This window comes from Oncorhynchus clarkii, chromosome 29, assembly GCF_045791955.1.
Source record: "Oncorhynchus clarkii lewisi isolate Uvic-CL-2024 chromosome 29, UVic_Ocla_1.0, whole genome shotgun sequence".
In the NCBI taxonomy this organism is placed as follows: domain Eukaryota; kingdom Metazoa; phylum Chordata; class Actinopteri; order Salmoniformes; family Salmonidae; genus Oncorhynchus; species Oncorhynchus clarkii.
In genome coordinates, this window is record NC_092175.1 from 22,734,776 (window position 1) to 22,878,954 (window position 144,179).

General features: G+C 42.3%; 2 protein-coding genes across 4 annotated transcripts; both read right to left on the minus strand.

Moving 5' to 3' along the window:
• Window positions 1-12,085: 12,085 nt before the first annotated feature.
• LOC139387771 (adenylate kinase isoenzyme 1) lies at window positions 12,086-24,260 on the minus strand. 2 transcript variants are annotated; one of them, XM_071134008.1, is made up of 7 exons: window positions 24,136-24,260; window positions 17,509-17,544; window positions 15,121-15,156; window positions 14,698-14,861; window positions 13,253-13,369; window positions 12,768-12,959; window positions 12,086-12,316 (listed from the first exon to the last, which is right to left on the minus strand). In XM_071134008.1, exons 2-7 carry the CDS (start codon window positions 17,513-17,515, stop codon window positions 12,248-12,250), a joined length of 585 nt encoding a protein of 194 aa, XP_070990109.1. In that variant the 5' UTR covers window positions 17,516-17,544; window positions 24,136-24,260; the 3' UTR covers window positions 12,086-12,247. The 2 variants fall into 2 exon arrangements, with proteins under 2 accessions (XP_070990109.1, XP_070990110.1); XM_071134009.1 differs by lacking the exon at window positions 24,136-24,260 and adding an exon at window positions 18,329-18,516.
• Window positions 24,261-25,320: 1,060 nt separating this feature from the next.
• LOC139387772 (G-protein-signaling modulator 1-like) lies at window positions 25,321-91,114 on the minus strand. Of its 2 annotated transcripts, none has more exons than XM_071134011.1 (14): window positions 90,906-91,114; window positions 70,591-70,812; window positions 69,760-69,895; window positions 69,398-69,540; window positions 65,117-65,240; window positions 63,175-63,290; window positions 62,688-62,843; window positions 62,313-62,421; window positions 61,567-61,681; window positions 48,179-48,249; window positions 47,895-48,059; window positions 31,492-31,654; window positions 30,975-31,180; window positions 25,321-29,184 (listed from the first exon to the last, which is right to left on the minus strand). In XM_071134011.1, exons 1-14 carry the CDS (start codon window positions 90,962-90,964, stop codon window positions 28,996-28,998), a joined length of 1,974 nt encoding a protein of 657 aa, XP_070990112.1. In that variant the 5' UTR covers window positions 90,965-91,114; the 3' UTR covers window positions 25,321-28,995. The 2 variants fall into 2 exon arrangements, with proteins under 2 accessions (XP_070990112.1, XP_070990111.1); XM_071134010.1 differs by lacking the exon at window positions 90,906-91,114 and adding an exon at window positions 73,079-74,694.
• Between the last annotated feature and the right edge of the window lie 53,065 nt (window positions 91,115-144,179).

The window sequence follows — 144,179 nt, forward strand, 5'->3', positions numbered from 1 at the left end:
TTACCAATTATGTATAAACATATTACTAATATAGAATGGTATGATGTGATGATGATTTCCAACAATTGTCCTCTTGTCAAATGTCTTATTTGATAGGCTAATTAATAAGTTATCCAGTCAGTTGTATATTTGTGACGGAAGTCATTAAAATGTCTTGTTAACAAACTATAGTTTTGGCAAGTCGGTTAGGACATCTACTTTGTGCAATTGTTTACAGACAGATTATTTCACTTATAATTCACTGTATCACAATTCCAGTGGGTCAGAAGTTTACATACACTAAGTTGACTGTGCCTTAAAAACAGCTTGGAAAATTCCAGAAAATTATGTCATGGCTTCTGATAGGCTAATTGACATCATATGAGTCATTTGGAGGTGTACCTGTGGAGGTATTTCAAGGTCTACCTTCAAACTCAATGCCTCTTTGCTTGACATCATGGGAAAATCAAAATAAATCAGCCAAGACTTCAGAAAAATAATTGTAGACCTCCACAGGTCTGGTTCATCCTTGGGAGCAATTTCCAAACGCCTGAAGGTACCACGTTCATCTGTACAAACAATTGTACGCAAGCATAAACACCATGGGACCACGCAGCCGTCATACCACTCAGGAAAGAGACGTGTTCTTTCTCCTAGATGAACGTACTTTGGTGCAAAAAGTGCAAATTAATGCCAGAACAACAGCAAAGGACCTTGTGAAGATGCTGGAGGAAACAGGTACAAAAGTATCTATATCCACAGTAAAACGAGTCCTATATCGACATAACCTGAAAGGCCGCTCAGCAAGGAAGTAGCCACTGGTCCAAAACTGCCATGAAAAAGCCAGACTACAGTTTGCAACTGTCCATGGGCACAACGATTGCACTTTTTGGAGAAATGTTGAAATAAATATTGAACTGTTTGGCCAATATGACCATCATTATGTTTGGAGGAAAAAGGGGTATGCTTGCAAGCTGAAGAAAACCATCCCAACCATGAAGCACTGTGGTGGCAGCATCATGTTGTGGGGGTGCTTTGCTGCAGGAGGGACTGGTGCACTTCACAAAATAGATGGCATCATGAGGAACAAAAATTAGGTGGATATATTGAAGCAACATCTCAAAACATCAGTCCGGAAGTTAAAGCTTGGTCACAAATGGGTCTTGCAAATGGACAATGACCCCAAGCATACTTCCAAAGTTGTTGCAAAATGGCTTAAGGAAGACAAAGTTAAGGTATTGTAGTGGCCATCACAAAGCTCTAACCTCAATCCTATAGATGTCACGTCCTGGTCTTAGTATTTTGTGTTTTCTTTATTATTTTCGTCAGGCCAGGGTGTGACATGGGTTTATTATGTGGTGTGTTTTGTGTTTGGTTTTTTGTAGGTATTGGGATTGTGAATTAGTAGAGTTATCTAGAATAGTCTATGGCTGTCTGGAGTGGTTCTCAATCAGAGGCAGGGGTTTATCATTGTCTCTGATTGGGAACCATATTTAGGCAGCCATATTCTGAGTGTTTCGTGGGTGATTGTTCCTGTCTCTGTGTTAGTTTGCACCAGTATAGGCTGTTTCGGTTTTCACGTTACGTTTCTTGTTTTGTATTTGTTCATATTTCATTAAACATGTATCAAAATAACCACGCTGCATTTTGGTCCTCCTCTCCTTCGATAGAAGAAAACCGTAACAATAGAACATTTGTGGGCAGAACTGAAAAAGCTTGTGCGAGCAAAGAGGTCTACAAACCTGACTCAGTTACACCTGCTCTGTCAGGAGGAATGGGCCAAAATTCGCCCAACTTATTGTGGGAAGCTTGTGGAAGGCTACCCAAAACGTTTGACCCAAGTTAACAATTTAAAGGCAATGCTACCGAATACTAACTGAGTGTATGCAAATTTCTGACCCACTGGGAATGTGATGAAATAATTAAAAGCTGAAATAAATCACATTCATTATTTCCTACTGCAACAATAGCTGCAGCCTTCATGACAGGATCTTTATTAAAAACATATCTGAAAAACAAGACTATCACTGTCATGTTTGGGCATTGAACATTTATAGTTATGAAGTGGTCTGGTAATGACTTGATGAAAACAATGTTTACAAGTCTGTGCCATGTATGGAGTAAGAGCAGACATTTTGATATTGTTGTTGCAAAGACTTCCGGCGTCGAAAGAGATGGCCGCCTCGCTTCGCATTCCTAGGAAACTATGCAGTATTTATTTTTTTTATTTTTTTTACATCGTTTTATTACACACAGCCGCGAGGAACAATTGGATGTAAGAGCAACGTCAACTTACCAACATTACGACCAGGAATACAACTTTCCCGAAGCGGATCCTCTGTTTGGTCCACCACCCAGGACAATGGATCGGATCCCAGCCTGCGACCCAAAACAACGGCGAAGGGGCAGACGGAGCGGTCTTCTGGTCAGGCTCCGTAGACGGGCACATCGCACACCGCTCCCAAGTATACTACTCGCCAATGTCCAGTCTCTTGACAACAAGGTAGACGAAATCTGAGCAAGGGTTGCCTTCCAGAGAGATATCAGAGATTGTAACGTTCTTTGTTTCACGAAAACATGGCTCACTCGGGATACGTTATCTGAGTCGGTACAGCCACCTGGTTTCTTCACACATTGCGCCGACAGTAACAAACATCTCTCTGGTAAGAATAAGTATGCCTTATGCGAGGTGGCATGATCATACCAACACACAGGAACTCAAGTCCTGTTGTTCACCTGACCTACAATTCCTTACAATCAAATGCCGACCGCATTATCTACCAAGAGAATACTCTTCGATTATCATCACCCCCAAGCAGACACATCGACGACCCAGAAAGAACTTCATTGGTCTCTATGTAAACTGGAAACCACATATCCTGAGGCTTTTTATTGTAGCTGTGGGATTTTAACAAGGCTAATCTGAAAACAAGGCTGTAACGGTTTTCTTGAGTCGAAGGAGAGGCGGACCAAAACGCAGCGTGGTTATTATTCATGGTTCTTTAATAAAGAAAACTATACATGAATAGACTAACAAAACAAGAAATGTGAAAAACCAAGACAGCCCTATCTGGTGCAAACACAATCACCCACAAAACCCAACACCAAACAGGCTACCTATATATGGTTCCCAATCAGAGACAATGACTAACACCTGCCTCTGATTGAGAACCATATCAGGCCAAACATAGAAATAGACAAACTAGACACGTAACATAGAATGCCAACTCAGATCACACCCTGACCAAACAAAACATAGAAACATACAAAGCAAACTATGGTCAGGGTGTGACAGTACCCCCCCCCCCCCCCCCCAAGGTGCGGACTCCGGCCGCAAAACCTGAACCTATTGGGGAGGGTCTGGGTGGGCATCTGTCCGCGGTGGCGGCTCTGGTGCTGGACGTGGCCCCCGCTTCACCATAGTCTTAGTCCACCACCTTGTCCGCTTCCGTGGCCTCCTAACCACGGCGACTATACTAAATGACCCCACTGGACTGAGGGGCAGCAGCTCGGGACAGAGGGGCAGCTCGGGACAGAGGGGCAGCTCGGGACAGAGGGGCGGCAGCTCGGGACAGAAGGGCGGCAGCTCGGGACAGAGTGGCGGCAGCTCGGGACAGAGTGGCGGCAGCTCGGGACAGAGTGGCGGCAGCTCGGGACAGAGGGGCAGCTCGGGACAGGGGGGCAGCTCGGGACAGAGGGGCGGAAGCTCTGGCAGCTCGGGACAGAGGTGCGGAAGCTCTGGCAGCTCGGGACAGAGGGGCGGAAGCTCTGGCAGCTCAGGACAGAGGTGCGGAAGCTCTGGCAGCTCGGGACAGAGGGGCGGAAGCTCTGGCAGCTCTGGGCTGAGGGGCTCTGGCAGCTCTGGGCTGAGGGGCTCTGGCGCCTCTGGGCCGAGGGGCTCTGGCGCCTCTGGGCCGAGGGGCTCTGGCGCCTCTGGGCCGAGGGGCTCTGGCGCCTCTGGGCCGAGGGGCTCTGGCGCCTCTGGGCCGAGGGGCTCTGGCGCCTCTGGGATGAGGGGCTCTGGCGCCTCTGGGATGAGGGGCTCAGGCGGCTCTGGCGCCTCTGGGCTGACTGGCGGCTCTGGCTGCTCCATGCTGACTGGCGGCTCTGGCTGCTCCATGCAGACTGGCAGCTCTGACTGCTCCATGCAGACTGGCAGCTCTGGCGGCTCCTTGCAGACTGGCAGCACTGGCGGCTCCTTGCAGACTGGCAGCTCCTTGCAGACTGGCAGCTCCTTGCAGACTGGCAGCTCTGGCTGCTCCTTACAGACTGGCAGCTCTGGCAGCGCTAAACAGGCGGGAGACTCCGGCAGCGCTGGAGAGGAGAAAAGCTCTGGCAGCGCTAAACAGGCGGGAGACTCCGGCAGCGCTGGAGAGGAGAAAGGCTCTGGCAGCGCTAAACAGGCAGGAGACTCCGGCAGCGCTGGAGAGGAGAAAGGCTCTGGCAGCGCTAAACAGGCGGGAGACTCCGGCAGCGCTGTAGAGGAGGAAGGCTCTGGCAGCGCTGGACAGGCGGGAGACTCCGGCAGCGCTGGAGAGGCGAGGCGCACGGTAGGCCTGATGCGTGGTGCTGGCACTGGTGGTACTGGGCCGAGGACACGCACAGGAAGCCTGGTGCGGGGAGCTGCCACCGGAGGGCTTGTGTGTGGAGGTGGTACTGGATAGACCGGACCGTGCAGGCGCACTGGAGCTCTTGAGCACCGAGCCTGCCCAACCTTACCCGGTTGAATGCTGCCGGTCGCCCTGCCAGTGCGGCGAGGTGGAATAGCCCGCACTGGGCTATGCAGGCGAACCGGGGACACCGTGCGCAAGGCTGGTGCCATGTAAGCCGGCCCAAGGAGACGCACTGGGGACCAGATGCGTAGAGCCGGCTTCATGGCACTTGGCTCGATGCTTACTCTAGCCCGGCCGATACGCGGAGCTGATATGTACCGCACCGGGCTATGCACCCGCACTGGGGACACCGTGCGCTCCACCGCATAACATGGTGCCTTCCCGGTCTCTCTTGCGGCACAGGAAGTTGGCACAGGTCTCCTACCTGGCTTCGCCACACTTCCTGTGTGCCCCCCCAATACATTTTTGGGGCTGACTCTCGGGCTTCCATCCACGCCGCCGTGCTGCCTCCTCATACCAGCGCCTCTCCGCCTTCGCCGCCTCCAGCTCTTCTTCGGGGCGGCGATATTCTCCAGGCTGTGCCCAGGGTCCTTTTCTGTCCAATTCGTCCTCCCATGTCCATTCCTCCTCGCGCTGCTCCTGCTGCCGCTTCTCCTGCTGCACCTTGGGGCGGCGACACTCCCCTGGCTTTGCCCAGGGTCCTCTCCCGTCGAGGATTTCTTCCCAAGTCCAGAAGTCTTTATTTCGCTGCTCCTGCTGCTGCCCGTTACCACACCGCTTGGTCCTGTTGTGGTGGGTGATTCTGTAACGGTTTTCTTGAGTCGAAGGAGAGGCAGCATGGTTATTATTCATGGTTCTTTAATAAAGAAAACTATACATGAATAGACTAACAAAACAAGAAATGTGAAAAACCAAAACAGCCCTATCTGGTGCAAACACAGAGACAGGAACAGAAACTTTTACAGATGCCCAATCGAGAGCATCCTGTCGGGCTGTATCACTGCCTGGTACGGAAACTGCTCCGCCCACAACCATAAGGCTCTCCAGAGGGTAGTAAGGTGTGCACAATGCATCACCGGGGGCAAACTACCTGCTCTCCAGGACACCTACACCACCCGATGTCACAGCAAGGCCAAAAAGATCAAGGACAACAACCACCCGAGCCATTGCCTATTCCCCCCGCTATCATCCAGAAGGCGGGGTCAGTACAGGTGCATCAAAGCTGGGACCGAGAGACTGAAAAACAGCTTCTATCTCAAGGCCATCAAACTGTTAAATAGCCATCACTAACATTGAGTGGCTTCTGCCAACATACTGACTCAAATCTCTAGCCACTTTAATAATTATAAATTGGATTAAATAAATGTATCACTAGCCACTTTTAACAATGCCACTTTATATAATGTTTACATACCCTACATTACTCATCTCATATGTATATACTGTACTCTGTACCATCTACTGCATCTTGCCTATGCCGTTCGGACATCGCTCATCCATATATTTTTATGCACATATTCTTATTCATTCCTTTACACTTGTGTGTATAAGGTAGTTGTTAGATTACTTGTTAGATATTACTGCACGGTCGGAAGTAGAAGCACAAGCATTTCGCTACACTCACATTAACATCTACTAACCATGTGTATGTGACAAATAACATTTGATTTGATTTGAATAAGAATTTTTATTACTTTGTCTACTGTTGGCCTGCATGCAGATGAACATGTTTGTAAAAGTGATGCATGCAACCTTTAAATGAATTTAGGATATTTTAAATGAAAACATAAGAATTTGACAGTACAGCACAGGAGGTTGGTGGCACCTTAATTGGGGAGGATGGGTTTGTGGTAATGGCTGGAATAGGTGTTTTTCATGTGTTTGATGCAATTCCATTCACTCTGTTCCAGCCATTATTATGATCCGTCCTCTCCTCGAAGCCTCCACTACAGTACAAGTACTGGAATGAGCTGCAAAAACCACTCAAACTAGACAGTTTTATCTCCATCTCTTCATTCAAGACTCAATCATGGACACTTGCTGACAGTTGTGGCTGCTTCTCGTGATGTATTGTTGTCTCTACCTTCTTGCTTTTGTGCCAATAATGTTTGTACCATGTTTTGTGCTGCTACCATGTTGTGTTGTTACCATGTTGTCATGTGGTGTTGCTACCATGCTGTGTTGTCATATGTTGCTGCCATGCTACGTTATTGTCTTAGGTCTCTCTTTATGTAGTGTTGTGGTGTCTCTCTTGTCGTGGTGTTGTTTGTCCTATATTTTTAATCCCCCATCCCCATAAAATGACGGCCTACCAAAAGGCAAAAGGCCTCCTGCGGAGGAGGCCTTTTGCCTTTTGGTAGGCCGTCATTTTAAATAAGAATTTGTTCTTAACTGACTTGCCTAGGTAAATAAAGGTTAAATAAAAAATACATTAAATAAATTAATGGCACACTATACAGTAAATACAAAAGTATGTGGACACCCCTTCAAATTAGTGGATTCGGCTATTTCAGCCACACCTGTTGCTGACAGATGTATAAAATCGAGCACACAGTCATGCAATCTCCATAGACAAACATTGGCAGTAGCATGCCGTTACTGAATAGCTCAATGACTTTCAACATGGCACCATCATAGGATTCCAACAAGTCAATTTGTCAAATTTCTGCCCTGCTAGAGCTACCCTGGTCAACTGTAAGTGCTGTTATTGTTAAATGGAAACGTCTAGGAGCAACAATGGCTCAGCCGCAAAGTAGTAGGCTACACAAGTTCACAGAACGGGGCCGCCGAATGCTGAAGCGCGTAGTGGGAAAAAATCCTCAAGCTGTTATAGCAGCAAAAGGGAGACCGACTCCCTATTAATGTCCATGATTTTGGAATGAGATGTTGTACGAGCAGGTGTCCACATACTTTTGGTCATGTAATGTATGTGTAAATTCAGGAATATGATTATTCCTCAATGTGTTTTGTAGCCTATACATGTTTGCTATAGTACCAGTCCTGTGAAAAAAATGAACTATAGGATTTTGTGTATGCTATGTAGCCTACAAAAACACTTGCCTCATGATTCTAGATCATGACTCGTTTATACTATGGAAAATGTATACATTTCAGATTGTTGACACCAGACTTACAGGGGAGATACCTAAGATAACATTCTTGACTACATGACTCCAGGGAAGAACGAAAAACATTAATGTATCACATAACTCAAATCCTGTTAAATAAAACATGCACACACGCTCAGCTTGTTGTAGACACCCCTCTACAAGTAAGTAGACACAGGAGGACTACAGTATATTGGCCATTCATCACAGACAGCTAGATAGATAAGCACCCACAAGCCTAGTATAGCAACGTCCCAGGCACACCAGACAGTCTGCACGTACACCTCGGCATTTAGGGTGCGTCTCCTCTATAAGCTGTGAGCGACACTTCCCTTCTATCCGCAGTGGGCCACTGGGGGGGGGGTTACTTCTCTGTAGTCCTTCAATAACAGGAAACAATCCGCCGCTCTGTGGTCATCGTCTGTCATCGCTGGTCCAGCAGGTCGACACGGGTTTCAGCGCGGTGCCACAAGTTTCCATGTCGCCGGCCAGCAGCACATCAGTCTGAGGGGGACGTTTGTGAAAGTGTCCATGCGTCAGCTCACAGGTTTCCTTATGGCTCTCGTGGGTTCTGGGTCAAGGCAGTGTGTTAGCAAAGGGCTTTGAAACATGACGTGAGAGATTGGCATGGAGGCCCTCGTTGTGTTTTCTTTGAATCATAGTATTGGCCTAAGGCTGCAAGTGTATGTGTGGGCCAGTGGAGGTTGCTGAGGGGAGGACGGCTCATAATAATGGCTTGAACGGGGCGAATGGATTGGCTCCATACCATGTGTCCGATGTATTTGATACCATTCCACCTATTCCGCTCCAGTCATTACCACAAACCTGTCCTCCCCTATTAAGGTGCCACCAACCTCCTGTGAGGTAGGCCTATCAAGCATTTGTCTATCCTCCCCATTTCTCACTCCACCAGCCTCCACTGATTTGTATGATGGCTGGTGAAAGGAATTAAGTGTAAATTACAGCTCACATCAATCTGACACTTTTTCTGTCGTATATGTTTTCTGTAATATAGGCTACTATGTGAAAGGCTGATTGAACTGGCCCATTTTGGTATCCACACACACACATGCCATCACCCCCTCCCTCGTTCTCCCTTATTGTTACCCCTACCTTTAAACTAGGTACAGTCGTGACATTCTTAACATTCCTGCTGCCTGCATAAAAGTGCTTACTGACTCCTTTTCTAATTGGCTTTCCAATGAACACATCCTGTCCCTAAGAAGCTCCTTTCCTCTTTCTCATCCCCCTTCCAGTGTAGCCGTGGAGTCGTGAGCAGAGCGCTCCTTGGAGGATAGCCCGGATACCTGCTAGAAAGTGTTTGTGAGCCTACTGAGGGCTGTGTGTGAGATATGAGGTGGGGAGCTTCAATAACACACTGGATGTACTGGTGTAGCAATGACTCTACATCCTGTTGTGTCTACATGCTCACTCACCTTGACCCTGTTTTTGTTGTAAAAGAGCCACCTTCAGCACTTTTAGTAAAGTGGGTCCACGCATGGATTTTGAAAAGGTTGTTATTGACCGGGTAAGTTGGGCTGTTTCAGGGATAGAGTCATACATAAAAACTATCTGGAAACTATGCTTCATGGTTTCTGAAAGAGCTGCTTTATTTTATGACAGCATGTTTTTTTATGCTATATGCCAGGGGTAGACAACCCTGTTCCTGGAGAGCTGCAGGTACTGGAGGATTTTGTCACAACTAGGGACCATACCTGACCAACTGAGCTAATTGATCAGTTCAGTGATTGCCTAAATAATAATATTTTTTTACCCCTTTTTCGATCGTCTCATTGCTGAAACTCCCCATCTGGGTCGAAAGTCGAGTCACGCATCCCCCGAAATATGACCCTCCAAACCGCACTTCAAACACCCGCCTGATTAACCCGGAAGCCAGCCGCACCAATGTGTTTGAGGAAACGCTGTTCAACTGACAACCACAGTCAGCCTGCATGCCCCCCCACTGCCACAAGGAGTCGCTAGTGCGCGATGAGTCATGTAAAACCTTCCCCTAACCCGGACGACATTGGAACAAATGTGCACCGCCGTATGGGACTCCTGATCACGGCCGGTTGTGATAAAGCTTGGGATTGAACCCGGGTCTGTAGTGACGTCTTAGACCGCTACGCCACTCAGGAGGCCCAGTAATTGCTTAAATTCAACACATCTGGTCTTTCAGGCCAGTTAAACCAAAAACATTAAAGCACCTGCAACACATTTGACATCTTAGTCATTTAGCAGACACTCTTATCCAAAGTGAGTGCAAACTCTTTCTCATACTGGTCCCCCGTGGGAATCAAACCCACAACTCTGGCGTTACAAGCGCCATGCTCTACCAACTAAGCTACACTGCACTCACACTGGGATATGAGGCAATAGCTTTGATCATCAGGTTTTTGCCCACTAGAGTGCAGTATTGTCTTCAAATTGTTTGTAAATCAGACAGACTGTATAAGCAATTGGCCTACTTATGTGTGTTGTCTAGTTTGTCTGACAAAATTTCACAAATTTTCTATTATATATTATATAATTTTATATCATATAGCATACTATATGCTGGGTCACTGGGATCTATGATATGGACTTATCGGTAATTACATCTGCCAGTATGAAATCTTGTTACGTTTTTATCTATGCTGCTAATAAATGGTCAAAAGACACAACCAAATATCCACGTTTGAAAAGCAGGTTGATTTGCACACATTTATGAACAATTGCAATCTCACCTGAGCTAGAGTGTCTAGCAGGAATGTTTAACTAGGTAATCCATAACCCATTCCTAGACGATAACTAACTTACCTTTAGTGCCTATTGACGCTAGTATCTTCTGGCCTGGGAATTGTTGTTAAGACTACGAAGCTCGTTCTGATCGTTAAAACGCATCGCTTGCGGTAGTTTTGGAAACATAAGGAATGTTTCTTTCATATCAGTGATACATTTGTTTTTGTTTTTTTAAACAAAGGTTCAACTACTACACACCTTTATAGAGTTAGGGTTCCCACATGGCCATATTTCCATGTTACAGCACTTGTTTACGGAAGATAGAGGCGTACCTGTGCTAATTAGCAATTTGCGTCTCCCAACACCTGTATGTAAACGGAAAACGGAAGCCACAAATGTGTTGTCACTGAAAAATACTGTCGCCTGCAACTGTTGGCATTTGTGAAATAATTTCGATATAATATGTAAGAGAATCGTTTCACATGGAGTGTTTGGTTGTTTTGGCTGCCAGGGCCAATTTGCCTCTAAACAGAACATGTATGGTCCTTGGACTATAAGGAGTTCATTTTTGGGTTAGGTTAGCCACTACAAAAGTAAGAATTTACCTCTCGAGGAGATTGGATTATTATCTATGGTATAGTTTTCCAGCAACAGATTACAACTGCTAAATAATATTTACTTCCTTCAGGAAGGAAAACAAATCTCCTGTACAAAACACATTAGCCCAACAGGCCGTCAGATTACAAACGACATAAGGAATAGTAGCACATGAATCCCGGCAGCAGATCAAAGGGCGGTGCGCTTCAGGTGTGGACTCTCCTACTACAGTAACATCACGTGATGATAGACATTATGACATTTTCAAATAGGCACCTGCAAAGCTTTTATGTTATGCAAACTATTCTGTAGTTGTTCACATATGACACAGTTTATCTGTTATGTGATGTAATGAAACATATCATGAAGTGTTAGACAGTGAAATTAATACGAACATAGGCATACTGCATTTTCTTTTACAATGTTTGGTTACTATTGTACTCTATTCCTGCTGTAGGAGAACTATACTATATCCTGAATGCCTGCATGATGTAATGGCCTGCTGCCATGTCTGTCACTGCATGGCGTTTAGCACCAGCCATAAAGGAGTCATGTCTCCATGCTTTCCCATATACTCCGATGTCTACATGGCGGCACAGGATCAGAGTGTAGCCCAGAGCCACCCCAGGCAGGCATTGTACATGTATGGTCTGGGAAAGTGATGAGAGATCCCTCCTGTAATTACATAGAGCTGAAATCAGCACACACAGAGAGAGAGAGAGAGAGAGAGAGAGAGAGAGAGAGAGAGAGAGAGAGAGAGAGAGAGAGAGAGAGAGAGAGAGAGAGAGAGAGAGAGAGAGAGAGAGAGAGAGAGAGAGAGAGAGAGAGAGAGAGAGAGAGAGAGAGAGAGAGAGAGAGAGAGAGAGAGAGAGAGAGAGAGAGAGAGAGAGAGAGAGAGAGAGAGAGAGAGAGAGAGAGAGAGAGAGAGAGAATATTGCCGTATATGGGTGTCTGTTGTGGACTGAAACAGGAGACTACAGTGTTGAATTAAGGCAGTGCTGTTCCTTAATGGTCTTTCATTATTGCCAAGCCAACTAGGCACAGACATCCAATCAACGTCTATTCCACTCTGGTTCAACTTAATTTAATTGAAATGACATGGAAACAACGTTGATTCAACCAGTGTGTGCCCAGTGGGAGGTGACTGAGTAGATTTGAGCTTCTTTCGGCATAAAATTGACATTTTAAAAAAATGACCAAAACAAATTAATATCCAGTCATGTTTGCGTTTTACTTCAGGTCATCGATAGCTTTGGCAACGTGTCCGAAGACTTCATCCACGGGCAGCTCAGAGTCAATCTGAGGAGAATGAGATAGAAAGGCATGAGATGTGATTGTAATGTCGGTGGCATCATCATTTTAAAATGATAAGGATTTTATTAAGAGAGAGAGAGAGTCAAATGTTCAGAGTTTACAAGAGCTGCGAGGTGAGACACTTGGGCGTATTGTCACAATGCATATTTTGTCACAATGCACTTGTTTATTTTTAAAAGAGCAGAACTGTTTATCTAACACTGTCCTATGACACTCTCTCGCTCTCTGTCTCTCTCTCATCTGATGTTGGGATACAACCAGTGGATGCTGCTGAGGGGAGGACGGCTCATAATAATGGCTGGAACGGAACGAATGGCATTACACACTCCTTCCGCTCCAGCCATTACCACACCCTGCTCTCCCCAATTAAGGTGTCACCAACCTCCTGTGGATTCAGGCATTGACAGTAGCCTATAACTAGTGGCACCAGTCTTACCTTCCTGACGATGCCGCGGCTGGTGTAGAAGGTGATGACTGGCTCAGTGGCTTTGTAGTACAGGTCCAAGCGCTTCTTGATGGTCTCCTCGTTGTCGTCAGCGCGACCGCTGGTCTCACCGCGCTTCATCAGCCTCTTGACCATGGTCTCACCCTTGGCGTCAATGTACAGCAGCAGACAGGGGGCTCCGATCTGTGAGAAGACAAACATAATGGTCAGGACAACTTTAAAAAGGTTGTTGAAATTATATAGTCCTTTTAACTGGGAGGGGATATGCTAAAGGAAAATATATTTTGAGAGAAGAACTGTGGGAAATTGATAGATGTTGAGCTTATGGTGATTTTTTAAAAGGATAGGACTCCTCAAAAATGCATAGGTTTCCCTACTTGCGTTCTGTGATTTTTTGCACTGCTGCAACCTAATTGCCCAGCAATGTTAAAGTATGGATTTTCTGAATGTGAATATATGTTCCTTTCTCGTCTTACTTTCTTCTCAAACTCTTCGCCCTGCTTGACCTCACGGGGATAGCCGTCGATGAGGAAGCCCTTGGACACGTCGGCCTTAGCAATCATCGCGTCCTTGATCATGTCCAAGACTGTGTCCTGGGGGGGGCACATGTACTATTTATTGACATGAAACACACACACCTCCATAGAAAGATGTTGGAACAATTTCACTTCTGTGTCGAAAAGTGACATAAAGTAACTTGTGATCACCAGGTGTTGGAACCAAAAAAAAAATCAAAACAGAACCATAATTTTATTTTGTTCCATTCCACTGTTCAGACCAGCAAAATAAAGTCATGAACCGGTTCTAACAACAACAAAAAAGTACCATTTATATCGTTCCTTTCTGTTCCTTTTTATCCTCTGAAATATATATTGTTTTTTACATTTAGCTCGACGTTAAATTACTTTACCAATCAGTGCGGATGGAGCAGCTTGCTGTTGAGCGGGTAAGTGATGTAATCTATATAGGAAAGTTGTTAAGAGCAAATTGTATTTTGCCGTGACAGCATGGTTTCATAATATCATAATGAAAGATAAACACACACACTATGCTGCTAGTCACAGTGTAGAGCACGAAATGCAACTGACATTTTGAGGGTGAGGAGAGAGGATGGAGGAAGCTTGCCTTGAAGTGCTGGGCATCTTGTTATGACATGCATTATACAGAATTATACCTACGGAGGAGCGACTTCTATGGAATAACTTTCAATGTCTTTCACTTCCCAGTTGGTTTAACGTTGGACCAGAGCAAACATTAGCTAGCTAACAATCTTACACAAGAATTTAAAACACGTCTTACCTTTTTGTGGCTAATAAATCCAATGTGAAAGGTGAAAACTATAGTATTCTTAGTTAGCATTGAAAAAATCCATTCTCCACTAATTAAACATCTCTCCAAAATGTTTGAATTACGCTTCTAACATCATCAGTAGGCTACAGTAACCTGTGCTTCAGAGGGGAGGAGAAGTTAACCTACACACACTCACACAGACTGGCAAAGATTTCCAGCTGACAGAGTGACAGAGTGAGGGCTTTGCATAAGTACTTCGTTGTGACTGGAAAAAAATGCCCGGCACATTATTAACCGGTACCCATGCTTTTAAAATAACAATTCTGTTCTGGAACAGTATAGATCACTTTTGTTTTCGGTATTGGTTCTGTTCCTCAAATAATGTAATTATTTTCCTGTTTTTGTTTCTGTTCCCTGAACCGGTTCCAACTCCTGGTGAACACAATATCCGAATTAAAATGGGTGTTAATCTGATTTATTCATGCTTATTCCAAGGAATTCAGCACAAACGGTACAGTATACATTAAACCTGTGAAGTTAGACTATATTTACTGTAGTAACAATATTGTTAACATGTTATTACATAGTAACTGCTTTAGGAATGACTGTGTGCACTGTCCCAGCCACTCACCAGGGGTACGAGCTCTCCCTTCTGCATGATGGCCTGGAGGGTCTTGCCCCTCTCGGAGCCGGATGCTACCTCAGCACGCAGCAGGTCCCCAGAAGACAGGTGGGTGTAGCCATACTTGGCCACCACCTTCTCACACTGGGTGCCCTTACCAGAGCCAGGCCCACCTAGGAGACACATACAAGGAGGACAGGGGTTAGTGTTGGTTGGTTGGTTGGTGAATCCCATCTAGCCATAACCTTAGTGGTGGTTGGTTTATGACACAGGGCTGTTGTGTATATTTACTTTATACTTTGGTGTATTCTTTCAAGAGAAGTGTAGACTTCACCTTATATCAGACATCGAACGTGCATATGCCTACATTTTGTGCTGTGTTGCCTGATAGTGTTGATTTTAAAATAAGATGATATATTATATTTCACTCACCTACAACGAAGATGATCTTGGCGTCCTTGATTTTGTCTAAAAGGAACAGAGGCAACAGAGAAACATAGCTGGTAGTTCTAGAAACAACTTCAGACAATTACTGGTTAAACCTGCAGGTTGCTGACAGTAAACCAAGTTGACAAAAAAATTTTGTGGATGTGTAACAAACCATCATCAGAACGGACAATTTGTCTGGAGCAGCTTGCTGAGTTGGAGCAGCTGAATGAGCAACCCATCTTGACATGGAACCTCTCTGCCTTCTTGGACTTATATACAACGGAATTACCTTGGCAACCTTCGCCAACCACTTCACAATGCTTTGTGACCACATAGAAAATGTCCCCTAGCTACAGTAGCACTGGGCTAAGATTAGCCAAAGTCACTGTAGTCACACATTTTGTAGAAATGTGGGGTGTTTATGCGTAATGGTCTTAGTTATTTCACATGAGAATATGCAGTGTTTGAGTCACTAGGGAATCCAAAAGTACTGTACTTTTTTATTAAAGGCTTTTGAGATTTGTACATCTGAATTGGATAAGAGTCCAGCAAAAACACTGTAAACCTATCGATCTCTCTAGTGCCTTCAGAAAGTATTCACCCCCTTGACCTATTCCACCTTTTGTTGTTAGAGCCTGAATTCAAAATTGGTTAAATAAATACAAATCTCACCTATCTACACACAATACCCCATAATGACAAAGTGAAAACATGTTTTTTAAATTTTTTTATGTGTGCACATTTGAAAATGAAAAACATCTCATTTATGTAAGTATTTAAACCCCTGAGTCAACACTTTGTACAAGCACCTTTGGCAGCGATTACAGCTTTGGGTCGTCTTGGGCATGTCTGTATCAGCTTTGCACATCTGGATTTGGGGATTTTCTGCCATTCTTCCTAGCAGATTTGTCAACCTCTGTTAAATAAGATGGGGAGTGGCAGTGAACAGCACTCTTCAAGTCTTGCCACAGATTTTCAATGGGATTTAAGTCTGGGCTTTGGCTGGGCCACTAAAATACTTTCACATTCTTGTTCTGAAGCCATTCCAGTGTTGCTTTGGCTGTATACTTGGGGTCATTGTCCTGTTGGACACCTCCAGGCAGAGTCTGGGAAGTTCCATTTTCCCAATTATGGGAAATTTAAACTTTCAATTTTTCTAGAAATTGTTTTATACTTATGCTTGATCTCAATTCTCAGAGATCTACAGACAATTCCTTAAACTTCATGGTATAGTTTATACTCTGACATGCACTGTCAACTATGGGGCCTTATAGAGACAGATGTGTGTTTCTTTCTAAACCGTATCCAAACAATCGCATTGGCCACAGGTGGACTCAAATCAAGTTGTAGTGACATCTTAAGGACGATCAAAGGAAATTGGATGCACCTGAGCTCAATTTGGAGTGTCATACCAAAAGGGTGTGAATACTTATGTAAATTAAATATTTATGTTTTTCATTTTCAATACATTTTCAGTATTTTCTTAAAACAGGTTTTCACTTTGTCATTATGGAGTATTGTGTGTAGATGTGTGAGAACAAAAATCTGTTTAATCCATTTTGAATTCAGGCTCTAACACAACAAAATGTGGAATAAGTCAAGGGGTCTGGATACTTTCTTAAGGCACTGAATCATTCACTGATAAGTAGTAGCTAAGAAATCCCTTTCTTTTTGAATGTTCCCTCATCTGATAATAAACAACAATACAATATATAGCTACAAACTCATATAATGTATTTTCCCATTTGAGTGTTGTGCTGACTATGAAGGTAGAGTACAGTATGTTCCTTTCAGCAGTGGCAATATTGTAAATAACCAGAAGAGGTCACCATAGCTTAAGCACACACTTAGGACCAATGATGTAAATATACACTGGATTGCCATGCGATGTATTGGCCATTGAGAGGCTTTGAAGCCACCGGTCGGCCATATTGGCACTCCCCAGTAGGTGATTTCCTTCATAGGAATGAATGGAATTCTACTGTATTTCAAATATAAGGACAAAATTACACATATTTAAGTATTTGTTATTGTACTGGGGACAGTAACATTAGTAATCTCAAAAAGTGATAATTTAAGAATGGTTTTATATATATTTTATTCATTTTATTATGTTTAGCTCACAATATAATTAATGTATGCATTAAGCTGTCTAATAGAAAAACCATTACAAGGATGAATGAAGACATTAATAAATGCATTTCTATAGTTTTCCAAATATTTTCTACAATGTGGGGGAGTGTCAAGATGGAGACGCATTTGCTTCCACACAGCACCCCATCTGAGTCATCTAGTGTATACATAAACCATTGCTTAGAACACAAGTACTTCCCCCATGAGAAAAGTTTTATGTTAAAGGAGATCAACGTATTTTTCTTTTGTCATAATTACCTGCCATTTTGATCTATAAGGGGTTATTCCTTTTAACTGAAAGAGAAGACAGATAAAACAGAAGTTAGCTTGTACATTCAGAGATAGTAATAGTACCACTTCTTAGCCTGCATTTGACTCCATGCAAATAGATGCAAAGTCTCATTTTCCTATTTCGAAGAGAACCAAAGACAGTAATATCAGTCAGTAGCTTTAGTTGTTTTTAAAAATATTGTTGTGTCCTCCAAAGCAATTGATTTTGGGTGAATGCTGTGTTAGTATACTTACTTATCCATATCAAAAGAATTACAGCAAATTACGCAATCTGAATAAATTCTCATAGTAATACAGTAAAGCCTATACTCTTAATCAGTTTTGACATTAAGACAGTTGATGTCCAAGCAAAAGAGAAAATGTCTAAACCACTACCGCCTGAAATTGTTACCTCAAAATTTGTGAGAATAAAGTTTCCTCAGAACAAACACAATACCATTTGTATATTATGTAACTTGAACGTAACTTAACTTAGGAACAATAAACCCAGTCCACAGAAGGGAATCATTGGAATGCAGCATCAAGTAAAGTCAAAAGCATTACTTCCACATATCTCAAGATGGACAGAATCAATGACAGTAACATTACAGTATCTGATCACTCAGCAGCCGGTTACACCACTCAACCAGAAATTATAGCAGAACCTGATGTTCCTTAACACCCCCAAAAAATCACGACCAGAGCATAGTGCCATCCCTGTGCAAAAACTGTATGATGGAATGGAATCTGAATATTTCTGATTGCAGTAAATATGAGTTAATATTACCAAATAAAATAACAGCCTTACTGTTCCCTGTGCATTTTCTTCCGGACTTCCTAAGTGCCAGAGGGAGGGAGGAAGAGGGAGAATCATTTCTGGGTGCGTCAGGGTGGCATGTGTAAACAGATCTCTCAGCTCAAGTGGCTGCCCGTCTGGATCATGTGATGAGGGTGAAGCCTAGCCGTGTGATTATTTTTGAATGATGCCTGAAACAACTGGATAAAAAGTTGGAGAGAAAGTTGATCCTGTATAAATTGTCGTGGAATAAATGAAAAGGTCTGACATGAGCTGACCATGAATCAGTCATTGACTGGCTGAAACAAAGGCGGCGGTAGGGAGGGTGCTATTCAATCAGTTGTTGAGGGATAAGTGTAAAACTCAATGTGTCTTAGGATAGGAGGAGCTGACCCTACAATAAGCCAGCGAGAAAGTAAGAAGTCTGCTTTCGTTAGGTTAAGAGTGTTGGGCCAGTAACTGAAAGGTCACTAGTTTGAATCGCAGAGCCAACTAGGTAAAACATCTGTCTGTGCCCTTGAGCAAAGCACTTAACCCTAATTGCTCCTGTATGTCGCTCTGGATAAGAGACCGTCTGCTAAGTGACTCAAATGTATATTAGTTACCATAGTCTTTTTGGACCCCAGAAAGAGTAGCTGTTCTGAAGGAAACTCTGCAGAGTGGTCACTAGCTGGTACAGCCACAAAGTCATACAATATTATTTTAAACCTGACCTTAACCCTAACCACACTGCTAACTCTAATGCCTAACCCTAACCTTAAATTAAGGTGAATTTGTACAATATAGACAATTTTGACTGCAGCTGGCTTATCTAAGGGGAAATCTCTCAGAATATTAGGTTGATTAGGGACTAAGTAGAATAATGGTTGAATGTTTGCTCGTGTCATGGTAATCATTTTCAGTGCATAAACTCACAGGTTACCAACAACACACTAAGGGCATTTCTGGTTTTAAATATCCTATGATTCATGTTGTAGTGACACTGCCAAAGACACGGGTAGGCAGGTGACTAGTAGCATCTTAAGTTGCTAAGCGAAGATGTTCTTTCATTTTCTTTGTGATTTGTTTATAACCCACCATAAAAAAAAGCCACAGCTCAGACCTGTTCCACAGACAGGCTCAAGTATACTGTACATTTCACCCTTGGAAAAGCGTTTCAATATGGCAGCCAGAGCTTGATAGGATTATTTCACCCCACTCACAGAGGAGAAAGAAAGAAGTGGTAAAGTTTCACTGAACCTCTTCACCATCCTGCTACCCTACTCTACCTTGGTTTTTCTGAAGACTCAGTAGTCCAGGTCCAGGGTGGCAGGTTTTATGTAGAGCTCTTGACTCCGTGTCCTTTGTAAATGTCACCCAGGCATCTGAGTCAGCTCTGTGCCCCTTTGGGACACCCACCCTGGCCTATTATGGTGCCTTCACTAGGCTGTGCAGCTTCCTTGGCATGCCAAACACACACCTCCTCCAATCAGGAGAGGATCGGGCACTGCCCAAGCAGCTGGGGTTACTGACCGTTAATCATGGCAGACCCTGGCCATGACCCCAATATCCGAGGATGTCTCAAGTGGAGTTTGGATATGCAAAATACACATTTCCAATTCACACATGCATATAATTTGCGTGTGAAATGGGACAAATACAAGCACCCGCCATATTATTATTATATCATGAAGTATGGTTAACTTGACATGAGGTGTAACGTGTGCTATATTGTGGTACACAGCACTATGTGTTACATTGACCATTACGTTGACTGTTCTGTTTTTTACACTAACCATTTCCCAATGGCCACTTCTTTGTATGTCTTTTTGGTCCTGTCCAAACCGGATGTATTTTTTGGTCTTTCTTTGGTGCAGTCCAGGCCAGCTTTGATTTCAACGTCCAAGGACGTTGATTTCTGGTCCAGTCCTGACTGTATTTGGCCCAAACATAGACATGGTTCAGATTTGGTACAATCCAGACCAGACCAAATCTGAAGCAATCATAGACATCTATGTTTTGCATGTTTGGGCAGTGCCTCACAGTACATTACAGCAGAGTACACTATATTACAGTACAGTAAAGTATAGTGTACTGTATTGCACCCTACTTTACTCTAATGTACTCTACGGAATTAAACTACACTATACTCACTGTACTCCCAGATCCCCCGGATGTAGTGTTCACAATATAGTAGCCATATCTAGGGAAACCAAAGTTCCAAAGACTGGGCCTAATATAGTGTATAAAGAGGGCATACAATACGTTTTGTGGTGATTCCTATTGTTTTGAAGATATTTGTTGGTCTGTGGTGTGTAATGAGTAGCAAACAGACACTGCACTTGACACATTTATGAAATTGCTAATTCCAGTTACTAATAAGCATGCACCCATTAAGAAAATGACTGTAAAAACGGTTAAATCCCTGTTGGTTGATGAGGAATTGAATAATTGTATGGTTGAGAGGGATGATGCAAAAAGAATGGCAAATAAGTCTGGCTGCACAACCGATTGGCAAACGTATTGCAAGTTGAGAAATTATGTGACTAAACTGAATAAAAAGAAGAAGAAACTACACTATGAAACAAAGATAAATGACAAAGAATGATAGTAAAAAACCTTAGAGCACCTTAAATAAAATTTTGGGAAAAAAGGCTAACTCGGCTCCATCATTCATTAAATAGGGAAGGACATTCAACAAGCACAGCACGTACACAAATGACGATGATGAGATAGATTGATGATAAAAAAAGATTGTGGGGACTTTTTTGTTAGACTTCAGTACGGCTTTTGGCATTATCGGTCATAATCTGCAGCTGGAAAAATGTGTTATGGCTTTACATCCCCTGCTATATTGTGGATAAAGAGTTACCTGTCTGACAGAACACAGAGGGTGTTCTTTAGTGGAAGCCTCTCCAACATAATCCAGGTAGAATCAGGAATTCCCCAGGGCAGCTGTCTAGGCTCATTCCTTTTTCAATCTTTACTAATGACATGCCACTGGCTTTGAGTAAAGCCAGTGTGTCTATGTATGCGGATGACTCAACACTATACTTGTCAGCTACTACAGTGACTGAAATGACTGCAACAGATAAAAGAGCTGCAATTAGTTTCAGTGTGGGAGGCAAGGAATAAATTAGTCCTAAATATTTCTAAAACTAAAGGCATTGTATTTGGGACAAGTTTAGATAAGACAAGATAATCCATCTACCCGATAGGTGTGGCATATCAAGAAGCTGATTAAACCGCATGATCATTACACAGGTGCACCTTGTTCTGAAGACAGAAGGCCACTCAAAAATGTGCAGTTTTGTCACAATACAATGCCACAGACGTCTGACGTTTTGAGGGAGCGTGCAATTGGCATGCTGACTGCAGGAATGTCCATCAGAGCTGTTGCCAGAGAATTGAATGTTAATTTCTCTACCAAAAACCACCTCCAACGTCATTTTAGAGAATTTGGCAGTATGTCCATCCAGCCTCACAACCAAAGAGCAAGTGTAACCACACCAGCCCAGAACCTCAACATCCGGCTTCTTCACTTGCGGGACCGTCAAAGGGGGAGAGAAGGGGGTGCTGATCAGTATATTTCTGTTTGTAATAAAGCCCCTTTGTGGGGAAAACTCATTCTGATTGGCCTATGCCCTCCCAGGCCCACCCATGGCTGTGCCCTGCCCAGTAATGTGAAATCCATAGATTAGGGCCTAATACATTTATTTCCATTGACAGATGTCCTTATAATTCAGCAAATGCTTTGAAATTGTTATTTTGACATAATGCCTACTTCATTGAGAGTGTATGTGCAGTTGAAATTTGGCCATAGAATCAATGACTGAAAAATATGTATTTTCAACATTGGGAAGATTTGTATTTTCACCTTTCATTCAACACCTAAAATGCACCTGGTTTCAACATCTGGAAAATATGCATTTTCAACATCCCCCAAAAATGTATTTTTCGACATCTGGAAATTACATCTTTTCACCTTTCATTCATTACTTTTTTTTAATTATTTTTATTTTATTTAAGTACGCAAGTCAGTTAAGAACACATTCTTTTTCACAATGACTAGGAACAGTGGGTTAACTGCCTTGTTCAGGGGCAGAACAACAGATTTTTACATTGTCAGCTCGGGGGATTCGATCTAGCAACCTTTCGGTTACTGGCCCAATGCCCAGTGTTCTAACCACTAGGCACCTGCTGGTAAAGTATGGAAAAGACTGTATTTTCAATGTAATTTTGCTTACTGGGTGCTAGCTGTGTAAAATAGGACTATTCCAGTGCCCATGCCATTTCTATGGCCTATCCACTGTCATTATTGAGGCAGGGTTGCGTGTGTCAATATCTGTTAGCTGTAGAGTTCCAAAGGTACCTTAGAGTATTCCTTTTTATGGTTTGAGTGCGAGTCCCTTTGGAAACTTAGACATTTTTTCTCTGACGCACTGTCCGTCATCCATTCTAGCCTGGTCGCAAAACCATCCTACTGGCTTTCAATGTCTGTTCGCCCACATCCCGAAACACTTTACTTTCTCCAGGATAAAGGACATCAAGAACGCACGAAAGAAGCATACATTCAAAATATTGCACTACTTTCCTGCAATGGACTTTTTTCAATGAATACAACATGATTCCACAGACATTAACGTTTCAGTACCAAGGGCAGCGTCATCTGAATGCTCCAGAATCAACCCATTCAGTTTCCTCATGTAAGCCACGTGCGTAAAACCTGTACCAAGAAGCATCTGGTAACCCACTCGCCCCTATCTCAAGTCTGTGCATATCCAATGCACCTCTCTCTTTCCCAAGCGTGTGTTATTGGTGTCCCCAGTCATGCAGTTCAGCTATTAAAAGACCCTGTCTGTCCTCTCTGCAGCTGTTCCCAGATACCATGTCAACCATTCGCAGAAAGCACATGGAAGGCTCGATTGCACTAGCTTAGCTGATAAAGCCAATGTAAGTGTAGCATAGAGTATAACAATAAGCGCAATCTGTCATTACAACTGCAGTGTCCACAGCTCTCTTATGCAAAGCAGTTGATGAACTGTATTGTGTGGTCCTCTTGTGGTCCTGCTCCTTTAATAGTGGTGATATGCCTTTAAGGGAAAGCAGGATAACTTTTTGACATCACCAGCCCAGTCGGAGTTAAGATATTCTATGGTCTTTACAGAGATATGGTTGGGGAGAAAGGGAGAGAAGGATGTGTACTGCAGCTGTGTGGTGTGTGACTTCCAGGCGGTAGGGCTTTTCGTGTTTGGATCTTCACCATTAACTAAGAAGAACCAATAGCATAAAAAGACATACATCACCACGCATCAATGCAGCATGCTGTAAACACAGGCATATTGCAAATTAGTGGGTTGGTGGGAATGAGCAACCGGACAGGCATAGCAACACGTTGTTTCTGCCATGGACAATGAAGGATGAAAAAAAATAGTAAAAACAGCCAAGCCTGTTCTTTTGATCTCCTACTGTGCATGCAAGTCCAGGCATGGTCTAGTCCACTCGCACATAGTATGACACACACTTCATTTGGCTATGACATTCTTACACCATAGCAGAATGAGGACAATGCTACATACAGTACGCAAGTGTCTGAGCTACCCTTTTCCTCAGCCTTCCATAGCCTTTAAATGCATTGCATCAAAGAAGCAGTGGCAGCTAGGGTCAGGCGGCACTTCACAGTGCCACCCTGTCCCGCCAGTCAAGCAGCCCTGCCCACTATTCCCTCACAAGCCCCTCTCTGTGTTCCTGCAGCACAATTATCCCCCAAGCCCCGCTTCCTGTGCTTTTTATTCCTCTGCACCGCTGCCATTGTGTGGCTGTCTGTCCTCTGTACTGACCTCTGTAACGTTGCGGCTCTGTCCACAAGTGTGTGTCTCTGGATCCTGTGTGTGTCTGAGCAGTGTCCCTGCTGCACGGCAGCACTCTTTCCCCCTCCTCCACTTTTTATAGCACAGCTCAGCCTGCTCAGACACCAGTGCATTCTGGGAAAAGAGGGAGAGAGAGGAGGAGAGGGGAGTTTGGGGGCAGTGTGCCTTCGACTGCTGTAAGAATGTATTATTGTCATCATGTGTTGTGCATTCGATCCACGGAAGCTTTGCTTTTGCATTTACAGTTTACATCCTTGAGGAGAGGTTGTTAAATCGAGGGGAAGAGAGAGAGTGAGCTAGGAAGCTAGGGAGAGACCAAGCTAATGAGGAAGTCAGAGGGGGATTATCAGCTAACTGCAGATTGATATGTTGTTCCTTTTAATATGGAACGAACCAACTGCTGGGGGGGGGGGGGGGGCTATGTAGGAGGATTGTGGTCTGTTCCAGCAGAATACTTGAGATGCATGGGAATTACTTTGCCTTTGCTATAAAAAAATAATAATAATTAAATCCCATCGCGAGCCTCAGCTGTAACATCATAGAGGAGACGTTGTTTATGTGCAGGAAATGCCGGGAATTATCAAATGACTCTCAAACAATAAAATAACAATGTTGCATCTGTTTCTTTGCAATAAACAGGACAAGAGCCATTGTGCTAAGGTGAACCACAACTCAAGCTGTATAAAGAGCACTGCCTTTCTTTGCATTCTAGTCACTGTTGTAATCTCCTTTGGAAAACAGAGAAAAGCAAACCAACATGTTTGGTCGGTTCACTGTGCCTCGCCCAACTAAGGGCAAGTCAATGACACTCCCCATCCTTTTTTATAACCTTGATTTTAGTTGCTGATATAAGGAGTCGTTCTTGTCTGGGCGAGGAGACTCATTTGATAATGATGATGTAAAACATTACATATCGGATATGTAAAGACTATCCAAGTCTTTGGGTGGGGGGGAAATTGAATCATACACTGCGCCAATTGGGTGTGGACGTAAGAATGGTTCTGCAATATAGTATGGGGTGTAATCAAAAAAAGGTAGCCCCAACAACACCTACATGCAATGTGTTGAAGTTGAAGCAAAGCCGATTGTTTGAAAGCAGACTTTCTTATGGTAATGTGTAGAACACTTGATGGGACATGACAACAGAGGCACATAAAACATTGGAATCAATATTTTATTAAAAGCAGACGGGACATCTTTATGTCCTCAAATGGAACATAAATACAAAAAAATATATGTACATATGGTAGTGACAAATAGAAGCGTACCGGATAGATCTGGACCAAGTTTACCCTTATAAGTTATGGAAAAATAGAGGAAATTAGCTCTGTTTGGAAAACAGTGGGGACCTTGTAAGCCTCTTTTTACAGAGATCGAGATGAATCATATAGATCACGACCCATCCCGAGTTAGGTTTATGGCCCACTCTGGGATAGGGTCATGACTCTTGAGGTACAAAGTAGAGCTACACGGTAAAACTAACATTTACAAATGGAGTCCCAAAGAGGAAGAGCGACAAAAATGTCCATTATGGATCATCAGTTAGGCAACACGTTACTCTACGTTTAGATCTTACTACAAGCTGTTTTTGTTTCATTTCTTCAGTATACACCTGTCTCTGGTCCACTGGGTCTGCTACAGGATAACTCTACAGGATAATTCTGATAACCACAAGAGAACAGAAATACAAAAGGCACTAACATTTTTTGCAAATATATTCTATCCTTTACAAAATGATCTGCAAAAAAATATGCAAAGTATATACTGTACAGTTATGTATAGCTTGTCACTGAAATAATAAAACGTGCTTAAAAGCATTATACTTGCTCACATGATTACATCCTCAACCTCAGGAATGACAAAAGTCTCATTTCCAATAGGACACACAGGACAGCTGTAGTACACATGTTTCACCACAAAGGGACAGTATACAAGCAGAATATAAAACTAACCCCTCCTAGACAATTGGAAACTGAAAACTAACAGCTGTGGCAATGTATTTGAAGATCCCTGCAACACAGGATTGTGTGTGCATAGGCTATTCATCTACTCCTGTGCCGTCCTAAAAAAAAGTCCCCAATCCATTGGACTGCCATGGGGTGTAAGGTCATTGGTCAGAGATAGGTTGATGGCATTGTGGGGGTTACCATTAGACATTTGTCGATTGCAATCAGTATACTGCCTATATACTGCACTATTGGCACTTCCATGGCCTAACTGAAGAGATGCACTTTGATTTGAGCTTGATTCAACTCTCTAAAACAATATATTCTTGACATTTTGTATACTATTAAACATAACATTTATTTTGAGAAATGTATAATTTTTTGTTTTAAACCTGTTTGTACTTCAGAAGACATGAACTCTATAATGACTAGACCTTGATTAACCGTGCTGTTTTATAATTATTCCTGTAGTCTCTTGAGCTGTTGTCTAACACCGAATGCAATTTTGACACTGAAAACTATAGCTAATACTGTTTGTCACCAAAAATACCAGCAGCAATCATCGTCATCCTTCAAACCAAACACTTCTCCATTATACGCTTTGAAATCAGACCCCTGATACTTAGTAATACAATCGGAGTTTGAAAAAAAAAACTGATTTAAGGCAGTAGATGGGGTACAGTAAATATATTGTTGGCGTCTCAAACCCTAGCGAAACACTTCATTCACATAGATTTCTCCTAGAATTTGGATTTGTACACCTTTCAAATCTAAACAGATTCACATCAGCTGAAAGGGTGCCACCTATTGCACATGGTGTTCGGATCTTGCGTCACACATCACCCTAATTTACTTAATTCCCTTCAAGGATCTCCTCGAGTGGTGGCCCAGGCAGGGTTGCAGAACAGTTGATGGCACCAGTACATTATTTGGTCACACCCCATGATAATGACCTCACCTGTGCATTCCATACAAAACCAGGCAAGTAATGAAAAGCCATCTGGTAAATTAGCATGCCTTGGGCAGGGCTTGACATTCAGGTAAATTTGCCAGTGACACACCGGGCCAGTGCGAACTGGGAGCTACTGGCTCCAATGAAAAGAATACTGTCCTGGTAAAGCGGATGATGCACGCTGAGCAATGATGCACGCTGAGCAAGTAGCTTAGCTACCCTCCATACATAAATAATTCAATTTTAACTTGACAACATCATATTAACATTGATTGTTTGGAGGGGAAAATAAAACCTTTGCAAAATCTCAAACATTGTGTTAATAGCTAGGTTTCCATCCAATTAGCGACAGATTTTCATGCGAATACTCAAAACTTTTCCCACCAGAGATGAGTTTCCATCAAATTGACTTGATGTGGATAAAAGGCTGTGTGCGGCCCATACACATCATTTTTGAGGTTACCAAATAAAAAAATGGGTTTCCATCGCATCTTCAAGTCTACTGATGGTTCTGTGACATTTTGTTTTTGAGTTATATAGTGAAAGTGCCCACTCTGGTCTTGGCTCGTGCCCCCTAGCCAACAGCTTGCAGAAACAGTGCGGGTATAGCCTACATGATGAGATTATTATAGACAAATGGCAGATTATTAGTCAAATGGCAGCCAAGCATCATGTCACCAGAATAACACCCTCGATATGTATTGTATAGGAGCATCAAGCTCATTACTGTGCACTTTCACCAGCCCATAAGCTATTTCATCTGTAGCCTAATAAACTGCATGGTTTCCCAAGTCGCAGTGGGAGGAACCCACAACATATCACCACGTGACTCCAAGTTTACTTTGATATGATGATCAATATTTGTGCATAAAGGCGTTTCCACCGCCATTTCTCACATAATTTTACAGACAAAAAATGATCACACCTTGTTGTGTTGTGTTTTGTCAATATTTGGAAAGGTTACCGATATATTAGCTGTTTACATCTGGCCTGTCATGAAATGTCTCATCCGACATGTACTTTACTCACATAAAAAGGTTGGATGGAAACCTGGTTAGTGTTAGTGATTTTGAACAGTCAGTCTACAGGTGTAGAGCCCTATAAAATCAGTTTTGGTAAATTCATTTTTCCCGGTTTAATTTAATAGTTTTCCTTGTTTTTTTCCAGGTTTTCACTGTCAAAATCACACTTTGTTTTTAGGAAAACTACAACAACTTGGATGTTTTAAGTCCACAACAATGCTTAAACCACATCAGGAGACCACATTTAAGGTCTGGGAACAATAAAACAAGTATAATTAGAGAATTAAGTTGCCTAGCAGTGTTCTTGTACTGTGCAATGTACAGTGTGGGCTACACTGACAGAGTTAGCAGAAAAATGCTCTGCGATTGATACAAATCATTATGATATCATTTTTTTTTTTTACTAGGCAAGTTGATGGCCTAGGAACAGTGGGTTAACTGCCTTGTTCAGGGGCAGAACACCAGGTTTTTACCTTGTCAGCTTGGGGATTTGATCTTGCAACCTTTTGGTTACTAGTCCAACACTCTAACCACTTGGCTACCTGCCACCCCACATTCTGTCAGATAGTCCTACTTTCCAGTCAACATTTAATTGGAAAAGTGTTTTAGGAAAACCTTTAGACACGTTCATTCAAACAGTGGATGATGACCGAATTGCACATCGCAAAGATTCAACCAAGACTCCAGACTAAACTTTTGAATACCTGGTTTGCATACCCATTGTTGCTGCCCACTGCTATTAGAATAAATCTTGATAATAAAAAAAAAAGCAAATTGTGAACCAAAAACTAAGATGACAAGCAAAACATTTTCACTGACACCCTAGCGACCAATTAAAGATTGGTTTTGCATTGCCAAGTCAAATGGTCGCAGTCTCAAACCCTGCCCCCAGGGCTGATTGCTTGGGCTCCTAGCTGGAGTCCCCGGATGGGTCGGAGTCGGGCCCGTCCTGTTCTTCTGAGGGGAGGTGGACCCGCTGCTCATCCATGCGCTTGGCCTGTGCTCTCTGGATCAGACTGAAGAAGTCCTCGTCAGGCACCGTGGGAGCCCGGGGGCCCCCTTCTGGTGGGGAGCACCGCTGGTCATCAATCCTGGAGGACTTGGTTTAGACCATGAGAGTGAGAGAGACAGTGAGAGAGAAGGAGATACATACAGTGCCTTGCGAAAGTATTCGGCCCTCACTGTATTTTTTTGTGAAGAATCAACAACAAGTGGGACACAATCATGAAGTGGAACGACATTTATTGGATATTTCAAACTTTTTTAACAATTCAAAAACTGAAAAATTGGGCGTGCAAAATTATTCAGCCCCTTTACTTTCAGTGCAGCAAACTCTCTCCAGAAGTTCAGTGAGGATCTCTGAATGATCCAATGTTGACCTAAATGACTAATGATGATAAATACAATCCACCTGTGTGTAATCAAGTCTCCGTATAAATGTACCTGCACTGTGATAGTCTCAGAGGTCCGTTAAAAGCGCAGAGAGCATCATGATGAACAAGGAACACACCGGGCAGGTCCGAGATACTGTTGTGAAGAAGTTTAAAGCCGGATTTGGATACAAAAAGATTTCCCAAGCTTTAAATATCCCAAGGAGCACTGTGCAAGCGATAATATTGAAATGGAAGGAGTATCAGACCACTGCAAATCTACCAAGACCTGGCCGTCCCTCTAAACTTTCAGCTCATACAAGGAGAAGACTGATCAGAGATGCAGCCAAGAGGCCCATGATCACTCTGGATGAACTGCAGAGATCTACAGCTGAGGTGGGAGACTCTGTCCATAGGACAACAATCAGTCGTATATTGCACAAATCTGGCCTTTATGGAAGAGTGGCAAGAAGAAAGCCATTTCTTAAAGATATCCATAAAAAGTGTCAGTTAAAGTTTGCCACAAGCCACCTGGGAGACACACCAAACATGTGGAAGAAGGTGCTCTGGTCAGATGAAACCAAAATTGAACTTTTTGGCAACAATGCAAAACGTTATGTTTGGCGTAAAAGCAACACAGCTGAACACACCATCCCCACTGTCAAACATGGTGGTGGCAGCATCATGGTTTGGGCCTGCTTTTCTTCAGCAGGGACAGGGAAGATGGTTAAAATTGATGGGAAGATGGATGGAGCCAAATACAGGACCATTCTGGAAGAAAACCTGATGGAGTCTGCAAAAGACCTGAGACTGGGACGGAGATTTGTCTTCCAACAAGACAATGATCCAAAACATAAAGCAAAATCTACAATGGAATGGTTCAAAAATAAACATATCCAGGTGTTAGAATGGCCAAGTCAAAGTCCAGACCTGAATCCAATCGAGAATCTGTGGAAAGAACTGAAAACTGCTGTTCACAAATGCTCTCCATCCAACCTCACTGAGCTCGAGCTGTTTTGCAAGGAGGAATGGGAAAAAAATTCAGTCTCTCGATGTGCAAAACTGATAGAGACATATCCCAAGCGACTTACAGCTGTAATCGCAGCAAAAGGTGGCACTACAAAGTATTAACTTAAGGGGGCTGAATAATTTTGCACGCCCAATTTTTCAGTTTTTGATTTGTTAAAAAAGTTTGAAATATCCAATAAATGTTGTTCCACTTCATAATTGTGTCCCACTTGTTGTTGATTCTTCACAAAAAAATACAGTTTTATATCTTTATGTTTGAAGCCTGAAATGTGGCAAAAGGTCGCAAAGTTCAAGGGGGCCGAATACTTTCGCAAGGCACTGTACATCTAAAATTGCAATTCATGAGTGCTGCAATTCATGAATCCTGCATAACCTGAGATAAGCACAAATATGTATATTTTACCTAAATTACGCATCGATGGATGTCAATGGGAGACTAAGGTTAAGATTCAACCCATAGAGATGCTGAGGCAGTGAGACATGGCCTTACTTGGCACTTGATAAGCATGTTGAAGAAGTCATCGCTGGGCTCCTGGGGGTCTGTGTCAACACACAGGTGGCCCAGGTTGTTATGGGTGATCCTGAGGCCGGGCAGGTTGCTGACGCTGACCCGCTGGTCATCCAGGCGACGGCTCTGGGAGCTGACGATCAGGTCAAACAGCTCCTCTGTCTGGGGCGAGGTGATGAGCGCTGGATCTGAGAGAAAAGGGAGTTGGATTATATTCCTTTACTGTAATTGACCCCCCCAAAAAATCAATGCCACACATTTCTGACTAGAGATGTCCGGCAATGTGTGCTTTGAGTGATGCATTGAGTCATGCATTGACGTGAAAGGAAGTTAATGGAAGTAATGGAATTCAGGGATCCTCATTCACATAGGTTTCTCCTAGAATTTGGATTTGTACACCTTTCAAACCGAAACAGATTCACAACAGATCCTTAATGGAAGTAGTATCAGGGATCCTCTAGTTTTAGACTGTCGTAACAGCACTAATTCGCTAACCTACCTAGCATTTCATTAAGAGAGACAGCCCCTCCATTCTCGCCGTTTTCTCCGTTCTCTACATTCGGGTCGTCAAGGTGGCAGCGCTGGTCGTCCATGCGGCTGCTCTGAAACTTGCTGAGGAGGTCGAAGAAGCAGTCCTCATCAGAGGGGTCACGACTTAGCTTCTGAAACAGAGAGACATGGATGCTAAGTGATAGAAGAGGCAGCACAACCCCTCATCCCACACACAATGACTCAATTGTCTCTTATATCCTTTTTATGTGGTTCATGTTTGGCTCGTGGAGCAGCAGGTAGCCTAGTGGTTAGAGCATTGGGCCAGTTACTTAAAGATTGCTAGATCGAGTCCCCGAGCTGACAAGGTAAAAATCTCTCGTTCTGCCCCTGAACAAGGCAGTTAACCCACTGCTCCTAGGCTGTAATTGTATATAAGAATTTGCTCTTAACTAACTTGCCTAGTTAAATAAAGATGAAATAAAAAAGACAAACAATTGTATAAGATGATACCTTGTTTGGGGCGAGTGGTGTTCTGGATTTTATTTAAACAGCAAGTCAAGTTGAGATCACGGTCCCCTTCTCAGATGAGAGATTGATTTCAGCCACACCCGTTGCTGACAAATGTATAAAATCGAGCACACAGCCATGCAATCTCTATAGACAAACATTCATAGTACAATGGCCTTACTGAAGAGCTTAGTGACTTTCAACGTGGCACCGTCATAGGATGCCACCTTTCCAACAAGTCAGTTCGTCAAATATCTGCCCTGCAAGAGCTGCCCCGGTCAACTGTAAGTGCAGTTATTGTGAAGTGGAAACGTGTAGGAGCAACAACGGCTCAGCCTTGAAGTGTTAGGCCAAAAAGGCTAAAAGAACGGGACCACCAAGTGCTGAAGCACTTAGCGCATATAAATTGTCTGTCCACGGTTGCAACGCTCACTACCAAGTTCCAAACTGCCTCTGGAAGCAACGTCAGCACAAACACTATTTGTTGGGAAACAATGGGTTTCCATGGCCGAGCAGCCGCACACAAGCCTAAGATCACCATGTGCAATGACTCTGGACTCTGGAGCAGTGGAAACACGTTCTCTGCAGTGATGAATCACGCTTCACCATCTGGCAGTCCGAGGGACGAATCTGGGTTTGGTGGATGACAGGAGAATGCTACCTGACACAATGCATAGTGCCAACTGTAAAGTTCTGTGGAAGAGGAATAATGGTCTGGGACTGTTTTTCATGGTTCGGGCTAGGCCGATGGTTCGGGCTAGGGAAATCTTAACGCTACAGCATAAATTGACATTCTAGACGATTCTGTGGTTCCAACTTTGTGGCAGCAGTTTTGGGAAGGCCCTCTCCTATTTCAGAATGACAATGCCCCCTTGCACAAAGTGAAGTCCATACAGAAATGGTTTATTGAGATCGGTGTAGAAGAACTTGACTGGACTGCATAGAGCCCTGACCGAAAACACATCGCCGGCCTAATCGCCCAACATCAGTGCCTGACCTCAATGCTCGTGGCTGAATGCAAGCAAGTCCTTGCAAAAATCTTCCAAAATCTAGTGGAAAGCCTTCCCAGAAGAGTGGAGGCCAACTCCCATATTAATGCCCATGGTTTTGGAATGAGATGTTTGACGAGCAGGTGTCCACATACTTTTGGTAGTGTAGATAGATAGATATCTGTATTTCTATCTATCTAATCTAAGAAGCACCTTTGGCAGCGATTACAGATGTGAGTCTTTCTGGGTAAGTCTCTAAGAGCTTTCCACACCTGGACAACAATTGCACAACATTTTCCCATTATTATTTTTAAAATACCTTCAAGCTCTGTCAAATTAGTTGTTGATAATTTCTATACAACCCCTTACAGGTCTTGCAATAGATTTTCAAGTAGATTTAAATCAGAACTGTAACTCTGCCACTCCGGAACATTCACTGCCTTCTTGGTAAGCAACTGAAGTGTATATTTGGCCTTACGTTTTAGGTTATTGTCCTGCTGAAAGGTGAATGTCTCCTAGTGTCTGCTGGAAAGTAGACAACCAGATTTTCCTCTAGGATTTTGCCTGAGCTTAGCTCTATTCAGTTTATTTTTATATATGAAGAGTGGTACTCAGTGATGTGCTGTTACATATTCCCTTTACATAATGCTTTGAATTCACGACATAAAGTGCATTTCTTTGACACATATTTTGCTGTTTTACTTCAGTGCCTTTCTCTGCAGCAACTGAGTTAGGAAGGACACCTGCATCTTTGTAGTGACTGGGTGTATTGATACACCATCCAAAGTGTAGTTAATAAAGGATATTCAATGTCTGCTTTTTATTTTCACTCTTCTGCCAATATTTGTCCTTCTTTGCGAGGCATTAGAAAACCTCCCGATTTCTGTTGTCGAATCTGTGTTTGAAATTCACTGCTCGACTGAGGGACCTTACAGATAATTGTATGTATAGCATACAGACATGAGGTAGGCATTAGAAAATACAGAGTGCGAGTCCATGCAACTTAAGCAAATTTTTACTCCTGAACTTATTTAGGCTTGCTATAACAAAGGGGTTGATTACCTACAGTATTGACTCAAGACACTTTAGCTTTTCATTTTTTATTAATTTGTACAAATTTCTAAACACAAAATTGAACTTTGACATTCTGGGGTATTTTGTGTAGGCCAGTGACAAAAAAAATCTGAATGACATTTTTAAGCCTTAAGACAATTGAGACATGGGTTGTGTGCCATTCAGAAGGTGAATGGGCAAGACAAAAGATTGAAGTGCCTTTGAACGGGGTATAGTAGTGATGCCAGGTGCACCGGTTTGTGTCAAGAACTACAACTCTGCTGGGTTTTTCACGCTCAACAGTTTCCTGTGTGTATCAAGAATGGTCCACCAACCAAAGGACATCCAGCCAACTTGACACAACTGTAGGGAAGCATTGCCCAGCATCCCTGTGGAACACTTGACACCTTGTAGAGTCCATGCCCTGACGAATTGAGGCTGTTCTGGTGGGGTGCAACTCGATATGAGGAAGCTGTTTGTGGAATGGCTATTAGTGTGATTCTCTAGTTTAAGCCCAATGCAATCATTGGCAGTACAATTATTGGCTCTACACAGTAGTGTAAAGTACTTAAGTAAAAATACTTTAAAATACTACTTAAGTCGTTTTTTGGTGTATCTGTACTGTACTTTACTAAACTCAGCAAAAAAAGAAATGTCCCCTTTTCAGGACCCTGTCTTTCAAAGATAATTCGTAAAAATTCAAATAACTTCACAGGTCTTCATTGTAAAGGGTTTAAACACTGTTTCCCATGCTTGTTCAATGAACTATAAACAATTAATGAACATGCACCTGTGGAACGGTCGTAAAGACACTGACAGATTATAGACGGTAGGCAATTAAGGTCACAGTTATGAACACTAAAGAGGCCTTTCTACTGATTCTGAAAAACACCAAAAGAAAGATACCCAGGGTCCCTGCTCATCTGCGTGAACATGCCTTAGGCATGCTGCAAGGAGGCATGAGGACTGAAGATGTGGCCAGGGCAATAAATTGCAATGTCCGTACTGTGAAATGCCTAAGACAGCGCAACATGGAGACAGGGTGGAGAGCTGATCGTCCTTGCAGTGGCACGTCTGGAACCTGTTGGATCGGAGGGTGAGAGCTACGGCCATTCCCCCCAGAAATGTCCAGGAACTTGCAGGTGCCTTGGTGGAAGAGTGGGGTAACATCTCACAGAAAGAACTGGCAAATCTGGTACAGTCCATGAGGAGGAGATGCACGGCAGTACTTAATGCAGCTGGTGGCCACACCAGATACTGACTGTTACTATTGATTTTGACCCCCCACTTTGTTCAGGGACACATTATTCCATTTCTGTTAGTCACATGTCTGTGGAACTTGTTCAGTTTATGTCTCAGTTGTTGAATCTTATGTTCATACAAATATTTACACATTTTAAGTTTGCTGAAAATAAACGCAGTTGACAGTGAAGGACGTTTATTTTTTTGCTGAGTTTATTTATGTTTTTTGGCAACTTTTACTTAAAGAAAATAATGTACTTTTTACTCCATACATTTTCCCTGACACCCAAAAGTACTCGTTACATTCTGACAGGAAAATGGTCCAATTCACACACTTATCAAGAAAACACTGCTGGTCATCCCTACTGCATCTGTACTTGCGGACTCATTAAACACAAATGCTTCGTTTGTAAAATATGTCTGAGTGTTAGAGTGTGCCCCATGGAAAATTCTGCTGTCTGGTTTGCTTATTATAAGGAATGTTAAAGGTTTTTTACTTTTACTTTTCATACTCAAGTATATTTTAGCAGTTCCATTTATTTTATTTTTATTTCACCTTATTTAACCAGGTAGGCTAGTTGAGAACACCTTTATTTAACCAGGTAGGCTAGTTGAGAACAAGTTCTCATTTGCAACTGCGACCTGGCCAAGATAAAGCATAGCAATTTGACACATACAACAACAGAGTTACACATGGAATAAACAAAACATAGTCAATAATACAGTAGAACAAAAGAAAACAAAAAGTCTATATACAGTGAGTGTAAATGAGGTAAGATAAGGGAGTTGAGGCAATAAATAGGCCATGGTGGCGAAGTAATTACAATATAGCAATTAAAACACTGGATTGGTAGATGTGCAGAAGATGAATGTGCAAGTAGAGATACTGGGGTGCAAAGGAGCAAGATAAATAAATAAATACTGTATGGGGATGAGGTAGGTAGATAGATGGGCTGTTTACAGATGGGCTGTGTACAGGTGCAGTGATCTGTGAGTTGCTCTGACAGCTGGTGCTTAAAGCTAGTGAGGGAGATATCAGTCTCCAGCTTCAGAAATGTTTGCAGTTCGTTCCAGTCATTGGCAGCAGAGAACTGGAAGGAAAGATGACCAAAAGAGGAATTGGCTTTGCGGTGACCAGTGAGATATACCTGCTTGAGTGCTACAAGTGGGTGCTGCTATGGTGACCAGTGAGCTGAGATAAGGCATGCTTTACCTAGCAGAGACTTGTAGATAACCTGTAGCCAGTGGGTTTGGCGACGAGTATGAAGCGAGGGCCAACCAACGAGAGCGTACAGGTCGCAATGGTGGGTAGTGTATGGGGCTTTGGTGACAAAACGGATGGCACTGTGATAGACTGCATCCAGTTTGTTGAGTTGAGTGTTGGAGGCTATTTTACAGATGACATCACCGAAGTCAAGGATCGGTAGGATGGTCAGTTTGGCAGCATTTACTTTTGATACTTAACCAAAAACATTTAGACTTTTACTCAAGTAGCATTTTACTGGGTGACTGACTTTTACTTGAGTCATTTTATATTAAAGTATCTTAACTTTTACTCAACTATGACAATTGAGTACTTTTTCCAGCACTGCCTCTACATAATTTTGGCGATCTGTGTGTTGCATTAAAAATCAAGTTGTTGTTGTTTAAGTTGTTCTTAACCTTTTCCTAGCACTTTGGACACAATACGCCTTTGATACTGCCTGGAATAGCGTACTGCCTGGAATAGCGCATATGTCACGACTTCCGTTGAAGTTGGTCCCGCTCCTTGTCCGGGCGGCGTTCGGTGGTCCAAGTCACCGACCTTCTAGCCATCGCTGATCCTCTTTTCATTTTCCTCTGGTTTTGTCTTGTCTTCCATCACACCTGGTTCCAATCCCATCAATTACATGTTGTGTATTTAACCCTCTGTTCCCCCTCATGTCCTTGTCGGTATTGTTTGTTGTAAGTGCTTGTGCATGTCTGTCCTGGTGTGTGTCGGGTTATATACCCATTATTTGATTGTTCTGTTTTCCGGTGGGTTTTTTTGTTATTAAACTGCGCCGTTTGGAAACAGTTTTTGCTCTCCAGCGTCCGACTTCTCTGCCGCCAGTACGCACCACTAACAGCATAACAGTCTTCTCACAATCTGACCAATTATGTCCCTCAGTGCTGAGAATGCCCTACCTAGGGTATATACCTTGGCCTAGATCGTCAAGGTTGCTCAATCCGTCACCTGACATAATGTAAAAATAAACCTCCTTTCTTGTCCACTCTAAATTTCACATGAATAACGAAACTAGACCTTTCAAAGCTATCAACACCTCAGTGTTAATATGTTGATGAATATGTTACAAATAATGTGTACTGTTATAATGCGCTAATTCCAATGTAAATATGATTATTCATCACTATTTACATCACTTTTGTTTATTTGGGTCAAACAATAGCACAACCTCTTTATACAGTACACATAAATTATCCAGAATCAACATCCCAGTACTACAGTATAGCCATCTCCAATTTCCACCCTCAGGATACATTAACATGATTCTCTGCACTGAAGAAGTGTGTGATCCTGCCTCCATGTTGATGATAAATGCCTTGGCAGGTTAATGGTAGACATCAAAGGCGGTAAACCATAGGACACATCATGGATCAGTAATGGCTGATGGTGTTATTATCCCCCTGGATGTCATACCATAATGACACCCCATTATGGCACAATCAACACCAAGCATTATCTCCAAACAAATCTAACTGGATACACAACGTTCTGGTAGCAAATTAGATTGACTAAACATTTGCTTTGATAATTGAAAACCTTTAAAACTCAATTTGGTGCAGAGTGATATAGATAAAGGGCAACTCACAGTGAACAAGATAACCAGAATCAGGTCAGAGACTAGAATGTTCAGTAGTACGATACAACAGTGATATTGCTATAGGCGGTCACATTTTCAGCAGCAACTTTTCTTGTGAAAACTTCATAACAAAATTAGACTACCCTTCAAACGTTGCTTTACTGGGTATTATAAATGCATTTAAATGTGTCTGACTCTCTGGCAAAGCAAAAATAAAACCAGACATTTAGGCTAACACTTAGTGTTGCTATCTAACTAGTCTATCATCCATCAAACAATAATTTTGATAAAGAGTATGAAGTGACTTACCACACAAGCACCTCTCTTTCCGATCTTTCCCTTTCTCTCTCTCCGAGCGCTCTCTCCTTCCCTCACTCTCCACACGCCTGACTCACTCCCCTCTCTTCCCCCACCACTCTCCTCCTTTCCACCCTTCCCTCTCTTTCCCTCACCACCTCCCTCTCTCTCTTCCCCTCACCACTTCCCTCTCTCTCCCATCTCTCATCCCCTCGTCACCATCTCTCTCGCTCTCTCTCTTTCCCTCCCTCTCTCTTCCCCTCGCCATCTCCCTCCCTCCCACCCTTTCTCTCCTTCGCCAATTCCCTCCCTCACCATCTCCCTCCGACTCTCTCTCTCCCTCCCTTCCCCTCTCTCCCTCGCCACCTCTCTCTCTCCCTCCCCCTCGCCACATCTCTCTCTCTCCCTCCCTCATCCCCTCGCCACCTCCCTCTCTCGCCACCTCCCTCCCTCGCCTCTTCCCTCTCTCGCCACCTCCCTCCCTCTTCCCCTCGCCACCTCCTTCTCTAGCCACCTCCTTCCCTCTTCCCCTCGCCACCTCCCTCCCACTTCCCCTCACCACCTCCCTCTCTCGCTACCTCCCTCCCTCTTCCCCTCGCCACCTCCCTCCCTCTTCCCCTCGCCGCCTCCCTCCCTCGCCACCTCCCTGCCTCCCTCCCTCGCCACCTCCCTGCCTCCCTCCCTCGCCACCTCCCTGCCTCCCCCCTCGCCACCTCCCTGCCTCCCCCCTCGCCACCTCCCTCTTCCCCTCGCCACCTCCCTCTCTCGCCACCTCCCTCCCTCGCCACCTCCCTCTTCCCCTCGCCACCGCCCTCCCTCCCTCCCTCCCTCGCCACCGCCCTCCCTCTCTCGCCACCGCCCTCCCTCTCTCGCCACCGCCCTCCCTCTCTCGCCACCGCCCTCCCTCTCTCGCCACCGCCCTCCCTCTCTCGCCACCTCCCTCTCTCGCCACCTCCCTCTCTCGCCACCTCCCTCACTCCCCCTCGCCCTTGGCACAGGAAGCTTAAGGCCTCCACTTTTGCCATGAATGGTCAGACTTTTCCTTGACCCACTACCTTTCCTAGGTTGCAAGTTATGCAAGATACGGTCATACATCTTGACCCCAAGATGGCCTGCAATACTACCCTCATAAGTACAGTATTTCTTGTCGGAGTGTAACTGGAACGACAATTTGAGATACACTGGGGCCTGTAGCCTTGAATAAAAGTGTCGTGGGAATACTATTTTCTCACCTCATAACGTCATCTTTGTCAAAGTAACCCACTCAAACTCATTCACTGGATGTACAGTATTTCCGCAAAAAGAAGGGAGAGAGAAGCATATTTTTTCTGTTCAGTAATCAGCTGCTTCCTAAACAGTGTCAACTGTAAGGATCCTCTCTCTTTTCAGAGGTCCTACCAACCCGCTCTCCTTTGGGGTCTTCAAAGGAGAGGTCAACTCAGGAGTTCTACCAAAATCCAATCTGGTCTCAGAGCATTTCGTATTATTCTGTACTTAAATCTGAACACTCAATTTAGTATGATATGTTACATTTCGTGTGGTATGTATTAATTTGTGGATGACCATTAGCCAATTCACATTTGATGTTATGAATTACAGTTAGTATTATATGTTACGAATTTGAAAAATGTCCAAAATGTTACCAATTTGTAAAACATACAATAATGCTACTAAGTTTAAGGTTAGGGTCAGCTAACATGCTAAGTAGTTGAAAAGTTGCTTATTAGCTGAAATGCAAAAGTTGTCTATGATGAGATTTGAACTTGCAACCCCGGGGTTGCTAGATGTTCTCGTTATACTCCCACCCATGCACCTCAACCAACCACCCTACTTTCCTGTTTGCCTTAAGTAAACATACCAAACAGAACATATAATATTTGTGTGTCCCGAATAACATTTACTACGTTACGTCTAGTCACTGAGACCAGGCTGCAAAGAGACTACTGACATCCTCCTCAAAACTAGACTTGCTCTCAGCAATCTTCTTAGACATAGCACGTGGGAAAGCACCAGCTAGGAACACTCTAGGGTATTTCTCTGATAACCCATCAGGTTCCTCTACTCTGGCACCTAACAAACAACAGAATTCACCACAACTTTCCCTCCCGCCAAATCATTGCCTAAAATCAACAAGACTCCCTTCACATGTAGGGTAGGCTTCACTCCAACGACCACGCAACCAGAAACAAGATCAGACTTGAGTTCCACATTCTACAAGCAACCAATCTCCACGCCTTGAACCAACACAGTCACCAGTTGCTGAAGTGTCAAACAAAATGAAGGACTGGGCGGCCCCAGTGTCTTCCAGTATCTTCATTGGCTGTTTAACAGCATCACCACTCTGCAGAGATACAAACGATTCTGAAACAAAGGGTTCATTCAAATCTGATCTTGTTTAGGAGATAAACCAGTCCCAACCAGAGACTTAATGCTCTGGAGGGCTCCCACAAGAAGAAAGATTTTTCTCTCAAAATGTTCTGTTTCAATTTAGGACAGACTCAGAGACAAATATGGCTTTTCTCGTGGCAGTAAAGCCAAACTGGCAAATACGGATAACCAGTTCTGTCCATCCTTGTCTCTGGGTGCTGGTGGAAAAGACAAACCTTGTAGTAAGAGAGGACTTCTCTGGATAGTTTTTTTGTGTAGGGATATTAGTACTTTGTGCCCTGTTTGAAGGTATTTTTAGGTCAACACAAACTCATACTCATCTGCAAGGACTGCAGCTTTCTAAAGCATGATAACCTTGTGCTCATTAATGTAGCGACCCTTGATTCCTGGTGTTTGTGACGCTCGCTGTTTGGTGCGATGCAGATCCGGTGGTGAGTGTGGGGAAACAGAGGTGACGCAGTCTGGTTTTGTGCCGAATCCACTGCAGAGTTGCAGGTGTCACGTTTATGGGCATGTTGCAGCAGTGTGTAGGAGGGAGATTCCAAGATGTGGGAAGCGTGCAGGAAGACATAGAATAGAGGAATGTGTTGCTTTAGTGGAAAACATTGTCAACTGTAGGGGTGCCCATGTTTCTGGGGATCAGAGTTGCCCGGTAAAAGAGGCGGCAGGTTCAGGTGGCCAGGGTCAGAGAGGCAGGTTGAGGTGGCCAGGGTCAGAGAGGCAGGTTGAGGTGGCCAGGGTCAGAGAGGCAGGTTGAGGTGGCCAGGGTCAGAGAGGCAGGTTGAGGTGGCCAGGGTCAGAGAGGCAGGTTGAGGTGGCCATGGTCAGAGAGGCAGGTTGAGGTGGCCAGGGTCAGAGAGGCAGGTTGAGGTGGCCATGGTCAGCGAGGCAGGTTGAGGTGGCCATGGTCAGAGAGGCAGGTTGAGGTGGCCAGGGTCAGAGAGGCAGGTTGAGGTGGCCAGGGTCAAAGTAGTGCAGAATATGTCATATTCTGAGGCAGTGAAGAAAGTAGGAGGGTGGATCAAGGGTGAGGGATTCTGAGAGGATCCCTGTGAATAGTAGATCTGTGCCAGAACAGAGGGATAGGCCAATGAGTGATATGTTTCAGTAAGGTTGGCTTCTTAGTGTTCATAGCAATGGTTATCAACTGTACTGCAGAGATGGTACGTAAGAAAATAGATGTTGTGGTGGCAGCTGCAGAAAAGTACTTGGGGATATGCGATTTCACTTCATAAGAGTTACAGGGTGTGTTAGCGGTAGTGTCCAGTCCCCTCAGGCATGGGATAGAATCAAACAGGGATAAAGCATTGGAATAAGGTGGTGGGTTTTAATGAGGGTAGGTTAAAAAAAAAAAGGATATACAGTCATGCCAAAAGTTTTGTGAATGACACAAATATTAATTTTCAAGACGTCTGCTGCCTTAGTTTGTATGATGGCAATTTGCATATACTCCAGAATGTTATGAAGAGTGATCAGATGAATAGCAATTAATTGCAGAGTCCCTCTTTGCCATGCAAATGACCTGAACCCCCAAAAAACATTTCTACCTCATTTCAGCCCTGCCACAAAAGGACCAGTTGACATCATGTCAGTGATTCTCTCTTTAACACGGGTGTGAGTGTTGACGAGGACAAGGCTAGAGATCACTCTGTCATGCTGATTGAGTTCGAATAACAGAAGCTTCAAAAGGAGGGTGGTGCTTGGAATCATTGTTCTTCCTCTGTCAACCATGGTTACCTGCAAGGAAACGTGCCGTCATCATCGCTTTGCACAAAAAGGGCTTCACAGGCAAGGATATTGCTGCCAGTAAGATTGCACCTAAATCAACCATTTATCGGATCATCAAGAACTTCAAGGAGAGCGGTTCAATTGTTGTGAAGAAGGCTTCAGGGCGCCCAAAAATGTCCAGCAAGCGCCAGGACCATCTCCTAAAGTTGATTCAGCTGCGGGGTCGGGGCACCACCAGTACTGAGCTTGCTCAGGAATGGCAGCAGGCAGGTGTAAGTGCATCTGCACGCACAGTGAGGCAAAGACTTTTGGAGGATGGCCTGGTGTCAAGAAGGGCAGCAAAGAAGCCACTTCTCTCCAGGAAAAACATCAGGGACAGACTGATATTCTGCAAAAAGTATAGGGATTGGACTGTTGAGGACTGGGGTAAAGTCATTTTCTCTGATGAATCCCCTATCCGATTGTTTGGGGCATCAGGAAAAAAGCTTGTCCAGAGAAGACAAGGTGAGCACTACCATCAGCCTTGTGTCATGCCATCAGTAAAGCATCCTGAGACCATTCATGTGTGGGGTTGCTTCTCAGCCAAGGGAAAAGGCTCACTCACAATTCTGCCTAAGAGCACAGCCATGAATAAAGAATGGTACCAACACGTCCTCAGAGAGCAACTTCTCCCAACCATCCAGGAACAGTTCGGTGACGAACAACACCTTTTCCAGCATGATGGAGCACCTTGCCATAAGGCAAAAGTGATAACGAGTGGCTCTGGGAACAAAACACCGATATTTTGGGTCCATGGCCAGGAAACTCCTCCGACCTTAATCCCATTGAGAACTTGTGATCAATCCTCAAGAGACGGGTGGACAAACAAACTCCAAGGGTTGATTATGCAAGAATGGGCTGCCAACAGTCAGGATGTTGCCCAGAAGTTAATTGACAGCATGCCAGGGCGGATTGCAGAGGTCTTGAAAAAGAAGGGTCAACACTGCAAATATTGACTCTTTGCATCAACTTCATGTAATTGTCAATAAAAGCCTTTGCAACTTGTGAAATGCTTGTAATTATACTTCAGTATTCAATAGTAACATCTGACAAAAATATCTAAAGACACTGAAGCAGCATTTTTTGTGGAAATTAATATTTGTGTCATTCAAAACTTTTGGCCACGACTGTACACACACACACACACAGTTGAAGTCGGAAGTTTACTTAGATTGGAGTCATTAAAACTTGTTTTTCAACTACTCCACAAATGTCTGTTTAACAAACTACAGTTTTGGCAAGTCAGTAAGGACATCTACTTTGTGCATGACAAGTAAGTTTGCCAATAATTGTTTACAGACAGATTATTTCACTGTATCACAATTCCAGTGGGTCAGAAGTTTACATACACTAAGTTGACTGTGCCTTTAAACAGCTTGGAAAATTCCAGAAAATTATGTCATGCCCTTAGAAGCTTCTGATAGGCTAATTGACATCATATGAGTCAATTGGAGGTGTACCTGTGGATGTATTTCAAGGCCTACCTTCATACTCAGTGCCTTGTTGCTTGATATCATGGGAAAATCAAATGAAATTAGGAAAGACCTCAGAAAAAAACATTGTAGACCTCCACAAGTCTAGTTCATCCTTGGGAGCAATTTCCAAATGCCTGAAGGTACCATGTTCATCTGTACCATAAATAGTACGCAAGTATAAACACCATGGGACCACGCAGCCGTCATACAGCTCAGGAAGGTGACGCGTTCTGTCTCCTAGAGATGAACGTACTTTGGTGCGAAAAGTGCAAATCAATCCCAGAACAACAGCAAAGGACCTTGTGAAGATGCTGGAGGAAACAGGTACAAAAGTATCTATATCCACAGTAAAACGAGTCCTATATCGAAATATCCTGAAAGGCCCTCAGCAAGGAAAAAGCCAGTGCTCCAAAACTGCCATAAAAAAAGCCAGACTACGGTTTGCAACTGCACATGGGGACATAGTACTTTTTGGAGAAATGTTCTCTGGTCTGATGAAACAAAAATATAACTGTTTGGCCATAATGACCATCATTATGTTTGGAGGATAAAGGGGGAGACTTGCAAGCCGAAGAACACCATCCCAACCGTGAAGCACGTGGGTGGCAGCATCACTTCACAAAATAGATGGCATTATGAGGACGGAAAATTATGTGGATATATTAAACATTTCGCATTCTTAAAATAAAGTGGTGATTTTAATAAAGTGAATTTTCCATGGCAAGCCATTTTTTAAATTAAGTGGTGATCCTAAAACAGGGAATTTTTACTAGGATTAAATGTCAGGAACTGTGAAAACCTGAGTTTAAATGTACTTGGCTAAGGTGTAAACTTCCGACTTCAACTGTATAATTCTTTGTGTGTATATATATGTACAGTTGAAGTCAGAAGTTTACATACACCTTTTTACTACATTTAATCCTAGTAAAAATTCCCTGTTTTAGGATCACCACTTTATTTTAAGACTGTGAAATGTCAGAATAATAGTAGAGAGAATGATTTATATCAGCTTATATATATGTTTTTTTTCTCACAAAGTGTAATGAATTTATACTATAGTTCAGTTGGGGGTGACAATGCAACATATTGGATGCCAACCACCGTTAAATTCCACCAAAGAAAAATATTCTAATCTGTGTGTGCCACACCCAAACAGAACCAACCAAAAACGGAATCCAGAGAAAAACAAAGACTGTAACACAGACCTTTTCAACTCGCATTTTCTTTGAAGAACAACTTGTGACCTGGTGTGAAACAAATAGACTAAAGTTCAAATACCATTTTTATTGACCTTATTTCTGTAGACAAGAGAAAGATCAGCCAGATGAAGTCCACTTTGTCTCCATTTCAACCCCAAATTGCACAACCGCTATTTTAGTCAGTCATTAAATAACAGGCTTCCTTCATACAATGGCTTCCTCGCCCTTTTCCATGGCAAGCCACTGATTGCAACAATTAACAGCATCACAGAACCGGGACGCATGGTTGGCCGCCTCAGATGCCAAGTGACAGCAAAGCACAACCGCTTTGGCTGATGCTGGCCGAGGATGCCCTAAGGATAACGGAAGCACAAAGGAATATTGTTGTGAACAATCTAGAGCAGTCAGAAAGGCCTGCAGGTTTACTTTGTGTTATTCCTGGACGTTGATGTATTCTGACGCCATCAGACACAGCACTCCTGTCTCTACCAGGAATTAACCTGGAGATCTAGATTGTCCAATAACCCTCATTAAATCACATCATGTCTCACCTATGGCACTTTCCCATGCCTCTATAATCATGATGTAAATCTCAGACTAAAGGTGCAAAGATGCAAGAACCCTACAGGCTTCAGAAGCGTCTTCCTGACCACCAGCTTTAGTGCGCTAATCACATTTATTTCATTTTATCCGTCAGGTTAGCTTCCATTGATTTTTTAAAAGGCTTCCATTCCTAAAATGCAGAGAGGAAACTGAAGCTTGACTCGGTAGATAATGCCTTTCAGTAAAACACTTTGATACTAGGAGGAAAGTGTCAGATTTAATTAGGGCTTTAAGGAGATACAAGCTACTCAAGAGGTGCTATCGCTACCGTCTCCTAAAGCTAACACACTTCAGGCCATTGTGTCTGAGCCCATTATAGAACTAGGCTACACATTGAAAACAATAGTCTTTGTAACTGATGCCTTTTAGTGGAGCTGACATAGGGATGAGTTTGGCCATTCTAATTTCCTCTGGTATATTCTCCACATTAATTAAATGAACATGACTAGTAAACACCAGGTGCATGTTGTTGTTATGCAGGGATATAATGAGGAAGTTAAGTTATACAGTGCATTCAGAAAGTATTCAGACCCCTTGACTTTTTCCACATTTTGTTACGTTACAACCTTTTTCTAAAATGTATTAAGTTGTTTTTTCCCCTCATTTACACATAATGACAAGGCAAAAATCAGGTTTTTAGAATATTTTGCACATATATTAAAAATAACAAAAGGAAATATCACATTTACATAAGCATTCAGACCTTTTACTCAGTACTTTGTTGTAGCACCTTTGGCAGCGATTACAGCCTCGAGTCTTCTTTGGTATGACGCTACAAGCTTGGCACACCTGCATTTGGGGAGTTTCTCCCATTCTTCTCTGCAGATCCTTTCAAGACCTGTCAGGTTGGATGGGGAGCGTTGTGGCACAGCTATTTTCAGGTCTCTGTAGAGATGTTCGATCGGGTTCAAGTCCGGGCTCGGGCTGGGCCACTCAAGGACATTCATAGACTTGTCCCGAAGCCACTCCTGCATTGTATTGGCTGTGTACTTAGGGTTGTTGTCTTGTTGGAAGGTATACATTCTCCCCAGTCTGAGGTTCTCAGCGCTCTAGAGCAGGTATTAATCAAGGAAGTCTCTGTACTTTGCTCCATTCATCTTTCCCTCGATCCTGACTAGTCTCCCAGTCCCTGTCGCTGAAAAACATCACCACAGCATGATGATGCCACCACCATGCTTCACCGTAGGGATGGTGCCAGGTTTCCTCCAGACGTGACACTTGGCATTCAGGCCAAAGCGTTCAATCTTGGTTTCATCAGACCAGAGAATCTTGTTTCACATGGTCTGAGAGTCTTTAGGTGCCTTTTGGCAAACTCCAAGCAGGCTGTCATGTGCCTTATACTGAGGAGTGGCTTCCGTCTGGCCACTCTACCATAAAGGCCTGATTGGTAGAGTGCTGCAGAGATGGTTGTCCTTCTGGAAGGTTCTCCCATCGCCACAGAGGAACTCCCCCGATTGCTCAGTGTGGCCAGGCGGCCAGCTCTAGGAAGAGACTTGGTGGTTCCAAACTTATTCCATTTAGGAATGATGGAGGCCACTATGTTCTTGGGGACCTTCAATGCTGCAGAATTGTTTTGCTACCCTTCTCAGATCTGTGCCACAAAAAAATCCTGTCTTGGAACTCCACAGGCAATTCCTTTGACCTCATAGCATGGTTTTTGCTCTGACATGCTCTGTAAACTGTGGGACCTTATATAGACTGGTATTTGCCTTTCCAAATTATGTCCAATCAATTGAATTTACTACAGTTGGACTCCAATCAAGTTGTAGAAACATCTCAAGGATGATCAATGGAAAGATTATGCACTGGTTAACTACGTTTTTCAGAACTTAGTTGCAAGAGGCATCACTGCAGTCCCTGGTTGGAATCCAGGCTGCATCACATCCGGCCGTGATTGGGATTCCCATAGGGCGGCGCACAATTGGCCCAGCGTCGTCCGGGTTTGGTCGGGGTAGGCCGTCATTGTAAATAATAATTTGTTCTTAACTGACTTGCCTAGTTAAATAATGGTTAAATAAATATTGAAAATGAAAATATGGCTACTCACCGGAGGCGGGGCTTGGACTGTGATTTCATCGGCGTCCACAGGGGAGTCAAACCACTGCCTCTCATCTGAGGACTGGCTGTCGGGGTAGCCCTTCCCTCTACTTGGCTGAGACTGCTGACTCTTGGATCTCCGAGATATACTGTCCAATTCCTGGCTGTCTCCATTCTGCAGGGATACCATTGGATTTTCATTGATTTTACATGTGTATGTTGTCATTTTATAAAATTTCAGAAATTAGGTGAGAAAACGAAATCTCAATGAATCAACAAAATGACTGTTTTTACCTTATCTGTCGAGTACTTCCACAGTTCGACACTGTCCATACTGTTTCTCTTGGTAATTTTGGGTCTGGCTCCTAGAACAAAGAGGAGAGAAAAAGAGGACATCAAAGCATAAGATACCCTTTGTAAAGTTGTCAATGGACGGTTTAGTGTGTATGGATGGTTTAGTGTCCTTTAGTACTGTAATGAATGGGGGGACAGTATTGCCCTGAGGGGGGCTTTAACCCGGGTCACCTGACCCAAGACAAACACCCTATCCACAATCCCACTTCAGAGACATAGTAACACACTAATCAAGGCTAGGATTGTTAAAGTATGTACAGGTATTTAATAAATATTGTGGCAGCGGGCAGGGAGAGGTGAGAGGAGTGGTGATTGAGGGGAGATATCTGGGCAGTCCGTTGGCTCCACCCCTGGGCCTTATGTGGACTTCCTGCCCCAAAGAAGAAAGACTAACTCGTTAAGCCAGGGAGTGTTTGGGGATAAAAGAAGCAACATTCATAATGGGGCAGAGTAGAAGAGAACCAAGAGCGTTATGAAGAGTGGGAGAAGACAGAATACTATGTGTGAGATTACACTTTGTGACCTGGACTGTCGGACTAACCCCCTTGTGTACCGGACCGGATTGGCTGAGGACCCAAGTGTGCGGATTACCCCTGGAAAACGGAACTGACAAAGGGAATGGCTTGTGGACTGTTAGGTGATTGGTGAATTCCCCCTTCTTTCCCCGTGTATGAAAATCCCTAATAAACTTCCCCTTTGCATTCTATTTGTGCCTGGTTTGTTAATGACCTTAGTGACGTGGAAACCCCACACCCTTGATCTTAATACAATATGTATTCATTTCTGATTGAATCTGGATGATCAGCACAATCTATTAATACATGTAATCTAAAATGTAATCTACGTAATCCCTGAAAAATATTTATTATTAGAGGACCATAAACAAACAATAAATAGTAATGCTGCATACTCCAAGAAAAGGTCAAAATCTCACCTTTCTGGTAAAAATAGTTATACATTGCTGAGGTGTAGACACTTTTGAGGACACAAGCTCAAGTACAAATATGAAACTACGAAATATTTTATGACGTATTTCCTATTCAACAAAACTGTATGGATACGGCTTGAATTGACATGTGTTTTATAAATATAGCATAATACAATTATTAAACCACTATAAGATTCCTTATAACTCTAAAATACATATTTGTATGTTTAGTGTTAGAGAAAATGTATAAAGTTCTCTCTTGATCTGCTCCCACAACTGTGAACGTCACACATACTGTAGCTCTAGCTTGGCTTCCTGAACTGGTTAAGAACTTGCCGTTCATCTCATATTAAACAAAGTGTTTTTTGTTTAATCTATGAATTATTTGATCTCTGAATGTGCTACTTAGATTTCACATCCTACCTCTCACAGTCCGTGGGAAACAGTACTAACGCTACCAGGGCTACCCCAATTCTGATCTACGGTGTCCATAGATCCATTTATAAGCAAAAATGTCAGTCGGAACCGGTACCAGAACCACGCGAGTCCCCTAGACAAGGGACTTTACATCTAAAGAGGTTTAAATAGTTTAAAAAAAATAGTTTACAAACCCCTTATAAAGGGTGCAATAACGTTACCTTACCAATGTCTCTAACATTGATGTATTACACAAGGTATTGTAGGATGACCATTCAAAAACTACATTGTTCAACCGATAAACCTATATAAACATAAAACCAAAACACATATCTAGACTGTTTCCCATACAGCTCAAATAGATGGTCTTGTGATGCGTGGTGAGGACGCGGTTTAGTCAGACAGCCAAGTAAAAAGACTGTGGTTAACGGGCCCTTTACGAGCCATGAACCCATAGGGAATGTTGGGCCAGTGTGTGAGCTGGACGGCCTGCACTGAGATATGGAGAATGTGTAGGGCTGGCACAATTATTGTATAATTGTGTAACCGACAATAACTGTGAATTTAAAAAAAATTATCTTCATAATCATCTTAATACATTTATTTTTGAGGAAGGGGGATTCAACTTTATATTGAAGTAGATATAGTTTATCTAATATGAGTCTGTCATTTGAAGTGGTTAGAGTTGGTAATCATTTTACGAGCAGAACGGTCTGGAAGAGAAGCATCATTTCCAAAAGTTCCAAGCGGTTAAAACCATTTGTTTTTGAGATAGGGGTGTCATCAGGGCTGTGTTGTATTTATTACAAGCTCACAACATTTTTCAACACATTTTCAAATTGACAATAACCGTACGATTTGCATGACAATCGTTACCCAAAAATCCACAAACGTCACAGCCCTACCGGTGTACCCTGTATGTCCATTTCTGCAGTCCACTTCTACGTAGATAGAACAAGCATGAGATCTATCAGTCATGTGACACTTGGAAAGTAAAAAAATAAAACACTATGTATTTGGTTGTATCGTTAGCTATAGAATTGTTTGGATTGGATTAGCAATTACATTTAGAAAGTTATGTTATTATCATTATTCTGAACAATTACATTTAGAAAGTTATGTCATTATCATTATTCTGAACAATTACATTTAGAAAGTTATGTTATTATCATTATTCTGAACAATTACATTTAGAAAGTTATGTTATTATCATTATTCTGAACAATTACATTTAGAAAGTTATGTTATTATCATTATTCTGTACATTTGTATTTTTGCTTCATGATATGACCAATAGATGATTTTAACCATGTGGCTGGGGCCTAATTCTTCAACACTTGACATCTCTATTTTCATTGTGTTTCTGTTATGTGCATCAGAGAACCCATCTGTGTATTTGTTTGGCGGGGAAAATGTAATGCTTGATGATTACCATCACTCACTCTACACCGTGCCCAAGTGTACACAACCAAGTATTTTGTTGTCATGCATGGTCTGTGTTATGTCCGTCTGGACTGGGACATAGTCACCTAACTTTATTTATCTAAAAACATATGTTGGTTTCTTGCTGGATTTGGCCATCCCAAATCTATCTACACTGGTTTCCTTCGGCTCTCACGTGTCCAGTGTATGGACTCACTGAAGGCCTAGTTATCTCAGACATGCACATCAAGGGCCCGATTCAGAATTAGGAAATGTACACCTTTCCTATGCACTTCAGTAGTTGGGATTCAGATTTACAGTATGGAGGTGCGTAACAGACTTTGCAGGAGTGGTTCCCTTGCGCACATTGAATACATTTAATTAAATTGCTGAAAACCCTCCCACTTGCTGGCCAACAGATTTTCTCATGGAGTTTTCATTCAATAGGGTTTTCAGTACATTTATTTAAAGACACCCCTTTAAATTTGGTGTACCTTTTAATAAAACATAGTTCAACAGACTCACAAAAATGTACACAAAAAAATGTTTGATGAATCAGAAATAGTGGTTTGATTCCCCCTGAAAGTTGCCATATTCAAATTGTTCAATCCATAAAATATTGGAAGGTGAGAAAAGTGTACAATAGGGGTTGAACAGTAGTCCTATAAATCTACCATAATAATCCTCAATAATCATGGAACTTTGACAACGGTCCAGTCGTGGTGGACCGTGCGACAAGCTCCAGTTTTGAACTTACGTATGTTTTGCGTTCCATCATTCAAAAAGACTACAAGTCCCAAATTACTGCACAACTTATAATACGTTAGCCTAATATGATCCACTATTGCTAGAGATCCTCAGGAAAAACTACACAAACGTGACAGAGGCATGAACAGTAAAATAACAACGTAATTGAATGATGTAATATGTAAGGAAACTAACACTGAAGTCACTGACAGTTGTAAATGTATGTGGGTATAACTGACGGTTACTACCGATAGAGGCTAATTTTTAACATGATACAAATTGTTTGTTTTTTTTACTGAAAAGTCTGGACATATAATTAAAACATTGTAGAAATCCTAAATCAAACTGGTAGGTTTGGTGCTATACTGTCATTTGCTCATGGCTACAGAAGCTGATAGCTTGGGTCCCCCAATTTCATCCCAAGTTGTAAGGCCAGCATAATCATAAACTTCACTGTGGAAAAGGTGATACAGTCTTGATATGCTTCAGTTTGCTGCCATATGACTTGTTTCACATTTGTCTCCAGCAATCATAAGGTAAAATATATCTAAAACAATTGTCATTTATATTTACAATCCCCTTATCCAAAAGGCTTACTCATTTACCTAGCTCTTATCGATAGTTCTTATGAATTTATAAATTACAGTTTATGGAGAATACTGTTATTTCTATCTGAAAAAAGAAAGTAGATGTTGTTCCACTTGGAACTGACAGGTTGCTCAACCTTACTACATCTTTTCATCATGTGTAAATGTGGTGAAATTATGAGGGAATTAAATCAAGGACAGGATATCTGAAGACACACTGCCACACCTTATTTTTCTAATCTCCACCCTAAATTAATAGCAAGTTAATAGCAAGATCAGAAAATGCGTAGAGAGAAAGGTGCATTAAAAAGGGTATTATTTACGGTGGATTAACTCAGATTGGAATTCCCCCCAAATGAATAGACACAACACAGTCCTAAATTACATACTAGTTTGACAATTTGTAAATAGTAAGGCATAAAGTTATTCTTGCATAGAAAACGCTAAGCACCAATGGATCGCAAACTACAATACTCTAAACTTCATCATCATTATAACAACCTGAATGTCTGTCTTCTCATTGTATTTCCATTTTGCGAGGCGGCAGTGCCAGGGCCGCCAGGGCTGGGTCCCACCTAACCACAGTCTGTACAGCATGGGCCTGCTGATCCAAACAGACCGTCTCTGTCTCAAATAAACACCCAACATGTCCTCTACATACACAGAGCAGGCCTGTGTCCACCTGACTAACCCTTTCCTCCCAACCCGGACTCAATAGAAGATGCAATTGACCGGAATTATCTCAAGTGACCTCAAACAATGACCACTCAACATTCCATCTATCAGTCTATCTTCATTAGATTATTTCTCACATGGTCCCTTTAAATCTTTCTCCTGTCATAGTCTTAGAACATTGCCGTTCTCTTGGAATACAGAGTACATTCCCTGAATATTTTTTAAACAATATATAACAATGACATAAATGGGTAAGAAAAAGACAATACATGGACTTCCTCTCAACTGTTCCTACATGTAGAATTGTAGGGTGTCATTTGTATAACCATGTGTGAATGAGTAACAGTGCATGTCTGTCTGGGAGAAACATTAAAACCCATTCACATCCTTTTACTATATTTAGTACAATATCAAAATGTGCCATTGAACAATTTCTGTAAATCCATGAAATTTGGTGTCAACATAGCTAGTACAAGTGTCAGGCCACATTGAAATGTTAAGATTGATTGTCAGTATCTAATTTCCAGTATCAAAATTGAGATTGAGAAAATATAAAGAATCATTCAAATGACATTTCCAAATGAAATTGTTTAAAAGCATATATTATTTTTATTTGACCTATTCCAAGCCCAAATATGCTAAATATACAGTATGATTCAACTCATTTGTAAACTACAGACGTTTCTGTATTGCACTATATTTAGTCTTTGTACAAGTGCGGGTACAATGTTTTTACACATGTCACAAATTAAGTCATGATTACATGTTCCAATGGTCATATATTAATGAATAATTTTTGGTGTATAGATTGTCTGGATGAATATATAAATATATATATACTTTCAAAATATACAGCACATTTGGAAAGTGTTCAATCCCTTCCCTTTTTCCACATTTTGTTACGTTACAGCCTTATTCTAAAATGGAGGAAATAATACATTTTACTCAATCTACACACAATACCCCATAATGACGAAGCAAAAACAGGTTTCTATACATTTTTGCAAATGTATTAAAAATAACAAACAGAAATACCTTATTTACATAAGTATTCATAGCCTTTGCTATGAGACTCAAAATTGAGCTCAGGTGCATCCTGTTACCGTTGATCATCCTTGAGATGTTTCTATAACTTGATTGGAGTCCACCTGTGGTAAATTCAATTGATTGGACATGATTTTGAAAGGCAAATACCAGTCTATATAAGGTCCCACAGTTGACAGAGCATGTCAGAGCAAAAACCAAGCTATGAGGTCGAATTGCCCGTGGAGTTCCAAGACAGAATTGTGTCGAGGCACAGATCTGGGGAAGAGAACTAAAAATGTTATTCAGCTTTGAAGGTCCCCAAAAACACAGTGGCCTCCATTATACTTAAATGAAATAAGTTTGCAACCACCAACACTCTTCCTAGAGCTGGATGCCCGGGCAAACTGAGCTTTTCGAGGGAGAAGGGCCTTGGTCATGCTGGTGACAAAGAACCCGATGGTCAATATGACAGAACTCCAAAGTTTCTCTGTGGAGATGGTTGTCCTTCTGGAAGGTTTTCCCAACTCTGCAGCACTCCACCAATCAGGCCTTTATGGTAGAGTGGCCAGACGGAAGCCACTCCTCAATAAAAGGCACATTGGAGTTTGCACGCTTGGAGTTTGCCAAAAGGTACCTAAAGGACTCTCAGACCATGAGAAACAAGATTCTATGGTCTGATGAAACCAATATTGAACTCTTTGGCTTGAATGCCAAGCGTTATGTCTAGAGGAAACCTGGCATCATCCTGACAGTGAAGCATGGTGGTGGCAGCATCATGCTGTGGGCATGTTTTTCAGCAACAGGGACTGGGAGACTAGTCAAGGTAAAGATGAACCCGAGCAAAGTACAGAGAGATCCTTTATGAAAACCTGCTCCAGAATGCTCTGGACTTCAAACTGGGGCGAAGGTTCACTAAGCCCTTAGCCAAGACAACACAGGAGTGGCTTCGAGACAAGTCTCTGAATGTCCTTAAGTGGCCCAGCAAGAGCCCGGACTTGAACACGATCAAACATCTCTGGAGAAACCTGAAAATAGCTGTGCAGCGACGCTCCCCATCCAACCCGACAGAGCTTGAGAGGATCTGCAGAGATGAATGGGATAAACTCCAAGCTTGTAGCTACATACCAAAGAAGACTCAAGGCTGTAATCGCTGCCAAAGGTGCTTCAACAAAGTACTGAGTAACGGGTCTGAATACTTATGTAAATGTGATATTTTTGTGGAGGGGTTTTATTGTAAATTTGCTCAAATTTATAAAAACCTGTGTATGCTTTATCATTATGGGGTATTGTGTGTAGATTGATTGAAACTATTTAAAACATTTTAGAATAAGGCTGTAATGTAACAAAATGTGGAAAAAGTCAAAGGGTCTGAATACTTTCTGAATGCGGACAAGCTATACATTAAGATCTGACCATTTGAACATGTATTGAACATGTATTCACAGCATACGCAAATCCAATGTAAATCAATGGGGCGAGAGAGAGAGGATTTATTTTGATATTTACATAGTCTATCGGTAAATAGCCCACCCATTTTTACCTACCTCATCCCCATACTGTTTTTAGTTATTTATTTACTTTTCTGCTCTTTTGCACACCAATATATCTACCTGTACATTACCATCTGATCATTTATCACTCCAGTGTTAATCTGCAAAATTGTAATTATTCGCCTACCTCCTCATGCCTTTTGCACACAATGTATATAGACTCTCTTTTTTTCTACTGTGTTATTGACTCGTTAATTGTTTACTCCATGTGTAACTCTGTGTTGTCTGCTCACACTGCTATGCTTTATCTTGGCCAGGTCGCAGTTGCAAACGAGAACTTGTTCTCAACTAGCCTACCTGGTTAAATAAAGGTGAAATAAAAAAATATATAATATATGTAGAGTGCACAAAGCTGTCATAGCAAAGGGTGGCTTTTTGAAGATTCTCAAATATATTTGTTTAACTCTTTTTGGTTTTTTTACTACATGATTCCATATGTGTTATTTCCTAGTTTTGATGTCTTCCCTATTATTCGACAATGTAGAAAATAGTAAAAAAATTAAGAAAAACCCTGGAATGAGTATTTCTTCCACCTCACAGAACTTGAGGTCCGAACAACATTCATGTTCCAGAGAAGGTATAAAAGATCGGTGAAGAATCCAGCTACGAACTGGTCCATTTGTTACAACTTGGGGAAACTCATGGGAGACGGGGCGATCACATTACCATAACGCTGTTTATATAATAGCCTCAGATATGAGGTTTACATCTAATTGTTGTATAAGATGAATGAGTGAGGATGATACTGTTTGTAAAATTGTGTAATGTGATTTTGGACTGTTTAATGAAGGATACTCCAATTCCCTTTTAACTAAATCAGAGGACCGCCCATGAGCCCAGTTAGGGTCGGGCCCGTTTCTGCAACTCCTGAATAAACTCCTGAATAAAAGTTCTCAACAGACCATGTTTTCTCTCAATCACGAGAGGACAAAGGTTGCAGACCAGCTTACCTCGATAACGAGAAGGCCAAGGATTGAGACGATTGCTGAATATTTTAACCATACCACGTCGTTAGACTATCGATACCGACAGAATAAGAACAAGTCTTTGATATGAATTACTAGTCTGCAGCTAGGAATTCGGTATCATTGAACGCGAAGAACGAAGACCGCCGAAACCGATAACCGAGACCGATAAAGAAATTAATGACTGTCACTCTGAACTATCCACTCTAACCACGACAGAGAGAGAGGACGGAAACTCTCCAACAGAAACTAACTTTTCAGCAGAGATCCCGACAACACACTGAGCTTAAATATATACATTTGATTGCAATTGTTTCCGAATGAGTGAGCGTTCATGTGCAAAGGATTAGCATTTCAATTGTTATAATTATCAACTGTGTGTGGTCTTTTCTCAGTCGACCCCCACTTCCTTTTTGTACAAGCCGCCATGCCGGTTTAGCCCACTAGGGAAACTCCGTTATCATTTCCTTGTAACTATCAACTGTTTGTTTATGCATTTCTGTGAATTGATGGATGACGTTTGGAATGAGACTAACGTGAGGTAAAGTAAATCATTAATTAATTAGAAGACTAATTTATCAGATGTAAAATATCTGAAAAGTTATATTAGGAAAATTATAACTTTGTAATCTGAATCTTTTCCTTGGTGCCCCGACTTCCTAGTTAATTACAGTTACATGATTAATCAGTTTAATCACGTAATACTAATTACAGAGAATCTTTGATAAAACTAAAAGTCTTCAATTTAATGATAGTTAAGACACGACAATGGGTTAACTTATTTCCTTTATTCTTGGCGACTTCAACCTCCCGATGTCTGCCTTTGATTTATTTATTTCCAAATCTCTCTTTCCCCTCCTTGCCTTTTTTGACCAAACCCTTTCCCAATCCCCTCCAACTCACAAGGCAGGCAATACGCTTGACCTCATCTTTACTAGAGGCTTCTAGCCTACTAATCTCATTGCAACCCCCCTGCAGTTCTCTGATCACTCATTTGTTTCCTTTTCTGTCACCCTTTCCTCCAACCTTAACCACTCAGATGGTCATGTGCTGCTGCAATCTTCACTTTCTCTCTCCCAGCACTCTCTCCTTTTCTATTCTATCATCTCTCCGTTCTGCTAAATCCTTCTCCCTCCCATCTCCCGCTTCTGCCTCTTTGACCCTACTCTCATCCCTTTCCGCATCCTATGACTCACACTGTCCCCTTTCCTCCTGTCTTGCTCAGCCCTCCACTCCTGCTCAGTGGCTGAGTGACCCATTGCGAGCTTACAGAACAAGGCTGCTGGCAGCTGAGCGGAATTGGAGCAAAACAAAACTTCCGGAGGACCTATCATCCTTTCACTCCCTCCTCTCTACCTTCTCTTCCTCTGTATCCACTGCTAAAGCCATTTTCTACCACTCTAAATTTCAAGCTTCTGCCTCTAAACCTAGGAAGCTATTTTCTACCTTATCCTCTCTCCTTAACCCTCCACCCTTCCCTCCTCCCTCTCTGCAGTCGACTTTGTCAATCACTTTGAAAAGAAGGTTGACAACATCCGCTACTCAATCACCTATTAAGTCCACTGGTCTCACTCACACAATACTACGCCTTGACCTCTTTCTCCCCACTCTCTCCAGATGACATCCTGTGACTAGTGAGGTCTGGCTGCCCGACAACCTGCCCGTTCGACCCTATCCCCTTCTCCAGACCATCTCTGGAGACCTTCTCCCATTCCTCACTTCCCTTATCAACTCATCCCTGACCACTGGCTGTGTCCCCTCTGACTTCAAAATGGCCATAGTTGCTCCCCTCGTAAAGAAACCAACACTCGACTCATTGGATGTCAAAAACTATAGACATGTAGCACTTGAGCGTGCTGTCTCTGATCAACTTTCTCGTTATCTCTCAGAACAATCTTCTTGACCCTAACCGCTGACTTCGACATGGTAAACCATCAGATCCTCCTTTCCACCCTCTCAGGGCTAGGCATCTCAGGCTCTGCTGCACACTCTTGGATTGCATCCTACCTGCCAGGCTGCTCCTACTAGGTGACGTGGAGAGGATCTGTGTCTGCACCACAGACTCTCGCTACTGGTGTCCAACAGGGCTCGGTACTAGGCCCTCTTCTCTCTATAAACCAACTCACTCATATCCTCACATGGTCTCTCACATCATTGCTATGTGGATGACACAACTACTTTTCTCTTTCCCCCTTCTGACACATAGGTGGCGACACACACCTCTGTGTGCCTGGCAGAAATTTCAACTTGGATGTCGGCCCACCACCTCAAGCTCACCAACAAGACAGAGCTGCTCTTCCTCCCGGAGAAGGCCTGCCCGATCCAAGACCTCTCCATCATGGTTGACAACTCCACAGTGTCACACTCCCAGAGTACAAAGAATCTTGGCGTGACCCTGGACAACACCCTGTCATTCTCTGCAAACATCAAAGTAGTGACTCGCTCCTGCAGGGTCATGCTCTACAACATCCATAGAGTACGACCCAACCTCACATAGGAAGCGGCGCAGGTCCTAATCCAGGCACTTGTCTACTTCCATCTGGACTACTGCAACTCGTTGTTGGCTGGGCTCCCTGCTGGTGCCATCAAATCCTTGCAACTTATACAGAATGCTGCAGCCTGCCTGGTTTTCAACCTTCCGAAGTTCTCATGTCACCCCGCTCCTCCCCACACTCCCCTGGTTTCCAGTCAAAGCTTGCCTTCACTAGAAGACCATGGTGCTTACCTACGGAACAGCAAAAGGAACTGCCCCACCCTACCTTCAGGCTATGCTCAAACCCTACACCCCGAGCACTCCGTTCTGCCACCTCAGGTCTCTTGGCCCTCCAACCCCTACAGGAGGGCAACTCCCGCTCAGCCTAGTCAAAGCTCTTCTCTGTCCTGGCATCCCAATGGTGGAACCAGCTTCCCCTTGAAGCTGGGACAGCAGAGTCCCTGCCCATCTTCCGAAAACATCTGAAACCCTACCTCTTCAAAAAGTATCTTGACCCCCCCAGACCCTTTCTAGCTCGGACGCTACTGACAGCTACTTTACTGGGGAAAAATGTACTTTCTATGCCTGTGATATGTGGTTGTCCCACCTAGCTAACTGAGGATGAATGCACTAACTATGTCACTCTGGATAAGAGCATCTGCTAAATGACTACATCCTCTGATCCGAGATGGAATGAATCCAATCTCAGAACGATCGAGCTGAAATGATGACTCTATACTTCTACAGACGTCCTTTTAGAGCGGCATACATAATGCATTCACTAAGATGCATTATCAGCAGAGAAGGATTCTGTTGACCGAAGTACAATGAGACATTACTCTGCATACATAATTTATCTAAGCCAGTGGCTCTGCGAAGGACAAATGTATGCATTCTCTAAAGCTTATTCTGCGCTTTGCAAAACTCAATCCACCTCTGACATATACATACATCTCCCTCAACCAATTGAATAGAGAATGGGTTATAGAATTTCACAGAAGCCTTCTCAAGTATGCATTCAAACCGCTTGACTATTCTTTACAGATCCATAGCAACTAGAAGGAAAAAGCGTCCAATACCATTTACAGTACATTCAAATAATTCAAAGGCTTACCTCATACTCTGAAGAGCTATGGTAAAGTAATTGTTGTCAGTCACATAAATTGAAAAAAACTGTTGCTATAATTGTTAATAACATAAATTCCATTTGCAGTGTCCAATAAGTATCCTGTGAGAATCCATCACAGGTTCTCTCCCTCTCAACTCAAGAGTTTGGCTGGAGGAGTGGTGGGATGTTTTCCTTCTGAGCGTGTGTGTGTGCGTGCGAGAGTGTGCCCGGGATTGTGTGAGGAAGGGGTGTGGTATGGAGATGGAGAGCGAGCTGGGCAGTGCCTCTGCAATGTGAACCAGGGCTGGTCAAAAACAGAAAATACTATATAGGGCTTTCCATGTTGATAATTATTATTACTATGGTCATTAGTATCGTCCGGAAAAAGTACGTCTGGGTCGGTTATCAAAAGAAATACAACCATCCCCTTTAGTTTGTATAAGTATTTCTTATCCACATAGTGATTAACTCATGTTTAAAAAAGTGCAGACATGGATAAAATTTAAAATCTACTCAAATAAACAGCAAAAGTAGATTCATTTGGAATGTTAGTTCAGCATGTTATGATTTTAGCGCTCCAGGTAGAATTAACCCTATAAGGCTCGTATCTACAATCATCTTACCCTCAAATCCTACACTGAACCATCAAGGGGACAAACACACATCTAGACTCAAACCAATATTTATGGGTTAACCTTATCATTTTCCAAAAAAAACACCAGTGGTCATCATTTATGTATTTATTTGTTCTCCTTTTTTTTTTTTTTAAGGTTCCAGGGGGCATATGTGGTCCAAAGTTGGAAGCTTTCACCACTACACCAGACTCTGGCACGTGGTCATAATGTATATACTGTTAAGCTTAACATAGGCTTCCAACTTGAAACAGTTAGCACATTTATTGGTTTGTTTCGTTGTTCGGCAGTTATTTTTTGGGGCTGTTCAAACACACATGGCAAGCCGAAGTTCAGGTGGGCAAAAGTCTCACACTCTTTGTCTGGGATAGGTCAACAGCAGGGATTCCCCAATGAAGTGTTTGTTGTCATTCAACGACAGACTAGTTTTCATGTAAAAAAAACTCACATGAGAAACACTGTACCAAACATCTTAGTTCGACGTAAAATTGCAAAAAACATGCAAATTCATAACAGATTTCTTGAGTTATCTTAGATGAATTCTGACTATTTTGAGGAAGTGTACTGGTTATGTTATTTATATGGCATCTCAAGAGGGATAAACAGTAATACTGCCGCTTTCTTCTCATTTTTAAAGCATAGTCATTTTAAGGGAGTATGCGAGCACAAACGATTACTTTGCCTAGCCTAGTACCACTAGCAGCAAACCGAACCTATTTATGCGGACGCCTTAAGTCTCCCTCTCACACTGAAAATACAAGTTCAAGGTAGAACCATAGAAGGAAATCTCCCTCATACCTTGCACCTCAAACTCTGATCCGCAGGGTGAAAGGTCACTCTCGTTGACCCCCAGAGCCTCCATCAGCTGCTCCACATTCATCCTGGCAGTCAACTCGCCATTCCTGTCCCCAATCTGAGAGAGGGAGAAGGGAGAGAGAGAAAAATACCTTGTTGACTGCAGGTGTATGGGATTTCACTGTCTGATTATTGTTAGTCTGATAATAGCAACGGCAAATAAACGCAGCAAAAAAAGAAACGTCCCTTTTTCAGGACACTGTCTTTCAAAGATAAAAATTGGTAAAAATTGGTAAAAATCAAAATAACTTCACAGATCTTCATTGGAAAGTGTTTAATCACTGTTTCCCATGCCTTTTCAATGAATCATAAACAGTTAATGAACATGCACCTGTGGAACGGTCGTTAAGACACTAACAGTTTATCATCCTGACATGACCCTCCAGCATGACAATGCCACCAGCCATACTGCTCGTTCTGTGCATGACTTCCAGCAAGACAGGAATGTCAGTGTTCAGCCATGGCCAGCGACATCTCACAGCAAGAACTGCCCCCCCCCCCCCCGTTCAGAGACACATTATTCCATTTATGTTAGTCACGTGTCTGTGGAACTTGTTCAGTTTGTCTCAGTTGTTGAATCTTATGTTCATACAAATATTTACAGATGTTAAGTTTGCTGAAAATAAACACAATTGACGTTTCTTTTTTTGCTGAGTTTATATTGGTCTGAAAATGAACACAGTGGTTACCTCTCTGGAGATATCCAGGTGTTTGCGGGCATAGTGCAGGGCCTGGCGATGATTCCCTAATGACACATAGGCATTTCCCAGACTCCAGCAGGCACGGCCCTCTCCAACCCTATCAAACAAATCAAACAGCATAATGATAAGCATGTTAAGGGTTTAAGGTATGTGTGTGGAGCCTGCGGAGGAGAGAACGACTCATAATAATGGCTCGAAAGGCACATATGGAATGGCATCAAACAATGTGCTTGATGTATCCGATACCATTCTATTGATTCTGCACCATTCATTACCACGAGCCTGTCCTCCCCAATTAAGGTGCCACCAACCTCCTGTGGTGCTTGTGGAAGTGTGTGTGTGTGTGTGTGTGTGTGTGTGTACCTGTCAGTGAGCTCCTGGGCTATAAGGAGGTGTTTGAGATGGTAGTCTATGGCTCTCTCATACTGCTGCAGCAAAGTGTAGGTGTTCCCCAGGCTGTAACACGCCTGGGCCTCCATCACCTGGTCTTTTAACTGACGAGACAGCTGCAGAGTTTTCCTGGATGGAACAGGGAGAGGGGGGAGAAGGAAAGCGAGAGGGAGAGGAAATGAGATGTATGCAGAGGGGAAGAGGGCGATGAATGGAAAAAGAGGAGAACAGTGATATTTAAAGTTTGATCATGTGTTTTTTACTATCCCACACACAATTCCAACAATTTATTTAAATGAAACATTTTAATTATAAATTAATTTCATACATTATATTGATCTAATACATCATTACATTTGAATGCATGCAGGTAATGAAGTCTATTTCACATAGCGCTCTGAGCATCATTAGTTGATACACATTATGTCCACTAGGTGTCAGTGTTGTAGTCTCTTCTAACCTGTAGTACTCCGTGGCAGTGTTGAACTGGCCCAGGAAAATCAGAGCATTGCCAAGGTTACTATAGGCTCTACGTTCTGCTGCTTTGTCACCGAACTCCTTGGCAATGGAAAGTCTCTGTGAACAAAATAAAGTTTATATATTTTATATGTACTGTACAGTCATGGCCAAAAGTTTTGAGAATGAAACAAATATTAATTTCCACAAAGTTTGCTGATTCAGTGTCTTTAGATATTTTTGTCAGATGTGACCATGGAATACTGAAGCATAATTTCAAGCATTTCATGAGTGTCAAAGGCTTTTATTGACAATTACATGACGATGATATAAAGAGTCAATATTTGCAGTGTTGACCCTTCTTTTTCAAGACCTCTGCAATCCGCCCTGGCATGCTGTCAATTAACTTCTAGGCCACATCCTGACTGATGGCAGCCCATTCTTGCATAATCAATGCTTGGAGTTTGTGATAATGTGTGGGGTTTTTGTTTTTCCACCCGCCTCTTGAGGATTGACCACAAGTTCTCAATGGGATTAAGGTCTGGGCAGTTTCCTAGCCATGGACCCAAAATATTGATGTTTTGTTCCCAGAGCCACTTTTGCCTTATGGCAAGGTGCTCCATCATGCTGGAAAAGGCATTGTTCATCACCAAACTGTTCCTGGATGGTTGGGAGAAAATGCTCTCAGAGGACGTGTTGGTAGGTACCATTCTTTATTCATGGCTGTGCTCTTAGGCAAAATTGTGAGTGAGCCCAACCCCACACATGAATGGTCTCAGGATGCTTTACTGATGGCATGACACAGAACTGATGGTAGCGCTTACCTTGTCTTCTCCGGACAAGCTTTTTTCCGGATGCCCCAAACAAATCGGAAAAGGGATTCATCAGAGAAAATGTCTTTACCCCAGTCCTCAGCAGTCCAAACGCTGTACCTTTTGCAGAATATCAGTCTGTCCCTGATGTTTTTCCTGGAGAGAAGTGGCTTCTTTGCTGCCCTTCTTGACACCAGAACATCCTCCAAAAATCTTTGCCTCACTGTGCGTGCAGATGCACTCACACCTGCCTGCTGCCATTCCTGAGCAAGCTCTGTACTGGTGGTGCCCCGATCCCGCAGCCGAATCAAATTTAGGAGACGGTCCTGGCGCTTGCTGGACATTCTTGGGTGCCCTGAAGCCTTCTTCACAATTGAACCGCTCTCCTTGAAGTTCTTGATGATCCGATATATGGTTGATTTAGGTGCAATCTTACTGGCAGGAATTTCCTTGCCTGTGAAGCCCTTTTTTGTGCAAAGCAATGATGATGGCACGTGTTTCCTTGCAGGTAACCATGATTGACAGAGGAAGAACAATGATTACCATCACCACCCTCATTTTGAATCTTCCAGTCTGTTATTCAAACTCAATCAGCATGACAGAGTGATCTCCAGCCGTGTCCTCGTCAACACTCACACCTATGTTAACGAGAGAATCACTGACATGATGTCAGCTGGTCCTTTTGTGGCAGGGCTGAAATGCAGTGGAAATGTTTTTGGGGGATTCAGTTAATTTGCATGGCAAAGAGGGACTTTGCAATTAATTGCAATTCATCTAATCACTCTTCATAACATTCTGGAGTATATGCAAATTGCCATCACACAAACTGAGGCAGCAGACGTCTTGAAAATGAATATGTGTCATTCAAAACTTTTTTTTACCCTATAGACGGACAAATATTGTGTTGCGAAACTGATACTTGTTCGTCTTGTATGTATGTCATACACTTACATTGAGGTCATTCACAAAGACAAAGGCAAGTGTCTCTTATGTGTTTTCACCCAGGGGCGAAATGATCTAGTGTGAAAACACCTTCCATTAATTGTTATGTCACACTATTGTGTGTGTGTGTGTGTGTATCTTTACTGGTACATCATATGACGTTGACTACTATCCCAGGGATATGTATCTCACCTGTCTGTGGAATTTGATGGCCTCCACAAAATTTCCCAACAAGTAGTGGGTGTTGCCTAGGTTACCGAAGGCTCTCCCCTGAGCGGCTCTGTCCCCCAGCTCTTTGACCAGACACAGGTTCAACCTTTAGTAGAGAGGACTTGAGTTTGTTACAAAATTGTGTTTTACACAAAGTCACATTTTTGTTGTCTTGGAGTGAACATTCTACAGTGCCTTCAGAAAGTATTCACACACCTCAACTTTATCCACACTTTGTTGTAGCACAGCCTGAATTTACAATGGATTAAATGGAAAATACTATTGTCATTGGCCTACACACAATACCTCATAATGTCAAAGTGGAATTATGTGTTTTGAAATTTTTACAAATTAATAGAAAATGAAAAGCTGAACTGTCTTGAGTCAATAACTATTCAATCCCTTTGTTATGGCAAGCCTAAGTAGATATGTTCAGGAGTAATAATCTGCTTAACAAGTCACATATTAAGTCACATGGACTCACTCTGTGTGCAATAATAGTGTTTAATATGATTGTTTTATGACTACCTCATCTCTGTACCCCACACATACAATTATCTGTACCATCCCTCACTCGAGCAGTGAATTTCAAATCACAGACTCAACCACAAAGACCAGGAATGTTTTCTTATGCCTCGCAAAGAAGGGCACCTATTGGTAGATGGGTAAAAAAAAACAGACATTGAATATCACTTTGAGCATGGGGAAGTTATTAATTACACTGTGGATGATGTATCAATACACCCATTCTGCAAAGATACATGTGTCCTTCCTAATTCCGTTGCCTGTGAGGAAAGAAACAGCTCAGGGATTTCACCATGAAGCCAATGGTGACTTTAAAACAGTTATAGATTTGAATATAACACTAAGGATGGATCAACAACATTGTAATTACTCCACAATACTAACCTAATTGACAGAGTGAAAAGTAAGCTTGTACAGAATAAAAAATATTCCAAAACGTGCATCCAGGTTGCAACAAGGCATTAAAGTAATACTGCAACGAAAAAATGTAGCAAAGCAATTCACTTTTTGTCCTGAATACAATGTGTTATTTCTGCGGCAAATACAACACAATACTGACCACCATTCTCCATATTTTCAAGCATAGTGTGGCAGCATCATGTTATGGGTATGCTTGTAACCATTAAGGACTAAGGAGTTTCAGCATAAAAAGGAAACACAATTTAGCTTATCACAGTCAAAATCCTGTCTGCTTTCCACCAGACACTGGGAGATGAATTTACCTTTCAGCAGGACAATAGCCTAAAACACAAGGCCAAATCTACACCGGAGTTACTTACCAAGAAGACAGTGAATGTTCCTGAGTGGCAGAGTTACAGTTTTGACTTAAATCTACTTGAACATCTAAGGCAAGATCTGAAAATGGTTCTCTAGCAATGATCAACAACCAATTTGACAAAGCTTGAAGTATTTTGAAAACAATAATAGGCAAATGTTGCACAATCCATGTGTGGAAAACTCTTAGACTTACCCAGAAAGACTCAGCTGTAGTTGCTGCCCAAACTGTTTCTACAAAGTATTGAGTCAGGGGTGTGAATACATATGTAAATGATATATTTTTGCATCTTATTTTCAAAAGAATTGAGTGTAGATGGGAGAGAAAATAATATTCAATCCATTTTGAATTCAGGCTGTAACACAACAAAACGTGGAATAAATCAAGGGGTATGAATACTTTCTGAAGGCACTGTATATTTTGTACCTCCTGGATACACAACGTTTACAGCAGCCTATAGTACATCAGTAGTTATGAAAGCTATGACATAGACAACTGGCCTGTCGCCATGTTGCCATACCAAACAAAAGGCCCGAGGAAGCATCTCAGTGTGTGTCCACAAGGGATTGAGTACGACAGTAATTGCTTTTAAACTGTAAAGACAATTCACTTTTATCCCTCTCCTTCACATACGGATTAAAGTAGTGTTAATTGCCCACAGAGGATTTTGAAGGTGCTAATAGCCCAGTGGGGTATATGTATTGTGTCTGTATATTATTTATATAAGTATGTATGTGTTCATTTGTGACTAATTTCAGGAAACTAGGTATATGTCGCTCATCACTACTTCACAGGAGAGGCATTTGAACATACTTTTTTTTAACATTTAGCACAAATGCCTTCTGGAAGGTGTGAACATTCATGTGCCTAGAAAACAAATGTGTATGCCATCTGTAAATACAAATAAACGTGTTAAATTACGAGCCTAGTTGGTTTAGCCACGGAAAAAGGCAGGAACCTTCCCACTAGCCATGATTGGCTGAGATAATGGATGGGCTGGACATGTGAGAGATGAGTTCGGATTGGTTTGCCATGTAGCTTTTAAAGATATCACGAAGAACCGCGCTAGTGTTGCTAAGGCTCTTCACTTCCTGGAGGACCGAGTTTTGAAATCAGTGGAATGCCCGGTGGAATCAGAGTATGATAGCTAACGAGATGGAGAAAATGTAGGCTTCTGATTGCAAATGCGGAGGGAGTCGAAAAGAGAACACAGAAGGTTGTTGTATAAAAACACCTGTCTGGATACATCTTCAAGGGCAACCATGACATCCGTGAGAGAGAGGGAGAAGTGTTAATCTATTGATACGGGTAAGAGTAGAGCTAGCTACATTTTCAGGTATTATAAGTTTCTAATTTTGTCAGAAAGTTATTTTTATTCCAAGTTACAGCGTACTGTTAACTAACTAGTCACTTCTCTTGCGTTCATTGCACGCAGAGTCAGGGTATATGCAGCCTGATTTGCCAGAATTTTACATAATTATGACATAACATTGAAGGTTGTGCAATTTAACAGGAATATTTAGACTTATGGATGCCACCCATTAGATAAAATACGGAACGGTTCCGTATTTCACAGAAAGAATAAATGTTTTGTTTTTGAGATAATAGTTTCCGGATTCAACCATATTAATGACCTAAGGCTCGTATTTCTGTGTGTTATTATGCTATAATTAAGTATATTATTTGATAAAGCAGTCTGACTGAGCGGTGGTAGGCACCAGCAGGCTCGTAAGCATTCATTCAAACAGCAATTTTGTGCGTTTTACCAGCAGCTCTTCGCAATGCTTCAAGCATTGCGCTGTTTATGACTTCAAGCCTATCAACTCCCGAGATTAGGCTGGTGTAACCGATGTGAAATGGCTAGCTAGTTAGCAGGGTGCACGCTAATAGCGTTTCAAACGTCACTCGCTCTGTGACTTGGAGTAGTTGTTCCCCTTGCTCTGCATGGGTAACGCTACTTCGAGGGTGACTGTTGTCGATGTGTTCCTGGTTCGAGCCCAGGTAGGGGCGAGGAGAGGGACAGAAGCTATACTGTTACACTGGCAATACTAAAATGCCTATAAGAACATCCAATAGTCAAAGGTTAATGAAATACAAATGGTATAGAGGGAAATAGTCCTATAATTCCTATAATAACCACAACCTAAAACTTCTTACCTGGGAATATTGAAGACTCATGTTAAAAGGAACCACCAACTTTCATATGTTCTCATGTTCTGAGCAAGGAACTTAAACGTTAGCTTTCTTACATGGCACATATTGCACTTTTACTTTCTTCTCCAACACTATTTTTGCATTATTTAAACCATATTGAACATGTTTCATTATTTATTTGAGACTAAATTGATTTTATCGATGTATTATATTAAGTTAAAATAAGTGTTCATTCAGTATTGTTGTAATTGTCATTATTACAAATACTTTGTTCTTTTTTCTTCTTTCTATTTTTTATTTTTCTTTAATAAATCGGCCGATTAATCGGTATCGGCTTTTTTTGGTCCTTCAATAATCGGTATCGGTATTGGCGTTGAAAAATCATAAATCGGTCGACCTCTAGTATTAACCAGCCTTTAGTCTTGAAATCTTTGGTTGTACACTACCATACTCACTGTTCAGCACATGGCCTCACATGTGAATCCTTGAAGAGATGGGTGGGGCTAAGGCTTAAGAGAGTGTGAACCATGTTGAATGGTTGTAGACAAAGAAGAGTTCTCCAGTAGGTGTCCCAAAACATTAAAGGGACATTCTCTCAAAAGTGGGGTTACAAGTGTATCAACTTTCAAAGCAGAATTACTTTTCCATTTGTTCCTCAACTGCCGTATATGATATACAATTATGTATTTTTTTTTATCTCTGAGTCTCTACTTTTATCCAATGTAAAAAACACAATTTCGAGTTTTGCTACAAAAGACCAATTTGAGGCGGTCTGTCACATTTGCACTTGTATACAGCATAACACTCACTCGTAGAAGCCAGTAGCCCTTTGCAGTGTATCTCTGACGTCTGGTGGGAGGTCCCCAGGGTCCTGGGTACAGCCCCATAACTGCTGCTTTCCCTTGGCATGGAACACGTTCCCTATATTATACAGAGCCCTGGCCTCTCCCACCTGGTCAGAAACAAAGGGAAAAGAGAGAAAGAAATTAGCGACTTTAGAATACAAAAGAGAGACATTGGAAGACATTAAGGAATTTTTCAACTAAAATAGCATGGACCACACTCAGTAATTATTTTCAATACAACAGGCTGTTCTTCAAAATCTGGTGAAAGGTACTAAACAGATGCAATCCTCCAATCCATGGGATGTCGGTGTGTGCGTGTACGCAACCTTGTCCCCTTGCTCTTGAGCGATGTCCAGGTGTCTCTGACAGCACACTGCTGCCTCGTCGAAGCGGCCCAAAACCTTCAGCGTGTTTCCAAGGTTACCGCTGGCTTTCCCTTCCCCTATCCTGTCCCCTATTGTCCTGAGAATAGAGACCGTATCTCATTATCAGTCATACATAGCCTGAGATCCAGATCTGTTTATGCTGTCTTGCCAAATCCATTGCGGTCATTGTCAGTACAGTAACACAGCTAGAGGTGCTTGCAACGCCAAGATTGTGGGTTTGATTCCCACTGGGACCACCCATATGAAACATTTATGCACGCATGACTGTAAGTTGCTTTGGACAAAGGCATCTGCTAAATGGATAATTATTACAATAATGTTATATTAGCTTTATTGATTTGATTATCTAACTGTTTGAGAGGTAGCTTCCTTCCTAGAACAGGGTTCCAGTTGTCCTGCTGTTATTGTAATTTATCAAGGCAGCAGCCCCCTGGCTTTGTAATCACCCCCCTGCCAGGCTACCAACTGCCCCCCTCTCCACAGGAGAGGCTTAGCCATCTGAGTTAAATACCAAGGGGGTCTCATCAACATTAGCAGTATCAAACCCTTATATTTGTCTAGCAGGGCAACAGGAGTACACTCTGCACAGTGTGCAATGAATGATAACTGTTTATTCTCTTATGCTTTATGAATGACTTCAGTATAAATATACATTCATTGCAGTCTATACAATTTATCTTTTAAACATGTTAATACCATTGGTTGAAATCCTTCAACTACAATTTGAATCCATGATCAGACATGATGTTTCCTGGTATTCCATGGCCTCACCTGGCCAGAGTGAGGTCGTGTCTATGGTACTCCAGGGCCTTGCCGTATTCCTTCAGGTAGAAGTAGGCATTGCCCAGCTGGCTGTAGATGGCACTGAGGGTCTTCAGGTCTTCTGTTCCCACCTGCACAGACGCCTCGAAAAACGCTGTCCCGCCTTTAAAGTCCCCCGCCTTACACAGCCTCTCTCCCTCCAGCGCCAACTCCAGACACGAAGCCTCCATCCTGAACACACACACACAGAGAAAAGTGAGAAATAACATCCGTATTATAGCAAGTCCGAAACAGTGTGCCTCTGGCGTTACCAGCAAATAAAAACCTAAAGATCAATGCGTTTCTATTGCATTTTCAACTCCACTAATAATTTTGTCACAAAATTGTGTTAAATAGTAAATGTGCCCACTCTGGTCTTGGTGCTTGTGCTCTGGCCAACAGCTAATAGATACAGTGCGGTTAGGATAATGGATAAGGCAGTCAAGTATCAATCATCATGTCACCAGAATAAGACCCTCAATATTTATTCGAAAGGAACATCAATATCACCGTGCACTTTCACCAACCCGCGAAGTTCATCATAACTCATTTGTAGCCTAATAAACTGCATGGTGTCCTCAGTCATAGTGGAAGGACCACACATTACACCATCACGTGGCTCCAAATTTACTTCGATATGATGGTTATTATATCAATATTTGCACATAGGTGTTTCCACCAACATTTCCCACATAATATATTTTACCGACACAAAAAGATATCACCATGTCGAACAAACAACTGATCTGTCTGCATTTATAAAATTGTAGCAATACGACCTGTTTCCATCACAGATGTCATGATTATTTTTTTTTACAATATGACTTTACTCGCATAAAAACTGTGGATGGAAACTTGGTTTATGACATTGAAAAGTTTATTCCCGAAATGTCTCCATGGCAACAGTGTCTGAATGCATGTCACTGTGCAGTTACCACAGCAAGAGTGTCAGAAGAATCCCTGTCATGAGCACCTTGGAGACATCGTCCTTTCAGCTCCTTTATCACATCTATCTTTCCATAAACGCTACTGTTTAAAGTCCAGTTTATATGGTAAAGATAACTGACATCTTTTCTTCCCTGCATTGAGAAGGAGTGTCTCATCCTCCCAGAGCTGTTCGGCCCACACACTCTATTTCAGTCAGGCTGTGGGCGGCAGGTAGTCTAGTGGTTAGAGCGTTGGGCCAGTAACCGAAAGGTTGCTGGATCGAATCCCTAGGCTGACAAGGTAAAAATCTGTCGTTCTACCCCTAAACAAGGCAGTTGTTCACTGCTCCCCGGTAGGCAAATAAATAAGAATTTGTTCTTAACTGACTTGCTTAGATAAAGGTTACACATAGTGATGCAGGTCTTAAATGGTTCAGTGGGAGTGATTAGAGTGAAACACCTCATCTCCACACTGACAATAAGGAAGGAGAGTGAATTCATGTCACTACACACAAAACCCCATGCCCAATGAACATGCTCCTTGGAGAAATTTATAGAGGATTTCCTTGCCCTATTAAACACTGTCTTTTTGTCCAAGCTAAATATCATTCAGCAACATGAAGCCCAAGAGTACAATTATCAAGATTCTGGGTTTAGTCAATCTATTCTCTTTAGAATTACAGTATATGCCAGAAATAACTGCTGTAGAGCCAGGTTACAAGGCTCTGATGTACACAGTCACTCCACTCCCTCTCACCCTCCAGAATGCTTTAGTTTAGTCACAATTGTTACATAATATGCCTAGCCTCTTCCTGGATTTCATATAACAGTTTTTGCCATACAAAACTGTCCAAAATATTTGTAAAGTTAAATATATCTTACCTAATATGATTATACAGCGCAGTGACAGACATTTGTTTTCAAGGAAAACGAGTTCTACTTCATTCTTTTAGCACACGTGGTCTGAAGTCCATACCACAGAAATCTGGCATAATCGCTCAGCAAGCCTCATTCCTGAGTCCATTCCAAGACCTTCCCCCACAGTCATCTGAAAAATCATTGCTACAGTATGATGAAAGCAACTGAAATTAACATACCAGCCAATGTGGATTCTGTTATCGTTAAAAACGCAAAAGACATGACACTGCTTCTTCAGCCAGCTCACTGTAGAGTTGAGTGTAGATTAGCCCCACAGTTTAATCTAGATGTAAATATGATTAGCAGCTTTCTATTTGACAGTACACCACTTCGCTGCTATTTACTTACAAATAATGTGGTATTATTACCAAAACATTACTCCTTTGCATCAAGGGATTCATTGGCATAAACAACTTGTTAATTAAGTTCTGTAAGATGTATGACACCACCTGACACTGATTTGTCCCAAATAGGTTGGAAATGGAATTACTTGAAATAAGTAGCCAACCGATACAGTATCAGTCAGCATCTACACTATATCTTGAGGAAATAGCATAATAGTACAGTGAAATAAAGTGCTACGTCTGAGCCTGCTGTCGGCAGGACACCAATACCTGTGTTTCTGTTTAGTGCAGGTCTTCTCCACATACACCCCCAGCTCCAGCCTTATGGGCCTCAACAGGGCCTGCGGTCTGGGGCCCCGGTGGACCAGCCTGCACACAGCTCTCTGGGCCCCGGTGAGATGGCCAGAGTCAGACGACATGGGGTACCAGGTCAACTTAAGGCACTGAAAGGCCCTCCTTAGCCTAAGGGATATGTGTCGTGAGGTTAAACTTTAGGGTGGAGGAGAACGTGAATGCAAAATGTCACATATGCTAATGTACTACCCTAGAGTTCTGCTAGAGAATCCAGGAGAAAAACATAGCAATACTCTGCTCCAACCAGGACACACACACACACACACAAAAAGGTTTGAGATGGCTTTCTGTGTTCCCGATAAGTCAATATGCAAGCAGATGTCCAACAGCCACGTCAGATTCAATTGATTATTCCAGTAGTCGAATACGTCAATGTCAGCAACAGTGCTGCCAGACCACTGGGACAGAAACCCATTGGAGATACTTTGCACGCTTTAAAGCAAAGGATAACATTTGTTCCTCAGGTGTCCTCAAATGCTGCCCAATAACTAATGATGAACCTCTGAAGCGATCCGAACAATGACAAGGATCCCAAAAAACCTTCAAATGTGAAGCCATAAACTCCTAACAAAGCACAAAGTTACTCCTTTCAACACCGCAGATGTCTATGGATATCCACAAAAGTAAAATTCAGAAGCACTGTAAGAGGTAGGTTAAGAGGCGAGTCAGTAAATGACTGTATAGTGTTGTCCTGCCTAGGTAGTATTTTATGGTTCATCTCTCAACCAGCACTGAGTGACTGAGTGCTGTAATCTATTTCTGCTGAGCCACACTGAGAGAAGAGGAAGTGTCTTGGAGCGAGGATCCTGGGTAACAGCGTGTGACGACAGTGTGACACCAGCGTCTCAGCAGAACCAATTCCCCAGTGAGTGAGAGAATCTAATCCGAACCTTAATCCAATGACCTGCAGCTCCTCTGTGGAGGAGACACAGCGATCCAGGCAGTCTGGTCTAATCCAGCTATCTGCTGACCCTGACATATATTCTAACAGGCCCACAGCACATGGTCTGGCACACTGACCAGCCCCAGAGGTAGAAGGTGAAAAGCAGGGAGGTGAAATGGGGAATAATATATTTGAAGAAAGTTTGATTGCATTCCCCCAACACACACCCATAACCTTGATATATTTACTAAAAGATAAACACAGGTTTACAAATCCGAAACAAATTGCAGTAAGTACACAATTGGTTTTGATCCCATTAAATCTGGAATATTTGGCATTATATTTTCGGCTGCTCCATTTCTTGCATTAGGGTGCTTTTGATGAGTAAAGAGCCTGAGTTATTTTATCAGTTCTCATTTGAGAGGCAGAGAGAGAGAGAGAGAGAAGTACAGGCCTCGAAGGGAAAACAGGACACACTGGCTGTTGGTCTCCCAGGGTTACTGGGTTAGACTTGGGTAAGATAAGAGGGCTAAGAAGTTTTAGCTAAAATGGATCCTTTAGCCCCTATAGTCTGAAGAGGATTAGAGAGAGATCTACATTCAACTTTCATATATCCTTTTGTTCCTTTTAGAAGAAGAAACAGAAGTGAAAACGCAAAAACGGGTTTCAAACCTCTGGTATACTGTGACATAGGGGTCCACAGTCTCAGGCCCTAAGCCAACCAATGATAGAAATAGATCAATGAATTACCAAATCTTCACAAACAGCTGGGCCTTTGGGGTTGAGCACTCCCGCTGTATTGTGATCACAAAGGGGCAGTGACCTGAGTGTCTGATCACAGCACTGGCTTCTGGGTAGGCTAGGTTATGGTTTCTACCAGGCCAGTGTCTCTCTATTAGCTCCATGTCCACACCCCAGAGCCTTGTCTTTGATCGTTGGGCTCTCATGGCTGGAGGTCAAGATCAGAGTGAGAGGGAAACCCTGTGCACTTAAAACTGACCTGACAATTGTTTGACCTTGATGGCTATGCCTAGCCAGCCATAGGAGGATGGGATCCCTCTCAAAATGTCTGAGTGGTGTACTACGAATCTGGTTTAAGGAGTTAGCAAGCTAACTTTGGTCAAGCTAACTTTGGTCAACTGAGTTCAACTCATGATAACCAGTGACACAATAGTAGTTAGCTTTTAGCCAGGTACATTTTTATGGCAATGACTTTTTCAGAACTAACCACCTTCAGGGCAGGCTAACTCCACTTAGCCAGAATGAAGTGTGGAGCAGCAAGTTGATGACCAATGAAATAAGATTCCCTCCCTATCGCAAATATTGCGTCATCATCCCCTTCATGTGAGGAAGACAACTGATTAAAAGGTGCAATATGCAGAAATCGCTCGCCCATTTCATGGTTGCTAAAATTCGTTAGAACTAAAAACGTTTTGCCTATTTTTAGTTTGTGTCAAAATAAACAATGCACTCTATAGAGAATCATTGTACCATCTAAACCGCTATGAATTTATACAGTATCTTTTCAATAACCCAAAATATTGTATTTTCAGCTGTTTGAAGCTGAAACAAAACTTAAGACTGCGAAGCATACTGCTTCTTAGACTTGCTTTCAATGAGAATGACAGATCTATAACTAACATTTCCTATGTGAATTCCGTAGGGTCCCCCAAAAAGTTACATAATGCAGCTTTAAATATTGTATTCATGTTTTTTGTGTAAAAAATATAGTAACATTAAAATAACAATCACAGTACACATTTAGTAATGACAGGACTTCACGCACAGTAAAACTTTATACAAGTGTTTCCTCTATAGAAATCAAATCAAATAAAATGTATTTGTCACATACACATGGTTAGCAGATGTTAATGCGAGTGTAGCGAAATGCTTGTGCTTCTAGTTCCGACAATGCAGTAATAACCAACGAGTAATCTAACTAACAATTCCAAAACTACTACCTTATACACACACAAGTGTAAAGGGATAAGGAATATGTACATAAAGATATATGAATGAGTGATGGTACAGAGCGGCATAGGCAAGATGCAGTAGATGGTATCGAGTACAGTATATACATATGAGATGAGTATGTAAACAAAGTGGCATAGTTTAAAGTGGCTAGTGATACATCTATCACATAAAGATGCAGTAGATGATAGAGTACAGTATATGAGATGAATAATGTAGGGTATGTAAACATTATATTAAGTAGCATTGTTTAAAGTGGCTAGTGATATATTTTACATCAATTCATTATTAAAGTGGCTGGAGTTGAGTCAGTGTGTTGGCAGCAGCCACTCAATGTTAGTGGTGGCTGTTTAACAGTCTGATGGCCTTGAGATTGAAAAACAGCTTTTATCTCTCAGTCCCAGCTTTGATGCACCTGTACTGACCTCGCCTTCTGGATGATAGCGGAGTGAACCGGCAGTGGCACGGGTGGTTGTTGTCCTTGATGATCTTTATGGCCTTCCTGTGACATCGGGTGGTGTAGGTGTCCTGGAGGGCAGGTAGTTTGCCCCCGGTGATGCGTTGTGCAGACCTCACTACCCTCTGGAGAGCCTTACGGTTGTGGGCGGAGCAGTTGCCGTGCCAGGCGGTGATACAGCCCGACAGGATGCTCTCGATCGTGCATCTGTAGAAGTTTGTGAGTGCTTTTGGTGACAAGCCAAATTTCTTCAGTCTCCTGAGGTTGAAGAGGCGCTGCTGCGCCTTCTTCACGATGCTGTCTGTGTGGGTGGACCATTTCAGTTTGTCTGTGATGTGTACGCCGAAGAACTTAAAACTTACTACCCTCTCCACTACTGTCCCATCGATGTGGATAGGGGGGTGTTCCCTCTGCTGTTTCCTGAAGTCCACAATCATCTCCTTAGTTTTGTTGACGTTGAGTGTGTGGTTATTTTCCTGACACCACACTCCGAGGGAATGGGGGGGAAAAGGTGCTCCTGCATTGATATGCACACCAACGATACATAAGTGAATAAAAGAAAAGACAGACGGCACTTCTAATAGCCTATTTCACACCATAGCTTCCTGAATTTGCAAGATAAATTTTCTTTCATATTGATTTCAGCTAAAATAACAATGTGGCACTGACTCGCCCGTAGATTGATGGTTCAGTATTGTCACAATGAAAGAGTTTGGCGTTTCGACTAGCCATGTTTAACATGTACACGCAGTTACAAGCCTGCTAGAGTTAGCGACAGGCGGACGAGCAATATCCACCTTCGTAATATGGATGAAGCCTGAGCTGGAATGTGAAGCTATAGATTTCTTTGGCATTTCTGAAGTTACCCGAGTACATCTAGCTAGATTCGTAGTACACCACTCAGGTTCCTCTCAATGTTTTTAATCCTTCCGCTTTTTCATAGGCTAGCTACTGTTGTAGCCCTAACTTTCTTTTTTTTTCTTGGTTAGTAAAATGGTAGAATTATGAACATCCCTTAACCACCACCTTACTGGAACACTGTTTAAAAATGTAGCCAGTGAAAAGGCAAGAGTTTGGTTTTGTCTTGTTTGCGTTCTTTAAAATCGTAAACTGCAACCTACACTGCATTACCACAGCCTTTCATGCTTGTAATTAGCCTAATCTCAAATGATGCCACATTAGCATTGGAGTCCAGTGGGATTAAAGAGAGACAATTAGCTGAGAGTGCTGAGACGATTAGTTACTGTATATTGGTCTTCTCGCATTGCTGTGTGGCCTGAACATTTATTCAGCACAGGGGGAAAAACGTGAATTATGTTTTCCAGAGAAGAACAGATCATAAAATGAGTTAAGACTATGAGGGTTCCGAGGGAGCTAACAAAAATATTATAACTTAACACAGGCAAGGTTTAGTTTAATATTTACCCAGGCATTTGATATCCGAATTGTCATTTGCACTGTAAGGTTACTGAAGCAGCCACGGGTGCATTCAGCAGGACGCAACATTTTGTTACGTTCAGACAGAGATACAGTATGTTATGGAGCATAAACACGCCTCTCTGTTAGAACAAGGAATCACATCAGCTCTATTCATAGGATTTCTATCTGCAACGTTCCACACTGTTTGGTTACTGAACACAGACCCAATCTGAGCCAGGATAAACCTCCAAAGATGAACTTTGAAACAGTCCAATAGTATAAAGTCCTCTCCAGGAGTGAGGTCCAAAGAAATGCCAGACGTACACCAGAGAGAAGGACATTTTGTTTCTGGTGGGATCAAAAGGGGAGCCATGGTTACTCAGGGCCAAAGATAGTATTTTAAAAGGAATAATAATATTTTCCCTCAGTGACGGTTGGTCTCTGCATAGTAACACTAAGTCAATACTGAGTCGCCATAATATCCTAGTAGAAAAATCTGTCATGTGGTCTTATTGCAGATATTGTGATTCGGTGTGCTAAAATGGGTAGTGGAATTATGGTTTAGTCTGGAAAGGGAGGGAATTTGTTATTTTAGCATGTTTCTTGTCATTGCATTTTTTTTTTTTTACATTGGCTGTCTTCATGAATTACTTTCTATTATAGTTGAGGATGAGGAAACTACAACACACACAGAGAGAAGCATGTTAGCTTAAACCACTGAATTTAGAAACCTTCCAGACAAACAATAATCACACAGCACGTGTCATAAAACACCATCATGCCTCAGCCACAAAGCAGTAGGGTTGTTCCATCAATTCGGTGACTTTTGATAAGTCGATTTTACAAAACTTTTACATTGTCATAAAGAGCACAAATTCAACTTCATAAAAAACAAGTTCTCATCTCAAGAGGTAAAATTGATTTTTTTTAAAAGGGCCTATTAATTACCAAATAAAGTAACAGGGTTGACCGTAACAGGGTTGACGATTACATCTTGAATCAGCCATGAATCCACTTGTGACAGGGGGAATGGGAGCTTGTTGTGTACAACAGGAAGTGGCAATTGAATGTAAAGCGTCACAAAAAAATGCAATTGTTAAAACATTTCCAGAAGGTCTATTTATGGGTAACAGGGTTAACATGTTATGCTCGACCCACTCAGTTTCCCAAGACAAAACACCAGAAAATGGCCAAAAAGAGTAGTATTTTAAAAGTCACCTGCTTTCACACTATCATTTGACTATTAGATGTTCAATGTTCCTTTCGAAAGACATTTTAAAAAGGAATACTTTCCCTATATTAAAACGAAAGTTCAGTTCAAGTAACAGGGTTGACCTAAAAATGACACTCAGATGTAAATGAATCCCTAATCAGAATAAATAAATAATCATCTTCAGGAATGACTGTCAAAACAATACAATAACCAGGGCTTTACAATTATGGTGAAAACTTTAGCACGTCATTATTCATATAGAAAATCAGATTTATTGAATTCTCCATGTGTCTATATTAAAAGGGCACTTCATTTAATATGACAGGCTTTTAATATTGCTGCACAATTTCTACTTAAAATGTCAAAGGGATGCAAAAGGCACTATTTTCTTGGAATGACCCAGTAGCGTAAACATTTGTGTGTGTGTGTGTGTGTGTTGGGGGGGGTCTTAAAATACGTTCATAAACTCAAAGGTCAAATGATCTCCTCTTTCCCGGAAACAATATGGTTACTTGCATGTCTCTTGCCTTGCATAAAGTTCCCAGATGTTGGCTGTGAATTTTACAAGTCCTATCTACATTATGCTTGCCCTTCCCTGAAGACAAGTTATATGACCAAAAGTATGTGGACAACTGCTCGTTTAACATCTCATTCCAAAATCATGGTCATTAATATGGAGTTGGTCCCCCCTTTGCTGCTATAACAGCCTCCACTCTTCTGGGAAGGCTTTCCACAGTGCTCCCGAGTGGCACAGCGGTCGAAGGCACTGCATCTCAGTCTACAGACCCTGGTTTGATTCCAGGCTGTATCACAACTGGCTGTGATTGGGAGTCCCATAGGGCGGTACACAATTGGCCCAGCATCGTCCGGGATAGGGTTTGCCCGGGGTAGGCCATCATTGTAAATAAGAATTTCTTCTTAACTGACTTGCCTAGTTAAATAAAGGTTAAATAAAAAATAAATAAAAGCCTTTCCACTAGATGTTGGAACATTGCTGCTGGGACTTGCTTCCATTCAGCCACAAGAGCATTAGTGAAGGTGGGCACTGATGTTGGGCGATTAAGCCTGGCTCGCAGTCGGTGTTCCAATTCATCCCAAAGGTGTTTGATAGGGTTGACGTCAGGGCTCTGTGCAGGCCAGTCAAGTTTGTCTTCACCGATCTCGACAAACCATTTCTGTATGGACCTCGCTTTGTGCACGGGGGCATTGTCATGCTGAAACAGGAAAGGGCCTTCCCCAAACTGTTGCCACAAAGCTGGAATCACAGAATCTTCTAGAATGTCATTGTATGCTATAGCGTTAAGATTTCCCTTCACTGGAACTGGCTCGAAACCAGGAAAAAACAGCCCCAGACCATTATTTATCCTCCACCAAACTTTACAGTTGGCACTATGCATTGGGGCAGGTAGCGTTCTCCTGGCATCCGCCGAACCCAAATTAGTCCGTCGGACTGCCAGATGGTGAAGCGTAATTCATCACTCCAGAGAACGCTTTTCCACTGCTCCAGAATCCAATGGAGGCGAGCTTTACACCACTCCAGCCGACGCATGGTGATTTTAGGCTTGTGTGTGGCTGTTTGACCATGTAATTTCACGAAGCTCAGTTCTTGTGATGACATTGTTTCCAGAGGCAGTTTGGAACTCGGTAGTGAGTGTTGCAACCAAGGACAAACAACTTTTACGCGCTTCAGCACTATGCGGTCCCGTTCTGTGAGCTTGTGTGGTCTACCACTTCGCGGCTGAGCCGTTGTTGCTCATAGACATTTCCACGTCACAATAACAGCAATTACAATTGACCAGGGCAGCTCTAGCAGGGCAGAAATTTGACACACTGACTTGTTGGAAAGGTGGCATCCTATGACGATGTCACGTTGAAAGTCACTGGGCTCTTCAGTAAGGTCAATCTACTGCCAATGTTTTTCTAAGGAGATTGCATGGCTGTGTTCTCAATTGTATACACTTGTCAGCAACGGGTGTGGCTGAAATAGCCAAATAATTTGAAGGGGTGTCCACATACTTTTGAATATATAATGTATATACACTGTTTCCAATTAAACAGGTAGATGCTTCATCTATGTGCTCCATCTCCACACCCCAGCAGTAGTCGAGCATTATAATGCCAATAAAAATGGAATAAGTCTTTGTTTTGTTTGCGTAATCAGTTATTTTTTCATGACCTTTCCCCTGGAAAGGAGGCAAGAGAGTCATCGGTGACAGTTGAGTTGAACTAGTGAGAGAGAGAAAGCCATGCCAAATCCTAACAAAAAAAATTGTGTGACTAACATTGACCTTCCAACACACACACAGAGAGAGACAGAGAGAGACAGAGAGAGACAGAGAGAGAGCAACAGATAGGACCAATAGAAACAAAGGTGGTAAAGAAACAAGAGAAATGCACTGAAATATAGCTTACATTATTAGCATGTATGGGTTTTAAGATGATTCTGGGTGTTATGATAATGTACTGTTCTCTTTGCTGGATCCTTGCTTGGCTAAGGAGCTCTGTGCTCCAAGTATTAATCCACCCATAATTACAGAGGCAAGGCTGGTTGTCAGGGTGACCAAAGTGAAACTCTTCAATGTTTTTTTCGCCTCATTACATGTCTCGGTTTTTGTCTGATTCCTGTTTTCTCCTTCTCACCCTTTCTCTCGCTACATATTATTACATGGTGTCAACAGATATTACTGTGCATGGAAATGGGTTAAAGATGAAAGGAATGTAAACAAAAAAAACAATACCACATCACATTATTAAAGCAATAGCAATGCCATATTTTCAATGCCTCTCAAATCAGACTGATCTAAAAGCTATGGCGCACTTTGATTGAGGATATTACAGGGCCATATAGAGGTCAACTGAATCCTCTTGTAGTCTATCTACATCAATTGAAAGCAATAGATAATGGAAAAATAATTGTCATTCCTATTCTGACAGAGGAAAACCTCTTGATCGCGGACAGATGGAGTGCCAGTGTTTCAGCTCTGTGCAATATCACAAACATTAGCTCTGGGACTAATGAATAGTCATCTACTGTATCATTAGAAAACCGAGAGGGTCTAAAGCACCCCATACTCCTCTCCATACTCCAGCATCGTTGTGTCTGCACTGCCCACAAAGCCTTGAATGCATATGAATGGAGCCCTGTCAATCAGACCCACACCGACAACATGGACAGATGAGAGGTAGGGTTTGTTTGGCTTGTGATGAAAAAGTCACCCTAGACAAAACCCTGCTATTGACTCATCTGTGTTTGTCCCGTTACTCACAAACACACACATACACCCACCAGTGGTAGTCGTGCTGTCTAAAATGAGGATGATTCTTATTTGTTTTATGAGCGTGGTCTTATTTCTATTACAGCATATTGATTGACTGTCATTAGATTTCCCATTCACCCAGCTCAATGTAAGATCGTTAGGTTTAGTCTACTACATGATACTGTAATTTTCCATCTACCCATCATGACGATGCTACAACCTTGCCTATGAATGGAAGTTTACAACGTAGGTGCACAGGTCGAGAGAAAAGATCAGTAATCAGTAATCAAGGTGGCAGACAGTGACACATTCAATAACGCTTTGCACACTCTTGCCTGCATTTAGCTGATTTAGGGTGTAATCATTAGTCCAACTGTTCCAAACATGGGTATCTATCTATAGGATCCATTTGATTCCATTTAAGAAACGTTCTTCAACAGAATCGGTGGATTGAATACACTCCTGACCACACACAAACAAAATGATCTTTCACAGCAGCCACATACAAACAGCATGATCACTTTGTTCATTGTAATCAATGTTCCATCTAAGCTGCGCTCAGGCGAGCAATCGCTCCAAGACTGTCGTGCAGCACATGGAAGAAATATCAGCCCACTGAGAGTAGCACGAGATTGAATTGTACTCAACTTTTTAGAGTTTTCCCTGTTAGTTAACACTACAAATGTTTCCCTTTACTGTGCAATTGTGATCGGATCAACACAATATTAGCCACTTTCAATGCAACATACCGAAACAAAACAAAATATGCAAGAGATTTTGCTATAGGCGGAATGCTTCGGAGTTTGATTCTATTGCACACAACTCAGCCCGTACTCTACACAGACCGGTGCGGAATAACCAACCAGAGCTGCAGCAGGCCTATATGCAAATAGACCATTGCCACATATGGATCTATGCCATTTACCTTGAACTGGACTGTGCTTACAGCTGTGGTCCTGAGTAGATGTGCTTGTTCTGGTATCAAAGCAAGAGCTGCATGTAGCCAGCCACGTGTGAACATTTGGTTCATATCCTAAACTAGTTAGTGAGTTATTAACCCAGTTATAGATCCTTTTGTCATCAGTAATAGGGGAGTGATTGCTTCCAACAAGAGCACAAATTGTGTACAATTCTTTGAAAAGCGAGTCAGTTAACTTTTGGGACTGGGGGCAGTATTGAGTAGCTTGGATAAAAAGGTTCCCAGAGTTAACTGCCTGCTACTCAGGCCTAAAAGCTAGAATATGCATATAATTAGTAGATTTGTATAGAAAACACTGAAGTTTCTAAAACTGTTTGAATGATGTCTGTGTATAACAGAACTCATATAGCAGGCAAAAACCAGAGAAAAAATCCAACCAGGAAGTGGGAAATCTGAGGTTTGTAGTTTTTCCAAGTCATTGCCTATCGAATATACAGTGTCTATGGGGTCATATTGAACTTCCTAAGGCTTCCACTAGATGTCAACAGTCTTTAGAACCTTGTTTGAGGCTTCTACCGTGAAGGAGGGGGGAATGAGAGCTGAATGAGTCATGTATCTGGCAGAGTGCCATGAGCTCAGTCTGGTGCGCTCCCGTGAGAGTTAGCTGCGTTCCATCGCATTTCTACAGACAAAGGAATTCTCCGGTTGAAATATTCTTGAAGATTTATGATAAAAACATCCTAAAGATTGATTCTATACTTTGACATGTTTCTACAAACTGTAATATGACTTTTCGTCTGAACTTTCGCCTGGACTTGCCCGCGCCTCCTGAGTTTAGATGTGTGTACTAAACGCTCAAACAAGAAGGAGGAATTTGGACATAAATTATGGACTTGATCGAACAAAACAAACATTTATTGTGGAACTGGGATTCCTGGGAGTGCATTCTGATGAAGATCATCAAAAGGTAAGTGAATATTTAAAATGCTATTTCTGACTTCTGTTGACTCCAAAACATGGCGGGTATCTGCATGGCTTGTTTATGTGTCTGAGCGACGTACTCAGATTATTGCATGGTGTGCTTTTTCCATAAAGTTTTTTGAAATTTGACACAGCGGTTGCATTAAGGAGAAGTGGATCTACAATTCCATGCATAACACTTGATTTTTTAGCAATGTTTATTAGGAGTATTTCTATAAATTGACGTGGCTCTCTGCAAAATCACCGGATGTTTTGGAACTACTGAATATAACAAGCCAATGTAAACTGAGATTTTTGGAAAGAAATATGTACATTATCGAACAAAACATACATGTATTGTGCAACATGACGTCCTATGAGTGTCATCTGATGAAGATCATCAAAGGTTAGTGATTAATTTTCTCTCTATTTCAGCTTTTTGTGACTCCTCTCTTTGGCTGGAAAAATTGCTGTTTTTCTGTGACTAGGTGCTAACCTAACAATCATTTGGTGTGCTTTCGTCGTAAAGTATTTTTGAAATCGGACACTGTGGCTGGATTTACAAGTTTATCTTTAAAATGGTGTAAAATGCTTGTATGTTTGAGGAATTTTAATTATGGAATTTCTGTTGCTATGAATTTGGCGCCCTGCAATTTCACTGGCTGTTGGCGAGGTGGGACGCTACATACCCCAGAGAGGTTAAATAGCTTTTTTTGTCTTAAAAACTTATTTGGGATAGGGGGCGGTATTTTCACATCCGGATGAAAAGCCCAAAGTAAACTTCCTGTCACTCAGGCCCAGAAGCTAGGATATGCATATAATTGGTAGATTTAGATAGAAAACACTAAAGTTTCTAAAACTGTTCAAATTATATCTGAGTATAACAGAACAGATACGTCAAGCGAAACCCAGAGGACAAACCATCCCCCCCCCCAAAAACATTCACCTTACCACTGTTTTCAATGGCTAGTACTATAATTATAAGCCCAAGTCCTCCCAAATTGCAGTTCCTAGGGCTTCCACTAGATGTCAACAGTCTTTAGAAAGAGTTTCAGGCTGGTTTTTGGAAATATTACCCAGAAATTGTAGTTTTTTTTAGGTGGCTCCTATTTTGGCTGTAGTGTCTGTTTCTAGGCGTGTGAAGGAAAGCACGTTATTTCTTATTTATCTCCGGTAATGAACATACTATTCTCCGTCTTAAATTGTATTGTTTATTTGCGTATTAGGATACCTAAGGTTTGATTATAAAAGTTGTTTGACTTGTTTGGAAAAGTTTATTAGGAACGTTTGGGATTAATTTTGTATGCATTTTGATGGAGGGAAACTGAGTCGATTATTGACTGAAGCGCGCCAGCTAAACTGAGTTATGGATATAACGAAGGACATTATCGAACAAAATAACCATTTGTAAAGTAACTGGGACCTTTTGGAGTGCCAACAGACGAAAATCTTCAAAAGGTAAGGCATATATTATATCGCTATTTCTGACTTTCTTGTCGCAACTCAGTGGTTGAAAATTATTTGTTATGCATTTGTGTGCTGGTAACGATGTCCTCAGATAATCGCATGGTTTGCTTTCGCCGTAAAGCCTTTTTGAAATCTGACACAGCGGCAGGATTAACAACAAGTTAAGCCTTATTTTGATGTATTGCACTTGTGACTTCATGAAAGTTTAATATTTAATTTAAATTAGAATTTGGCGCTCTGCCAATTCACCTGATGTTGTCGAGGTGTCCCACTAGCGGCACGCCTATCCCAAACAGGTTTTAAAGAGGCTGTGTTGTATTTTGAGACAGGCTTAAATAAGCTAATTACCCAATAGGCAGAGGGTGGCATAATTTGTCAAAATCTCTGTAATAATGGTATGGGAATAATAATGCATTTTATTTAGTATAGTTGCTTAGTATTAGTATTTGGTAGCATTGCCAATAAATTGTTTAACTTGGGTCAAATGTTTCAGGTAGCCTTCCACAAGCTTCCCACAATAAGTTGGGGGAATTGTGGCCCAATCCTCGTGACAGAGCTGGTGTAACTGAGTCAGGTTTGTAGGCCTCCTTGCTCAAACACGCTTTTTCAGTTCTGCCCATACATTTTCTATAGGATTGAAGTCAGGGCTTTGTGATGGCCACTCAAATACCTTGACTTTGTTGTTCTTACGCCAACTTTGGAATTATGTCTGGGGTCATTGTCCATTTGGAAGACCCATTTGCGACCAAGTTTTAACTTCCCTGGCGTCCTGAGATGTTGCTTCAATATATCCACATAATTTCCTTTCCTCATGAAGCCATCTATTTTGTGAAGTGCACCAGTCCCTCCTGCAACAAAGCACCCCCACAACATGATGCTGCCACCCCCGTGCTTTACGGTTGGGATGATGTTCTTCTGCTGCCCCTTTCTCCTCCAAACAGAACGATAGTCATTATGGCCAAACAGTCTATTGTTGTTTCATCAGAGCAGAGGACATTTCTCCAAAAAATACGATCTTTGTCCCCATGTGCAGTTGCAAACTGTAGTCTGGCTTTTTTTATGGCGGTTTTGGAGCAGTGGCTTCTTCCTTGCTGAGCGGCCTTTCAGGTTATGTCGATTTAGGACTCGTTTTACTGTGGATATAGATACTTTTGTACCCATTTCCTCCAGCATCTTCACAAGGTCCTTTGCTGTCATTCTGGGATTGATTTGCACTTTTCGCACCAAAGTATGTTAATTTGTAGGACACAGAACGCGTCTCCTTCCTGAGCGGTATGATGGCTGCGTGGTCCAATGGTGTTTATACTTAAGTACTATTGATTGTACAGATGAACGTGGTACCTTCAGGCGTTTGGAAATTGCTCCGAGGGATGAACCAGACTTGTGGAGGTCTACAAAAAAAAATATTCTGAGGTCTTGGCTGATTTCTTTTGATTTTCCCATGATGTCAAGCAAAGAGGCACTGATTTTGAAGGTAGGCCTTGAAATACATCCATGGGTACACCTCTAATTGACTCAAATGATGTCAATTATCAGAAGCTTCTAAAGCCATAACATAATTTTCTGGAATTTTCCAAGCTGTTTAAAGGCACAGTCAACTTAGTGTATGTAAACTTCTGACCCACTGGAATTGTGATACAGTGAATTATAAGTGAAATAATGTAATGTCTGTAAACAATTGTTGGAAAAAGTACTTGTGTCATGCACAAAGTAGATGCCAAACTTGCCAAAACTATAGTTTGTTAACAAGACATTTGTGGAGTGGTAGAAAATCAAGTTTTAATGACTACAACCTAAGTGTATGTAAACGTCGACTTATACAGTATATCCTACCAATGGGAAATTAAAAACGGTAATATTTCATGTTTCACCGAGTCGTGGATGAACAACAATATTAAGAAGATACATCTGACGGGTTATACACTATCGACAGGACAGAACACCAGCCTTTGCTAAGACACGGGGCGAGGGCCTATGCATATTTGTAAGCAATAGCTGGTGCACGATATCTAAGGAAGTCTCAGGGTTTTTAATCGCCTGAGGTAGAGTATCTCATGAGAAGCTGTAGACCACACTATCTACACAGAGAGTTCATCTGAATTTTTCGTAGCTGTCTACATACCACCACAGACAGAGGCTGGCACTAAAACCACACTCAATGAGCTCTATTCCACCATAAGCAAACAGGAAAATGCTCATCCAGAGGTGGCGCTCCCAGTGGCCGGGGACTTTAATACAGGGAAACTTAAATCAGTTTTACCTAATTTCTATCAGCTAAATGTCCAACCAGAGAGACAAAAATGTTGACCACTTTAACTCCACACACAGAGACACATACAAAGGTGTCCATCCATTTGGCAAATCTGACCATAACGCTATCCTCCTGATTCCTGCTTACAAGCAAAAATTTACTGCACGGCCAGGCAAAACTCCAACACCATCATTAAGTTTGCTGATGACACAACAGTGATCTGAGACAGCCTACAGGGAGGAGGTCAAAGACCTGACCGTGTGGTGCAAAAAACAACAACCTCTCCCTAAATGTGATCAAGACAAAGGAGATGATTGTGGACGACAGGAAAAGGAGGACCGAGGATGCCCTCATTCTCATCGACGGGGCTGTAATGGAGTAGGTTGAGAGCTTCAAGTTCCTTGGCGTCCACATCACCAACAAACTGACATGGTCCAAGCACACCAAGACAGTGGTGAAGAGGGCACGACAAAACCTATTCCCCCTCAGGAGACTGAAAATATTTGGCATGGATCCTCAGATCCCCAAAAGGTTTTACAGCTGCACCATCGAGAGCATCCTGACGCATTGCATCACTGCCTGGTATGGCAACTGCTCGTCTCCGACCGCAAGGCACTAGAGGGTAGTGTGTTTGGCCCAGTACATCACCGGGGCCAAGCTTCCTGCCATCCAGGACCTCTATACCTGGCGGTGTCAGAGGAAGGCCCTAAAAATTGTCCAGCCACCCTAGTCATAGACTCTCTGTTACTGCACGGCAAGCGGTACCGGAGCACCAAGTCTAGGTCCAAGAGGCTTCTAAACAGCTTCTACCCCCAAGCTATAAGACTCCTGAACAGCTATTCAAATGACTCTGTACCGGTACCCCCTGTATATAGCCCCACTACTTTTATTTACTGGTCTGGACAGTTCTGACCTAGAATACCTAGGGTGTCTGGTTAGACTGTAAACTCTCCTTCCAGACTCACATTAAGCATCTCCAATCCAAAATTAAATCTAGAATCGGCTTCCTATTTCGCAACAAAGCCTCCTTCACTCATGCTGCCAAACATACCCTCGTAAAACTGACTATCCTACCAATCCTTAACTTCGTTAATGTCATTTACAAAACAGCCCCCAACACTCTACTCAGCAAACTGGTGCCATCTATCACAAAGCCCCATATACTACCCACCACTGCAACCTGTATGCTCTCGTTGGCTGGCCCTCACTACATATCTGTCGCCAAACCCACTGGCTCCAGGTTATCTATAAGTCTTTGCTAGGTAAAGCTCCACCTTATCTCAGGTCACTGGTCACCATAGCAACACCCATCCGTAGCACGCGCTCCAGCAGGTATATTGCACTGGTCATCCCCAAAGCCAACACTTCCTTTGGCCGCCTTTCCTTACAGTTCTCTGCTGCCAATGAATGGAACGAATTGCAAAAATCTCTGAAGCTGGAGTCTTATATCTCCCTTTCTAACTTTAAGCATCAGCTGTCAGAGCCGCTTACCGATCACTGTACCTGTACACAGCCAATCTGTAAATAGCCCATCCAACTACCTCATCCCCATATTATTACTTACCCTCTTGCTCTTTTGCACCCCAGTATCTCTACTTGCACATGCATCATCTGCACATATATCACTCCAGTATTAATGCTGAATTGTAATTATTTTCGCCTCTATGGCCTATTTTTTACCTACCTCCCTACTGTTCTACATTTGCACACACTGTACATAGATTTTACATTTTTCTTTTATTTTGTGTTATTAACTCTGCTGTTGTTTTTGTCGCACTGCTTTGCTTTATCTTGGCCAGGTCGCAGTTGTAAATGATAAATTGTTCTCAACTGGCCTACCTGGTTAAATAAAGGTTAAATTCAAATAAAACAAATATTTAAAGAGCAGCAGTTTATTTATCGCTTACTTTTTTAGGGATTTTCTTAAAACTGCATTGTTGGTTAAAGGCTTGTAAGTAAGCATTTCACTATAAGGTCTACACCGGTTGTATTCGGCGCATGTGACAAATAACATTTGATTTGACACGGCCCACCGGTCACATATGAAGTCTGGTGGTCATCCTTTATACGGTATATCCAGATTTGTCCTCAGTGTCATTTTTTTAAGCTAATCAACCCAACGTGGTGTTACTGCTAGAGGGGATTTTGAGCTCCACACACACTTTGTGTAACCATTATTAACTCAGGACATTCAAGTCTACAATAAAACCTACACATCATTCTTTCCACTGTCATACTCTCAGTGCTGTCTATAATTCAACTGCACATAATGTTTACCCTCAAAGCTGTGTGGAAACAATTGATATAGTACAGTCAGCAGTAGAGAGAGCACAGGGATGGAACAGAGAAAGGCTTAGCTGTCTCGAAATGCATGCAAAGACAAAGGAAAATGAATGCCTCCCTAGACAGCCATACTGTTACGTATACAAATCCACCTACCACAAATACAGACTTTACCGAGCAGCTGTGTGCTCTGTTGTGTGTGTGTGTGTGTGTGTGTGTGTGTGTGTGTGTGTGTGTGTGTGTGTGTGTGTGTGTGTGTGTGTGTGAGAGAGAGCCCAATCTCAGCCAGCCAGCTCCACTCTTGTCCTGGTCCTATGTGGCTCCTTCCAGTCTGCACATTCACTTAGAGCCCACAGCAGCAGCAATGTTAGTCTGGGAAAGGAGAGGCTAAGATATCCAGGACTGAGGCCAGGAATGAGGCTTGGGACTGAAGCTTTGACTAGTTGTAGCCTACTCACAGGGAGCTGTGTCTAGCTTAGCTCGCCCTGTCTAACGCCTCCTTAGGCAGCCAGGCAGAGAGCCGGTAGCCCTTGTCTCTCAGCCCAGTCGCTCCTCTTTCCCGGACTTTCCTCTCTCCTCCCCCCACTAAGAACAGGCTGTGCTGAACGTCCAGGAATCCACACCACACTAACCCTCTCACTTCCCCCTTGGGTCGGTTCCTACCTCGAGTGTAGCCTCTTGCTGGCCAGATCCTGGTCAACAGTGTTAGCAGACTGAGCCATGGGCAGCCTCCTCCAGTAGCTAACCCTTCACAAATATTTCCTCCAGCTGCTCAAGACTTCCCAGTGCTGCAACTGCGTCCTTCCCAGCAGCTCTCTCTACCTCTCTCTCTCTCTCCTTCCCTCTCTCTCAGCACAGAAATGGCAGCTGCTGAGGAAGTGAGGTATTGTGCAAATACATCCATATAAGGCAAGCCCCTCCCCTGTTGCTGACATCACAGAGCAGAGAGTGATGCATGTTTGGTGTGAGTATGAGGGGGGGAGGGAACAAGCAGGGCTGCTGACTGCAAAAGGGGAAATCCCAATGTCTCTGTCTGATACATAGGTCACACACATACACACTTATGGGCACACACACTCACATGAATGCACGCACGCGCACAAACGCACGCACACACACACACACACACACACACACACACAGAGGCTCTTTTTCTCACTCTTCTCTTTGTTCTCTTACTCTGTCTTACTGTATGCTGAGCGATAGCGTTTTTCTGGTCTCTTTTCAAAGCACATAGCTCAACCTGGGTTTTTCCCACAGTGTCTCTTCCCCAATTTGGCTTGCATCTATGCTTTTCCAGCTTCCTTTTCTCACCATCTTTTCACATGTTCAATTTAATCGTTTCCCCACATCATATAAAATGATTTCAGGTTATTTTCCTTTTAACTGTCATTATCTCTTGAGAAACATGTCAATAGACAAGTTACACTCAAGTAATCACTGCTTACTGAGTTGTCAGTCTGTGTTTATGGCAGGGTAGTAACAAGTAAGTATGCATTTATTTGTATTTTGTATTTAACTAGGCAAGTGAGTTAAGAACAAATTCTTATTTAAAATGACTGCCTACCGGGGAACAGTGGGTTAACTGCCAGATTTGAACCTTGTCAGCTCAGGGATTCAATCTCGCTACTTTGCGGTTACTGGCCCAATGCTCTAACCACAAGGCTACCTGCCGCATTATGGCAGCCCCCTAACTACAACAATTGCAAAAAAGATGTAGCAAAGATGCAGAAAAGCTAATCCATGCTTTGTCATAACTGACCTGTTCACCGGGCGTGCTACATGCTGTTATCAACCCTCTCTCTCCCTCTCCCTCTCCCTCCCTCTCTCTCTCTCCTTCTCTACCGCACCTGCTGACGCAACCTTTGAATTCTCGGCTATGAAAAGCCAACTGACATTTACTCCTGAGGTGCTGACCTGTTGCACCCTCTACAACCACTGTGATTATTATTTGACACTGCTGGTCGTCTATGAACGTTTGAACATCTTGAAGAAAGATCTGGCCTTAATGGCCATGTACTCTTATAATCTCCACCCGGCATTGCCAGAAAAGGACTGGCCAAACCTGAGAGCCTGGTTCCTCTCTAGGTTTCTTCCTAGGTTGAGCTTAATGTGGTGGACCGACATCCAAGCTAATCTATCTTCCAGGCATGCAGAGATGCGTGTTGCCACCTAGGTGGCAGAAGGGGGGAGGAGAATAGTAGTTAAGTGTTATCCACATAGTAATTATAGGAGAGAACATGTGAGGATATGACGGAGGATATGACCAGTGACTTGGTGTATAAAGAGAAGAGGAGAGGACCAAGAACAAAGCCCTTGGGGACACCAGTAGTGAGAGTATGTGGTACAGACACAGATCCTCTCCACGTCACCTGGTAGGAGCAGCCTGCCAGGTAAGATGCATTCTAAGAGTGTGCAGAGCCTTAGACACCCAGGCTTGGTAGGGTGGAGAGGAGGATCTGATGGTTCACAGCATTGCAGTGGGTGGATAGATCTAGGAGGATGATAACAGGGGAGAGAGAGTCAGCTTTGGCAGTGCGGATAGCCTCCATGAAACAGAGAAGACCAGACTCAGTTGAGTGACCCATCTTGAAACCTGACTGGTTACGGTAAAGAGGATCATTCTGAGAGAGATAGCAAGGGAGTTGGTCAGAGACAGCATACTCATACGCATAAGTATTTTAAAAAGAAAAGAAAGAAGGGATATTGGTCTAAAGTTTTTTTATTTCAGAGGGGTCAAGTATTTATTTCTATTTTCTTTTTTTGAATGTTGGGGTAGATCAGCATTAACGTTGCGGATAGATTGTAGCTTTCATCAATGTAAATGTCTGCATCATTTCCAATCCCCCATATATTCTTGGGATAAATATAGACTGCTCAAAACAATAACCGGAAGACTAAAATAACACATCCTAGATCTGAATGAAAGAAATATTCTTATTAAATACTTTTTTCTTTACATAGTTGAATGTGCTGACAACAAAATCACACAAAAATTATTAATGGAAATCAAATGTATCAACTCATGGAGGTCTGGATTTGGAGTCACACTCAAAATTAAAGTGGAAAACCACACTACAGGCTGATCCAACTTTGATGTAATGTCCTTAAAACAAGTCAAAATGAGGCTCAGTAGTGTGTGTGGACTCCACGTGCCTGTATGACCTCCCTACAACACTTGGGCATGCTCCTGATGAGGTGGCAGATGGTCTCCTGAGGGATCTCCTCCCAGACCTGGACTAAAGCATCCGCCAACTACTGGACAGTCTGTGGTGCAACGTTGGTGGATGGAGCGAGACATGATGTCCCAGATGTGCTCAATTGGATTCAGATCTTGGGAACGGGCGGGCCAGTCCATAGCATCAATGCCTTCCTCTTGCAGGAACTGCTGACACACTCCAGCCACATGAGGTCTAGCATTGTCTTGCATTAGGAGGAACCCAGGGCCAACCGCAGCTCGCATTGATGTGTCATTCTGGATGAGCTGCACTACCTGAGCCACTTGTGTGGGTTGTAGACTCCGTATCATGCTACCACTAGAGTGAAAGCACCGGCAGCATTCAAAAGTGACCAAAACATCAGCCAGGAAGCATAGGAACTGAGAAGTGGTCTGTGGTCACCACCTGCAGAACCACTCCTTTATTGAGGGTGTCTTGCTAATTGCCTATAATTTCCACCTGTTGTCTATTCCATTTGCACAACAGCATGTGAAATGTATTGTCAATCAGTGTTGCTTCCTAAGTGGACAGTTTGATTTCACAGAAGTGTGATTGACTTGGAGTTACATTGTGTTGTTTAAGTGTTCCCTTTATTTTTTTGAGCAGTGTATATACACAGTTGAAGTCGAATGTTTACATACACCCCTAGCCAAATACATTTAAACTCAGTTGTTCACAAATCCTGGCATTTAATCCAAGTAAATATTCCCTGTCGTGGGTCAGTTAGGATCACCACATTATTTAAAAAATGTGAAATGTCAGTATAATAGGAGAGAGAATGATTTATTTCAGCTTTTATTTCTTTCATCACATTCCCAGTGTGTTAGAAGTTTACATACACTCAATTAGTAGTTGGTGTCATTGCCTTTAAATTGTTTAACTTAGGTCAAATGTTTCGGGTAGCCTTCCACAAGCTTCCCACAATAAGTTGGGGGAATTTTGGCCCAATCCTCCTGACAGAGCTGGTGTAACTGAGTCCGGTTTGTAGGCCTCCTTGCTCACACACGGTTTTTCAGTTCTGCCCACATATTTTCTATAGGATTGAGGTCAGGGCCTTGTGATGGACACTTCAATACCTTGACTTTGTTGTCCATAAGCCATTTTGCCACAACTTTGGAAGTATGCTTGGGGTCATTGTCCATTTGGAAGACCCATTTTCCACCAAGCTATAACTTCCTGACTGATGTCTTGAGATGATGCTTCAATATATCCACATAATTTTCCTCCCTCATGAAGCCATCTATTTTGTGAAGTGCACCAGTCCCTCCTGCAGCATTGCACCCCCACAACATGATGCTGCCACGCTGTGCTTCCCCCTTTTTCCTCCAAACATTATGATGGTCATTATGGCCAAACAGTTCTATTTTTGTTTCATCAGACCAGAGGGCATTTCTCCAAAAAGTACGATCTTTGTCCCCATGTGCAGGTGCAAACCGTAGTTTGGCTTTTTTATGGCGGTTTTGGACCAGTGCTCTGAAAGGCTGAGATGCCTTTCAGATTAAGACGATAAAGGACTCGTTGTACTGTGGATATAGATACTTCTGTACCTGCTTCCTCCAGCATCTTCACAAGGTCCTTTGCTGTTGTTCTGGGATTGATTTGCACTATTCGCACCACCACTGCTCAGACTGCCCGCAATAGGCAGAGAGAGGCTGGACTGAGGGCTTGTAGGCCTGTTGTAAGACAGGTCCTCACCAGACATCACCGGCAACAACGTCGCCTATGGGCACAAACCCACCGTTGCTGGACCAGACAAGACTGGCAAAAAGTGCTCTTCACTTATGAGTCGCGATTTTGTCTCACCAGAGGTGATGGTCAGATTCGCATGTATTGCGAAGGAATGAGCATTACACCAAGGCCTGTACTCTGAAGCGGGATCGATTTGGAGTTGGAGGGTCCATCATGGTCTGGAGCAGTGTGTCACAGCATCATCGGACTGAGCTTGTTGTCAATGCAGGCAATCTCAATGCTGTGCGTTACAGGGAATACATCCTCTGCCCTCATGTGGTACCCTGTCTGCAGGCTCATCCTGACATGACCCTCCAGCATGACAATGCCATCAGACATACTGCTCGTTCTGTGCGTGATTTCCTGCAAGACAGGAATGTCAGTGTTCTGCCATGGCCAGCGAAGAGTCCGGATCTCAATTCCATTGAGCACGTCAGGGACCTGTTGGATCAGAGGGTGAGGGCTAGGGCCATTCCCCCCAGAAATGTCCGGAAACTTGCAGGTGCCTTGGTGGAAGAGTGGGGTAACATTTCACAGCAAGAACAGGCAAATCTGGTGCAGTCCATGAGGAGGAGATGCCCTGCAGTACTTAATGCAACTGGTGGACACACCAGATACTGACTGTTACTTTTGATTTTGACCCCTCCTTTGTTCAGGGACACATTATTCCATTTCTGTTAGTCACATGTCTGTGGAACTTGTTCAGTTTATGTCTCAGTTGTTGAATTTTGTTATATTCATACAAATATTTACACGTGTTAAGTTTGCTAAAAATAAATGCAGTTGACAGTGAGAGGATGTTTCTTTTTTTGCTGATTTTAGATATCTTTTTAAAATATATTTGTCTTTCTTATTTCCCACAAACCCTATCACCCCTCCCTTAATTGGAGCAAGCTGATAAACAACAACACTTTGGCTTCTACTTCCAGCTCATACATACTATATACATTTTACGGACACAATCTATTTAACAATAGTTTTAAAAAAAAATGTTTTTATTCCTGGCCTTCTTCTAACCTCTACATCTCCCCTTTACTTCTGATGTCCTTCCAGTTGATATATTTGCCATATATTTTTCAACTGTGCTGTGATGCTTCACAAATGTTCTGAACCTTTCTATTCTCATAGTTTCTATAGATTGTAAATTAAAGATAACATTTTTTGCTAAAAGTATTATTATATTATTGATTGATTGTCTATGACTTTTCAAATTACCCAGTATTGCTATCTGCAGCGTCAGCTGCAGGTAAGTGTTGCAATTCTTCAGCCATTCCTGGACCTGTGACCAAAAACGAGCTACATATGGACAGTACCAAAATAAATGATCTAATGACTCTGCCTCCTCACAGCAGAATCTGCAGAGCTGGGAAGGTTGTATCCCCCCCCATATATTTAACATTCTATTGGTTGCAATACTTTTGTATAATCATTTAAATTAAGTTTGGAATCTGGCGTTATTTTGCATGTCAAATTATAAACAATGTGCCATGGAATCGTTACATTGAAAATCTCTTCCCAAATATTTTGTCATCTATATGGCACAGATGTCAATTTTTTGGTCCTTAAATGAAACGGGTTTATCACAATTTTCTTTAACCTCTACAGTGGCAGTGTCCCTAAACCGGGATGGTTGTTGCTAACATGCGCTAATGTGACTCAAATGACATTGTATACAGCAGCTAACTTTCCGATACAGAGACATGTCTTATATGGGCAGAACGATTAAATTACTGTTAATCTAACTGCAGTGTCCAATGAACAGCAGCTATTACAGTAAATAAAGACCATGCTATTGTTTGAGGAGTGCACAACAACAAATAACTTTTATCACGGCAACTGGTTTGATACATTCACCTCTGAAGGTAAATAGTGTACTTACATTCAGTCATCTTGCTCTGATTTGTCCTCCTGAAGGTTCAAGAAATAAAATGTAGTATAGTTTTGTTTGATAAAATACATTTTTATGTTCAAACGTAGGAACCGGGTCTACCGTTCGAACCCACTGCTGTCTCTGGCTCCACACCCACCCCGCCTCTAGATGTGAGAAAGTTAGTGTATCATCTATCATGTATGACAATCCTGGGAGTGTGTAAACTTAAATATTTTATTACTATAGCGTTTTTGTATGTTCTCTATAGTTATGTACTTTCAAACTTTAATTGTCACATGCCCCAAATACAACAACTGTTGACCTTTCCATTAAATGCTTACTTACAAGCCCTTAACCAACAGTGCAGTTCAAGAATAGTTAAGAAAATATTTACCAAATAACCTAAATAAAAAAATATAAATAGTAAATAGTAACACAACAATAACGAGGCTATATACAGGGGGTACAGGTACAGAGTCAGAGTGCGGGGGTACAGGTTAGTTGAGGCAATTTGTACATGTAGGTAAGGGTAAAGTGACTATGCATAGACAATAAACAGTGGATAGCAGCAGTGTACAAAACTGATGGGGGGGTCAATGTAATATTCCGGTAGCCATTTGATTAATTGTTCAGCAGTTCTATGGCTTGGGGGTAGAAGCTGTAAAGGAGCATTTTGGTCCTAGACTTGGCGCTCTGGTAACGCTTGCGATGTGGTAGCAGAGAAAACACTGGACTGGAGTCTCTGACAATTTTATGGGCTTTCCTCTGACACCACCTATTATATAGGTCCTGGATTGCAGGAAGCTTGGCCCCAGGGATGTACTGGGCCGTACGCACAGTTACCATACCAGGCGGTGATACAACCGGTCAGGATGCTCTCGATGGTGCTGCTGTAGAACGTTTTGAGGATCTGGGAACCCATGCCAAACATGTTCAGTCTTCCGAGGGAGAGAAGGTGTTGTAGTGCCCTCTTCACGACTGTCTTGGTGTGTTTGGACCATGATAGTTTGTTGGTAGACACCAAGGAACGTGAAAATCTCTGACCACTTCCATATTGAGTGAGTCACTGGTACTTCCTGCTTTAGTTTTTGCTTGTAAGCAGGAATCAGGAGGATAGAATTATGGTCAGATTTGCCAAATGGAGAGCAGGGGAGAGCATTGTATGCATCTCTGTGTTTGGTGTAAAGGTGTTGCTGGTAAAAATTTGGTGAAACTGATTTAAGTTTGCCTAGATGAAAGTCCAAGGCCACTAGGAGCAACGCTTCTGAGTGAGCATTTTCTTGTTTGCTTACGGCCTTATAGAGTTGGTTGAGTGTGGTCATAGTGCCAGCATTGGTCTGTGGTGGTAAATAGACAGCTACGAATAATATAGAAGAGAACTCTCTTGGTAGATAGTGTGGCCTACAGCTTATCATAAGGTACTCTACCTCAGGCGAGCAATACCTTGAGACTTCTTTAATATTAGACATCGCGTACCAGCTGTTACTGACAAAAAGACACACACCCCCACCCCTCGTTTTACCAGACGTAGCTTCTCTGTTCTGCCGGTGCATGGATAATCCCTCCAGCTCTATATTATCTGTGTCGTCATTCAGGCACGACTCGGTGAAACTAAGAACTGTAATATCTTATATGTCTCAATGGTAGGATGCTTGTAATTGTAGGTCATCAATTTTATTTTCCAATGATTGCATGTTAGCAAGTAGAATGGATGGCCGTAAGAGTTTACTCGCACACCTATGGATTCTCAGAGGGCAGCCCAATCTGTATCCTCTTTTCCTCCGTCTTTTCTTCACGCAAATGACGGGGATTTGGGCCTGTTCCCTGGAGAGCAGTATATCCTTCTCGTCAGACTCGTTAAAGGAAAATGTTTCTTCCAGTTCGTGGTGAGTAATCACTGTTCTGATGTCCAGAAGTTTTTTTCAGTCATAAGAGACAGTAGCAGCAACATTATGTACAAAATAATAATACATTTAAAAAGGTACAAACAATGCAAAAAAATATAGCACAAAAATAGCACAACAGGTTAGGAGCATGTAAAACGTCAGCCATCCTCTTTGGCGCCATCTTAGCATCTTAGCATCAATTGACCAATTCAGCACATCTGGACAAACTCCTGGCAGACTTGATACAAAATATTGTGCAGTAATGTAATTATTTGCTGGATCAGTCTGAAACTTTGCACACACACTGATGCCATCTGGTGGCCAAAATCTAAATTACACCTAGGCTCGTATCAGAAAATATGGCATTTCTCTTGCATTTCAAAGATGTAACAAAAAAATTGAAAACACATGTTTTTTGTTTGTATTATCTTTTACCAGATCGAATGTGTTATATTCTCCTACATTAATTTCACATTTCCACAAACTTCAAAGTGTTTCCTTTCAAATGTTATCAATAATTTGCATATCCTTGATTCAGGTCCTTAACTACAGGCAGTTACAGTTGAAGTCGGAAGTTTACACACACTTAGGTTGGAGTCATTAAAACAAGTTTTTCAACCTCCTCCACAAATTTATTGGCAAGTCGGAAAGGACATCTACTTTGTGCATGACACAAGTCATTTTTCCAACAATTGTTTACAGACAGATTATTTCACTTATAACTCACTGTATCACAATTCCAGTGGGTCAGAAGTTTACATACACTAAGTTGACTGTGCCTTTAAACAGCTTGGAAAATTCCAGAAAATGATGTCATGGCTTTAGAAGCTTCTGATAGGCTAATTAACATCACGTGAGTCAATTGGAGGTGTACCTGTGGATGTATTTCGAGGCCTACCTTCAAACTCAGTGCCTCTTTGCTTGACATCATGGGAAAATTAAAAGAAATCAGCCAAGACCTAAGAAAAAAACATTGTAGACCTCCACAAGTCTGGTTCATCCTTGGGAGCAATTTCCAAATGACTGAAGGTACCACGTTCATCTGTACAAACAATAGTACGCAAGTATAAACACCATTGGACCACGCAGCCGTCATACCGCTCAGGAAGGAGACGTGTTCAGTCTCCTTGTCATGTACTGTCATGTTGTGTCTTGTCTCTGTCCTTTCCCTTCACCCTGTCTCCCTCTGCTGGTCGTTGTTAGGTTACCTTTTCTCCCCCGCTTTCCCCCAGCTGTTCCTTGTCTCCTCTAACTACCCATTCACCCCGTTTCCCACCTGTTCCCTTTTTCCCTCTGATTAGGTCCCTATATCTCTCTCTGTTTCTGTTCCTGTCCTTGTCGGATTCTTGTTTGTTGTGTTTCATGCCTGAGCCAGACTATCGTCATGTTTGCTGTAACCTTGTCCTGTCCTGTCGGAATCTGCCGGTCTATCTGAGCCTACCTATGTTTGGTTATTAAAGAAGCTCTGTTTAAGTTAGTTCGCTTTTGGGTCCTCATTCACTCACCATAACAGAAGAATCCGACCAAGAATGGACCCAGCGACTTCGGATCCTCTCCACTCAGCCGTCGGGATCCAGGGAGCGATGCTAGGCAGACACGAGCAGGAAGTGTCTGCTGCTCGACATGCCGTTGAGACCCTGGCCACCCAAGTCTCCAACCTCACAGAACAGGTTCACCATCTCCGCCTCGATCCACCGGCCACTTCCAGGGCTTTCGAATCTCCGGAGCCCAGAATCAATAACCCGCCGTGTTACTCTGGGGAGCCCACTGAATGCCGCTCGTTCCTCACCCAGTGTGATATTGTGTTTTCTCTCCAGCCCAACACTTACTCCAGGAGCACTGCTCGTGTCGCCTACGTCATATCTCTCCTTATTGGACGGGCTCGTGAGTGGGGCACGGCAATCTGGGAGGCAAGGGCTGAGTGTACTAACCAGTATCAAGACTTTAAGGAGGAGATGATACGGGTTTTTGATCGATCTGTTTTTGGGGAGGAGGCTTCCAGGGCCCTGTCTTCCCTATGTCAAGGCAATCGATCCATAACAGACTACTCTATTGAGTTTCGCACTCTTGCTGTCTCCAGTGGCTGGAACGAGCCGGCCTTGCTCGCTCGTCTTCTGGAGGGTTTCCGCGCAGAGGTAAAGGATGAGATTCTCTCCCGGGAGGTTCCTTCCAGCGTGGATTCCTTGATTGAACTCGCTATTCGCATTGAGCGACGGGTTGATCTTCGTCACCGAGCTCGTGGAGAGGAGCTCGCGCTCTCCGTCGCCTCCCTCTCCGCATCACTACCATCTTCCTCTGCCGGCTCGGGTGCTGAGCCCATGCAGCTGGGAGGTATCCGCATCTCGACTAAGGAGAGGGAACGGAGAATCACCAACCGCCTCTGTCTCTATTGCGGTTCCGCTGGTCATTTTGTCACTTCATGTCCAGTAAAAGGCCAGAGCTCGTCAGTAAGCGGAGGGCTACTGGTGAGCGCTACTACTCCTGTCTCTCCTTCAAGATCCTGCACTACCTTGTCGGTCCATCTACGCTGGACCGGTTCGTCAGCTTCCTGCAGTGCCTTAATAGACTCTGGGGCGGAGGGCTGTTTTATGGACGAGACCTGGGCTCGGGAACAAGACATTCCTCTCAGACAGTTAAAGGAGCCCACGGCCTTGTTCGCCCTGGATGGTAGTCCTCTCCCCAGGATTCAGCGTGAGACGCTACCTTTAACCCTCACTGTTTCTGGTAATCATAGTGAAACCATTTCTTTTTTAATTTTTCGTTCACCTTTTACACCTGTTGTTTTGGGCCATCCCTGGCTAGTTTGTCATAATCCTTCCATTAATTGGTCTAGTAATTCTATCCTCTCCTGGAACGTCTCTTGTCATGTGAAATGTTTAATGTCTGCTATCCCTCCTGTTTCCTCTGTCTCTTCTTCACAGGAGGAGCCTGGTGATTTGACAGGGGTGCCGGAGGAATATCACGATCTGCGCACGGTGTTCAGTCGGTCCAGGGCCACCTCTCTTCCTCCACACCGGTCGTATGATTGTAGTATTGATCTCCTTCCGGGAACCACCCCCCCCCGGGGTAGACTATACTCTCTGTCGGCTCCCGAACGTAAGGCTCTCGAAGATTATTTGTCTGTAGCTCTTGACGCCGGTACCATAGTCCCCTCCTCCTCTCCCGCCGGAGCGGGGTTTTTTTTTGTCAAGAAGAAGGACGGGTCTCTGCGCCCCTGCATAGATTATCGAGGGCTGAATGACATAACAGTGAAGAATCGTTATCCGCTTCCTCTTATGTCTTCAGCCTTCGAGATCCTGCAGGGAGCCAGGTTTTTCACTAAGTTGGACCTTCGTAACGCTTACCATCTCGTGCGCATCAGGGAGGGGGACGAGTGGAAGACGGCGTTTAACACTCCGTTAGGGCACTTTGAATACCGGGTTCTTCCTTTCGGCCTCGCTAACGCTCCAGCTGTCTTTCAGGCATTAGTCAATGATGTCCTGAGAGACATGCTGAACATCTTTGTTTTCGTTTACCTTGACGATATCCTGATTTTTTCACCGTCACTCCAGATTCATGTTCAGCACGTTCGACGTGTCCTCCAGCGCCTTTTAGAGAATTGTCTTTTTGTGAAGGCTGAGAAGTGCACTTTTCATGCCTCCTCCGTCACATTTCTCGGTTCTGTTATTTCCGCTGAAGGCATTAAGATGGATCCCGCTAAGGTCCAAGCTGTCATTGATTGGCCCGTCCCTAAGTCACGCGTCGAGCTGCAGCGCTTTCTCGGCTTCGCGAACTTCTATCGTCGTTTCATCCGTAATTTCGGTCAGGTGGCAGCTCCTCTCACAGCCCTTACTTCTGTCAAGACGTGCTTTAAGTGGTCCGTTTCCGCCCAGGGAGCTTTTGATCTCCTCAAGAATCGTTTTACATCCGCTCCTATCCTTGTTACACCTGACGTCTCTAGACAGTTCGTTGTCGAGGTTGACGCGTCAGAGGTGGGCGTGGGAGCCATCCTTTCTCAGCGCTCCCTCTCTGACGACAAGGTCCACCCATGCGCGTATTTTTCTCATCGCCTGTCGCCGTCGGAACGTAACTATGATGTGGGTAACCGCGAACTGCTCGCCATCCGGTTAGCCCTAGGCGAATGGCGACAGTGGTTGGAGGGGGCGACCGTTCCTTTTGTCGTTTGGACTGACCATAGGAACCTTGAGTACATCCGTTCTGCCAAACGACTTAATGCGCGTCAGGCGCGTTGGGCGCTGTTTTTCGCTCGTTTCGAGTTCGTGATTTCTTATCGTCCGGGCTCTAAGAACACCAAGCCTGATGCTTTGTCTCGTCTCTTCAGTTCTTCAGTAGCCTCCACTGACCCCGAGGGGATTCTCCCTGAGGGGCGTGTTGTCGGGTTGACTGTCTGGGGAATTGAGAGGCAGGTAAAACAAGCGCTCACTCACACTCCGTCGCCGCGCGCTTGTCCTAGGAACCTTCTTTTCGTTCCCGTTCCTACTCGTCTGGCCGTTCTTCAGTGGGCTCACTCTGCCAAGTTAGCCGGCCACCCTGGCGTTCGGGGTACGCTTGCTTCCATTCGCCAGCGTTTTTGGTGGCCCACCCGGGAGCATGACACGCGTCGTTTCGTGGCTGCTTGTTCGGTCTGCGCGCAGACTAAGTCCGGTAACTCTCCTCCTGCCGGCCGTCTCAGGCCGCTTCCTATTCCCTCTCGACCGTGGTCTCACATCGCCTTAGATTTTGTCACCGGACTGCCTTCGTCAGCGGGGAAGACTGTTATTCTTACGGTTGTCGATAGGTTCTCTAAGGCGGCTCATTTCATTCCCCTTGCTAAGCTTCCTTCTGCTAAAGAGACGGCACAAATCATAATCGAGAATGTTTTCAGAATTCATGGCCTTCCGTCAGACGTCGTTTCGGACAGAGGTCCGCAATTCACGTCTCAATTTTGGAAGGAGTTTTGCCGTTTGATTGGGGCTTCCGTCAGTCTCTCTTCCGGCTTTCACCCCCAGTCTAACGGTCAAGCAGAACGGGCCAATCAGACTATTGGTCGCATCTTACGCAGTCTTTCTTTTCGTAACCCTGCGTCTTGGTCAGAACAGCTCCCCTGGGCAGAATACGCCCACAACTCGCTTCCTTCGTCTGCGACCGGGCTATCTCCTTTTCAGAGTAGCCTCGGGTACCAGCCTCCGCTGTTCTCATCTCAGTTCGCCGAGTCCAGCGTCCCCTCCGCTCAGGCTTTTGTCCAACGTTGCGAGCGCACCTGGAAGAGGGTCAGGTCTGCACTTTGCCGTTATAGGACGCAGACTGTGAGGGCTGCTAATAAACGTAGAACTAAGAGTCCTAGATATTGTCGCGGTCAGAGAGTTTGGCTCTCCACTCAGAACCTTCCCCTTAAGACGGCTTCTCGCAAGTTGACCCCGCGGTTCATTGGTCCGTTCCGTATTTCTCGGGTCATTAATCCTGTCGCAGTTCGACTTCTTCTTCCGCGATACCTTCGTCGCGTCCACCCGGTCTTCCATGTCTCCTGCATCAAGCCCGTCCTTCGCGCCCCCGCTCGTCTCCCCCCCCCCCCCCCCCCCATCCTTGTCGAGGGCGCACCCATCTACAGGGTCCGTAGAATTTTGGACATGCGTCCTCGGGGCCGTGGTCACCAGTACCTCGTAGATTGGGAGGGGTACGGTCCTGAGGAGAGGAGTTGGGTTCCCTCTCGGGACGTGCTGGACCGTGCGCTGATCGAGGATTTCCTCCGTTGCCGCCAGGTTTCCTCCTCGAGTGCGCCAGGAGGCGCTCGGTGAGTGGGGGGGTACTGTCATGTACTGTCATGTTGTGTCTTGTCTCTGTCCTTTCCCTTCACCCTGTCTCCCTCTGCTGGTCGTTGTTAGGTTACCTTTTCTCCCCCGCTTTCCCCCAGCTGTTCCTTGTCTCCTCTAACTACCCATTCACCCCGTTTCCCACCTGTTCCCTTTTTCCCTCTGATTAGGTCCCTATATCTCTCTCTGTTTCTGTTCCTGTCCTTGTCGGATTCTTGTTTGTTGTGTTTCATGCCTGAGCCAGACTATCGTCATGTTTGCTGTAACCTTGTCCTGTCCTGTCGGAATCTGCCGGTCTATCTGAGCCTACCTATGTTTGGTTATTAAAGAAGCTCTGTTTAAGTTAGTTCGCTTTTGGGTCCTCATTCACTCACCATAACACTCCTAGAGATGAAAGTACTTTGGTGAAAAATCAATCCCAGAACAACAGAAAAGGACCTTGTGAAGATGCTGGAGGAAACAGGTACAGAAGTATCTATATCCACAGTAAAACGAGTCCTATATCGACATAACCTGAAAGACCACTCAGCAAGGAAGAAGCCACTGCTCCAAAACCGCCATAAAAAAGACAGACTACAGTTTGCAACTGCACATGGGGACAAAGGTTGTACTTTTTGGAGAAATGCCCAAAAAGTACACCAAGAACACCATCCCAACCGTGAAGCATGGGGGTGGCAGCATCATGATGTGGCTGTGCTTTGCTGAAAGAGGGACTGGTGCACTTCACAAAATAGATGGCATCATGAGGAAGTGAAATAATGTGGATATATTGAAGTAACATCTCAAGAAATCACTCAGGAAGTTAAAGCTTAGTCGCGAATTGGTCTTCCAAATGGACAATGACCCCAAGCATACTTCCAAAGTTGTGGCAAAATGGCATAAGGACAACAAAGTCAAGGTATTGGATTGGCCATCACAAAGCCCTGACCTCAATCCTGTAGAAAATTCAAGGGCAGAACTGAAAACGCGTGTGCGAGCAAGGAGGCCTACAAACCTGACTCAGTTAAACCGGCTCTTGACAGGAGGAATGGGCCAAAATTCCCCCAACTTATTGTGGGAAGCTTGTGGAAGGCTACCCAAAACGTTTGACCAAAGTTAAACAATTTAAAGGCAATTATACCAAATACTAATTGAGTGTATGTAAACTTGTGATGAATGTGATGAAAGAAATAAAAGCTGAAATAAATCATTCTCTCTACTATTATTCTGACATTTCACATTCTTAAAAGAATGTGGTGATCGTAACTGACCTAAGACAGGGAATTTTTACTAGGATTAAATGTCAGGAATTGTGAAAAACTGAGTTTAAATATATTTGGCTAAGGTGTATGTAAACTTCCGACTTCAGCTGTAGATTTGGGTATGTCATTTTAGGTGTTTTTTTTTTTTAACGGGTACGATCCTTAAGAGCAGGGCTGACAGACAAGTTCCTTTATTTTCCCCCCTTCCACTTGCCTCTTCCATTTTTCGGTAATGCTGCAATTAGTTGTAATTTTGGGTAGTGCATACGTTTCCATATATTTGTGCTAGCTGCATGTTTGACATAACTCCTCCAGTCCTATTTATGATGTCATTTACAAAGATTATACAATTTTTAAACAATTTATCAGATTTTTAAAATGTATTATCAATTAGTATATTTGAGTTTAACCACAATATTTGTTGCATTATTTGTTCTGTCTTTTCTGGTGGATTAAACTGAAATTGCAACCAGCTTTCTATGGCTTGTTTAAAAAATTACGATATTTTGGAGATGATTTCGTTTTCAAATGACCGAAAGCCAGCGGTTGTAATCTGAATAAAAGGAAAAAGGCCATTCTTGAACATGGGGTGAGACATTCTTACCTATTTGCTAGAGAACCAGTTCAGATTTATGTATAACTGTTGGATGACTGATTTCTTTAGGGAGAGGTCTAATGCTTTAATATTTAATCATTTTTGCCCTCCAAATTCATAGCCATTATGTAGTTAGGCCCTTTTAGTTTTTTCTGGCTTGACATTCCAAATAAAATTGAATATTTTTTGCTCATATAATAAAAAAAACAGGTCACTAGGTGTAGGCAAAACCATACGCAAATAGGTAGACTGGTATGTGACTAAAGTCACAATAGACAGGTATTTTCCTTTCCATGGTAGATCTTATCTATTTTTGCTAACTTTCTATTAAAATTTGTTGGAGTGAGATAATTTTTTTCTTTTGGGATATGTATACCAAGTGTGTCCACATTAAATATGTCGTTCTGACCCTGTACAAGGGGCCGTCATTGAAAATAAAAATGTGTTCTTAATTGACTTGCCTAGTTTAATAAAATAAAATCGAAATTTAAATAAACATCCCTGTCAGACAATTTCATTAGTAAACTATATGGTAATGTAGAGGTTGTATTTTTTGTGATTCAATGTAATATACTACACTTTTCATAATTTATTTTTAATCCAGAGAGGTTAGAAAAAGTATCTAGATCCTCTATGAGGCTATGGAGGGATTCTAATTGTGGATTTCAAAGAAAACATTCATCATCAGTGCACAACAACACCTTGGTTTTTTATGGATTTCTAATCCCTTAATATTATTGTTGGATCTGAATTTAACAGCTAACGTTTCGATAGCAATAATGAATAGACATGCCGATAGTGGGCAACCTTGTTTTAATCCTCTTGACAGTTTAAAACTTTCTGAGAAGTAGCCATTATTTATTATTTTACACCTACGGTTACTATACATAACTTTAACCAATTTTAGAAGAGATTCTCCAAAATTGAAATATTCCAGGCATTTATATATACATTTCAGTCAGACTTTATCAAAGGCCTTTTCAAAGTCAGCTATGAATACTAGGCCTGGTTTTCCAGATATTTCATAGTGATCTTTTGTTTCCAGTACTTGTCTTATATTATCTCCAATATATTGTCATTGTAAAAAACCTGTCTGATTAGGATGAATAATATCAGACAATATGTTTTCAATTCTATGCGCAAGCATTTTGCTGAAGTGTAAGAGGTCTCTCATTTTTTTAATGGACTGGATCGTTATATTTACCACTTGGATCCTGTTTCAGTAATAATGAAATCAGACCTTCTTGTTGAGTGTCCGATAATCTACCATTTATGTAGTGGTTAAAACATGCTAATAACGGTTCTCTGAGTATATCAAAAAGGGTTTGGTATACCTCCACTGGTATGCCATCCAACCCTGGAGGTTTCTCGGACTTAAAGGCTTGAATTGCATCAAGATGTTCCCCCTCTGTAATTTGGCCTTCACATGAGTCTTTCTGTACAGATGATCATTTGACTTTATGAATAGGAAAAAAATCCATACAATTAGCTTCGGTTACTGGAGATGGAGGAGACTGAAACAAACACATACGCTTAACGTACATTACTTCCTCTTTCAAACTATTGTTTGGTGAATCATGGGTGACTCCATCATTTGGTGAATCATGGGTGACTCATGGTGCATTTTTCCCCATACTGTATTCCATCCAGTTTGCTTTATTCTTTAAACATATTACACTGGATCTTTCTTGAATAAGTTCCTCCATTTCTTTTTGTTTTTCCTCAAAAGGTATGGCAATTAACTCTGGCAGCCCAATTGATTGGCAAACGTACTGCAAATTAAGAAATCATGTGACTAAACTAAATAAAAATGAAAATAAACTATACTATGAAACAAAGATAAATGATATAAAGAATGACAGTAAAAAGCTTTGGGGCACCTTAAAAACTTATTTGGGACTGGGGGGCAGTATTGAGTAGCTTGGATAAAAAGGTGCCCAGAGTAAACTGCCTGCTACTCAGGCCTAAAAGCTCAAATATGCATATAATTAGTAGATTTGGATAGAAAACACTCTGACGATTCTAAAACTGTTTGAATAATGTCTGTGAGTATAACAGAACTCATATGGCAGGCAAAAACCTGAGACAAAATCCAACCAGGAAGTGGGAAATCTGAGGTTTGTAGTTTTTCAAGTCATTGCCTATCGAATATACAGTGTCTATGGGGTCATATTGCACTTCCACTAGATGTCAACAGTCTTTAGAAACTTGTGGAAAGAGGAGGAAGGGAAGCGCTACTAAGGTACACAATAGTATATAGAAGGTTAGAACTACCTTTTAGTGTTCTGATACTTCTATCTTGGAGTTGTATTTTTATGATAGCATAGCTACAGTATTTCACCTTTTAATGTGTATAGTATTGCTTACTAGGTGTGTCCAATCAATTGTGTAACCACTCCTTCTTCCAATTAGGGCTAATTGAAAAGCTGTTCAAAAGAGGACATTGTATTCCTTTTTTTTTGGTTCTCCCTGACAAAGGCCATGCAGCCGAAACGTGGCGGTTTTAAAAACTTTGTTTCTATTGAACATGCCATACTAACAAAGGCATTTTAATCAAATATATGAAGAGTGCCTTGGTCCACCTTTCTTGTTGAGTCTTTAGAACCTTGTTTGATGCTTCTACTGTGAAGGAGGAGGGAATGAGAGCTGAATGAGTCATGGGTCTGCCAGAGTTGCATGAGCTGATCACGCCCGCTCACGTGAGAGCGACCTGCGTTCCATCGCATTTCTACAGACAAAGGAATTCTCTGGTTGAAACATTATGGAAGATTTATGTTAAAAACATCCTAAAGATTGATTCTATACTTCGTTTGACATGTTTCTGTGAACTGTATTATGACTTTTCGTCTGAACTTTTGTCTGGACTTGCCGGCGCGTCGTGAGTTTGGATTGTGTACTAAACGCGTGAACATAAAGTCATTTGGACATAAATGATGGACTTTATCGAACAAATCAAACATTAATTGTGGAACTGGGATTCCTGGGAGTGTATTCTGATGAAGATCATAAAAGGTAAGTGAATATTTATAATGCTATTTCTGACTTCTGTTGACGCCACAACATGGCGGACATCTGTATGGCTTGCTTTGTTGTCTGAGCGCTGTACTCAGATTATTGCATGGTGTGCTTTTTCGGTAAAGCTTTTTTGAAATCTGACACAAGGGTTGCATTAAGGAGAAGTGGATCTATAATTCCATACATAACACTTGATCTTTTAGCAATGTTTATTATGAGTATTTCTGTAAATTGATGTGGCTCTCTGCAAAATCACCGAATGTTTTGGCACTACTGAACATAACACGCCAATGTAAACTGAGATTTTTGGATATAAATATGAACTTTATCGAACAAAACATACATGTATTGTGTAACATGAAGTCCTATGAGTGTCATCTGATGAAGATCATCAAAAGTTAGTGATTCATTTTCTCTCTATTTCTGCTTTTTGTGACCTCTCTCTTTGGCTGGAAAAATGGCTGTGTTTTTCTGTGAAGAGGTACTGACCTAACATAATCGTTTGGTGTGCTTTCATCGTAAAGTATTTTTGAAATCGGACACTGTGGCTGGATTTACAACAAGTTTATCTTTAAAATGGTGTGAAATACTTGTATGTTTGAGGAATTTTAATTATGGGTTTTCTGTTGTTTTGAATTTGGCGCCCTGCACTTTCACTGGCTGTTGTTGAGGTGGGACGCTTGCATCCCGGATATCCCAGAGAGGTTAAATAAAATTTTGGGGAAAAAAGCCATTCGATGAATCAGATGGCTCATTCATCACAAAGCCCACTGATTTTGCAAACTACTTTATTGACGTTTTCATTGGCAAGATAAGCAAACTTAGGGATGACATGCCAGCAACAAACGCTGACACTACACATCCAAGTATATTGGACCAAATTATGAAAGACAAGAATTGTATTTTTGAATTCCGTAAAGTCAGTGTGGAAGAGGTGACAAAAGTATTGTTGTTTATCAACAATGACAAGCCACAGGGGTCTGACAATCTGGATGGAAAATTATTGAGGAAAATAGCAGACGATATTGCCACTCCTATTTGAAACATCTTCAATTTAAGCCTACTAGAGAGCGTGTGCCATCAGGCCTGGAGGGAAGCTAAAGTCATTCTGCTACCCAAGAATAGTAAAGCCCCCTTTACTGGCTCAAATAGAAGACAAATCTGCCTGTTACCAACCCTTAGAAAACTTCTGGGAAAAAATGTGTTTGACCAGATACAATGATATTTCACAGTAAACAAATTGACAACAGAATTTCATCATACTTCTGGGGTGAAGGACACTCAACAAGCACAGCACTTACACAAATGGCTGATGATTGGCTGAGAGAAATTGATGATAAAATGATTGTGGGGGCTGTCTTGTTAGACTTCAGTGCAACTTTTGACAAGATCTATCATAATCTGCTGCTGGAAAAATTTATGTGTTATGGCTTTACACCTCTTGCTATAATGTGGATAAAGAGTTACTTGTCTAACAGAACACAGAGCGTGTTCTTTAATGGAAGCCTCTCAAATATAATCCAGGTAGAATCAGAATTTCCCAGTGTAGCTGTTTAGGCCCCTTGCTTTTTTTCAATTTTTACTAACGACATGCCACTGACTTTGAGTAAAGCCAGAGTGCCTATGTATGCGAATGACTTGTCCCATACAATAAGGGGATATGCTTTACCTATGTTATGTCTGAAAAAGTACCTTCTAAATTCCTCTTAGTTAAAAACAAGTTATCATCCAATAAGCTTTGATTACATTTCCAATATCCTCGCCCATGTGGAAATTCTGTAATATACATGCCAATTATGTGATGGTCCGACCTCATTCTCTCCCTTATCAACACTTTTTAAACGTTTGGTGTTGGGGGGACTGAGTGTTGGTTTCTTGAGGAGGCGAGCGACTCTGGACATTGATGAGGGAAATGAGGAATGGGAGAAGGTTTCCAGAGATGGTCTGGACAAGCGAGGAGGGGATGGGTCGAACGGGTAGGTTTTTGGGTGGCCGATACCTCTAAAGAAAGACAGGAGGAAAAGGTCAAGGCATAAGGTAGTTCTGTGCGAGTGGGACCAGTGGAGAGATTGAAGAAGGGGGAGGGGGTGGGGGATTAAGGAGGTAGGAGATGGTGGAAAATAGTTTCCTAGGGTCTTGACACACTGTAGATCTCACTAATAATAGTATTTTGTGCATGTGTCCCGTTTGCTATGTTGACAGACTATATATGAAACATAATGGGTATGTGTGTTCTTTTCTCAGCCATGCATGTTGACACACTGAATGTGTGTTTGTTTATCCACCGGCACCTTTTTCACAAGTATTGCTTCTATTTTCTCGTGACTAAATGCTATCTGTTCTCAATGAATATGGAAAACTGAATAAACTGAAAACACAAACTAACAATAGGACTGGACTCATGAGGAGCATGTGAGATGTGTTTGCTTATATGTTTAAAAGTGCTTGAGAACAGACTTTTATATTTGAATGTGTTGCGATTCACAAAATAATGGATTGCAATAAGCTGTCCATTAAGAATGACCCACAGGTTCCCACCCAAATACTAAATCATCACCAGTGATTTTGTCACTGAATGAGTATTAGGTCTGCTGGAAAAGTCATCCAAAGCTCATTACAGGCTTGCTACACAAAAGTAACATGGTTGAGGTGAGCTTTAAAATCCTCTGGTTCATTCAACCTAGAGCCTAGTCTGGCTCATTTCCATTCTGAACGAAGGAGGTAAACGCTTGAGCAGGAGGCTTCAGGTGGGTACTATTTTAGAGGGCTCATAGGCTAGCTAGTAGCTACACTGCACAAATATTCTGACATTGAATGTCTGTGGTTAGCACTCTTATAGTTGTGGTTAGCTCTCTCATAGTTGTTGTTGTCTTGTTGACGAATCTGAGATACAGTATGTGCTCCCCCCAGGGAAACAGGGGTTTGGTCCATAGTAAACCAGTTAAATAGATTTGGCGACATGTTATTCCATGGTTAGCAGAGTGCCAACGAGCTCCAGGGCTGTTTTTTATGCCACTAATTGTGTCTCCAGCCTCAGCATGGTTTCCTCATCGGGATTGCGCTTATGAGCCCCGCTTAGTAACATTGCTTTGGAATGACGGGGGAAGGATATAGAGGCCATTGTTTGAAATGCTGTGGTGGCACAAAACAAGCCCTTGAGACTTAGTGGGCAGGAATTTAGTGTATGCATAAATAATGTTGGTATTTGGTATTTTATTAGGATCCCCATTAGCTGTTTGCGAAAGCAGCAACTACTCTTCCTGGGGTCCACACAACAACATTCATTATGGTATGATGACTTAGGCCTGTGTGGTAGGAAAATCTGCCCCCTCCTTTTATGAAATGATATAACAAAGTCTGAATAAAATTAATTTAATTAAATGATACCACCATACAGCAAAATATTTCCAAAGCATCAATGTCACTTTTAATCTCATTTCGCTCATCACGCATTCACTTTGGGAGATCGATTAAGCTGATCCACAGTGCGGCGGGCTACGTTCCGTGACGTAAACAGACAAAAGCAGTGCGGAGGGGGAGCACCCTTCTCAAATAGATTCAGAAACATATCTCTTTTACACAAAAACATGTTTTAATTTTCTAGCTATTTTTCATTTGGGTAGGTGGATAAAGCGTTCACGTTTGCATGTGAAAACACAATCTTATTGATTACTGCACAAGCTTAAGCTACATCGCCTTTCGGCCAAAACACTGCACCTTGTCACGATCGTTGGAATAAATGGACCAAGGCGCAGCGTACGTAGAGTTCCACATGTTTAATTGAAACAAAACTCACAAAAAAACAATAAAGAGTTAAACGAACCGTGAAGTCATGGAGTGCTCACAGGCCACTACACACAAACAAGATCCCACAAAACACAGTGGGGAAAATGGCTGCCTAAATATGATCCCCAATCAGAGACAACGATAGACAGCTGCCTCTGATTGGGAACCATACCAGGCCAACATAGAAATACAAAAACTAGAGTGCCCACCCTAGTCACACCCCGACCAAACCAACATAGAGAATAAAAGGCTCTCTATGGTCAGGGCGTGACACACCTGCCTCATGCCGGGGAGGCAGCTCAAATACAAAACGAATGCAATCAATGCTAACCCGGTTCACCAGGGGTAGTAGGCCCGGGGCATTAATCGAATCCCCTCATTGGGTTGAGGGGAAGGGCATGAATTGGGACAATGGTGGGGGTGCCTTACTGGCAGATAACCCTGGTGCTTGGTGCTTGCCTTGGTGCTTGCCTACATAGCAGCAAGGGGAACTGACCCTCCCTGCCTTCAGGCTATGCTTAAACCATACATCCCAACCGAGCACTCCACCTCTGGTCTCTTGGCAGTCCCAGGGTCAGGGCTCAGGGGTCAATAAGTCACCTTTACAGAGAATGGATTATGTCACGTTGACTGAGTAGTTTCACTTGAACGACCTTCCAAGATGGAGTTACAAGTGGGGAACTCTGAGAAAATGTTGTTGCCATTTTGTGACTTTTCCCCACTGACCTTTCACCTTTTCAAACAAAAGATGACAACAAATCTGTTTTTGACAACTACCACCTACCTACCTTATCAATATGGATAATGTAGCTAGTTTGAACATATTGTCAATGTTAAGCAAACTATCTAACTTCTTATCGTTGAAGAATTGTTCCCACTTCAAAAACACTTGAACACAATCATGTTGGATTGATGTCTTCCCACTTCCTAGTTTCCCATTTCTCACAAGCACGTGAAGCCAGCATTAGATTCAAGGGGCTTTTGCTTTCTTGGCGAGATGTTGCGTGGCATGACAAGTGTGACTCATGCTAACAGTCTCCCCATTCCTCCTCCTCTTCTCTTCTCCTCATCCTACTTTTCATTCAGTTATTTCCATGGATCTCTGGATACAATGAGGAAATTACAAAGACATGGCATCATGAGTCATGATTATTTCATGGGATACCAGCATATGGTGTGAGAACCTAAAGTCATTTGTACTAAAACAGACATTAAACTACAATATGTAAACATGTAATAATTCAGTGTAACAATCAAGCGAAAATTATAATTTTTTATTTTAGTGAGTATGGCCATTCCTCTTTTTGGTGAGCTGAAACAACATAAACAAACAATATAAGCTAGTCTCTAATATGACTCACATGGCCTATCTATATGTTCTGCCATTCTAATCTGAACAAATACTTGAGAATCGTGCCCACAAATAGAACAGGCAGAAATGGTATTCACTTCCATTTCTGGATTTATAAAACCTGTGTTACTATGTAACGCCACAGGGAGGCACCAAAGATCTATATCCTGTTTGGAGAGAAACAAGTAGAACCAGGAAGTCAGGAACGAAGAGAATAATCAAGGGCTATTTTAACATCTGTGATCAAGTGTTTACTTCTCATTCACAACTCTTCAACAAAGATATTTACAGAGGTATGTATTGTCAGAATTATCTTTAAATTAATGTTAAAAAACTAAACTGCCTCATACGAATGTAGTTAGTATTATTAGATTTTTTTAAAGTGATTATTTTATTATGCTGACCCAAATATGACCCATGACATCATATGGAAAGATTAATGCATAGCCCTTGTGTGTTAAACTGCAAACTTGGAAATCTTCCTATTAAAATGATGGGGGCATATGAATGTTCTGTAGTCTTGTCCGATCCCATCCTTTTTTTAGATATACACTGCTCAAAACAATAAAGGGAACACTAAAATAACACATCCTAGATCTGAATGAATGAAATATTCTTATTAAATACTTTTTTCTTTACATAGTTGAATGTGCTGACAACAAAATCACACAAAAACTATCAATGGAAATCAAATTTATTAACCCATGGAGGTCTGGATTTGGAGTCACACTCAGAATTAAAGTGGAAAACCACACTACAGGATGATTCAACTTTGATGTAATGTCCTTAAAACAAGTCAAAATGAGGCTCAGTAGTGTGTGTGGCCTCCATGTGCCTGTATGACCTCCCTACAACGCCTGGGCTTGCTCCTGATGAGGTGGCGGATGGTCTCCTGAGGGATCTCCTCCTCCTAAAGCATCCGCCAACTCCTGGACAGTCTGTGGTGCAACGTGGCGTTGGTGGATGGAGCGAGACATGATGTCCCAGATGTGTTCAATTGGATTCAGATCTGGGGAACGGGCGGGCCAGTCCATAGCATCAATGCCTTCCTCTTGCAGGAACTGCTGACACACTCCAGCCACATGAGGTCTAGCATTGTCTTGCATTAGGAGGAACCCAGGGCCAACCGCACTAGCATATGGTCTCACAAGGGGTCTGAGGATCTCATCTCGGTACCTAATGGCAGTCAGGCTACCTTTGGCGAGCACATGGAGGGCTGTGCGGCACCCCAAAGAAATGCCACCCCACACCATGACTGACCCACCGCCAAACCGGTCATGCTGGAGGATGTTGCAGGCAGCAGAACGTTCTCCATGGCGTCTCCAGACTCTGTCACGTCTGTCACATGTGCTCAGTGTGAACCTGCTTTCATCTGTGAAGAGCACAGGGCGCCAGTGGCGAATTTGCCAATCTTGGTGTTCTCTGGCAAATGCCAAACGTCCTGCACGGTGTTGGGCTGTAAGCACAACCCCCACCTGTGGACGTCGGGCCCTCATACCACCCTCATGGAGTCTGTTTCTGACCGGTTGAGCAGACACATGCACATTTGTGGCCTGCTGGAGGTCATTTTGCAGGGCTCTGCAGTGCTCCTCCTGCTCCTCTTTGCACAAAGGCGGAGGTAGCGGTCCTGCTGCAGTGTTGTTGCCCTCCTACGGCCTCCTCCACGTCTCCTGGTGTACTGGCCTGTCTCCTGGTAGCGCCTCCTTGCTCTGGACACTACACTGACAGACACAGCAAACCTTCTTGCCACAGCTCGCATTGATGTGCCATCCTGGATGAGCTGCACTACCTGAGCCACTTGTGTGGGTTGTAGACTCCGTCTCATGCTACCACTAGAGTGAAAGCACCGCCAGCATTCAAAAGTGACCAAAACATCAGCCAGGAAGCATAGGAACTGAGTAGTGGTCTGTGGTCACCACCTGCAGAACCACTCCTTTATTGGTTGTGTCTTGCTAATTGCCTATAATTTCCACCTGTTGTCTATTCCATTTACACAACAGCATGTGAAATGTATTGTCAATCAGTGTTGCTTCCTAAGTGGACAGTTTGATTTCACAGAAGTGTGATTGACTTGGAGTTACATTGTGTTGTTTAAGTGTTCCCTTTATTTTTTTGAGCAGTGTATTTCAAATTACAATACAATAACAAAAAACATAGGACATCACTGCACGTACAGTATGTTTTCTCTGAAGAAACATAAAATAACATTAAAAGAAAAAAATCACAAGAATTTTCTTTCAAAAGTTGATTTACCTAAAATAAAATAAAGGCCAGGGGTTACAGTTGTAAAAATCAAATCACATTTTATTGGTCACATACACGTGATTAGCAGATGTTATTGCGGGTGTAGCGAAATGCTATGATTTTATTGGTCACATACACGTGATTAACATATGTTATTGCAGGTGCAGGGAAAACCTGTGATAGATAGAGTTGTAAGAATACCATTTTTTTTGTTATTGAAAAATTCTAGAGATGTTATTAAATATTGGATTTCAAGTAAAAATATTTATTCGATTTGGGGACAGATTTAAAATAGTTGTTTTTGTGTATACACAATTTACCAGAGATAATGAAAAAATGAATGACTAATTCAGTAGTTTTGTTTTCATTTGAATAATAAAATATTACATCTTTCATTGTAAATACATGGGTCTTATTAATGAAATAAAAAATGTAAATACTTAACCTAAGTGCGCAAGTCACACTCGTAAAAAATTTGTATAATAGTTTCCCCTTCTTTATCACAGAAAAGGCATATGTTCTCAACAAGTTATTACAAAGTGAATTTCTGATAAACAAAATTTGTGAGGGCGCAACCAAGCTTTCTTCCATTCAATTTCAGTAATATATGCATTCCTGAAGAATGTCTCTATAGGAGAGATCTTGTTCTTGGAGTTAAAATGTAATGTTATGAATGTATTATCCAGCAGGGGGCAACCTTCTAACATGCATCTTTATTATATTTATTTATTTATGTAACCTTTATTTAACTAGGCAAGTCAGTTAAAAACAAATTCTTATTTACAATGACAGCCTACCAGGGAACAGTGGGTTAATTATTATTATTATTTTATTATACCTTTATTTCAACAAGGAGCACAGACTGAGACCAAGGTCCCTTTTACAGCTGGGCCCTGCGTATACATGTTTGCACACACAGTTTAGGCACAATGATTTAAAAAACTAAACAAGACAAACAAAACGATAATATAATATAAAAAAATAAATAAAATACAACAACAGATTTCATTTACACATAGGTTATTCTACTAACAACACAAGAACTTGCATTACCCGAAACAGCAATACAAAAATAAAAATGCTCCAATAAATATTTAAAATGAGCAAGGGGGACAAGAGTCTCAAGTTTAAGTTGTCTGCCGGCTATTCCATATGCAAGGAGCGTAACAGAAAAAAGTTTTAGGAATTCTGATTCTAATATTGATGAGTGATGAAAATAAGACGGTAGCTTATTCAGAAGTGCTTTATAGACAAACACGAGAGCATGTTGTTCTCATCTCACGAACAGCGAAGTCCAACCCACATTATGATATAAAGCACAGTGGTGAATTCTATAGCTAGCACCCGTAATAAACCTAAGTGCGCAATGATAAGTAGCATCCAGCGATTTAAGTGTTGATGCCGTAGCATGCATGTAAATAATATCCCCATAATCTATAACAGACATAAAAGTAGCTTGCACAATTTGTCTTCTATTTGTAGAGGACAAGCATGTCCTGTTTCTATAGATGGTCAGCCGTTGAAGCGATAGAGTACATGACAGTGTCATCAGCATATAAATGAATTTGACACTTTCTTATCTCATCACCGATATTGTTTATGTAGAGAGTGAACAGTAATGGACCAAGTATAGAACCTTGTGGTATCCCTTTAACCAACTCAAATGGCTCTGACTGGATGCCGTTGACTGTAACAGCCTGACTTCTATTCTTTAGATAGTCATGAAACCAACGACAGGCATCCAGTCCCAGTCCTATTGACGGCAGCTTACCCAAAAGTATCGCATGGTCTACAGTGTCAAAAGCTTTAGATAAATCTATGAATAAGGCGGCACAGTACTTTCTATTATCTAGGGCATTAGTAATATCATTTACAACACGTACAGTGGTGTTAATAGTACTGTGTTTAGGTCTAAAGCCAGATTGATTACTAGAAAGAATATTGTTAACAGTTAAAAAAGATTGTAGTTGCCTATTCACCAGTGACTCTAGAATTTTTGCCAAACAGGAGAGCTGGGCCGATAATTATTCAACTCACTACCATCACCTCCCTTGAGGAGTGGTAAAACAAAACCTGTTTTCCAAGATTTAGGAATCTTTCCTACGACAAATGTTGGATTAAAAATATACATCACTACACCACCAATTATAGGTGCCGCACACTTGAGTAAATATGGATCCAGTTTGTCAGCGCCTAATGATTTCTTAGAATCTATAGCAGATAGTGCAGATAAGACCTCATCTCCTGTGACTTTTTGAAAATTGAAAACCGTGTTACTGTTTTCCACATCAGATAAAGGCCAAGGGGCTGAAACCATAGACCGGCCAGGATCATGTTGGCCATTTTTTATTTCAAAAAGAAAACCAGCAGAAATAAAATGCTTATTAAAAACATCGCAAATTTCAGCTCGGTCACTGATGATTCCAGATTCCGATGTAATTTGCTTCGGCAGGGATGTCAAGGAGTTTCCTTGTTTAAGTGAGTTGACAGTTTTCCAGAATTTAGCGGAATCACCAGCAGACTCTGTCGTAGCATCAAGAAAATACCTAGATTTTGCCTTTTTTATTCCTCCGGTCAATTTATTTCTCAATTGCCTAAAAAGCAGCCAATCAGCTGTTTCACCAGTTTTCCTCGCCAAGGCCCATGTGTCACACCCTGACCTTAGAAAGCCTTTTTATTTCTCTATTTGGTTAGGTCAGGGTGTGATTTGGGTAGGCATTCTAGTTTTCTATTACTTTGTTGGCCGGGTATGGTTCCCAATCAGAGGCAGCTGTCTATCGTTGTCTCTGATTGGGAGTCATACTTAGGCAGCCTGTTTTCCACCTTATGTTGTGGGATCTTGTTTTTGCACAGTAGCTGTATAGCCCTGCAGAACTTTACGTTCGTTTTTCTTTTGTTGTTTTTTGGTGTTCATTTTAAATAAAGAAGATGTACACTGTCCACGCTGCGCTTTGGTCTCATTCCAACGACGGGCGTAACACCATGCTTGATTCTTTTGCAGAAAAAGGATTTTCAAACCACAGGAGAACCAAGGATTAGTTAGATTTTTTTACCCTAAGTCGCTTTAACGGGGCGTGTTTATCATCCATGAAGGTAAAAATTGGTGAAAAGAAAGAGAACGCTAAAACTGGGTCCATTATGCAGTTTACGGATAAAAGCTCTGAGTAATAAAGGTCATGGATAAAGACTTGCTCTGAGAAGTGTTTATAGTTTCTCTTTAAAATGATACGTGGGTCAGGGTTTTTTAGCCTAGTATCTCTGATACATGCAATAGGGCAGTGGTCACTGATGTCATTAGCAAATAACCCACTAGCTATATATTTGTGGGGTGTATTTGTTAAGATAAGGTCTATTAATGTAGATTTTTGGGGGTCTTTTGGATTAGAACGGGTAGGTATAGTTATTAGTTGAGTAAGATTTAGTTCGTTACAAATATCTTTTAATTTAAACAATGCTGGCATCAGCCAGTCCAGATTGAGATCTCCGATAATCAATAATTCAGAGTTTACATAATTAGACATTAACTCAAACAATGTGCTTAGTGCAGATACCGGAGCAGAGGGTGGGCGATAAACTCCCGCTAGCGTTAATAGTGCATAATGACCAAGGACCACATTTAGAACTAAGCATTCATACTGTTTCGGAACAGAAGTTGAAATGGACACAGTGACATCTAGGTTGCGTTTAACATATATGGCAATACCTCCTCCTCTACCCACTCTGTCTGCTCTGTAGACATTATACCCAGCTAACAGAACATCTGAGTCTGGAACAGAGACACACAGCCAGGATTCAGATATAATCATTATGTCAGCATGTGATTGTGAGACCAGTATTTCAATCAAATCTAGCTTTTGGATCAAGCTTCTAGCATTCAAATGAATAATTCCTAGGCCACTATTTCGAGAGCTCATATCAGATGGAGCATTCAAGGTAATATTAGATGAGCAACGCTTTCTTGTGGAACTACTGACAGGCCTGAGTTGGATGGAAATAAGATTACTTCTAACAATACCGCTCTGCCTGTGCGAGGAAGTGGCAACACGGTACCTTGACAGTAGTGTAACAATAACATAAAGTCCATCAAAAGTTTCATCCATGTTAGCAGCACCTGTAGAGCTATTTAAAGCTATGGGGGGAGCAGTCAGTATAGCCTGATGGGGAATCGACCAATTCCGAGTATCAACCCCCATGGCTATATATTGTAAATTCTCAAATGCCCTGTATGAGGCTATAGTGAGAGCCAGGTTTGAGGAGAGAATGCTTGTACCATACCTATTCAGATGTAATCCATCCCGGAGAAATACATTTGGTCGATGTAGAAAAGCTGTAAAATTGTCCACATATTGTATGCTTATTGAACAATTTGTATGCTTATTGAACTTTAAGCCAGATGTGTAGCTGGCGTATACGACTGAAATGATTATCCATAGAGCGTGGAGACGGGAATGGACCTGAAATAATGCATTGTTTACCTGATTTAAGTACAGTATGAATCAGTGATTTTAAGTAATTTTTAAGTTGCTCAGATTCCTGTAGTTTAATATAATTTGACCCTTCATGGACAGTGATAGCTGAAGCAGTCAGGTGTTCACTAATGAGTAGCGGGATCATACAGTCAATGTCCTGGATCCGGGCACCCGGGTAACAGATGGTCTCTGCTTTCCTAATAGAAACATTTTGGATCATAGATGAGCCCACAATAAGGACAGTGGGACTGCTGCGTCTCTCTTGAGTTATCTTCCTCATAGAAGGTTGTTTGGGGCTAGTTATAGAGCTGTTTTGTTGTAAATTGTTTAGATGGCAGGGGTCCACTTGCTTCCGGGCAAAATTGTTTCTTCCTTTGGGGCCAGCGGCAGAATTCTCCAACTGTTCCAATACCCGGTATCTGTGCCTTGTTCAGGAGCAGAATGACATATTTTTACCTTGTCAGCTCGGGGATTTAATCCAGCAGCCTTTCGGTTACTGTCCCAACGCTCTTACCACTAGGCCACCTGCCGCCCCTATCTTGACATGTTTGCCAAAACAAATTTTCATTTCATTAATTGAGTGAATCTTGAACGTGTTGCTTTGCATATATAATTAAATTATAATTATATAATTAAATTATAATTATATATATATATATAATTATATAATTAAATTATTTATAATATATTTTTAAGAACTTTCTATAAGAGGGTATATTTTCTTCTTTATCAAATAAATCAAGCAGAAATATAATATTTCTTTCAAACCACTTAGGGAAGAACAAAGACTTGTTTTTAACAACATTATCTTTGTTGTTCCACAGAAGTGCCTTGTGTGGGGAGATGTTGTGGACATAACATAGTTTCCAGGTTAAAAGGGATTGTTCATGAAGTCTGGACAATTTGATGGGTCATTTTGCTGAAGAATGTAGTTAGTTGGATGCACTTGATTCACTTCAGAGTCGTCACTAGTTAACACAGCCACACAATCATAGTTATGGCTAAACCCCGTCCATAACTTTCTTCTTAAAATTGTATTTTAAACCTTACCCTAACGTTAACCGTAAAGTTAACCACACTGCTAACTTTATGCCTAACCCTTACCTTAAATTAAGACCCCAAATTATTGTTTTTGTGCCAATTTTGACTTTGTGGCTGTGGATTCTGACTGTGGCTGTGTTATCTAGTAAAAACCAATATCCAGGGCTTCTACAGTAGTCTGGCTTGCCATTGGAGAGCAGTGTTATATCAATAGAAGAATGATGATAAAGCTCTAGAAATGTATCCCACTGTTTTTTAACCTTCCACACATTCCCATGTAGTAACTACAAAACTGAGTCGAATCCTCACAAAAGCTATCAAACACAGTGTGACTACATCAGTGTATTTTTTCCAATGTTGTTGAGTTAACCCTGAGTAGCTCCTACATGTATATGATTATAAATGAACATTATTAGAATCATTAGAATCAAAAGCTCTGTTCTTCTCTACCTAATCTACTACTTCTTGTTTTAAGAACCATTTTACAGGCCATCCTACATAGCAGTGGATCACGTGATGATGAGCAGAATAAATACAGATCTCATGAAGTTATGAATTTGCTGCATAGAGTGGGTTCATTTCCAAGACAACGCATGTATTCTTGCACTAACTCTCCGTTGTGCCTCATCTCAATGTCTGGACAAGCAATGCACCCCCCCTGCCAACACACAAATACACACACCACACACTTACATGCAAGCACTCTCCCTGGATAATGATCATATCCAATTTGCTGCTGCATGACTGGTCCCAGCGAGACGGGGAGCGTAAGGAGTTAAGCGTTGCGTGGCGTGTGTCTCCCATCCCATCCAATCCTACCACAGCCATACATGACACTCCACAGAAATACGTAATCTCTCTATAATCAAAAATATTGTGCTCCCTGTGAAGATCTTAACTCAATGATCCCAGTTCACATATCCCATATTTACTGTAATACACATACTGTTTGTCCAGGTAAAATGATTATATTTTCTCAAATGTATTCATTAATTCAGAGCCTACTTTTAATAATGTATTATTTGATGTATTTGTCACTTTGAGAAATCAACACGGACCACAATTGGGCTTCAAGCTTCAAGGTCTTGACACTGTAACACCCCGGATCACCCCTTTTCCCCAGCCTCCCTCTTTCTAACCCCTACACTCTTATCATATAAGGAGATAATTACATAGTGTTATTCCATAATCCCCCCCCCCCCTTCCCAGCAGTCTATCTGTCAAAGTAGTCAAGGGATGAGGTTGTAGGCTGCAGCAACTCTATTTAATGAGGCACAAATCTTCAGGAATACCGTCAATGTAATAAACAAATAGTTGTTTATACTATAGCACAGAGGCATCCCAATGGGGTCTGTTCTGATAATGCCCCCCATTTAAGAAAATTAACCCCACCCCTCCCCCCAAATAAACCGGTCAAATATTAAATATGTCTGGAGCATAGGCTTAAGGATCATCCCTTATTGAGCCTGTCAATAGCAGGTCTTTCTTGAATTCTGCAATTTAATATAGAGCATGTAGAATAGGAACAGTATGTTTGTATTTGGATTAAGTAGTTGTATGGACTCTTTGATTTAGAATACTATACAAAAATGAATCAGATATGGACTCAGCATGCTATGGACTTAGCATGCTGTTATTGTTATTGCTCCAGCGTGTTTCTATGAGTATTTGAATGGAAAGAGTCACAGACAATCATAGAGGTCATCCTGGTGTAAGGAATCAAATAGTAATCAAATAGTTATCTATGTAGTAACATACTGTACTGTTTTCCCAATATTTACAATATGAAATGTAGGCTTCCACATTTTGCAAGCTTGGGAGAATTATTATTAAATGTATTCTAATGAAAACCAGACATACGCACTCAGCCTACAGTCTTTTATAATTCTATAGCATTTTCTGTATTTGGTCCTTCAAGCCAGAATACATTAACATCTAGATATTGTATAATATTTGTCAGTAAACATATTTGTTTTGTATCGTGTTACATGTTTGCCAAGATATATTGTGGGTTTTTTGCAAAATTTGTACATAGAAAACACTTATCTTAATGGGGTATATTATTCATGTATCATTGTGTGAAACAGCAGAGTACAGTAAGCTCCTCAAGACACCTACCTCATTAGTCCTAAAATTGTTTTCTCAGATATACCAAAAACAAGCTGTTTTTCCCAGGAGGGCCCTTGGCTTTTTTGTTTTCTACTTTAATCCCTGAGCTGCATGCCAGGGGATTTCATTTCGTCACTCCTAAAGGGAACAGTTTATTATGGGGCTGCAAGAAACAACTAAGACAACATGAGATTGGGAGTAAGCTGATTTTAGGTTTAAAGTGAGCAACTCAAATGTATTTTATCTTTTTATTTTTTGGTAAATGTCTGTTTGACAAAAACAAAACCATCTGTCTCCATTACCTTGTCATTAATGCATTGTTATTGTTGTTGTCACTCGAGTACATTGTGTGCACAAAAAAAATAGATGTAGATTCATTTTCTCAAACTATTGTGTTTTTGTAATCTTCATAATGAGAGAAATGTCACAGGCTTGGTGTAATTCTTTACATCTGCTCTTACATTCAGATATTAATTGACCCCACTTGACACCAACAGCAGGGAGAATATTTATTGTATTCCCAAGCAATGTGTTCAGAACAATGTGTGCACTGGGGTGCATCCTGTAAGGTTCACCAATACTCATCAGTAGGCTATTCACACCTCTATTCTTGAATTGTAGTATGATTTTTACCAAGTACATATTTTTAAAGTACAATATCACCTAAAAAAACTCCCATAGATGGTGTGCGGTGCGGGTTTAAATAATCTGTGGGACATTAGAACTAATGTTCCCCTATACGTTCCTTATACCTGCCCCATGACCTTCCTACAAGGTTTAACAAAGACATAACCCCTGCTATACCTGGTGGTCATTGTTATGGTCCAATTACATGGACAATCGCCTGCACATAATTTATAGAATCAGCCCAGATGGACAGCTCACTACATGCCTGGCCTTCTGCATCAGCTCATGGGTAGGAGCTGAAAGCAGGGCAGTGTGTGAGCGGGTGTAATACACTAGCTTAGTGTCTGTCTACATGTTCTGTACTCCATCGCCCTAACATGAAAACTATCTCTTTGGCGAACCTAAATGATGCCAGGGGTTTTGAGGGGAAAACCAATTTGTGTAATGAAAAATTATGAACAAATCTTCCCAAAGCTGGGAGAAGAGAAAGGGAAAAGGGGAGGGAAAGAGAGAGAGAAGAGGATGAGCCCTTTAAATCCACAGCATTTCTGTCATTACTCTGCACTCTATATCAGGGATCCAACCAGAGCTGAAGTTTTTAGCCCTCCTGTAAAAGCTCTTAAAACTCCCAATCGGCCACAACAATCCCCAAGACAATGCCCCAGCCCGGGCCAATCTCCTCACTCTAATGGCCATTTTGCCTTTGACTTGTGTCCACTTTGGCTTTCCCATAATGCCTTTTTCCCCCACTTCGGTAAGCTGGTTAGAGCACTGGCAGCTTAGAGTTTTGATTTAACGACATAGCCTGTAGGGGCCGCTTGTGTGTGGGACAGGGAGGGCACGTGCAATATAGGAGCTCAAACGTAGTGGGATAAATTTCAAATAGCTAGGCTGGATGTTCTTTTAGTATGATTCCCCTCAAATCCATATTGTTTTTAGTTCATTGTTTGTTATTGTCATTGTTTGTTTCTCTTTTTATGTATTTTTTTCACGCTAATGGCATATAAGTGGTCTTTCTGTATCTGAAGAAGTGCAGTCTTAATAAGAGTATGATCCTTTTGTCCTAGTGACTTAAAATTCAAATTAATTTAATTGATGTTCTCAGAAAATGTTTGTGGAGTGAAAAGCAGATTTTTAAGTTGTTATTTGGACAATTGTCATGTTTTGAGAGAAAAATGAAGAAAACATGAATGTATTTTTTATCCTTATGCCCACAGTATACTGTGTGTGTGTGTAGAGTGTAGTATCTGATTAATGCTATCAAATATTGGTACACTGTACACTGAAAGACACACGAGGACTTGTATCTACAGGTAATACTACTTTTGAGATGTAACCTATTTAGGAGCAGGGTTGGGTGGGTTACTTTCTAAATGTAATCTGTTACAGTTAGTAGTACCTGTCCAAAATTGTAGTCAGTAACGTAACTTTCGCATTACGCAAACTCAGTAACGTAATCTGATTACTTTCTGTTACTTGTGGGTTACTTTCCCCTTAAGAGGCATTACAAAAAGACAAAAAGGATTCATGAAACAAATTTTGTCTGTCATCATAATGGTCTCTGATTTGTGGTCGGACTTGCTCAGGTGGAACAAACTTAAACTTTTTTATGCTGAATTGAATGTCATTGAGAAAACAGAAAGGTGTCATAATGAATTTAAAAGTAATCAAAGAAGTAATCAAGTTTTTCAAAAGTATCTGTAATATGATTACAATATTTCTGCTGGTTACAGTTACTTTTTAAAATCAGATTACATGTAACTTATTACATATAATCTGTTTTTCCCCAACCCTGATTAGGAGATAGTAGTATCTAAATCCATCATTATCAATGTGTTCATCATTGCTACCTGATTGATTTTAAACCATAAAGCCTGTGGTCAATTACCAAAATCATGTGATTATTGTTTCCTTATTAAAGTTGTTGAGTTGAGAATGTATTTCTACTCTTCTCGGGTTATGTTTGCTCTGAAATCGTTTCTGTAGTTAGAAAGATAAGATCTGCATTCCCAAAGCATTATTTTGTTGAAATACAATTTGGTTTGAGAAATTAAGATAATTGATTGAACCCAAATCGGCCTTTTTAATAAAAAATGAGGAAGACATGAGGAATCCAAAGACGTGGTCAAAAGACATCCACAGACCCTGGCCAGGATCTGGCCAGGATTCGTGGCCTGGCTAAAAGGTAAGCCACTTTAGTATGACTGGTTATCCAAAGTTGAACTCAGAGTTAACCAAAGTTACCTCACTAACTCCTCAAACCTGCTTTGTAGGATACCCCTTTGGTCCATACTCTGAGGTGTAAGAAAACCAATGTATAATTTGGGTCAATTATCCCTTTAAAAAGATTAAAGGGATAATTAAAGAGATTAAATCATATTTCAACAAAATAATGTTGCAGGAATACTAATCTTATCTGTTTATATCAATCTCAGATGGTGAGTGTCAATCTTCTTTCTTGTGCCATTTGAGGTGGATTGAGGTGTGTGTGTGTTTGTGCGTGTGTGTGTGATATAAGATATTTAAGATGGTGGCGCTGAAGAGGGCGAGCATCTTGACGGTTCCTGCTCGACTTCACTTTTTAATGGCTGTTTTGGCATTAATTATTACTTTGTTTGCTCATAATGTTCGTGGAATCATTTCCTACAACCGACAAAAACTTCTGGATCATGAATCGGAAGCTACATACTTATCTCTCAGCTTCCCAGGTCTGAAATACTACATTCATTCCTTTGTTCCAAGCACAGCGGGCTTCCCTGTTGCTTTTGACCAAGATGACAGAAGGCAATGCCGGCGAAGAGGAAGGAAAGGGGGACTCTAAGCTAGGCTGAAAAGACTGGCTACACGGCCTCGTCTTCCTAGTACCCTGATTGCTAATGTCCAATCGCTGGAAAATAAACATTCTGAACACAGAGCAAGGATTAAATAGCAGAGGGACAACAAGGAATGCCATGTCTTTGTTTTTACAGAGACATGGCTTACGGAAAATACACTTAACTCTGTTGTTCAATCAGACGGCTTGTCCATTTTCTGTATGGATCGAACAGCGACTTCTGGTAAGAGTAGGGGGGAGGTGTATGCTTCCTCATCAACAATTCCTGGTGTACTGAAGTTGAAAACATCTCAAGCTCCTGTTCACCCAACCTGGAATTCCTAATGCTAAAACGCCGACCCTACTATGCCAAGGGAATTCACTTGTGTTATTATCACAGCTGTGAACATACCGCCACAAGCAAACACCAAGGCAGCACTCAGCGAACTCTACAAGAATATTAGCCAACAAGAATCCTCTCACCCGGAAGCAGTATTTATTGTTGCAGGTGATTTTAACCAAGCACGTTTTGTATCCTGCCCCACGAGAGGAAACAACGTGCTGGATCATGTATATACAAACATCCATGACGCGTGCAAAGCCATCCCCCGCCCCCCACTTCGGCCAATAAGATCACTTCTCTCTGTTCCTACTCCCTCCTATGTGTCATCTGCAAATTTGATGATTAAGTTGGAGGCGTGTGTGGCCATGCAGTCATGGGTAAACAGGGAGTACAGGATGGGGCTGAGCACGCACCCTTGTGGGGCCCCTGTGTTGAGGATCAGCAAAGTGGAGGTGTTGTTTCCTACCTTCACCACCTAAGGGTGGCCCGTCAGGAATTCCAGTACCCAGTTGCACAGGATGGGGTTCAGACCAAGGGCCCGAGCTTCATGATGAGCTTGGAGGGTACTATAGTGTTGAATGCTGAGCTATAGTCAATAAACAGCATTCTTACATATGTATTCCTCTTGTCCAGATGGGATAGGGCAGTGTGCAGAGCAATGGCGATTGTATCATCTGTGGATCTATTGGGGTGATAAGGAAATTGAAGAGGGTCTAGGGTGTCAGGTAAGGTAGAGGTGATATCATTCGTAAACACTCCTGCCAGCTGGTCTGCGCATGCTCTGAGGACTTGGCTAGGGATGCCGTCTGGGCCGGCAGCCTTGCGAGGGTTAACACGCTTAAATGGCTTACTCACATCAGCCATGGAGAAGGAGAACCCACAGTCCTTGGTAGCTGACCACGTCGGTGGCACTGTGTTATCCTCAAAGCGTGCGAAGAAGGTGTTTAGCTTGTACGGAAGCAAGACGTCAGTGTCCGCGACATGGCTGGTTTTCCCTTTGTAGTCTGTGATTGCCTGTAGACCCTGACACATACGTCTCGTGTCTGAGCCATTGAATTGTGACTCCACTTTGTCTCTGTACTGATGTTTTGCCTGTTTGATTCCTTACGGATGGAATAACTACACTGTTTGTATTCGGCCATATTCCCAGTCACCTTGCCATGGTTAAATGCGGTGGTTACCGCTTTCAGTTTTGTGTGAAAGCTGCCATCTATCCATGGTTTCTGGTTTGGGTAGGTTTTAATAGTCACAGTGGGTACAGCATCTCCTATACACTTCCTGATGACCTCAGTCACCGTATCTGTGTATTTGTCTATGTTATTCTCAGAGGCTACCCGGAACATATCCCAGTCCGCGTGATCAAAACAATCTTGAAGCATGGATTCCGATTGGTCAGACCAGCGTTGAATGGACGGGTACTTCCTGTTTGAGTTTCTGCCTATAGAAAGGGAGGAGCAAAATGGAGTCATGATCAGATTTTCCGAAGGTAGTGCAGGGGAGTGCCTTGTAGGCATTTTGAAAAGTTGAGTAGCAGTGGTCGAATGTTTTACCAGCGCGAGTACTGCAGTCAATGTGTTCGTAGAACTTAGGTAGCATTTTCCTCAAATTTGCTTTGTTAAAATCCCCAGCTACAATAAATGCAGCCTCAGAATATGTGGTTTCTAGTTTGAATACAGTCCAGTGTAGTTATTTGAGGTCCGCCATGGTATCGACTTGAGGGGAAATATACATGGCTGTGACTGTAACTGAAGAGAATTATATTGGGAGGTAATACGGTCGGCATTTGATTGTGAGGTATTCTAGGTTGGGTGAACAAAAGGACTTGAGTTTCTGTATGTTATCACAATCACACCATCGGTAGTTAATCATGAAACATACACCCTTGCCTTTCTTCTTCCCGGAGAGTTCTTTATTCCTGTATGCACAATGTACTGAGAACCCAGATGGCTGTATGGACAGGGACAGTATATCCAGAGAGAGCCATGTTTCCTTGAAACAGAATATGTTACAATCCCTGATGTCTCTCTGGAAGGAGATCCTTTCCCTGAGCTCCTCTACTTTATTATCCAGAGACATTACTAAGTAATATAATCGGAAGCGGTGGATGGTGTGCATGCCTCCTGAGTCAGTGGCGCGAGATGTGTATGAGCTCCCCGAATCCAATAGGGATGCAAAAAGACAATACAGACTCAAACTTGAATTGATGTTTTACAACTCAGACTCATGACTCATGTGGCAAGGACTATAGACTACCATTGACTACAAAGGCAAACCCAGCTGTGTGGTGCTCACCGAAGCCTCCCTCCCAGATGAGCTTAACACATTCTATGCTCACTTTGAGGGAGACAGTACCGAGCCATCCAGGAAGAGTCTTGTTGCTCCCGACGACCAGGTGCTTTCATTCTCCAAAGCTGACATGAGGAAAATTCTCAAAAGAGTGAATACTCACAAAGCCGAGTTTGCTGACGACACCACGGTTGTAGGCCTGATAACCAACAATGACAAGTCAGCCTATAGGGAGGGAGGTAAGTGAATTGGAGTTATGGTGACATGACAACAACAACCTCTCCCTCAACCTCAGCAAAACAAAGGAGTTGATTGTTGACTTCAAGAAGCAGAGGAGGGAACATGCCCCTATTCACATCTATGGGACTGCAGTAGACAGAGTCAGCCATTTTAAGTTCCTCGGTTTACACATCACTGAGAACTTGAAATGGACCAATGGCTGACTTGAAATTGCTGAAGAAATGTGCCATTCCATCCCGGGTCCTCTCCAAATACTACCACTTCATCATCGAGAGTGTCCTGGCTAGTTGCATCACAGTCTGGTACAGATATTACTCCGTCCATGACCGCAAGGCCCTCCAGCGGGTGGTGAAGACGGCCTAGTTGGACATCTACACAAAATGATGCCTGAGGAAGGCCCACAGCATCATCAGGGACCCCACACCCAGCCACGAGCTGTTCACTCGGGCAGACAGTATCGGGGCATTATACCAACAGGCTCAGAGACTGTTTTTTTATATAACCTTTATTTATCTAGGCAAGTCAGTTAATTAAGAACAAATTCATATTTACAATGACGGCATACACCAGCCAAACCCGGACGACGCTGGGCCAATTGTGCGCTGCCTTGTGGGACTCCCAATCACGGCCGGATGTAATACAGACTGGAATCGAATCAGGGACTGTAGGGACGCCTCTTGCACTGAGATGCAGTGCCTTAGGCCGCTGCGCCACTCGGGAGCCCAATCTACAAGCCATCAGACTGCTGAAAACTTGACAACTGACAACCTGCACTGACACTCCACACGTTAGCACACATGCACTCACTCATGCACACATCCACACACACATACATTCATGCAACACACACATCCCAACTGCTGCTCCCAGACTCTTATTATTATTGATAAATGCTGCACAATTTAAACACTTGCACCTAAGCGTTTCGTTGGATGGTGTATTCTGTACTGTACAATTAATAAAACTTTAAACTTGAACCTTGTGTGTCTCAATCACCAGATCTCAACCACATTGAACACTTATGGGAGATTCTGGAGTGGCACCTGAGACAGCGTTTTCCATCACCATCAACAAAATACCAAATTACAGAATTTATCGTGGAAGAATAGTGTTCCAAACACTTGCCAAGGCACATTCGAGCTGTTCTGGTCGGCTCGTGGTGGCCCAAAGCTCTATTAAGACACTTTACATTGGTGTTTCCTTTATTTTGGCAGTTACCTGTAACTTGAAGCTACATATTATTTTGACAGAGTTAATGAAATGCCTATTGATTAGCCCGAGCAATTGATAAAACGAGACCATGTTTGCAAAACAAGGGGTTCTGAGCTAATGTCAGTATTACAGAGATTAGCTAATGGTTACAAAAATCAGGAATGCAGACAGTTTCTATAGACCTCTCTATCAATATGTGACCGTGTCCAACACACCAGTAACTTGTTATGTTGCACACCTACTGACCAAAAAATATATGTTATTGCGAAGTATATATTTTTCTCAATGACACACTCACCAACATATTTTTTTGGACACTGAAGCTAAAACCTTTAATTTGGCTCTATACTCCAGCATTTTGGATTTGAGATCAAATGTTTCATATGAGGCGACAGTACAGAATTTCACCTTTTATTTGAGGGTATTTTCATACATATCTGTTTTACCGTTTAGAAATGACAGCACTTCATGTATCTAGTCACCCCATTTGAAAGTTTCATACATATTTGGACAAATTCACTTATATGTGTATTAAAGTAGACAAGAGTTAAGTATTTTGTCCCATATTCCAAGTACGCAATGACTACATTAAGCTTGTAACTCTACAAATGTATTGGATGCATTACAGTTTATTTTGGTTGTGTTTCAGATTATGTTGTGCCCAGTAGAAATGAATGGTAAATAATGTATTGTGTCATTTTGGAGTCACTTCTATTGTTAATAAGAATGGAATATGTTTCTGAACACTTCTACATTCATGTGGATGCTACCATGATGGTGGATAATTATCTGACCTAGATTAAATCATGAATAATTATGAATGAGAAAGTTACAGGCACATAAATATTATACCCCCCAAAAAAATGCTAACCTGCCCCTGTTATAGGTAATGGTAAGAAGTTAGCATGTCTTGCTGAAACTGAAATCAGACTGCACATGTAGTTATCAGGCCAGTTTAACTGTATGGAATAGCTAGATAAGCAATACCCATTGCATGTATTATAAATTAGTAACATGGCAGTTTCCCAAAGTTTGGTGTTGACTAGCTAGCTAACTATGCTTTGTGGAAGAATGTAGGATATATTGACAACACTGAGGTGTGGTGCACGATCTGTCCATACAGCCAGTCTTGTTGACTTGTAGCTGGTGGCTAGTTGGCTAGTTAACTGGCTATAATAGCAGGCAAGAACGTTCGTTAGTTTATTTGTGCTTATGTGTTTGTACTCGATTACACGCAAGTGTCAAGGTCAGCAGTTTACACAGATGACTTCAGCCATATGAAAAACCTTCCATAGAAAATATAGTTTCCTTTGCTTTTAGCTTGCCTCTCATCTGGCTTGTGTAAACTAGCTACAGCCAGCTGTTAGCCGGCTACTGGTGCTTTTGCGTGACAATCCAAGTGCTTTGGGACCGGTTTTAGAACTCTTGATAATTTGTCTGGAAAATATAGCACATTGTTGGTTCTTAATGGGCACATGACAAAATTATAATTTTAATACAAACTGTTGCACCTGAACATTTAGTCAATCGGACAAATGTGAAATCTTATTGTCACTTTTTGGAAGCTATACTCTCGTTTTAATCCGATGTCTAGAATTTGAGCTATGTGGTGGCAGAAAATTATCTGAAACTCAAATACTAACGAGCCTGTAAAACATATGGTATATGGTTCTCGGTAAAGTCTGTACAGATCATAATGAAAGACGGGGAGTGTGTTGTGAACGTCTGATCAAGCTGATTTGCTACATTTCATCGACATTGGTGTAATACTGGTTTAGATGTGATGGTAGAAAGCTTTAAATTAAACATTGAGCATCAACCAATCCGCGACTATCGTCACAACTATAATGTGCATATAATGAGATCCAGTTTTGTAGCATATATTCCATTATTTTCTCAGAACCTTAGTGTGGTTTGACCTAGCTGCCAGGGGGTGGCGGTGTTGTTCAGTCATCCTTTACTGCTACATTATCCCATGAATGCTTCCAAAAATGTATAGTTACAACCTAAATCATTGGATGCTGCAATCGAATATATTTTCTAAGGATTGCAAACACACTATGGGCTCTATTCAATCCACATTGCAGAAATCCAACTTTACAGCGTGATTGAAATTTAAAGGCAATGATCCTGATTTAGCAGAGACTGCATTCATGGTAAATGCTGTCAATTTAATCAGGAATTACCATTACATATCGAGGAATCTGTAACGCTTCAGTTACTATGTATTCATAGTGTAAATGTTTGTCTGAGATAATGAATTTAAGTTTATCATTGATGATATAACTTTACATTGATATTTTCCTAGATATTTGTCCAGCAGTGTTTATGTTTATCAATTTGTTGACCATGGTCTTTCTATTTTTCATGTAATTATTGTGAGACTCTTGATAGCTGAGAAAGCTTATTGATGAGTGTTTGTTTATGTGAGTGTGTGTGCACATTGTCCTTCATAGTCATTCAGTTGGTAGAGCACGGTGCTTGCAAAACCAGGGTTATGGGTTCGATTCCCACAGGGGACCAGTACAAAAAAATACAAAAACTATGCAATCTGGATAACAGCGTCTGCTAAATGACAAAAATGTCAAATTGCCAATTGATTGAGGATATATCAGGTAGGTTATTTCAGGGGATGTACATCGTTCAGCCAGCCCCACACTTTGCTTTACATTTCCTTTTAGTGGGGAGACCTGGCCATTGACCACATGCTGAGGGAACACTGTCACATGCCTGTCATGGGTTTAGTTTCACCTGTCGTCAAGGCGGCCATTCCTTAACACGGGTTTCCCTGGAGACAAGCCATAGTACCCCACTCACGGCCCTGTGAAGTTGGCACCTCATAAAAATAAATAATCAATGAATTTATCCTCAAGAGTTTACACTGGGTTGTGCTGTAAAATTAATCTAGTACTAGTATGGGTTCTTTGATACTCTTTTTACAATAACTAAAGTGCCAAATGCCAGTATAAATGAATGGTGCTAAATCTACTGTTATTCATTGATTCTTCAGATAACTCCCTCTCACTCCTTCACCACCACCTCCCTGGGTCTTAACCCTCTGTTGGGCCCTGCCACACTTGAAGAAAGTGCCCTGTCTAATCTGGGGGAGCAGTCCTTGAGCCTGCAAAAGGCGCGGGAGCGGCGCTTTGCTGGATGCCCTCCTACTGAGCCAGTCAGTCAGCCCAGCTACATGCAGCCATGTGGGCAAGGCCTGCCACAGAGGGGTGGGTGGAGGGGGCCACAGGGGTGTGTGTGTGTGTGTTTGTCACACTGTACACTCTGGAGGCGTGAGTGTGCATGCATGTGTCCATGCTGGCATCGTGTTGATGCTGAGCCTAAGAGCTTGTTGGTGGGGATGCTGCTTGCCTCCCCTGTGGAGGCTCTTGGTTCTTGGCCTACTTTGGGAGAGGTGAATTGAGGGCGGCTCAAGTCTAGGGGTAAGGGGATTAAGTCCAAACGCGCTCCTCTCCAGTTTGGGATTCTGCCCCGATGCCAGACACTTAAAGTCTGCCAGAGATTAAGATAAAGAGAGAAGTAAGACCTGCGTGTGTTGTGGTGCCAGTGGGGAGATGTTTTCTAAAAGAAAGAGGGAGTAAAAAAAAGAAAGATATAGAGGGTAACATGATCTAATATTTAAACTCTGCATTGTTGACCTATTTTACATCAGGCACGCGTCCCATCTTAAGTTACTGTGTTTACAATAGGTAAGATAAAATAAAGGATAAGCTGTTCTTTTGTCTTGTATGGGTGGATAATCTGTGATTTATTCACTGGTTTAATTAGGAAATGGCTTGGATTCCCCTTCGGCCGCCATTTTCCCTTGGTCTGGGAGTATCTCCTATATGGTACTCGCAGTAGGGGGTACAGTGCTAACTGTGCAAGGGGCATCCAAAGAGACATCTTCAGCTGTCTGATAGGATAGTCCTACAAGGGTCAAGCCTCTGATAGGATGGTGATGGTCATACCAGATGCCACAAGCCTCTAAGGGTTATTCTGGAGTAGCTAGCCCTGTTAGTCTGCTTTACGAATGATAGAACACTAAACTTTGTCCATTATGCATCTTAAATCTTAAACACCTGCAAATATCAGTTTCCTTGATGGGTGAATGGTGACACTTAGCTAAGTAAGTGCTAACTAGAGAGCAGTATCATCAGAGCTCAGAGATGCTATCCAGCATTATGTGTATTATTTCTTCCTTAGCATGTTGACAAAAGCCCATGTAGGGACGGACACCTTCATAAAAGCCTGTCTATCGATGGATGTTAGCATATAGTACATATATCAAACGTCGAGGTTGGGCAAAGAACTGGGACAGAGCCGTGGCAGCAATGGCCCCCAAGGACCAGGAGTCTGCCCATCCCTTTGTCTGGGGGTCCCTCCACCACCCCAACCCCTCCAACCCCTCCACCCTGCCTTCTGGAGGCTCCTGGGCTGGGCTGGGCAAGGGGCTGCGGCTGCTCTGTCCCGCTCCTCCAAGAAAGTGGGTCACGAGTCTGAGACTATGGGATTACTGTCCGGGAGTAGTGTGTCGTCCGTCGGGTGTCTCTTATCTGTGTTTTTTAAATCCCCATCCTCTCTGTCACACACACACTCTTGCATGCCGCAGACTACCACAACTGCCCCCCTCCCTCCCTCCCTCCACAACCATCCTGATTTTGCTTAGCATGTTTTGGTTAGTCTGTTTGGGTTAGTCTGTTTGTGCCGTTAGGGTAACTTCCTTCTCCAGACCTCTTGATGCGTACCATAGTAAGGAAGGTGGATAAACATAGTCCAATTAACACTAAAATATAATTTAGAGGAGGTTCAAGGAAAGAGGAAAAAGTATAAATGTCAACCACACTAAGACAACTAGCTTTTTTAGCCCAGGCTCTGATGTGTGATTTTTCAGAGTGTTCCAATGAATTGTTTTCTAATTTACCGAATCAAGACCAGCTCAGCAATAATGACATCTAACAGTGACACCATGATAAATGTGGGCTTTTAAATACCTGACCCCTCTGATTCTTGCGGCAGGCCATTTGTCCAGCTTGCTCTGACACCGAGTATGATTCATCAGCAAATAAATTACTAATAATAAATACATTAATTTTGGAGTGAAATGATTACATCCATCAATACAGGAGAGGAGCCTCGCCCTGCTCTGTGATGAGACTGCTGATGGTCAGAGAGCGAGGGTGAAAGATAGAGAGATGGAAGCAACAAAAGGAAAAGAGAATGAGAGAAAGGGAAAATTAAAAAGTGACAGAAGTCAAGCAGATTGGGGAAAAGACCAAAAGAAAGAGACGAAACAAGGAGAAAGAGTTTTTATCGATGAAAGAGGCTAAAAAACAAGCAAGAGGTGTGAGCACATGAAGAGGCTTTGTATTTGGGAATGGGAGCCCTGTAATTCTGGAGACCGAGAGCTATAACTCATCGCCCTCATCTCATCTTTGGGCAAGCAGAAGGGAGTAGGGAGTCTCATCTCACCTCTCTAACTGTGGGGGGGATGAGCAGGACGGAACAGAGATTTCAATTAGAATCCAATTAAGAGCCACCAGTGGCACCGATGGCCTGCTGAAGCGTCCCTGAGCAAAGGCACAACCTTGAGTGTCTCTCCTCTCCTGTCTCTCCTCAATTACAATAGGAAGTCATAACTCTCAGTTATCCAGGTGTTTGTTTAGGAGTTATGGTTATGGTTAGGTTATGGGGAGGTTATAATCACCTGGAAAAGACAAGTGATGACTTTGACCAACAATTGTTTATGCAACAATTAAATATTGCACACCCCTTGACCCTCAGATAACATCTACTTCTTAATATGGAATGATTCAGGGTTGTTTTGGGTAAAATGGTTAAGGTTGGAGTGTTTTTCAATCAAGGTCCAACATCCCCGTCTTCTATCGCCCTCTCCTGTTACTTTATTCTGTCACCATTGAGTAATGCCATGAGTAATACTGGACAAAGTGGAATATAATTGGCTGTAGATTAGAAGCTACCCCTGATCTGCAATTATCTTTGCTCAGGTTAGGATGAAGGTTAGCAATTAATCCTTTGTAACTGAAGTCTTATGTACAGTTAGCCACGGAAATATGGGGGTTATGGTAAGGGTAATATTTTTTCAAATCTGATCCAAGTCCGTTATGAATTAATCTAAACGTAAATTGTCTTAAAGCTTACAGTCCCTAAACAGTCCCTGTTTCTGTCGGTCTGTTTGTCTTTCCGTCCATCTGGCTGTCTGCCCATCCGTCTGTCCATCTTTCTGCCTGTCTGTCCATCCGTCTGCGTCAGTAGTTGCCCCTCAGAAGACCCAACAACGACCACCTACAAACCAGACAGGCATGTCCTCGACAGGTCAGCATCCCCGAACCCAAGCTGGGAAGAGCCTTAACTCTGCCTTAGAGGTTTGAACCCTGACCTCATGACATTGTGTCTGCCCTGCAGGGTTGCCTGTCGTCGCACTAAAGAGACAGATATTCCCTACTGAAACAAAGCCCCACAAAACCCAAGAGTCCCCAGAAGGTCAGTCTTGGCCAGCCATGCAGAGTCGACAGAAAGAAGACAAAAAGGAAAAGTGAGCATGCGAGATTCCGAAAAGGAAGGACAGTTGTTGGTCCCTTCATTGTCTGAGTATGACACAAGTGACACATGTTGGGTTGTAAAAATGTCAGGGACTTGAGTTAAGGGCCATTGTATTGGTGTCCAGTGGTAGCGTTGGGCCTTTGTCCCCTGTGTTGTACGTCATTAGCATATCAATATTCATTTCAGAGGTTGATGTCGGATAGAGGTGGCAGCCTCTTTAGACCCGAGCTGAGCACTCTCTCTCTCACACAGACCCTGAGGACCTGCTGTTGAGTTAAACACTTGTGGAGATCATTGATAAGACACAACGGTAGAAAGGCAATGGCAGACTCATAACGAGAGGATGAAGTCTGAATCACTTGCTCAGCTTTGTTCAATATGTGTTTATCATTTTATTTTGTATCCATTTTCATGTTTACTTCAATACCTTTTTGTTCATGAAAAGGTTCATTATTCATTCTGGAAACATACATTTTTTTGTAGAACAATTTATGATATGATTAGCAGTGATAATATAATATTTTCATTGTTGTTGAAGCTGTAGTTGGCATTGTTAAGGTACTGTAGTATTGACGGTTCTACAACTTTTCCCTTATATGAAAATATATCAACAATTGTTCTCTTTATCCCAAAATATTAACCAGGCAGTTAGTCCCTCCACTCCCCCCTTCATCCTGTCCCTACCCAGGGATGAGTAACAAAGGGCTCAATGGTGTCACCCGTCCCCTCCAATCCCTCTTCTCCACTCTCCCCCTCTCTGGCCGGCTGACCCCCTGACTGACAGTAGCTAGGGGACAGTTAGCGTAGTGGTGTGGGCCGGCCGGAGTGAGCGAGGCGGTTACTCTGACGGCCAAGCGGAAAAGCGGTTGGACAGTTTCGCCAGCTGCTGGGGGAGACATGACTGTTGCCGGCCAGTGAAACCTGACAGATGGAGGCATTTCAGAACAATGAGAGCTGTTTGATTTGGTTAAAGCTAGGGGTTTCTAGCACCCATTTGCTACTATGCTAACTTATTGTAGATTGTGATAGAATCTGTTATGATCATTTTCTGTCTAGTTATTAAGTGTTATGCTGACTGACTGTGACACCATGATGTAACATTTTCACCATTAAGATTTGAGCAGTTTTTGGCTTGACACTGGTTTAGCATTTCCAGATATTTAGGAAGGTCATGTCCTTAAGCCTGAAATCCACTGTCCTAAGTTAACCCCTTCACAGCCTAAATTAACCCCTTCCCAGCCAACCCTGGGTCACCGCTCTTATCAGACAACAGCAGCAGTTTCAGACCAGTCTAGATCTGGATGCTTTTCGTGAGCCTCCCCATGTCATCCCAACACTACAACAAAAACTATAGTCCATCATATATCACGTCAGTGTTGTTTCTCTTCCTTCCTTCCAGCAGTCTATGAGACCAAAGCCCTTTATACGCCTATGAGCACCAGTCATCTTTCTATTCCCTCTCTTTCTGTGAAGCCCTGACGCCTCATACACCAGGCTCAACAGGCTGAGTGTCCTGGGACCACTAGGGCTCGGAGTAACCAAGCCAGGGTAATGAGGCGTGTGATTGGTGCCCTCCCTCCCGCACAAGGTCAGTCATTGGAGGACATGATTGATCACGACAGGCACACAATGGAGACCTGGTGTCAGAGGGGTGGCATGGGTGCGCCGAGCCAAGCGGCGGGGGTGAGCTCCCCCAAACTCAGCTGTGCATGGGCAGTTTTACAAATGCAGCATGTGCACGCATATTCAAATACACTAACATGCATGAGAGGACACACTTGTAAATATGTGGTGATGGACACACACATGGGCAGAGAACGCATTGATGCATACTGGCCTACACATACACAAACTTACACACACAAACACAAATTCCTTGCTTCCAGTTTAGATACACTGAGTTGACGTTTCCAATGAGTTTTATGTGACTTCCTGATTTTACAACTTCAACCTGCTCAGATGGGAACATTTCTTCACAGAACTTTTGCCTCTGTAGGTAATGGATGCTGTGACATCACAGAAAGCCCTTTCTTGGCTAAAAAGCGCCAACCTGGCAACATGGAGAGAGGCCAATATTCTCCCATATGGGAAGCAGGATGCATGGCAATACATTATACTGTCTCCCTAGAAGGTTTTGCAGCTGTGAAATGGACTATCTTTTCACTCTATAGTTTGACATCAGGCGTTTAGCGACACTGTGTGTGTGGACCCGGCTGCCAATATAGCTCTGTTAAACTGACTCACAAAATACACTTGCTGGACCTGAAAAAATATTTAGAGCTGAACTTTTTCTGCTGATACCAGCAAGGTTCTTTTTACTCTCTAGCTGCATCTACAAGATTTACCTTTGGAGCTCTTGTGGTAATAGTAATCATTGCAAAGTCAAGAGCATAAATGTTGTGTTATGTTAACATTTATTCATGTTTTTTAACATGTTTGTGCCTTTGCAAGTCCAGTTGGCTGAATGTGACATTTTCCCCATCACTTAGACTTTGTTACTATACTGTATATTGCATTATATATAAAGTTTGAGTGAGCCAAAAATGTAATATTACCATGCCTTAATATGCCAGTTGCATATCCAAAGAAGTTCACTTCTTGGTACTGACAGGGTGAGAAAGGATGATGGCAGAATGTATTCAACTTTTCTCCCTGCTCAAGTTATTCACGCAAGCAATATTTAGCAACACACATAAGCTACATTAATGCGAACTCTGCTAAACCAATTAGCTCTACTGTACTCGAGGGTGATACAGAGGATTGATCTGTTTGGGAAACATCACAAAAACACTGAGATGGGAGATGAGAGAGTGCTTTAAGAGACTCACCTTTCAGAAGAAGGGCATGTGTCATGTCCCCATATCTTCCATGTATTCTCCGACAGAAAGCGAGGCCAGACCTTTAGGCTTTGAGGGGTGTAAACGCTGGAGCCTTTTGTGGAGAACCCTTCAAATCTGATTGTGGACACTCTCTCAAGTGGGCCCCAGGTGCATTAACACTTTACCAATCTCCTGTAATGATGCTTCCCAGTGCACAGAGAGTGGTAGAATAAAAGCCTCAGCCTTTTTAAGCTGGTCCCTTTTATGAAATCACGTCTGGGGCTTTATGTCCAAGGAAGATCTCCAAGACCAAGACTGCTGGCAATGTTTTTCTACTTTTACAACAGAAAACTATAGAGTGGTCTAACACTATATGCAACCTTACAGAAATAAAAAGTGGATCGTGGTTATACTGTACACACTGCACAAAGACTATGATTAAAATATAGTTTCATGGTTATGAAAACTAGAACCTTTATTATTATTATTATTGTTGCTGTTACTTTTTTATTATTTGTATTATTGCATTGTTATATTCATCAGCAGCAGCATCATTCAGCAGGCTACATAGTACTCTTCTGTTTATGCATACTTCCCCCCAGCAGCGATGCATTGCTACAAAGACCTTGGTCGGGATATGGTCCTTGGATGAGCAGTGTCAGAAATAGGGTATGGTTTTATCCTGGTTTTATACAGCCGATTATTGCTTCATTCGAACTTCACATTTGACCCCACAGTAGGCCTAGTGGAAAATCCCAGGGGAAAACACATTCAAGTATCTAACAGGCAGGCAGAGAAAAAGAGAAGAAAAACAGTCTGTATGGCATAAAGGTTCCTTTCTTTTGTTATGCTGTTTTCCCATAAGTTCCTTTGAGGCAACGTTATATATAGGATCCTAGTTAGTGTATGGCTCCTTCCAGATTCACTGGCGTTTTTCCTTAATCTACATAAAGAGGTCAGGCTGATTTGTTGACTGGGGATTACTGTAGAACACAAAAACCTGTTCCATTCATCCATTAACCTATAGAGAAATGGATATATATTTACAGCCAGGCTTATTGGATGGATGGATGGATGGATGGATGGATAGATGGATAGATGGATAGATGGATAGATGGATAGATAGATACAGTGCCTTGCGAAGGTATTCGCCCCCCTTGAACTTTGCGACCTTTTGCCACATTTCAGGCTTCAAACATAAAGATATAAAACTGTATTTTTTTGTGAAGAATCAACAACAAGTGGGACACAATCATGAAGTGGAACGACATGTATTGGATATTTCAAACTTTTTTAACAAATCAAAAACTGAAAAATTGGGCGTGCAAAATTATTCAGCCCCCTTAAGTTAATACTTTGTAGCGCCACCTTTTGCTGCGATTACAGCTGTGAAGTCGCTTGGGGTATGTCTCTATCAGTTTTGCACATCGAGAGACTGAATTTTTTTCCCATTCCTCCTTGCAAAACAGCTCGAGCTCAGTGAGGTTGGATGGAGAGCATTTGTGAACAGCAGTTTTCAGTTCTTTCCACAGACTTGACTTGGCCATTCTAACACCTGGATATGTTTATTTTTGAACCATTCCATTGTAGATTTTGCTTTATGTTTTGGATCATTGTCTTGTTGGAAGACAAATCTCCGCCCCAGTCTCAGGTCTTTTGCAGACTCCATCAGGTTTTCTTCCAGAATGGTCCTGTATTTGGCTCCATCCATCTTCCCATCAATTTTAACCATCTTCCCTGCTGAAGAAAAGCAGGCCCAAACCATGATGCTGCCACCACCATGTTTGACAGTGGGGATGGTGTGTTCAGGGTGATGAGCTGTGTTGCTTTTACGCCAAACATAACGTTTTGCATTGTTGCCAAAAAGTTACATTTTGGTTTCATCTGACCAGAGCACCTTCTTCCACATGTTTGGTGTGTCTCCCAGGTGGCTTGTGGCAAACATTAAATGACACTTTTTATGGATATCTTTAAGAAATGGCTTTCTTCTTGCCACTCTTCCATAAAGGCCAGATTTGTGCAATATACGACTGATTGTTGTCCTATGGACAGAGTCTCCCACCTCAGCTGTAGATCTCTGCAGTTCATCCAGAGTGATCATGGGCCTCTTGGCTGCATCTCTGATCAGTCTTCTCCTTGTATGAGCTGAAAGTTTAGAGGGACGGCCAGGTCTTGGTAGATTTGCAGTGGTCTGATACTCTTTCCATTTCAATATTATCGCTTGCACAGTGCTCCTTGGGATGTTTCAAGCTTGGGAAATCTTTTTGTGTCCAAATCTGGCTTTAAACTTCTTCACAACAGTATCTCGGACCTGCCCGGTGTGTTCCTTGTTCTTCATGATGCTCTCTGCGCTTTTAACGGACCTCTGAGACTATCACAGTGCAGGTGCATTTATACGGAGACTTGATTACACACAGGTGGATTGTATTTATCATCATTAGTCATTTAGGTCAACATTGGATCATTCAGAGATCCTCACTGAACTTCTGGAGAGAGTTTGCTGCACTGAAAGTAAAGGGGCTGAATAATTTTGCACGCCCAATTTTTCAGTTTTTGATTTGTTAAAAAAGTTTGAAATATCCAATAAATGTTGTTCCACTTCATGATTGTGTCCCACTTGTTGTTGATTCTTCACAAAAAAATACAGTTTTATATCTTTATGTTTTAAGCCTGAAATGTGGCAAAAGGTTGCAAAGTT

Coding starts and splice junctions, on each gene's coding strand:
- LOC139387772 (XM_071134010.1), bottom strand. CDS start 73,227: ATGTCGTCTGACTCTGGCCATCTCACCGGGGCCCAGAGAGCTGTGTGC. Junction 62,844..63,174: donor ACTGCCACGGAGTACTACAG/GTTAGAAGAGAC, acceptor TGTTCCATCCAG/GAAAACTCTGCAGCTGTCTC. Junction 48,060..48,178: donor GGAAGTACTCGACAGATAAG/GTAAAAACAGTC, acceptor GTATCCCTGCAG/AATGGAGACAGCCAGGAATT.
- LOC139387771 (XM_071134008.1), bottom strand. Junction 13,370..14,697: donor AGGGAGAGCTCGTACCCCTG/GTGAGTGGCTGG, acceptor TGCCCCCCCCAG/GACACAGTCTTGGACATGAT. Junction 12,960..13,252: donor GCGAAGAGTTTGAGAAGAAA/GTAAGACGAGAA, acceptor GTCTTCTCACAG/ATCGGAGCCCCCTGTCTGCT.